Raw genomic sequence first — 102,695 nt, forward strand, 5'->3', positions numbered from 1 at the left:
TTTTTTGACCTAGTGACCCAGTTTTTGACCCAGCATGACCCAGTTTCGAACTCAGTCGAGGTATCAATTGGACAAATAATGTGACCAAATTTCATGAAGATCAGACAATAAATGTGTCCTCTTGAGTGTTCACAAAGCAAAATGTTGACGACGGACGGCGCACGATTGAATAATTTGGAGAGTTCTGTTGTTGTCGTGATATTTTGCAAAACTACGAGGATCGCGTATATGAAGTATAAAATACTTCTCTTATTGTAAATGGAATGATGGCCGACTGGTCTAATTCGCAGACTTTTTACTCCAGTACTCCAGGGGTCAGTGGTCCGAGTCATGCAGAGGGTTACCTTTTTATGCCCCCGAAGGAGGGCATATAGTGATCGGACTGTCCGTCCGTCTGTCTGTCCGTATGTCTGTCCGGCGTTCCGTCACACTTTGCGTTTAGGTTTCTAAAAATGCTCTTGACTTCTATGTCCCTTGAGATGTAACCTTCATATTTGGTATGCACGTGTATATGGACAAGGCCTTTCCATACGCACAAAAATGTTGACCCCAGTGACCTTGACCTTGAACTAAGGGTCCGCGTTTAGGTTTCAAAATCTGCGTTTAGGTTTCGAAAAATGCTCATAACTTCTATGCCCCATGAGATATAACTTTCATATTTAGTATGCATGTGTATATGGACAAGGCCTTTCCATACGCACAAAAATGTTGACCCCAGTGACCTTGACCTTGAACTAAGGGTCTGCGTTTAGGTTTCAAAATCTGCGTTTAGGTTTCGAAAAATGATCATAACTTCTATGTCCCTTGAGATATAACCTTCATATTTTGTATGCATGTGTATACGGACAAGACTTTTCCATACGCACACAATTTTGACCCATGTGACCGTGACCTTTAACTTGGGATCCGCGTTTAGGTTTTAAAATCTGCGTTTAGGTTTAGATAAATGCTCATGACGTCTATGTCCCTTGAGATATAACCTTCATATTTGGTATGCATGTATATATGGACAAGGCCTTTCCATACGCACAAACATTTTGACCCATGTGACCTTGACCTTGAACTTAAGGTCCGCGTTTAGGTTTCGAAATTTGCGGTTAGGTTTTGAAAAATGTTCATAACTTCTATCAAATATTATATGGGGCATATGTTATCCTATGGTGACAGCTCTTGTTTCCAGATCCTTTTTCAGGATATTCGTATCTCTAGTCGCTCAAATGCTCATGACGTCTATGTCCCTTGAGATATAACCTTCATATTTGGTATGCGTTTAGGTTTCAAAATCTGCGTTTAGGTTTCGAAAAATGATCATAACTTCTATGTCCCTTGAGATATAACCTTCATATTTTGTATGCATGTGTATACGGACAAGACTTTTCCATACGCACACAATTTTGACCCATGTGACCGTGACCTTTAACTTGGGATCCGCGTTTAGGTTTCAAAATCTGCGTTTCGGTTTCGATAAATGCTCCTGACGTCTATGTCCCTTGAGATATAACCTTCATATTTGGTATGCATGTATATATGGACAAGGCCTTTCCATACGCACAAACATTTTGACCCATGTGACCTTGACCTTGAACTTAAGGTCCGCGTTTAGGTTTTGAAATTTGCGGTTAGGTTTTGAAAAATGTTCATAACTTCTATCAAATATTATATGGGGCATATGTCATCCTATGGTGACAGCTCTTGTTCCCAGATCCTTTTGCAGGATATTCGTATCTTTAGTCGATATGATCTTTCGAAAAAGCATGCTGTCGTCTGCAAACCAGCGTGTGGTAGACGCCTCTCTTTCTGGCATGTCATCTGTATACAGTAGAAAGAGAAGGGGACCTAGAACAGGGCCCTGGGGAACGCCTGATGTAACGGGGCAGTCGATGAGGTGTTACCTTCAACAAGAACTTCATGGCTTCTGTTGCTCTGGAAACTCTTAATCTAATTCAGCATCTCATTGCGGATCCCATACTGGTCGAGTTTGATGGAGAGTCGCTTGTGGTGTACCTTGTCAAAGGCTTTACTAAAGTCTAGAAGCACCGTATCAATCTGATCACCGTCGTAAAATCTTGAGGCTATGCCTTGTATGGTAAGTACAAGCTGGCTTTCGGAGAAATGTCTTTTTCTGAAGCCATATTGGCTGTCAGTGTGGATATCATGGTGCTCCAGGTGTTTCTAGACCTGAATATGGACGAAATGCTTCATGGTCCTGAAACAGACTGATGTTAGGGATAAAGCCCTGTAATTTGCAGGAGTTAATTAGTCGCCTTTCCTGAAAATTGGAGTTACCATAGCGTGCCTCCAGTCAGCGGGTGCTCAACCTTGCGTGGACACGCCGGTAATGCGGATACTTTGATAACGGATTGCACTTCGATAACAGAGAACAACAAAAGTCATGCGCGAGATGTGAGTTCGTAAGCTTTTTGCATTTATTTTCTGTTCGTTGTTTCCAGACACATAACTTTTTGCCGAATAATTGTAAACCACTTCCTATTGAGTAGAAAGAAAATCACAGAAAAACGGTGGATTTTATTAATAAAGTCGATAAAATTCCATCGAAAATCAACATGAATGAATAATCAGTACATAATTATTTCAAGAAAATAAAAACTCAAGAACGTGTTTACTATAATGGCATTTAATGGTAAATGCACAACTACGGAACGAATAACGTCAATTCGATGTATGAAAAGATAAAGCATACAATAGTTAAACAAGTATTTTGACCTTCTGAAATAGTCTGATTCCAAAAATTAGGTCAATGTCAGGTCAAGCTGAGTTCAGGTGATGTGTGTTGAAGCTGTTCATAGATACCATCCATTAAGTAGCAAAGCTTATAGCAAGAGGTATTGACGAAACGCGTCATTTTGGGTTGGACCATCTGAAGTCAGAATGAGGGTCAATAAGGTCAGGGCTGGTATTCATAAAGCTCCTAAGGCAAATCTTTACATAAACTGGATTTAAGGGAAAAGTTTAAATTAAATTTTCTATTGAAATTCTAATTATTTCAGTTTTATAATGCCAAAATACTGCTCTTCTATGCAAAATTTACTTAAATAAACCAATTAAATGAAAAAGACACCAAAATGAAAGAGCAAAAGACTTAAGGAATTTTTAATTATTTAAGGAATATTCTTATGTTTACCCTTTGGAGCTTTATTATTACAAGCCCAGGTGTTGAAAGTGTTTCAAGACATCATCCTTTCAAGAATCGAAGCTTTGTAGGAAGCATTATTGATGCCACGAAAAAATAAGTCATTTTTGGGTTCAACGAAAATGTGTGCCTTCTGCATTTGTCCAAGATACCTGCAGGCCAATGTCAATGTGACAAATAGTGTTCAAATACATCATCCATGTAAAAATAAGAACTTAGAAGGTAGATTTATAGTATTAACACTATTTTTTGAAAAAAAATATTCATAAACATCGTACAAGCATGAGTTGTCTAAACCTTAAAGTAAGATCAAAAATAAATAATTGAAGAAACAGATTTCACGTCTGTTTTAGAAGTGTTTTTCAAAGCCAACGTTGGGAAAGTGCTTTTATTTCTTAGTGCATATATTTCAAGTAAAAATGCATATACACAAAAAATATTTTTCTTCAAACTTTATTAATAATCATGCATGGATACAAACGAAGGACTAAACACATTATCAATAATCATAAAAACGCAATAATCATTATAAACTTGAAGGCAGTTGCCCCTTTATCTGAACCTCGGTCTGTGGAGACAAGGCTTAATGCATGTGTTGTCCCAGATTAGCCCTTGTAGTCTGTAGAAGCTAATCAGGCAGGATACTCTGATTGAAGTGTTTGTTTGGCTTATAAGAGACTTCCTTTAAATGAAAAATAACATAAAAGCAAAGTGTCGCGCCTGATTAGGCTATGAGGACTGCACATGCATTTGACCCCATTTTGCCAGAGCGAGGCTCATAATGATTTATTATAATATTAATCAATTATAATTAACTTGTAAGTATAAATATGAATGCAAATGCTTCATTGCTTAAGACCCGCTGGACGCTGACCGCGATTTCGTCTCGCTTGCCTCGTCACCATCCCCCTCGCTTTCGCCCAAGAGTCCGAACGACTTGAAAACCTTGTGCTGTCGGGTGGTGCGCAGCTTCTTGAGATCGTCCGAGTATTGCTGCTCCCGGAGCAGCTGACGTCGCTGGTCCTCTAGTTCCGCCTTGTGCTCCTGTAGCGCGCGCGTCTTCCGAATGAGCTCCAGGAGCTCCTTACGAAGCTGCCGGTTCTCCGTCTTGATGCTGTTTGTGTGGCTTGTCAATGACATTATGGCTTTCTGTGAGTGGGAAAAACGTGAAATTGTTTGGGCTTTAATAAATATGTGTATGCATTGTAGAATAATAAACAATTTGGGTGAAATCCAGTTTTGAAGGAAATTGTCGCCCCTGATCAGCCTGTGCTGACTTCACAGGCTAATCTGGGATGAAACTTTACGCACATGCATTAAACCCAGTTTTTCTAAAGCAAAGCTTATACATAGAAGAAGCCATACTTTGTTAGCCTCCCGCTGCAGCGTGTTGATGTTGTTCTCGGAGTCCTCTTGGTAGCGTCGCTTGTCCTTCAGGAACTGCGCCTTGAGCTGCTGTATCGTCTCCGAATGCTTCGAACGCAGCTTCTGAATTTCCTTTTCAAGGTTCTGGATACTCTTTGTCTGCTCCGTTTGTAATTTCTATAAGTATTATTGTGAAAAAACTGGTAATTAGTGTTGAGTTGTGCGCGATTTAAAATAATAAGTTTGCGTTAGTTTGTGGAAAGGGTTGCATTCCATCAAATTGGAATTAATTGCTAATTAGAAGCTAACAAGTTTTGGATTGACATCGATCCATCCTAAGAAATGTATATGTTTTTATTAGTTTATACAGTCGGTCCGCATCTGAGTTTGAATTTAGTTGAAACCTATTTATTAAAGCTCAATTTCATTGAAATTCATATACTAATTAAAACGCTCTTGAGGCAGTTTCCAGGGTAGAACCAGTATTTAGTGTCTTTAAGGGAGATCTGATGAACGCCCCACAGTGGGGATCAAACCTGTGACCTCCCGGTCATTAAGTGGAGACCATGTCTAATACGCTATGGTCCGAGTGAATCCATACAAATTTAACTAACTAGACCCCCAAAAGTTTGAGTTTAATCTGCAAATTCCAGCTTTTCAGTTTTAACAAAAAGATTACAAATTTTAGTGTAGTCATTTGTGGGAAAAACCTGAATAATCGGGCATATAAGGAACAATTCATTCCGGTACAATAGTTCTATCAAGATACACTGAAAAATGTCAGATTTGCCCAAACTGTTCATTTGCCACATCTACCCACTTGACTGTTTAGTGCTCAACTATTTGTTAACAGCTATTTGTATTTATATATTTTTTTTAACAAAATAAAAAGCTTTGTGGACTATAATGCTGACCAGCACATGTTATGGCAGCAGTACGCAGGGGAGGCAACTATACCAATCTCTTTGACAACGAACATTAGTTACCTCCCTTGTGCAGAACAACATTAACAAGATTATTGCCAAGCAATATATGTCCCCTACCGGCTCCACCTTTGTCAGAATTTTTTTTTTGCCATAGCAACCAGAATTTTTGACGTAGGAACAAAATGAAATGACGTTCATAATGTCCATATTGCCATCTATCCATGGTTCAAGTTTCATGAAAAAATATTAAGAACTTTTTAAGTTATCGCAGGATCCAGAAAAGTGTGACAGACAGACTCACAGACGCACAGAGCGCAAACCGTAAGTCCCCTCCGGTGAAACCGGAAGGTGACAATAATGTACAAGTACAATATTTGAATATTACCATAGCACTGAAACAGAACAGTTCGCTATTAAATCAGATCTTAAAATATTAAATCATGTTCAACAAAAAAATATTAAAAACACAAGATACATCAGGGATGTATAATATTATACATCCCTGGATACATAAAGGAATTTGTTTCAGGTTTATAAGCTGTTATACCACACCTTCAAGTGTGTTCTTTCTCTGCATATTTCAACTGGTTATTCTATTAATTCTGAACCTAAAACCCAAGGTTGAAAAAAAACTTTCCAAACAATTAGGGATTCTCAGACTTTCCAAATTGTGAACTGTCCTTTCCACCCATTTTCTGAACCATTTATTTACAAATTTCACTTTTATGAACATAAATATTGATCAAGCAAGACTTATGTGGTATATATTTATAAATAAATACATTCTACATGCATTACCGGGTAATGATAGTAAATAAGGTGTAACAAGTGGTTTAAAGAGAATTAAAGACCACAAGAACTGTTATCTCCTAAAACTTATAAAAAGTACAATCTCTAGTCCTATGTCATTTAAAGAAAATAATTAAAAGGCAGCAGTCAGAAAATACAAGCTTTATGCATAGAAGTTTGTCTGCTGCAGGATTTGAAGGTAAAAGATAACGCTCTAAATCTGCTCAAATAAGGCATTTGATATACTACTATCTTGTTTTGGTTTAGACGAAGTATTCGTAGTTTTATGCACATACTTGGAAAACGTTTAGAGTTCATTATGTTTTCAACAAGATAATCAATGGATCATTTTAATTTAAAATTCAAAATATAATTAACCCAAAACTAAACATACAAAAATTCATTCATTCATTACTGAAGAAATTAATGAACAAATAAATAAAAAGTAAGACCCAGGGATCACTGCCCAAGGTTGATGCCAGTATAAACTCTGTATCACTCAAAAGCAAAGTAAAAGTGGCTATGTGCATACAGCATAAAACCAGAACAGCCTGCAAGTAACTCACAGTCTGTTCAGGTTTTATGCTGTTTGCTGCTTATCAGTATCTGAGGGTTGGAAATGAAGCCTTTAAAACTTAAATCTAGTAAGAATGGTCTTAAATTAAATTTAACTTTCTAAGGGACATAACATGCGTAAAAATACGTATATAAGTGGTAAAGGGTTAATTCTGTATCACATCTGTTGGTACCTTATATGAACCTAGCTCTCCAAGCTCTTGAGTAGTTTTTGTCAGCAGATTCTGTTTTTCTAGATATAGATTCTTTAACTCTGAAAAGAAAAAGACATTTAAATATTGATAACTCATGAAGTACACAGTCAAATTGATCTTTGGCATTTATGGTTATATTACATGTCAGAATTACAAAAGATTCTTTATTTATTGCAAGAAAAGAACTAAATTATCCATTTGAATTCAATAGCTTATAGAGAAAAACCAAAGGATTTTGATACTGGAAAATCCACACTCAAATATATTATTATAATTATTAATGGAAGTGGCATTATTCTTAGAGAATATTATAATTAAAGAGGCATATAATGCAATTAACATGCATTATATTATGGAAATAAGGATTTAATTGCAAACCCTTTATTTTGCAATTCTTAACGTATAATGTTGATTGACATGGCTTTGTTTATACATGCAGGTTGTTGTTTTTTATTATTTGTTATGTGTATATAACATGCTGCCATGTAAATCTTTGCATTTTATGTTGAAATAAATCTATCTATAAATAGAAAATATTAAAGAGGCATATATATCAGTAAATATACACAATTATCGAAACCAACATGACAGTTATTGGTAAATGTTTATAGTGAAATTGTATTTCCTCCAAAGATAATTAATATAAAATTAATATAAAAACACATGCATAAATTGTACACACAAGTACAAACATTTGCTTATATGACTGGGTTATTTATGATATTTTTACCTACTATAATAATTGATAACTTAGTATAAATAAATTGTGTCATAGAATCGGGCTATGAATTTGAAGGAGTCTTAATTTACTTAATATGCTGATTTTCATTTTCCCATTGTCTTGTAATTTTGACCCAACGTACGAAGTGCACATACACAAAATGGCAAATGTTTCATATCATTTTTATACCCCCGACGTATGAGCAGATATACGTATGACTGAGTTTTTACAGTAAACACTATGCCGCTTATATTATGTATAACTCGTAAAGTCAACAGTGGGCAATAAATCATACCATTTTCGCGCTCATTGAATTCTTCCTCCATGACTTCTCGTTGAAGCTGAATGTTACGAATCTCTTGCTTGTTATGATCACTCAGCGTGATAATCGTTGTCTGACGTTTGGTGGTCTTCTTTTCCATGTAGCTCATGTATTCATGCTATCAATGAAAAACACATGTTCAATTCAGTCTTTAATAAAAATAAAAAAAATTAATTGTCAAAGATTGCTCATTTGCAAGTTTATATCATAATTTGCTTGTCATAATTATCTCTTTATGTTATGCTTATTTTTTACTGAAAGCAAAATAACTTTTAAACAAGCGATGTGTTTGTCAGAAACACAATGCCCCCTACTGCGCCGCTTTGAAGCCATATATTTGACCTTTCACCTTGAAGGATGACCTTGACCTTTCACCACTCAAAATGTGCAGCTCCATGAGATACACATACATGCAAAATATCAAGCTGCTATCTTCAATATTTCAAAATTTATAGGCAATGTTAAAGTTTTCGGACAGACAGACAGTTCAACTGAAATATGCCACACTACCGGGGGCATAAAAATGGTCAAACCTTCAGATATTGGTACTCATAAGCAAAAAAAGAAACACATACACTTTCCACTCTAACTTTCTGTGCCTCTTGTTGTAGCCATTCGTTTTCCTTTCGTCTTAAATAAGGTTAAGGAAATTGAACTGATGCAATCTGTTAAGACATTACTTTCTTGCCCCAAATTCAATTCCTCACCTGATCAGCATGTAACCAACCTTAATAATAAAAAAATCAGCAAAATATCCCCATTCTGACTGAATTAATTAAGCACAAACTTTTTATCTTTTTAGCAACAGCAATCTTGACCTTAAACCTATAGGCTCCCAAATGCAACCCCATCCAATACTTAGTCTGCATTTTAGTTAGAGATTTAGGTCAATGTAGGTAGTATACATAGAGATATAAGGCTGTTTCATGAAAATAGTCGTCTGACTTTTCTACGAATGAAAGAGGCATAATTGCCCTTAATTACACTCGAATGGTCATTGTCGGCACGGGTACTACTTACATGTACCCTGGGTACTCTTAACTTCACACTTAAGTATACTTACATGTACCTCAGATACAGTAAATATACTTAAATGTACCCCGTTGATATTAGACTGTACCCTACTTGTATTCCCACCCAAAATCGGATGTTGTAAAACGCGCTACTGATTACCGTAAAACTATTATTGTTTACTAGTATCTTAAACTTCTCTTTAATAAATAACTGCATCAAATTGTTTTTTTGAGTATGAGTTCGATAATAGAGAGGCCATTTAACAGAAAAATGACATAAATGTGAAGATAATTAATTTAAAAAAAAATAGCCAACAGTGACCGATTTAGCGTTACAATTCCAGAGTATGTTATAGTATATTTACCATACCCGGGATACATGTAAAAGAGAGAGAGAGAAAAAAAAGATAAATAATTCTGCTGATTTGTATGGTGTAAAACAAAGATCCCCAAACACATGTTTGGAGTTTCAATTGAATTGTTGTAGATACAGTATCATGGAGGTGTTGATTTTACCTTAACCTAGGCAGATTTCATCATTTGATTGAGAAGTATGGCTTGAACTTTTTGGTGAATTGTCATGTTAACAACTAAATGAGATGGCTTAACAACAGGTGCAAGTTCTACATATATAATAATGCTTAAAATGAACCTACGCATGAGAACTGCATTAATTTTCTAATTCAAATAATTACCGTAAATATATATATACATTTTTTTGGATTGTAAGTTATGATAGGAAAGGATACAAATCTTCTACATTCTTCTTTGCATTTTCAAGCTCTTTGGTGATTTTCTCTAACCTGAAATAAATTATAAAATTATTTAAATCTGAAAGAGTGATAGTATTGTACATATTAGAACTTATTATTGATGTTTGTAAGAAATGCTCTAAACAAAAAAAATAAAACTATTAAACTATATTCCATGCAAATTTCCCACGACAATATCCAAAAATTTCTGAGCCAATGCAAGATTGGCTTCTGGCAGCTCATGAAAACATTGTACTTCAGAAACTCCCAAAGCTATTCTCACTTTTGCTTGTAAAACTTTGGATATATTGTCGCAGGAAATTCACATGAAATATATTGTGACACAAAAAATAAAGACAAGCATTTTGTATCTCGTCAAAACTATGTTACCAGACCACATCTAGTGTTGAACTTTTGGCTATTGCTATCAGGAACACTGATTTTTTTGTGTTAACTTCAACAAAATATTTAACAAAATATTTGTTCATTTTGAGTATTTATGTGGCCTTAATGTCTGGTCTCATCAAATACTTTACTCCACGTCACAAAATCCGACCGTAACATTTATGAAATCTAAGGATGACTCACTTAACCTTGATAAAGTTGCAGTTTTATTTCATTAAACTTCATTTTGACAATAAAAGATAGATTTATGGGTTAACTTTATTCTACCCTTTGTAATTTACAAGTAATGATGCCTATTGGGTGCCAGTCAACTTGTACCTAAGTCAACTCACACGGTAGATAACTCTTACGTTTTTTGGTCAACTCGCACAGCATTTCTGGTCATTTCGCACTTTTTGAAGTCAACTCACACCCCCCAAAAAAATATATAGAAATAGATGAAGGATGTAATATGATCAGTAGTTTATAAGTAGTTTATAAGTATTAGTAATAGAAATTACTTCCTTTTTTAATAATCTGAATATACGGTTGTCACATTTAATGGCTCTTTTACACTTGTGGTCGGTGTTTTTCACGGGTTATATGAATGTGTGTACGAGGTGTGAAAGGTCTTATATACAACAAACAATAATTAAAATGGCAAAACATTAATCAATTAAACTTAATTGGTATGATAATGAATCAGTGATAATTTAATGTTTGTCACGACACGGGTATCACTCGTATTTGTCTTAATGTCAGGCCGACGAACAGTCGATTACGTCAAGGTTCTACAGGTTAGCATTTAAATTTCTAGTGACTTGAAATTTGAAAAAAATTGACGTGATTTTAAACGTAATTTAATATGTCAGTATGCCAACATTTCTTAAATACTGCCATGTGTTATTGTCTTCAGAAAATTGTCTGTCTGTTGTGCCGAGAAGTGGAAGTAGAGGAGTTTGTAGTGGATTTTGAGAAGGCCATGTGGAAGGCCCTATGCTACGTGTTCGGCGAGGACGCCAAGATCTATGGCTGTGCTTTCCATTGGGGGCAAGCTGTTTGGCCCCAAGTGCAGGTATATTATTTTAGTATGTGTTTTCTGGTAATATATATTTATTTATACTAATACAGTCGTCTAATTAAATAGGAAACTGAGAAGAATTTTATTAAATAGTAACATTTCTATTTTAGGCTAAGGGGCTCGCTACCGAGTACGCCACGAGAAGAGAAACGTACACATACATAAGAAAAATACTGTGTCTGCCTTTCTTACCGGCAGAACACATTCCTGAGGTTTTCGACTCCATGGTCGACATTGCGCCTCGCCGTTTCGATGGACTTTTGAACTACATACGCTCAACCTGGCTCATGTCTGCAACTTGGCCTGTGCCATGCTGGTTGGTGTTCGGAATGAACATTCGAACGAACAATGACGTATAAGGTAACAAAATTCTGATGCTATTGCCATGTTGACATGTGTTTTATATGCGAATATTTTTATTATGATTTTGCCATTGTTCATATATATTGCTAAGTAAAGACGAAACATTAATTTTGCTTCAAATTTAACTTCAGGTAGGCACAGACGTCTCAATGGGATAGCGGGGACTGCCCCTCCCATGTACCTTCTCATCTGTCCACTGTCTGACGAGGCAAACACTTCGGAACGTACAGCTGGTTACTGAGCTGCAACTGACTTGCTACCAGCAGGGCCAGCAGACAACAATGCAAGGCTAGATTGCAATAAAAAGTATTGAACTAAACTCTGAAAGTATTTCTCATTTGTGTTTATGCATAAATTACTCATTTAGAACCCATTAACACATCAATAGTTTTACTACCGTGCGAGTTGACTTAGTTACGAGTTGACTTCCGTGCGAGTTGACCAAACAACATGCGAGTTGACTACCGTGAGAGTTGACTTAGGAACGAGTTGACTGTAAACCTGCCTATTGAGCAAAAAGTTTTGGCCAGTGCTTCATTTAAAAGCACTGTTAAAAGTTTTTTTAGTGATCAACTGTTCAAATTTTGTCTTAGAGATTTGGGTTTTCCATAACTTTATATTGCGCAATGTCAGAACATATAAAAAGACACAGGTTAATTTTTGCAAGCTAGCACTATACTATAGCCCACCCAATTTGCAAAAAATGTGTTTTTAACAGTTTTTATGACATTATGTACTCCTATAAATATGAGGTCGATTTACATCGGGGTAGCTTACGTCTAATTATTTTGACTAGACATTATGTAGACTTACTCATTTTTTAGCATCGTCTCTTTCTCATTAGGTTCGGAAGCCGTAACTTCTCCTCCCCCTGCGCCGGCTTCATCACCACCCTTTCCCCCCTTCTTCCCCTTTTTACCCTTCTTTCCCTTTTTTCCTTTGCCTTTTTTCTTTGGAGGCATGTTTACAAACAAGAGCACCTGTTAATGGCGTCCTCGTTTCTACTAGCAACTTTAAATATTCGAATCAGAAACTCTCAATAGTTTACGTAAATGAGTATATATATTTTTTTCAACTTCGTATAAATGTTATTTTATAATTTAACGAAATAAAAAATAACTAAAAGACTTCTTTTCTGTTAGTTTACTCGATTTACAAATTCGAAACTAGTTCAAGCGTTTTCAAGGGTCAGACTTTATAAAATGGCAGCGCCCATGAGCTCAGGCGACGAAAAATCCGATACAGATGCAATACCTGATTATCTTGATCCGACATCAGCAAGTTTTGATCCGCTGAAGGCGCTTTACAGTCCCATAGACCCTTTCCCTCATATTCCATCAAGGCAATTTAATAATCTTGCTCAATTTCAAAATTTTATAGAAGGCAAAGATGCACAAACACGTAAGGCGAATGAACAGAAAAAGAAGTCAGGTGGCCAACAGGGTACTATAACTGGTTTAGCAAAGTTGAGGGCTCAGGCACACGAAGCGGAACAAGAAAGAAAAGCCGCAATAACAAAAAAGTATGCAGGTCCAGCAGAGAGATCTATTACACAGGCGAAACGAAAGAACATGCGCACAGTTTTTACGAAAATGCAAGGTAATAAAATAGCCCATATACGGACTCCCTGAGCCTATGATAATTTTTGCATTGACAGCTCTTGGGAGTCCATATGCACCCCTTCATAAACACAACCGCAGTTCTGCGCAGCGATTCTGTGCGCATCATTGAACAGATGTCGTTCGTTACCAATTACAGGGTGCAGGATCACGTGACTTTGTTGGGTTTTCCCAATTTAACATTATTGGATGTAACACACGGGTGAGTGCTGCTTTTTTTCCAAATAACTTTTTAAAACAATTTTTCTATAGAATTTCAACTAGTGCATAAAAGACAGATTTTTGTGCTGCTAAGCAGCTTATGGCAATGTGAAATATATCAGAATTACTTTAATTATTTATTAAGCCTGTGTTCTTGTTAAAAAAGTCCATGTATTCTGGACTACTATACGTTACGCAAGGGGAAATTTTGTCACCAATTTCAGACATTTTTAAGGATTTATTCGTATACCTTAAGATATTGGCCCAAACTTCAAGAAAAACTGTCTTTTATGCACTAAAGATTTTTGCAAATGTATTTCAATAACTTGAGATATTTGCAAAAATAAAGTTCTTAGCGGTGTGTTTACATTCTGTCTAGCCCGTGTGTAACCCCCTGAAAACCCTGTTGATTCTGCACCCTGAATAAGAAAAGCCATGAATAAACTTCAAAAACACATTACCTGAATGGCAGTCTACTAACCTTATTCTTTGCAGGCAACCTAAAAAAACACAACGATGTTTCAACACACTATTCATGCTGACATTTTATGTTGAAATTTAAAGCAGTGTAAATATTCAACATCTGTTCGACGTCGTTATCAACTTAGGCTAGATAAAACATCAAAGATTGGTGAACTTCCACCTAACCAATACCGACACTTTAAGTCGGCAACATAACGACAGTTTTCCAATATGGTGGATAGAGGGTAGGAAAGAACAACAAAGTAAATATAAAGCAAATATTTTTTTACTTTAATGGTACCATTTACTTAAGTTTGTGCTTTAGACAGGTAAACGTTGATAAGTTTTTGCAGTATCAGTGTGCTCCTTAGCCCTTGCAGTAGTGATTAAAAAAAATCACCTTAGGACAATAGCAACTCTCAGCAACCCTTTGGGTTATAAAGCCGAGAGTTGAATCATTGCAAATAGGTAATAACAATGTTATGTTTAGACATATTGATATAAGCTTGATTGCATTGCAAGCCATCTGCAAATTGAGCCATTATGCCTTTCCTGGTAGGAACCAATCATGTGTCTTTTGAAAAATCAATTTATCAAGAACAAGGTTAATACCTTTAACCAAGAAACAAGGTCAAGATCATTTTAACCTCATATAGTTTAGGTCTAAAATTCCTTCCCGTTCGTCTTTTTGAGTCCCCCTGTAGAATGGCATATAGCAGTTGCACTGTCCGTCCGTCCGGCATTCTGTTTTCCGGAGGTTTTTTACGCAACGCTTTAAGATATTGAGCTGATTTTTGGTATGTGAGTCTACCTACATTACCTACAGATGATGTGTAAAATTCGTTCTGATCTGTTGATTTTGACAAAGATATCGGCCTTTGACTGATCTCAATTTTTGCCAACAGAAAAACATGTAATAAGCTTTAAAAGGGAGATAATTTTTGTTTATCATTTGGCAGGACATTATGTATGGTCATTTTTGACAAGGGAAGTAATATTTCTTAAAGAGATATAATCCAAGCTCCTAATGCTTCTATAAATAGAAAGAAAAAGGAATGGAGAATTGAGACAAAAGTGGATATAGAAATTTTAACTATAATAACATTTCCTGATGGGTTTTTTATGCAACATTTTCTGATATTGAGCTGATTTGGTATGTGAGTCTAAAAATATGCCCTACAGATGAAGTGTGAAATTTGTTTCGGTCCATTGATTTGTGGCAAAGTAATGAGCCTTGGACTTAGAAATTTTCTCTATAATAACCGTTTTCCGGAGGTTTTTTATGCCACACTTTCATGTGTTGAACTGATTTTTGGTATGTCAGTCTACCTACATGACCTACAGATAAATTGTGAAATTAATTTTTGTCCATTCATTTTTGGCAAAGTTAGGGGCCTTGGACTTAGAAATTAACTGTTGTATAACCTTTTTCTGGAGGTTTTTTATGCAAAGCTTTCAGATATTAAGCTGATTTTTGGTATTTGAGTCTACCTAAATGAGATACAGATGAAGTGTGAGTTTCATTTTGGTCAAATGACTTTTGGCGAAGATATGGGCCTTGTTTTCTCTAAAATAGCTGCTGTGGGAAAGCGCAGTAGTGGGCATTGTGTTTCACAAATGCAGCTCTTGTTTATATCTGCTGGCTCATTATTTCCTGTGCACAGGTTCAGGTAATGTGTTAATGTTTATGTATACATGCTTAGGTTATTTAATAGTTAATAATGCTAAATCAATTAATACACAGATAATGGTAGTATATGACATAAAATCAATAGGGCTTTGACACGAATTATGATACTTTGCTTGGAATTCTCATTAACCCATATGTATCTGAAACCGGAAAGTTTAACACTAATTTTGAACTAAACAAAGCTAGTGTAAATATTTTCAAAGGACATGCATTAAGCCTGAAAGTCAAGTTCTGCCTGATCTTTTACATTTTTCTCCTTCTTCTCATAAAGTGCAGGGCTCCTGTGTAATTTACCTGCCATTGTTTTTCCAATATACATGTGTATATTGGTAACTCAATTTGCCTTCTTTGATCTTTTATTCAAATTAAAGAAGTTAAACTTCTGTTAACAATGGTATAATATTATAGACTGCTTGTTCATTCTTGAATTGTTTGGTTTCAGGATATAAGAAGGGACCACTGAATGTGTTAAGACTTTGCGTAAATGACAAACTGCGAGTGACTGTCCTCATCCGTGCAGCAGTGTCAGTCAGGAGCAGATGTCGGGGATATCTTGTTGCATTCGACAAACATTTCAATATGGTATGGTACCCCTTTACAAAATATTCAAACCTATACTGTGGAATTTTGAAGCATGTTCTGTATGTGAACTATGACTTTCTTTCAATGTATTTTGCATATAAAGTTTTCCAGAATTTTTCAGCAGAAATTTTATTTCAGATATTGCTAAATAATAACATTTTGGTTTCCAAAACATATTTGTGTTGCAGTTTCTGTCATTCAGTAGATTTTTATATATCTTAAAATATATATTTTCCTGTTTTATAGGCATTAATGGATGTAGATGAAACCTTCATTAGACCAGCTCCAAAAAGAAAGGTATTATTCTGATGAAACCTAAGCACAGCCTGTTTAAATCCCATCTTATAGAATGAAAGTATTGATGTTTCTTTCTTTTTAACATTTTTATTTGCCTTTTAAAATAAGATTTTAGTATGGGAACCCATGTTTCATAAACATTAATTTGTACATGTGTATTAAAGGGGCCGCTTAAAAGATTTTGGCATGTATTGAAGCATGTCATTAAATGCTTTATATTGATAAATTTAAACATTTGACATAAAAATCTCTAGTAAAAAAACAAGAATACATTTTTTTAAACGGAAAAATAAGTAACCCTCAACAGGGCTCGAACCACTGACCCCTGGAGTCCTGGAGTAAAAAGTCTTTCGCCTAGACCACTCGACCATCCATGCTCATGCTTAGAGCGGATGTATTTTTTACCTATGTAAGCAACCCTCGTAGTTTCCCAAAATATAACTACAACAACAGAACTTTCCAAATTATTCAATCGTTTCGCGTCGCACGATGCATGATAATTTTCAGGTTTTTAAAACTCGTCTTTAAGATGCTTATAATGGATATTTAAGAGCATGGTAAATTGTCAGTATTACTATTTCCTGAAAAATATCATAACAAAAACGAATATTTGCGATTCTGTAGCAACTTTTCTTAATATTGTCAATTTACCAAAACGTGAAAAGGCCCCTTTAACCAATCTTTATGACAGTTGGGAGATATTAAACTCATGGACCCTTGCTTGAGATTTTATTTGGGGCTATTTGGGTCAAAGTCAATGTTGCTAAAAATAAAAAATCAAATTTCCACTCAATAACTTGAGCTTAGATAGTGGTATTGCATTCAAATTTTGTATTTAGGTAGCTTTTATGGAGAACTTGTGTGGGTTGCATTTGGGGATGGTTGGGTCAGTGTCAAGGTTGCTGTTATCAAAAATAGAAAAACAATTTCCTCAAATAACTTAAGTTTGGTAGTTTTTGTTGCACATACGTTTTGTGTTTGTCTAAATATACTTTCCTGAAAAGCTAAGTTGATATAAGATTTAGGGCCAGTAAAGTTAAGATCGAGATCATTTGGACTTAAAAAGAAAAGCATTTTTTGCTCAATAACTTTTGATGTGGATGCACTGAAATTTTGTGTATATGTTGAGTTTACCTAGCATGGGATCTTATTTTGGTCAAGATCACTTTTGCTAAAAGTACAAAACAGTCTCAGCACAATTACTTTAATTTGGATGGAGGTATTATGAGGATATGTGTGTAGGCAGCTTACATGCAAACCTTACTTGAGCTTTTATATAAGTTATTGTAATGTATAGAATAAACATTTAAAAGGGCCTTTACATGTTTTTGGTAAATTGATAAAATTTAAAAAAAAATGTTTTAGATTTGCAAATTTTCGTTTTGGTTATGATATTTGTGAGGAAACAGTAATACTGAACACTTACAATGCTCTAAAATATCCATTATATGCATCTTTTGACAATGTAAAAACCTGAAAATTGTAAAGTGTTGCAACGCGAAATGATTTAATAATTTGGAGAGTTCTGTTGTTGTCGTTATATTTTGTAATACTACGAGGATTTCTTATATGAAGTATAAAATACATCTCTCGTTGTATGAACACTGATGGCCGAGTGGTCTTAGCCATAGACTTTTACTCCAAGGGTCAATTGTTTGAGCCCAGTTAAGGATTACTTTTTTTCTTTCTTTATTTTTTTTCTTGTATTTTTACTTGAGCATTTTAGATCCACTGTTTACATTATTCAATATAAAGCATGTAATGACATACTTCAATACATGCCAAACAAAATATGTGAAAAGGCCCCTTTAAGACCTGACATTGCCTTGTTTATTGTTATATTGTTGTGCCATTATTGCAAAAACTAATTTACAAATCCTATCAGATAGATATTACAAAGACCTTTAAATGTGAGTATTCTGTGACAGATTGGCACTTTTGTTATTAATTGATATGATTCTTTGATATATCATATTGATCTTGAGTTTTTCACCATTTTTTTTATGTTGTGCTTTCGATGTTTAAGTTTGATTTAAAATATCAAAATAATATCAAGGGCAGATTGCTCCTGATAAAAACAAAACTAAAGTATTCTGAGTGAATTATGGTCATATTGATGTTATGCTTACATTTTATGCTCATGAAACAGAACGAAAATGATTATATTTTTCTTCGCCAGATTTTTTAATAAGCCTGAGAAAACGATAAGTTTGACGCAATAACTATCTATTTAGATTTTACAAATTTATCTATGACTTATCATTTTAAAATTTAGCACTTAACTATGTTAAGCAATGGTCATTCTAATTTAACTGGATAATTTAAATACCAGTTGATTGCATTAAACAACATGTGTCATTACTGTTTAAAAAAAACTCTTGTTTGGGATTGTTAGGGCATTGACAAGAAAGGCAAACAGACAGAGGCGGTCTCATCTATTTGCAAGGACAGTGATAGAACAAAATCGTCAGCTAAGGCAGTAAGAGTGAAAAGTGAAAGTGAAAATAGAGACAAACAAGGGTCTGATCTGAGAAAGAAAATTGATGAAAACATGGAGAAATCAGACAGAAGGTCATTAATAGATCACATAAAAGAAAATGAGGATAAGGAATCGAGTCAAGGACAAAGGTTTTCTAGAAAGCTGTATGACAGCAAAGAGGCTACTGAAGGTTATAGAACATCATCTGACAGTAGATATGTAATACCTAGGAAAGGTGACAATTCAGATTTCAGTTATCAGAGAGATAGAAGTGATTCAGAAGGCAGAAAAGATCACAGATCATCATCAGGCAGTAGAAGAGCCATTGACAAATCAGAGAGTAGAAATTCTTATAGGTCATCTTCTAATGATGGTCAAGTTGGTGAAAGGAGTAAAACCAATCAAAGGTCATCATCATATGATAAAAGGGGTAAAGGGTTAGACCAAAGATGGGAAGAACATAATATCAGGGGTAAAGAACATGCAAAAGAGAGGGGAAAAGAACATGATAAACAGAAAATGAGAGAGCCCATGGATGACAAACTTAATTCTTCTACTGCTTCAATAGCCTCAAAAATTGGAATGATAGATCTGAGAGAGAAACTGAAGAAAAATCGTCTTAAAGATTCAGGTGCCAGCCAGTGCATGTCTGATAGTGAGAACAATCCTTCAACATCTAGACCAGAGCATTCAGTTTCAGATAGTGAAAGTGGAAAACAGCAAAAGGAAGAGAGTATTAGAAGCTACAGTGATAAGTGCTTTGTCTCAGATAGTGAAAGTAGAAAACATATAAAAGAAGAGAGTAGTAAATGCTCCAATGATAAAACAGAAATGAGTTCTGGTCTGTTTTGGCCAAAGTATAAAAAATGGACTGAAGACAGGTGCTATGCAGAATATGAGATCGTTGAGAGACATGTAAATCAGTTATTTATTCGTGGGGATAATGTGGTCAGTATACATGTTGAGGATTTTTAGTGTCTATCTTTAGGACATTTGGAAAGTGGATAGTTACAAGGTTTTGTTAAGATTTTCATTTTCACATAAAAGATTAAATGTAACATGCCGTATAAATCAATATTAAAAAAGTTTGGAAAAATTATGCGATTAATAATGGAGCCATGTGGTTTGTCTGATATTTGCTGACTGATGTTACAATACATTTCAATTCGGAGTAGATGTAAATATTGCAATTAGCTCATAAACATGATTCAATATGAAAGTATTTTTTTCAGAATTGTCTTGTATGTAACATGTAAAATGCTGAAATTGAAATAATTCACTTGATAAAAAGCTCACAAAATAAAAGGTATTAACATTTATAACATATGCCACCTATGTGTTCATTTTCTTTTATTATTTATATTACTGTGTTACAATCGTATTAAAATGATAATAAAATGATATAAATGTTTAAATATGAAATATTTGTTTCAAACGTCACTTATAAGGATAACAAATATCAATGGTTTCTAGCAGCATACATGATCAACAAGTCATTAATGGCGATAAAAACAGAGTATACTGAGTTTGATAGCAATATTTACTTGATAATTTTACACGAAATTAATTGATACCCTGCAACCAGTTTGGAAAATTCATTTATTATACTGATCGTTTACTTAAATACAAAACAATTAGTGCTAAACATATTGCTTTCAGCATGCAAACAAAACGTTTACCACTCACCATTGATTTAAAAAATAGACTTAACATATGAATTGCTGTCAATGGTTAACATACACAAATGAATGGAAATATATAAATTTATTTTCAACATGCGATTTTTTATCTCATGAATTTGTACATCAGTTTTATTCAATGTTGCAACAGTGTTTAAATGTAGTCAAGAACATTTTTTAAGTTTTCAACAACTTTAGCTTTGTGATAGGTGGTGATTTTTATCCTACTAGTTCTGATGCTGGAAAGTCATGGATTTTTGGACTATTTCTGCTGATGACGTCAGCAATCCACACTCGGTAATGGCTGACGTCAGTGTAGATGCCTGGGCTCTCTTGCTTGGCGCATCCGTCTCCCCAGGATACGACACCCGCCACGAACCAATGACCATCACGTTTGCAAGACAGGGGTCCACCACTGTCGCCCTGTGAATGAGATAAATAAGACCTTATTCTGAACAACTTTTTACTGTTACACGCACTTGTGTCTCATTAGTTATTGCAGGAACATATACCAACAGTGTCCCAGATTATTGACAAAAGATTTTAAGTCACTTAAGTTTGACATACTATACATTATTAATTAAAGGTCAATTAATGCAAACCGCATGTAAATAAGCCAACAAAATATTTTTTATTTGTTCCAAATTACAATGTTGCGTTCATTATACCAAATGCGTTTATTTTTTATCAGAATGATTGGGTTCATTTGTTAGTACATGTATTATCAATTGCGTTCAGTTTTGAATGATACCAAATGCGTTCATTTGTAATCGGAATTATTGCGTGTATGTGTTAGTACATGTATTATCAATAGCGTTCAGTTGTGAAAGAAGGTCAATTAAGTTCATTTTTAATGAGATTCGTGGCGTTTATTTGTGAAAGCGACCTATTGCGTTCATTTCTAAATTTATATCAGTTGCGTTCATTTGTTAGTGAGATCAGTTACTGAAGGTTCATTAATGAAAGAGATCAAATGCGTTTATTTGTGAAGGAGATCAAATGCGTTTATTTGTACAAGAGATCAAATGCGGTCATTTGTGAACGAGATCAACTGCGTTCTAATGGCAAGCGGAATGAGCTATGATGCGAACGCGTCTTTACCTTGCAAGCGTCTATTCCTCCAAAGCGGTACCCGGCACAAAGCATATCTTTTCCGATAGTGTGATTGTACCAAGAATTGCAAAGCGAGTGTTCAATGATAGGAACCATAGCTTGCTGAAGAACGTGTTGGGTAACCCCACCTAGAAACAATAATTATAATTGTATCATTATTTAATGCACACAACCAGTCATACTCAGACGTAAGCTGTTAAAGTAAATATGCCAGTCCCATTGGATTATAACTAGGTCAAATTCATATGGACTTAATATCAGTCAAATTTGGAACAAGAAATATCTTTAAAAAAGATATACGGCGTTGATTGTGGTTGGAGTTTATGGAAGGTAAAGATTTAAATGAATGAGATCAAGGATAGCTTATATCTTTTTCTGTGCAGTTTTTAGCTGCATCAAACGCAGTACGGGATGTTACGCGGAGTTTTCGCGGCTTATTTTACATTATTACATATTGCTGGTCATAAACCTATAGATACAAAACAGAAAACCAAAGTCAACCGGCCACACGCGAAGTCTCCGTACATAGTTTAAATATGTATACTCGCGTTCTTCGAACAAACCTGTTTGAGTGGTTTATCGGGCATTGCTACGTGTATTTGATTCGATTATTAACAGTATCGAGAATCATCGCGCTCATACTTAATACATTAGTCAATATGCTGCAATAATACATTAGTAAATATGATGGAATAATTCTTGTTAATTAATTAAAAATAATATTTATCATGGTATTGTTAAAAACACATTAAGAATCTATTATTGACATGCCATAAAATAATATCGCTGGATATCTTCATTACACATCTTTCTGGTGGTAAAGAAAATTCCAGTTCACCTAGTTCACGCTATAGCGTTTTTATTATATAACTATTATGTTACTGACCGCGAACTCCGAACAGCACATAAGGTCTGACCTGTATATAAACTCTGACATTCAAACCGCGAACTGACCCCTTATACCTCGCGGGTTGAAATGCAATACATTAAAGTGAGGCATCGCTTCCACTGCTCTTTATACTTTTACATATAACATGTTGACAGGAATATGGAAGTCAGTACTAAATATGAGAACATGGCGTTTAAGTACACAACGTTCTCGCGTTGAAAATCCTCTGAAAATAAAAGGTGCACGCACAAACTGTATTGATGTCGAGATTGAGTATTAAACTGTTCTATCTATTAAGCCTTTTTATTAGAGATAAAACTGTTTCATGCTGAACACGCAGTAAAACAGTGTTACAAAGACGCGGACATGTTTCCAATGTTCTAGTGGTATTATCAAATCAGCCAATGCAGTCAATGAAGTGTATTCATCTGTACTTGGCCGCGGGAAGTTTTATATGAATTCTATTGGACGCTAACAAAGGTCAGGCTAAGGTGAAAAGCTGGCGTATACAGCTAACGCCGAAAAAAACTCCGTCGTTTAGCGTTATTTTCTTAAGCTCCTATTACATGGCCCGATGCAATTACTTTAAACTCAAATTTGCCCAAAACAACTATGCCTTCCACGACAAATGATTGGATACAGACGAAGCCAATATATATTTTACAATAGACAGAAAAGACAAGGGTTCAAACTGGTCGAAGCCAAAATTCCTTTTAGATATGTTCACATCGAAATTATTCAAAAGCAAACAACCGAGCTGAAAAAGAGGAGTTCAGTATACTGTTTGTGTGACAATATTTTAGATTCACCCATTTATGCCTAGTGGACTCTGCCATCGGTATAAATTGGATCGTTTTATTTCCAAAGTTAAGGATGTCTAGTATATTACTTCTATATTTAGAATATTTCTTAAATAAATTCCTTTAAGCAAACAGCGCAGACCCTGGTGAGAAGCCGCATCAGGCGGCGTCCCATCTGGGTCTACGCTGTTGCCAAGGCCATTTTTCTACACGCTAGGCATAAATGGGTTAACCGGTCGCAACCAAAGTTTTTTACTTACAATAATCTATACATTAGGTCGCCTGTAAAAGCTGGAGCATGCGCCTTGCAGATAAAGAGGTGTTGCAAACACAAAGATTTGCGACTAAAACGTATACGGTACTAGTATTCCATAGTTTAAAAACAGACAAAGGACAACGAACTCGACAACGCTTTCTTGATCGCCTTCCGTCCTGCGTCGTCATCATTTACAGGGTGAACTCACTAATGGTCGAATTTCATGAAACTTGGTCAGTGCATTTGCCCCAATAATGACTTTACCTAGTTTGAAACTGACCCGCGTGAGGTCAAACTTGGTCAGCAAATTTATTCTGATGAGGTCTCAGTTGAGTTCGAAAATGGTTCCGGTTCATCTAAAAACATAGCCGCTAGAGGACGGGACAGTTTTCCTTATATGAATATATTGAAACCTTGTGAACACTATAGAAGGCACATTTTAATCCAATATTTATTAAACTTTTCAGAATATTTCCTTTATATCTAGGTAGGCCTATTTCGAAAATGATTGTGGTTCGTCGAAAACCTTGGACGCCACGGGGTCAGGGCAGTTTTCTTTATATGGCTTTGATGAAACAAAGTAGAAGTCACATTGCAATCTTCATGAAACATGGTCAGAACATGTTTTCTAATGAGTGATGGACCGATTTCGACAATGGTTGTGGTTCGTCGAAAAACATTACCGCAATTGGGCGTGACAGTTTTCCTTATTGGCCCCAATGTGGCGGACAGTTTTCCTTATATGATTATAGTGGGACCTTGTGAACACTACAGAAGTCATACTTTTCGTCCAATCTTCATTAAACTTGGTCAGAACATTCTTTGTAATTATATCTCGGCCGAGTGTGAACCTGGTTCCGGTCTGTTGAAAAACATGTCTGCCAGGGGGCGGGCAGTTTTCGTTTTATGGCTCAAGTGAAACCTTGTTGATTCTATATTGGCCACCTTTATTGTCCAACCTTCGTGAAACTTGGTTTGAGCATTTTCCCCCAATAAACTCTCGGCTGAGTATGAAACTATGTCACTTGGGGTCAAACAGAAGGTCACAAGATCAAATAAAATGCGTTAACACTCTAGATATCCCATGTGTTTTCCAATCTTCTTAAAACTTGGTCAAAATATTTGTTCTTATGATATCTCAGCCAAGTTCGGAAATAAAAAGTACTTTCATTAGTCCGAAACCCTCCTCAGAATAGTTTAGTTCATTCGGGTCCCATATGAACGCCTTATAGAACATGGTCTTCTCGTTTTTAATTGTATTCTCTTTCTAGATTCAAAACGACCAGAAAAGGGGATCTTATTAAAGCATATAACAACAGGGTATACATGAAGTTTCATAAAATACCGGCCACCAGACGAATTATTTAATCCGGCTACCTATGGATTCGCCCCATCCAGTTACGTAACATGTGTCCCTTGGTCCGAACTCTTGGACAGCGAACGTTGGCAGACACACGGGCGAAACATACGAGGTGATGCGCACCGGATGCTCCAAATGAATAAGTGCGATGTCGTTTTTATGGGAACCTTGCACGTAGTCACCGGGCTTGATGACGTTGCTAACGTTGATTCTTTGTTCGGACTTGACGTCATTAACTGCGGAGTTGTAGTCGCCGACGACAACTTGAAATGTGGATGATGTGGCTTTGAACCTGAATAAGTATAACTAATCGTTTTGTTTTTGCGTTTGCCGTAGTCGGGACCAAAGTCTTGCTTCATTGTTGATATGTTTAGTGTAACTCGATGTTTTACATGCTGACCAGTGGCGTATGATTTTTGTTACCTGAAACCTTTTTTGTTCAATGATACTGTGTATAAACGAAAACACTTTTAAGAAAAATAGACTTTTAGACAGGATGTAAGTTGCTAGTTCCGTCTTCCATAACTTACAAGACTAATATGTCATTTTTTATACTTTTTGACCGGAAGTCTGTACTAGAAAACATGTCACCTATCATGTGTTGAGCCAGCTAGATACATACGTGTCAAAGCAGTGTGCAGCGGTCAGAACCCATTGGCTGTCAATCAAAACGCCACCACATAGAACTTCCGGAGCCATTATTCCAGGAGTTGATGTCACCTTCAATGACGTCATCCACGGCCAAGCACCCGGAGTTGCGTCACTTCCACCCACGACTCGCTTTGATGTAGGTTGCACGGACGGAAGTCCACAGTTTTTTGTTACTGATAATTTGATAAATAAATATTAAGCTTATAAATGTTTCATTTTAACACTTATCCTTCATGAACAGATGTTTACAGACGTGTCTATTATTAACATCCCGAATACATGTTGATGTAATTTCCGACTTAACTAGTAAAACAAGTTCGCCGTGGCGTAATTGATATGGTGTCCGCCTAGCGATCGGGAGGTCACGGATCGATCACCACTCGGGGAACATTCTCTAAATCTTCCCTTAAGACACCAAGTACTGGTTATAAGCCCAGGAAACGGACACGAGAGCGTTAATATAAGCATGCTGCTTTCGATGCCTTCGACCTAAAATAAAGAGGTTTAAACAACTTTAAACTAGTCGTAAAGGGGCCTTTTCACGTTTGGGTAAATTGACAAAATTGAAAAAAAGTTGTCTCAGATTCGCTAATGTTCGTTTTAGTTAAGATATTTGTGAGGAAACAGTAATACTGAACATTCACCATGCTCTAAAATAACCATTATATGCATCTTGTGACGATTTAAAAACCAGAAAATTATAACGCGTTGCAACGCGAAACGAATTAATAATTTGGAGAGTTCTGTTGTTGTCGTTATATACTGTGAAACTAGTACTTACTACGAGGATTGCTTATATAAAGTATAAAATACATCAGGAATTGTATTCGTAAGGATGGCCGAGTGGTCTAAGTGGGTACTACTTTTATTCCAGTACTCCAGGGATCAGTGGTTCGAGCCCTGCTGAGGGTTACCTTTTTTCTTTTTTAAATTTTATTCTTTTTTTTAAATGGAGCTTTTTATGTCTAATGTTTACATTTATCAATATAAAGCATTTTATGACAAAATTCAAAACATGCCAAAATCTGTGAGAGTCCCCTTTAATTCTTGTATCAATAGCGAGAAATTACTTAACCCATCATGTCCTTAATGGTATAAATTGAATAAATCCCATTATAAATTTTACGTTAAAAAAGTTGAATGATTTTCGAAATTTTTTAGCAGTTTTTCACATAGGATAATAGAAAATTGCACATGAACAACATCATATTATAACGAACAATAATTTCATGTTTGAATGTTGAAAAATGAGAGGACTTCTTTGGACAAGTTTGTGTGTAAGGACAGACGAACTTATGACTGACAGAGAAAATGAATGACAGAAAAAAAGACATACAGAAAAAGGTCAGTTATCCAGACAGACAGACAGACAGACCGACAGACGGACGGACGGACGGACAGACGGACGGACGGACGGACAGACAGACAGACAGACAGACAGACAGACAGACAGACAGACAGACAGACAGACAGACAGACAGACAGACAGACAGACAGACAGACAGACAGACAGACAGACAGACAGACAGACATACAGACAGACAGACAGACAGACAGACAGACAGACAGACAGACAGACAGACAGACAGACAGGCAGGCAGGCAGGCAGGCAGGCAGACAGACAGACAGACAGACGGACAAAGACAAAAAGACATATACATGTGTATATAGATATCCAGACAGATACACATCCGAATCGACAGACACACTGAAAGAAAGGCAGGCAGGCATGCTGGCAAGCAGGAAGGCAAACAGACAAAGAGACGCACAGACGTGCGCGGGGTAGCGGACTAAGAGTTTTGTGCTGGGGTCTAATGAGTCTCTTCCCAATGAAAAAGACCAACGTGGCTGCTAACTTACAGTTACATTGGAGTGCGCGCTCGTCCGACCCGTTGGCACAGTCGCTTCTACCGTCGCATACCCAGGCGAAAGGTATACATTTCGACTCAGAGGGACACCGGAACTGAGCGCTTGTGCACGCTGAAATGGACGCAGACGAGGATTTACATCCGTTCTTTGTAGTTGACTTCCTTTTTTACGTTACTCAATACGTGGTTGGTAATTTCAACACTGGGCTTAATGCATGTGCGTAAAGTGTAGTCACAGATTAGCCTGGACTGCACAGGCTAATCTGGGACGATACTTTACGCACATGCATTATGCCCAGTTTTCTCAGAACAAGGCTCAATTAGTTGTAGTTGTTTTATTTTAGATAGAACGAACAGTTTAAATGTATATTTCAAGTTTGTGTTATAATGTTTGCCAAAAAGGTCAAATATAAACCAATTTTTTTCAGACAAAAGAATTCAAACAAAATAATTAAAAATAAACGCCGTCCCATCACCTTTTCGGGAGGAAACCACGGGTGGAAAACACCACACACCGGCATCCTCTGCGTGGCTACAGTCAGTTGTCGTCGGTGCTAAACCGGTTTTGAGAAATGGATACCGTTGTCAATCGTTCAAGAGCAAACATTAAAAAATCACAAACAATAAATGAAAGTTTGTCATTAAATGGCCACTGCAATATTTGGAGCAGACTACCAGGAACAACAACGTCGTGGCAACAATTATGCGTAAATAGGTTTAAACTTAGCTAAAATAGAGGTCGCAGTGGCGTAGTGGATATTGTGTACGCCATGCGATAGGGAGGTCACGGGTTCAATCACCACCGTGGGAGCGTTCTTAAGATCTCCCCAAAAGACAACAATTACTGGTTCAACCCAGGAAGTGGTGTTTCAATGCAATCGAGCTTGAATAAATGTGTCTTGTTCTGTGAAAACTGGGCATAATGCATGTGCGTAAAGTGTCGTCCCAGATTAGCCTGTGCAGTCCGCATATGCTAATTAGGGACGACACTTTCCGCTTAAATGGTATTTCCCGTTTAAAGGAAGTCCCTTTTTACCGAAAATCTAGTTTAAGCGGAAAGTGTCGTCCCTGATAAGCCTAGGCGGACTGCACAGGCTAATCTGGGACGATACTTTACGCACATGCATTAAGCCCAATTTTCTTAGAACAAGACACATAGGTTTAAACTTACAATGATGGACGACGAGATAGCTGCATCAACAAAACAACTTCGATATGCGCAATTTCACCAAACGCACACAATTCAAGTAATAAAAAAATGATTAACTTGTCTAGTTACTATATAGAATCATTAAAATGAATACATTTCTCTGTAACTATAATCAGATATCCGATTTCTCGACCTTTACTTCTGGTAATCTGTATATGTTCACAAAAGGCCGTACAATTATGTACGATAGTATGTACTTTTTTTATAAACCCATTTTTGCCTAGTGGACTTTCCCATCCTTCTAAATTGGATTTATTTATTTCCAAAAATAAGGATTTCTGGTATACTTATTTCTATATTTAAAATATTTCTAATAGAAATTCCTTTAAGCAAACAGCGTAGACCCAGATGAGACGCCGCATCATGCGGCGTCTCATCTGGGTCTACGCTGTTTGCCAAGGTCTTTTTTTCTTGACGCTAGGCATAAATGGATTAAACTACACTTATAATTTTAAATGACTCGGGCCCTAATACACGAAATTTTGTTTTCGAAATATTCACGAACATCTTACAGTGAAGTCCCGAGCAAAAGGACAGGCTGGTTTCGTTTCCGGCGCACTCGAGGTCATCGTGAAAAATTGGTCCCGTGCCCTCGCCGAAATGTGCCTGTTAGTATTGAAACACGGTCATTAACCCATGTATGCCTAGCGTCTAGAAAAAAGGTCTTGGCAAACAGCGTAGACCAGAATAGACCCCGCATGATGCGGCGTCTCATCAGGGTCTGCGCTGTTTGTTTAAAGGAATTTATATAATAAATATTCTAAATATAGAAATAAATATACTGGACATCCATAATTTTGGAAATAAATTGATCCAATTTAGAAGGATGGGAGAGTCAACTAGGCATAAATGGGTTAATAGTTTTTTAATACCCTCGCATTGTTTCTATTCTAATATAAAGAAACGCACAATCAACGTCGTGTGATTCGCCAAAGCTTATTTTGAAGACTTAATACCAAATTAAAAAAAAAAATTATCTGGTGTAAAATTATGCCTTATACATGTACTTGGTATTAGTTGCGCAAAATAGCATGGATCATCCGATAGATTTAATAGCTTTTAAATACCGAATACATGTACAAATAATTTTCAAACAACCAATTATTGTTTTTCTCAGATTCTGCGTACTCAGAATGGCTCGGTGAATGCTATTCCGGGTCATTAAACTGCTATTTTTTCTGGTATCAAAATGGGTGGTGGATATAGGATCTAACAAAGGATGGATATAGGATCCGACCAAGGTGGATAAATAGGGTCTGGTCATGGTTAGATATATAGGATCTGACCAATGATGGAATTTTAAGATCTGATCAAGGGTGGTTACAAAGGATCTAACAAATTGTTAAAATAAAGAATCTGATCAATGGTGGATAAATAGGATCTGAGAAAAACTTGTATATCAAGGTCTGATACGAGCCATTACGAGTACACCATAGAAGTCAATGTAAAATATAACGATTCGAACTAATTGCTAATTTATAATTATTTTACCGGCGTTATATAAGGGGTGTAAAAATGCTGCGTTTTCAGCCACGATTGCAGACGCTGACATTTTTACTCACCCCTCCAAAGACCGAGAGCACCGCGTCGAAGCCGAGCTGCTTGCAGACGACCATCCCATCCGCCGTCGTGAACTTGTCGTCACAGACCGTACCCCACGTGCCGTTCACCCTGACCTCCACGCGCCCTAGATTTCTTGTACTGCCATTGACCAGTCGAACATTCTCCCAGCCTTGTGATATATAGCACGTTTTAATGTCAAAATTGTTTCATATTAAAGGAACTAATGAAGAAATTGTTCTTAGCTTGGCAAAATGACGAATTAAAAAAAATAACGTATCTTAGATTAACAAATGAGAATGTAAATATATATATAATATTAAAACAAGCCAAAAAACAGTGCTGCCTTAGAACAATATTAAAGTATTTGTTCATAAATGGAAATCATTTGAAATCGGTGAAAAACTAAAGCTTGTTAACGCTTTTCCTTGACATTTTGTTTCACGAGGTCACGGTTTAAATCCCTGGGAATGCATTTTTTATCAACAATTTTCTCACGATTCTATGTAGTTAACCCATTTAAGCCCAGTGGACTCTGCCATCCTTCTAAATTTGATCCATTTATTTCCAAAATAAGGGATGTCTAGTATATGTATTTCTATATTTAGAATATTTCTTACAGAAATTCCTTTAAGCAAACAGCGCATACCCTGATGAGACGCCGCATCATGCAGCGTCTCATCTCGGTCTACGCTGTTTGCAAAGGCCTTTTTTCTAGACGCTAGGCATAAATGGGTTAAACATAAGGTGTTAAATTTAAATTGACACATTTATGTATATATTAAGTACACATATATCCTTTCTTGTAAAAGTTAATTTAAACGCTTTTAAACGATTTTGCAAATAGATGTATACGTACTTTTAAACGTAAATGCACTTTGAATGTTATTTTTCGAATTAAATGTATATTATAAAAAAAAACTTTCAATTATGATAACTTTCAGTTAATATAAAGCTTAAATGAACCTCCAGAAACAACGGCAGAAAAGACGCTTATCTTGTTTCATTCGCCATTTCAATCATACATCTATGAGCAGTGTGATTGCTGAGTACAATAGTGACGATAGTCAAGATTCAATTTCCATATTCAAAATCCTTCCAATCTTCTTATTTTGTAAAGTAATACCGCACTAAGGTGAATGCCAATCTGCTCTTAGAACGCAATTGAGTCGTGTTCTAAGAAAACTGGGCTTAATGCATAAGCGTATAGTGTCGTCCCAGATTAGCCTGTGCAGTCCGCACAGGCTAATTAGAGACGACACTTTCCGCTTTTAGGACATTTTTCGTTTAAATGAAGTCTCTTCTTAGCAAAAATCCAATTTAGACGGAAAGTGTCGTCCCTGATTTGCCTGTGCGGACTGCACAGGCTAATCTGATACGACACTTTACGCACATGCATTATGCCCAGTTTTCGAAGGCGAATCAATTAATTACTATCGGCTTTCTCCACGTGAAACAATACAAAACGTAATATACGTAACGTCTGTAAAAACGTAATTAATATACACTGTACTTTTCTTCTTACTAGCCAAATCTTTGCCATAGCAAACAATACAAATGCTAAGATCTGGCAATGAATCTGTGGAAAACATCTTACACTTACTGCTGATCGAAATTGCGTCCGCACCGTAAGTTGAATAACAAGCGACTACGCATGTCAGTAGAAACCTCTTGGTCAAACTTCTCGTGCGCGCTCTGGAAATCTGTTCGACGAGCATTTTGTAGCGGTCAAAAGCAGGTTTTACCAATTGCCGTCGGAGGATTCAACTGCGTTCTTCGAGTTTGTGTAACGCTCTTAAAATATTAAATCTCACTTTTAATTTAATCACTGTATCGCATCAAAATTGTATCACATGTCAAGGCAAATAAATCAGCACCGGCAATTGTTTGCAAAATCAACCTAGTACTAAATGTTTAGTACATAAAAACAATTCAACATGCGAATTTAACTTCTTGGTGAAGCACAATTTTATTTTTGCATAACCTTGATTTTTTTTCATGCAACAAATTAATTTAAGGCAGCAATAAGTCGAGTCAATCAACGATTTTCTAAACTGTCCAATACTAGACTCGTTATATACAAAGCTTTATCTATTGAGTTATGTTACGAAAGATTAACGTCCGTGTGGGTATTTCATAGTTTATTTACAGATCCCGCCGTGTCTTCATATATGGGCAACCCCGAGATTAGCGTTCAACAGAACCATGGCCTTTTAACCCACAACCGCAGTACACGTCAGTGAAAACCGCAGCATGGCAGATCATAGGAGAAAGTTGTCCATACCCTTATCGGAGATCGTCCGAATCGACATTTAAAAGGGCAGCGTTACAACAAGTGATAAAAAAAACTGATTTCTTTTATTTGTGTATCATACATTAATTTAGCTGGTGATTTTTAAGGGTGGAATATTCATTAATATCTAAATATCTACAACGAAAGTAATGAAAAACATTCAACTTTGCCACTTTAATCAATGAAAAAGTCAGGGAAACTTTTAAACGCTTCCACTGCAGTCATGAAAAACTCTACCTCTGTAGACATTGAACATGTTTACTGTACTACTGATGCCATGGAAAACTCTACCTTTTAAGTAATGACAAACGTTGAACCCTTCTACTGATGTCGCGGAAAATTATTAACTCTTCTTCTGAAGTAGCGGGAAAAAAGTCATCGGAAAAAAATACACGACGTCTGTTTGCTCGTATTTTTTGTGTGCTTTTAACCAGTATTACAAAGTGGTTTACATCTATTTGGTATCCGTACACTACGGTTTGAACACCCTATTCTGTTTATCACAAATGTGTTTTTGGCCATTATATATTAAGATTTAAAAATGTACACATTAACTTCAAAATACGGAGGTTCTCTACGTGACCAAAACAAGAAAACACAATGTTGAGGCTGCCTTTATATAAATTGCGTTTTAGAATTCTATGCAGAAGAACCTGATAAAATTAGCTTGAAATTCTTGATACAAAAGACGCATGAAAATCCATCCGTTTAAACTTTATACTGACTTCCATATAGGAAGTAAATATTAATATTCACTTATCTAGAATTATCAGTAATCAACCACATTTTCTACCGTGGCTAGTATGCGTCTTTATTTAGCCATTCGGCCATTTTATGTCAACAAATCCGGTGATATCATTGCATCATTTATTTGTGTGGCGGCAAGTGCACAATGACGCGCACATGTTAAAAATCAGTGACCATTTACGTGGGTTATGACATGAAAATTCTACTGTATCCAAAATAAGGAAAACTTATTGCTCAGTTTTACAGTATAACCAACTAAATTGTTATCGTTGTTAATACGCTCAATTGGTTGTTGTCGGCTAAGTTACAATTCAAAAGTTTTTCGGGTTCTCTGAAGTTTACTACCGCTCATTGGATCACTGTCGACCTAAAATGGCTTGAAGTCACCCTGAGGTGACAAGAAGCCGATTCATGTCACCCTCGGGTTGACTTCAAGCCGATTCTAGTCACCCGGTCGGCTTAAAGTTACCCCAGGGTGACATGAATCTGCTTGAAGTCACCCTAGGGTGACAAGAATCGGCTTCTAGTCACCCCCGGATGACTTCAAGCCATTTCAGGTCGACATTGACCCACTGCGCTATGCTCATTGTGTCATTGTCGACCTGAAATGGCTTGACTAGAAGACGATTCATGTCACCCTGCGGTGACTTCAAGCCGATTCTAGTCACCCGGTCGGCTTGAAGTCACCCCAGGGTGACCTGAATCGGCTTGAAGTCACCCTAGGGTGACAAGAATCTGCTTCTATACAACCCCGGTCGACTTCAAGCCATTTCAGGTCGACAATGACCCATTGAGCTTTACTACCATGTATCCCGGGTACGGAAAATACGCATGGTGAAACCAAGCCATTTGCTGGGGTACTTTGTATAATATACATCCTTACCCGCCGTAATTTGTATAAATCTTGAGAGTACCTGGGGTACTTTGAAGTAGTACCTGAGCTACCTGAGCCGACAAGGACCAACCGACAGGGTGCAGGATCACCAGACGTTGTGGGGTTCCCAATTAAACCTTAATGGATGTAAGCAAAACGGTAAGTGGTGCTTAATTTAAAACAAATTTTTAGAACAATTTTTCTTAAGAATTAAGAATTGCAACTAGTGCATAAAAGAAAGTTTTCATGCTGAATAGTGAATAATGAAAACTTAGTAAAAGTTACGTTTATTGCCACATAATGCAGAATTTTGTTATAGTACGATTATATTAAAATATGCGGATTATACTTTTTTATGGTGGCAAAATAAAGAACGCCGTGAAAACTCGGGGACATTCATTAACAAATCATATCCGCCAAGTAATATTATGTGACTTGTCTACGCTATTCGCAGCACGAGCGTTCCTTAGTTGCAGCGCGCACGTGTCACTCCTGTGTTTGTTGGTGACGCTGACAGCAGACTCTTCATTTTTTTTCCATTAATATTTGATAATAAAATAACACACTGTACCAATTAACAGTTATTTCCTAAAAGGACTGTTCGGATTCATGACGGGCAAATGTCAATACAGCTGAGTCGATATTTACAAAGCTTCTTAGGACAATCTTGACTTATATTGAGCTTAAAGAAATAATATATATCAAATGTTCTTTTAAAATCTTCTGAGTTCTGATTACAATGGATACATTATCAATAACTGTAGTCGTGTTAACCTGATCAACGCATTTTGAAGTAAAGTGCAACCAACTATAAATAAATTATAAATTTTAATAATTGAAGGCATGCTGTGGTTTTGTGTTTCGGGAGCTTTGTACACACTGACGCAGACCATGGAACCCTGTGCACTATCAGTGTTACATATAATTATTATACATGCTTACCAGTGAAACAAATTATATCTTTTACAATTATCTATTTTCCTTTGACGGACCAAAAGTGATATTTTAAATGCTTAAATGTGAATCAAATTTAACCACAAAATGTAAAGCTACACTGACGTACCGTTATCTTGAAAAACTAAAAAAGGTAAGCCGTATTGGGCAGCAAGACTTAAGCATTTTTGGTCAAACAGATAGAGGCATGATCGTCTTTTGATCGCTGTAAATTATCACTTTCTGTTCAGGAGATGGCGTGTTTGCCACTTGAGATTGTCGTGATGTTAAGGCTGCCAATCTGGGTGTATCGTACGCCCAACGGCAGTCAAACATCCGACGCTGCGTCACGATGACCAAACCCATCTGACCACATATCGTAATCCGTCGGCAATGTCCGTTTACTTTCGGCTCTTCCACTTATCAACGAACAAATACTCGGGAATGTCCGTTTGACGTAACCCGAAATCCATGCTGATCAAACCATCGTGCACAGTGCAGACAAAACACATAAATGCGGCGCATTTTTAATCGCGTATTAAGAGTTTTGTTTGCATGTTTTCTAATTCTGCTTGAAAAAAATATGTCGTAACATGTCTTACATGAAACTTCTACAGAAATACAGCTATTTATAGAAGAAAAATAAGTTCAAACATTTAGCTTGCCTAATAACGCCTATTCACATACCAACTTCAAATACATGTATTTATAGTTCACATAACCAAACAATAAAAACATAAATGTAAATACTTTAAAAAAAATAACATTACAGCAATAGCAAAATGTGTGTCGATTGCGCTTAAATACTCTTAAACCACTTTTGAAAAAAAGCATCAGGAACGCTTCCAAGGAAATTAAAACGCTCTGCCAGGTTTTATCTTCAATTAATTAAACGTGTACAAACCATCAACTTAACTCTGAGCTCGACTCAGGTTCTAATTAATACGATTTGACCATTACAAATTCATTATTGGGGATTGAAAATCAAAGGCGCTTATCGGGGCGGGCTACACGCTACTATTTCTTAAGCTCTCGAATAAAAAACATCTGGAATCGACATGCAAGTCGCGCCTGAGTATCTGAGAGGGATACTATTGTGCGACGCAATGTCCTTTTCCAAGGTTAAGAATCATTAAAGCATAGCAGATGATTTTTAAAATCTCTTTTACGTTTTCCAAGGGGTTGCTAACTAACGTAAAAACGTCTCCAAAAACGACTCAAATGTACGCAATGACACGATGAAAATGAAGATGAAGAAGACGAAGAAGAAGCAGAATATGACGCCGCCGCCACCACCGACGACGACGACGATGATGATGATAATGATGATGATGAGGAGGAGGAGGAGGAGGAGGAGGTGGAAGAGGAGGAGGAGGAGGATTATGATTATGACGATGATGATGTTGATGATGAAGACGACGACGATGATGAGGATGAGAAGGAGGAGGAGGAGGAAGTAGCAGCCAGGCACTCTCGAACTTCAGGTATTGTTAGTCATATTTGGAATTGTGCAATAAAATACGGGTTGAGTGTGAAACTGTTGTATCTATTAAGTATAAATAATAGGAAAAGTGTCGACTATATGTATTCTTAAATGATACTTTATGAAACTGTCAAATAAACAATGCAGAATCAGATCTCAACTTGACTCCGATCCCAGAAATCTTTTTTTTCTGAATGCCTTACCTAAATTCCATAAGAGCGATGGACCTGAAAACGTCTCTAAGATAATTCACCAGTAATTCAGTTTCGTCCATTCCTTCTTCGTCTGTTTTCTTGTATAATATACATCTATATTAGTACATGTAGTACATGCTCAAAAACCCAATCGTCCTTCCTTTAAATTTCTTATGATGCTTTCAAAAAAAAAATGTACGGCTAATTTCAATTTCTAAAAATATTCCCAAAACTTAACATAGTGTTGTTTATAATATAATGACATTATAATGATTATATTTAAAGTATATGTTGCCTTGAGTAGACGATAAATGTGATTGTATTAATGTTGGCGGGCTTTTGTTCTGATGCAGCATGTTTTGACTGAAAAAGGGACAAAGTTTATTTTTATGATAAAACGCTATTTGGTAAATTGTTATCCACCCTCAAGCATTCAGATTTATACCAATCTTAAAAATATCTATACAAGTTTTACGAGAATCGGATGAAATCTGTTGAATACAGATTGTTTGCTGTACGTTCTGGTAAAAACTTTTCTTTATGAATATGCGTAAAGTTTTGTCCCAAATACGCCTATGCAGTATAGGAAGATACTCTACATGCAATAAGCCCTGTTTTCCCAGAGAGCAGCTTAGATTATCTTGGATTAAAACTTCGTTGAACATGGGGCGGTAACATTTTAACCTTGCTCCGGGAAAACGGGGCTTAATGCAAAAACGTAAAGTGTCGTCCCAGATTAGCCTGTGCAGTCTGCTTTTATGGAATCTTTCTTTAAAATGAAGTCTCGTCTAAGCGGAAATCCAGCAAAGGCGTTAAGTGTCGTCCCTGATTAGGCAAAGCGGACTGCACAGGCTAATTTGGGACGACACTTTACGCACATATATTAAGACCCGTTCTCCCAGAGCGATGATCAATTACGTGAGATCATACATTGAAATGACAAAATAAATCACCATTTAATTAATGTATTAATTGCTATTAATTTATTTATGGAACGTTAACAGTAGAATGGTAAAAGCAGTCAATTTAACTGAATTTTCGCAAGCGTTCAAACAAACTACATTATAACTGGATACTTTTCATGGTGGGCATAAAAGACAATTTAATTTAAAGCTCATCACTCGCGTCATGAACTGATAAAACTATAATTACTTGATTTATTTGAACAAGTTAATGTCTATGCAATATGTTTTGTGTTTAAATTGTGCATTCGTTAGCAAAACGTTAAATTGTACACCCGTTCTTGGCACATTCAATTTGCTGCTGTATTTCTCTAGCTTGTGCCTGGGGCAATGAGCTACATTTAACAGTAAACAAACTATTAATTGACATCTGTGGTACCCTACTTCTTGGTAAATAATTTGTGCTTTTGTATTTCTCTACTAGCAGTAGCATGTACCTGGGAAAGAAGTACATTTATACAATATAGAAACTATAGATGGATATCAGTAGCTACATACTTCTAGGTACATAATTTGTGCTGGTGTACTTTTCTACTAGCACTTGCCTCTGCCTGTGGTAAGTAGATACATTCTGCAATACATGAACTATGGGTGGACATAAGTGGCTACCTACTTCTTGGTACATTTGTGTGCTTGAGTATTGCTCTACTGGCACTAGTGTGTGACTTTGCCAAGAAGCTACATTCTACAACACAGCAACTATGGATGAACATCTGTAGACACCTACCTCTTGTTACACACTGTGTGCTGGTGTATTTCTCTACTAGGACTAGCCTGTGTCTGTAGCAAGGGGTTACATTCTAAAACAAAGAAATTATTGGAGGTCATCTGTAGCTACCTACTCTTTGGTACATATTATGTGCTGGTGTGTTTTTCTACTAATACTAGCATGTGGCTTGGACAAAGAACAACATTCTACAATATATAAACTTTTGATGGCCTTCTCTAGCTACTTTTTTTCTTGGTACATGGGGTGTGCTGTTGTAATCTTCTACTAGCACTAACCTGTGTCTGAGCCAATAAAATACATTATATGATACAGAAACTATTGATGGACATCTGTAGCTACTTAGTTCTTGGTACATTCTATGTGCTGATGTATTTCTCTACTAGCACTAGCCTGGGCCTTGGATAAGAGGATACATTTTACTATACAAAAACTATGGATGGACATCAGTGGCTACCTACTTCTTGGTACATACTATTTGCTAGTGTATTTCTGAGCTAGCACTGGTCGTTATTTTGGAGCAGGAGCTACATCATCATCGTCGTCGTCATCGTCATCATCATCGTCATCATCGTCGATATCGTTATTATTCATGATGTTTATGCCGATTATCATTCACAAAGGTAAGTCGCAATAAAAGTCCATGATGAAAAAACGCACGTGTGATACTCGAATTATGACCTGTTATGAAGGACAGATGTCAATGACAACAACTTTACTATCATTGGCATTTTGATTCTCTGAGAGCCGATTGTAATTTCATTAACAGTAAAAGACGGACGCATCCGAGTTTTTCAAAGTATCTCCCATTCGATTTTAGCACGCACGCACGAAAATCCCGAGCGAAGCGTTAATTAAATTAGGCGGAGTCGTTCTGGCTTACGGCTTGCAGAAGTATATAAGATTTTCAGAACTCGTCTTGATTGCTAGAACGACGACAGCGGGTTCGCTGACGTCTCGCGAGTTTTAAGGGTTTGCGAGAATAAAAGAGTTTTGTTTTCTTGCAGCCTTTTATCTGTGGAGATTGGTGAGTACCGCGTGCATCATTTATTAATTGAATTATTTTGTGCAATACTAAGTGGGACATGTGAATGTATTTATGTTTGCAATTTAAATACACGTATGTACACTTAATATGATGCATTTTGGTGAATTTTGTCAGCGCGAAGTATGCTAGTGGCGTTCAAGCATTTATGTTTTGCGGAGAGTTACTTCATACTTCCATGTACATTAGTATTTCAACTCGTTTTAGGTACTTGCGAATGCCACAGCGTTTAAGCATTACAACGTTTGAAATTTATATGCGATATAAATCCCTATGGGCACATATCTTATTATTTTCTGATTGTTCAATGTTCTCTTGATTATTTTGCAGATATGAACACCTCGAATTCTACGGTAAGGTTTGCTCTTGTTTTCGAACTATTTTATAATCACTTGGAATGTATTGGTGTGTTTGTCACACTGTGTCTGACCTTAAACAAGCACTCCAACCTGATCGCAAACTTCTAGACCTGTACAGACTCTTCAAGTTCAAGCATAGTGTCTATACCAACAAAATACGCCAAACAAGAATATTAAAAATCATAATTTTTTTTATTAATTTCGTTGAATTTTGTTGGTTTTCCAACCCACACTTTTTAACAAAAACACTTCGAAAAATGACCGACGTCAATTGCTTTTTTTTCCAAAATCAGAAATCGAAAAATTTAAGTGTTCATTACAAGAGTATTTAAAAAATGCGAAATTTCACGCCGATGAATATAAACACATTAGTTAACGGTATGTTTTCCCCTACAGTCGGGCACGGCCGACGTCACTCTCGGCGTCAGCGGCTCGTGGTCGACGTTTTCTTCTTTAGTATCGACAAGCGTCCCCATTGACGTCACCACCCACATCTTTGACACTTACAACGTATTCATACACCCTCACTGGCGCAACTTTCCCGTTGTCTCGGACGCATGGCACTACTTGGCTGGTATCTTCATGACCGTCGTCGCCTTCTGCGGAATCTTCGGCAACATCATCGTCATCTGGATGTTTTCGAGGTACCGTACTTCCTGCTGGTATATAAGCCTCGTTCTGTGAAAGCGGGCTTAATGTAGGTGCGTAAAGTGTCATCCTAGATAAGCCTATGCAGTCCTTATTTAAGGGAGTCTCTCTGAAAAATCCAGTCTAGGCGGAACGTAATTCCCTGATTAGCCTGTGCGAACTGCACAGACTAAACTGGGACGAAACTTTCCGCACAAGCATAAGGCCCCGCTTTCCCAGAATTTCGCTCACTTTTATAACGCAATTTTGATTGTGGTTTAAACATTATCTCAGTAACGAACGTTTTTCTTTTTATCAATGAAATGTTGCTAACGACCTGTCCACTACTTTCTAGACAAGCCGAATGCATAGTTCTCATTTATTCAACGAGTTTCGTTTATTTTGTTCGAAAAAATAGGACATGAAATACAAACAAAATGTGTAAATAAGGTTTATGTAACTCGAACGGACAGTCGGCATCCAGATGGATAAATTAGAGGAATTTAATGTGGTCTTGACAAATGCGAGTGGAGGCGTCAATGTGAAGAATTACCAAAATAACCAAAATCACCCTGATAGAAAATTAATTTATTACAGAAACTGAAAATGTCATAGAAGCAATATTAAGTATGAATTGTATCACGTGTATATGTTAACTAAGAGGGTATATTGGAATATGCGTAATTTAACGAAATCAACGTTATAATCGCTTTTCATGTCACAAACTATTTTAATAAAAACGTATCGATGTCATCGTTTTGTTGTTCTGCACTATCACTAACAATGATTGATAATGTCCATTAAGTAATGTTTAATATAATTTATATCATATTTATACGAAATAACATGGGGGATTTCGGTACCCGCTTTTGCGTCATAAAGCGTGTAAAACTGAATCGAAATTCCAGTTATAAATCAATATTCGTGCCAAATACATGTGGACAAAATGTTTCGTTAGAATTTTCGTAAATAATATTGGTAAATTCCAGTGTAGGAGTGTTAATTTATTACTAAAACAACCATTACACGTAGTAACAGGTTAGATTTCGGTTAGCGCGCAAGCGTTTGGGAGCGTGTTTAAATTACCGAAATACCTGTTATACATAGCTAATGTTCTTCATAAACTAATATTATTGTGAATTTTTTAAAAATATATAGGACACAAACCCCTTGTACCAGTGTTATTGGGGATGAAAAAAAGTCTATAAATTCACCCGGAATATCGCTTTACAATCTATAGGCAATCTATAGGCAATGAAGCCACTTTGGTGGTAGCTTGTCTAGGTTTTCTAACCGCTAAGCCACGTGACTAAGTGGGCGGAGCGATCATCGTCCAGGCGATATGTCAATTGAAACCTAACCACTAAAACATCCGAGCATTCTAATTATCTCTGTTTATTATACAACTATTGACTTTGAATTGTGATGTGTGTTAATTTAACATCGAGGCCGTAATCCTACATGGTTCAATGGCGATGTATTATAACGCAGAATACTAGTAGTTGTTATTTGGTCAAGACGCAAGTTCTTTTATAAATGCAAAAATAGTTAATAGTTATTTGGTTAAGACACATGGTTGTTTATGCGAAAAAAAAGATTATTGCATGAACTGACAAATTTGTTTGTAGGTAACATTGAGAAAAAGTGTTATTTTGCATGATCCGAACTCCTTGTGCGGTGCTTTTGGGTTGATTTACAAAAAGGTGTGTTCCCATAGTACTTTTCTTTGAAATTGAAGACCTATATTCTCCTAGTACTTCTCTTTCAAATTGAAGACCTATATTCTCCTAGTACTTCTCTTTGAAATTGAAGACCTATATTCTCATAGTACTTCTCTTTGAAATTGAAGACCTATATTCTCCTAGTACTTCTCTTTGAAATTGAAGACCTATATTCTCCTAGTACTTCTCTTTGAAATTGAAGACCTATATTCTCCTAGTACTTCTCTTTCAAATAGAGGACTTATATATTCACCGAGGACATTTAATTTACCGCAAAATGAATTAATAATTATGCATCAACTATCTAATGTCGAATTAATTTTACCATTAAATTAGGTTGAACGTTTAGTGTGTGTGTGTGTGTGTGTGTGTGTGTGTGTGTGTCCACTAACAACGTCGCCAAAATATAGTATTAAGGTCGACTGAACGTTGTAGATGTTGTTGTTTTTTTAGAGTTTTTAAACTTTTTTAACGATTTCAAATTAATAGGCATACGTGATATTGATCATATAAGAAATCTTTATTGAATAGGGTTTCTTTAGTTAATTTCAGCTGATGTAATGTTAATTTAGCGCTAGTGATCAAATGTAGCAAGTGATCACAATCGCATAGTTATTTTCGTGAATTTAGCGATAAATGAGGAAGAGCACAGCTTTGGATTACAAAACAGGCAGAACACAAAAAATAGCGCCGGTGGCGTAAGTGTGCATAGGTCATTGGATAATGGAGAAAAAAAAACACAACTGGTATACGCCTGCGTCGTATAATACTTATTTAATTTAATGACATCCCAGACCACTTTTTTTCAGAGAGCAATCCCTGCGCACGTCGTCCAACATGTTCATAGTGAACCTCGCCATCAGTGACTGTACCTTCTGCGTTGTCAACGGCTTTCCGCTCATGAGTCTGTCCGCCTTCAACAAACGCTGGATATTCGGACAGGCCGGTAGGTGGCGCAGCAGTAGTAGTAGCAGAAATAGTAGTAGTAGTAGTAGTAGTAGTAGTAGTAGTAGTAGTAGTAGTAGTAGTAGTAGTAGTAGAAGTAGTAGTAGTAGTAGTAGTAGTAGTAGTAGTAGTAGTAGTAGTAGTAGTAGTAGTAGAAGTAGTAGTAGTAGTAGTAGTAGTAGTAGTAGTAGTAGTAGTAGTAGTAGTAGTAGTAGTAGTAGTAGTAGTAGTAGTAGAAGTAGTAGTAGTAAAGCTCGATTGGTCATGGTCGGTTCAGGTACCCGAGATTATTGTCGTGCATTCAATGCTATATAAAAGGTAAAAAACTGTTTAACCACCAAATGGTCTCCCGCGTACTTAAAAATGGTAACTATTAAACGTATCCACGTAAATATGAAAGAAACCTTAGAAAAAAAACTCGAATCCTTCTATAACGTCTGTGTTTATATGAACACGTTTAGAAAATCTATGACGTCTGCACTCTGCTTTTAAAAGAGAAACTATTCTTTTATTTAAATTTATTTACAGCCTGCGAGTTCTACGGTCTTATAGGCGGCATATTCGGCATAATGTCCATCAACACGAATGCCATGATCGCCATAGATCGCTACATGGCCATCGCCCGCCCCATCCACGTGGCCAAGTTCATGACCCGCAAGAGGGCGTTCTTCATGATCATTATCGTCTGGATCTTATCGCTGGTCACGTGTCTCCCGCCAATTTTCGGTTGGGGCCGCTACATTCCGGAAGGTTTTCAGACGTCGTGTACCTTTGACTACCTGACCAGGACCGAAAACAACCGTACGTACATTATCTTCATGTACATCTTAGGGTTCGCAGCTCCACTGACGACAATTATCGTCTGCTACTTCATGATTGTAAGGGCGGTAATGAAGCACGAGCAGGAAATGAAGAAAACCGCGAAAAAGATGAACGCCGAGATCCGTACTAACCAAGAGGAGAAAAGGATGGAAATTAAGGTCGCCAAGATATCGATTATGATTCTCTGCCTCTATCTTTTGTCGTGGCTCCCATACGCGACCATTGCTTTGATTGCCCAGTTTGGGGACCCCATGTTCGTGACGCCGTTTTGGAGCGAGATTCCGGTGCTCTTCGCGAAGGCCTCATCCATGCACAACCCACTCGTGTATGCGTTCAGCCACCCGAAATTCCGGAAGGCCGTCCAGGCGCGCATCCCGTGGCTCCTATGCTGCTGCGAGCCTACTTTGGACAAAACCCCCCAGCCGTCAGGAACTTACAGGGCCGGCGACCGGAGCGCAAGCAGACGAAGCCAGAGCAGCGTCACCGGGGCCGCCAGCTTGGACAGCGAGATGAGCAACCTGAGTGACGCCACTACCTATCAAGACATGGAATTCCGTCTTCGAAAACTCGAGGAGAAAACCGGAACTGCACCTAAGCGAAACTCACGACGGCGCGGCGCGACTAGAGAGAAGTCGTACGAAATGCCTGATGAAATTCCCACAGGAAGAATCATTCAGGATCTTACCCACGCCCTGATTGAAGTCGCCGGAAGGGAGAAGCAAGTAGTGCGTCCGGTGTACCTCCCCGGTAACACCCTTCAGAATCCCTCCAACGCCTCGGCGCCCGGGCAGGCTCAAACCGAGATGTTTGTCCTAGACAGCACCACCCTTCCGCAACTGGCTAAATACCTGGCACAGTTCTCGACCTTGAACTCCGCGTCGGCTGGACACTCGAATGCCGGCATGGATATGTCGCCAGAAACGCCGTCGACGGAAGTCGTCGGTAACGGCGGTGGTGCGCATGCGCGGGCAAACTATCGGTCCAATGACTCCGTAGATGAAGCATTATAAACGGTCAGACTTCGCACTAGGATACCATACACATGAATTCAATGACGGTCGAAAGATATTTTGTTATAACACCTGTGATTCTCGTTAGTTACAGATTGTGTGTGACTTCCAGCGGCGTAATATTAAGATCGGTAATTCATAGACCATCATCAGAAGTAACGTTGACCAGAGAACGGCGGGCTTCTTGAACGAATATATAATGCAGTGACAACGGAATATATTCCGTGGGTTTTAACGGTGTGCCTAACCTTTACGTTTAATAATTGGCATTGACATTATTTAAGGTGAGTCAATCTTTCAAATAAGTGTTCGCTCTCTGATTTACCTTAATTCTATGAAAATGTGAGATAATATTGGAAAATTGTCATTTTTCGACATTTTGTGAACAAGTCCCTGTTTTTTCTGGTGGTTACCCAATACGACAATTATGAATCATAACTTGAAATGCGCGCAGAGGATTTTCAGGTTTTGATGATGTTTGTTTGATGGGTAGAGACAGGCGAATTGCTATGACAGCAAGGTATTAATATCTTCTAAGTGTTTGTGTTGGCAAACGGGCGTACAATGCAAGTGTTAATGAATTCAGAGTATTTATTATTTATATTTGCATTCAGTCTGAGTGATTGGTTATACGAAAAAAAGGTTAAATGAAAGTGTTGATTTCTCCATTTGTTTGCAAAATAATTGTTATTATCTTCTGAACTAGATATTTAAGTTTATTTGTGCAGCATTTATGCAATTAGCTTGAACTTTGTATTCTGATGCAAATAATGCCGTGTAAAAAGCAATACAACAAATTCATGTAATAATAATATTAATTATAGCATTAATAAATAGTTTTTTAGAAATGCATTTTGTTTGGAAGTATATATTTTCAAGAAAGGAATGTGCTTTAAAACATGTGTACATGTGTGTTTACCCTAATTGATATGAATGTACCAATTGATCCTTAAATGTATACATTTAAGCTACATTGACAATGTCGGCGATATAGGATTCAAGTTGTAACATTTAACGAACTGCATAATTACAAATGCGTTGGTATATATTTATGCATTGTAAATTATAGTCATGCAAGGTACTTATCTATGTTATTGTATGAATGTTATTGTTAAGTTTAAGATTACGTTATGTTTATGACTGTTTCAAATGGATTCAAAGCAATTACCGGTGAATCTATTTTGATTGATGCATTATTCAATTTAAATGTACGCATAGATAGGTATGACATAGTGTATATCAGTGTTGTTACAAAAAAATAAATTATTAAAATATGACAAAAAAGGAACTTATTCTTACATATTGAATACTTGTTGTTTCTGTTTTTTTGCTGTTTTTCATATACAGTGTACATGTGTTAGATTTCTACATCACACTCGCTAATTTGAGCTTATTACACGGGGATTTGTTTGTAGATGTCTGTATAGTTTTAAGTATGTCGTTTAACATCATATCTTCAAAGATTTAAGTAAATAAACGTCAAACATTTAAGAATGATAACGAAACACTTACATTTAAATAAGAGAAAAAAAGCTCCTGTCGTGACCTTGACCTTCGGATCAAAAGGCAGGTGGCACAACCACTGACCTTTATGGACCCTTTAACAAAAAGCATATGTTGACGGTCGTTTTCGCATTCAGGATACGATTTCTGGATAACTCGCGCATGCCCAGAGATGGTAATCACGTGACAAACAAGTATTTAAAGTAATAAAGGGTATAAGACGGCGAAAACTCGGTCAGCAGCTGGAGCGTGCGCGTCGCGACCGAGGCGAGAGTCGCCCGAAGAAGATTTTCTCACTTGTACATATTTCCTTATAGAGGGGAACTTCTGCGGGTGGCTCTGCTTATCCAGCTGAGTCCGTCACCCTCGAGCCGGACGTCTTCCACACTGCTGGGATTGCTGTCTTCTCTAAGATGCAGCGGACTTGTCACCCGCTGTTTATCGTCGAGAGATCACTTGCCCGGCCCTGCCAGAGGTCCCGACTGTAGGGGGACGAAACAGTGGGACAGCGAGTCCACCAGTGTGGGAGACATACGGGACGAACCATGGGCTGCTCCTCCCGGGGGGGGGGGGCCTCGGAGCAGCCCCAAGAACATCGAGGGGGTGGCCCTATAGAGAGACCTCGGTACGGCGGTACTCAGTACGCTCAACGTGCTGGGGAAACCGTCTCGGGGATGAAGACGACGGCCGGTGACTTCGAGCGTGGCCATAAAGGCAGAGCGAGCTGCAGACCCTTGGGAGCTGCGTCCAGACAGAATTTTGTCTTTGAGATTGTCTATTGTCTACCAGTGCACATTAAGGTCTCATTGGCCACCGTGCACTGGTCTATTTGGATCTAAATTATTTCTTTGGCGAATACCCGGGAAGCCGGGGCAAATTTGACCTACTTTGGCTCTAAATTAATCTTTTTCCCCTGAAAGGTCGCAGGGGCAGGTCGGGCTACAATAACCTCGTGAAGAGGCCAGTAGGACCTGTAAAATAAACTCTGAAACAAAACAAAAAAACGGCGAAAAATACCTGTTTCTAAATGAACGTCGGCACCTTGTTTGTCACGTGATGACCTCCCTCTGATGTCACTACTAATCAGTCAATCACCATCAATCAAACACCTTTTGCACGTTAGTGTCCGCGTGATTAAGCTTCTTTTTCTATGGTATTATCTACTTCGTTATTATTCTGATAACGCCCGGTTTTATTTCTTAAGTCAGTTAATTTCGTGCGCGGGATAATTAATTTCAGGCTAATTTGCGGGTTATGGAAAACATAATAGGATTTGGTATAATTTAAATTGATAACAGGCATATTACATTTTCCAAGTAAGCCTTTTCTACGTCGCCCTCTGTTTTATGTTTTTTTTAAGCATGTCATCATCATCATTATCTAGACCATCATACACTACAACACCAATACATTTTCATCCTTTTTTTTAAATCGTCTGCTTCTGGTTTAAACTGAATATTCAATTTTATCTTTAAGGTTGCAAATCTGTTCACGTCTCGGTTCCCGTTTACCGGTCTTAATTTGACAAAACTTAGCACGAGTGGCGTAAATGTTTTTGGGAGATAAATAATAATGGGCCTTGTTTACACTTTCCTAACCTTGATGTGAATTGGTCATCAGTTCCAACATTATTTTTTTAAGCACTCGGTTTAAATTTATCAAACCATGACACTCCAGTAACTCAACCAGGAGAAAAATTCTTGCTACCATTCCCTACTTTTATAAAAGAACACGAATTTTAGACACAACTGATATCAAGGGTTGATTATTTCGTTCACGCCTTTAAACTTGTCGATACCACGAATCGGGTATTTCGCCATCACGATTTTTTTTATAAATCAATAGCACGAATTAGTTATCTATAATAACGACGTCATAAAAGTAAAGTTTTTGTTATTGTTTCATCCCTGTCAGTTGAGGGACAGTAAGTTTCAGTTATGAGATACATTTACCAGGGTGCAGGATCATCGGGTTTTCTCGAGGTTTACACACGGGCTGGACAGAATGTAAACATGCCGTTAAGAACTTTATTTTTGCAATTATCTCAAGTTATTAAAATACATTTGCAAAAATCTTCTGTGCATAAAAGACAGCTTTTTTTGCAGTTTGTGTCGTCGATATCGTAAGAGTTAAGAAAAAATCCTTGAATACGTCTGGAATCGATTCAAAAATTGCACGTTGCGTGCAGCCTAACAGTGTACATGAAAAACTGTGCACATCGATTTTTTTGGCTAAGAAAACAGGCTTTTTAAACAAAGTAATTCGGCTGTAATTCGACTTGTCATAAGCAGCATAAAAACTGTCTATTTTGCACTTGTTGAAATTCTTTAGATTTTTTTTTTCAAAAATAATTTGAAAAAAAAACACCACTTTCCGGCGTGTTTACATCCATTAACGTTTAAATGTGAACCACATACAGTCACGTGATCCTGCACCCTGTTAACTGATGGTCGTTTTACTCACGATTTCTATCTTTGATGTCGGGTGTCAGGAAGGTAATCGGACCCTCTCAATTTAACTAGCTGCTGGATAAGCCTTCGGCCATGTCACAAAGCGCTCCCAGCCCGGCTCGAACCTTCGACATCTCGCTCCATAAGCGTTCGATCTAGTCACTTGGCACGGAGACAACTTTGAGCTATTTATTTTTTATCACGCCGGACTTAATACGCCGTCACCAAGAATTATTTTTGTAATATTCGGCTTTAAACGAAATATATGAAGGGAAAACTTTCGTGTTTTGTTTGATAATTAATACAAAGGAAAACGGTATAAAGAAATCAATTTGGTTTTCGGTATTTTCTTTGGGTTATTTGAAAATTTTAATACGAAATTATCATGTTGCTTTTCTTGTTTCGTTTTGTCGAATTCAAAAAGGAACACGAAAAGAAGGTATATATTGGTACACGGATCCCGATTGCGACCCGGATCTCGAGTTAATTTGTTTTTATTGAGCTTGTGTGTATTTCCATGACTTTAAGGATATGTAGTAAACAAAGTCCCATTTTTATAGTTATTTATTTCAACATATTTTATAACCCATGTACCAAATATTAAGAATAACAAACATAAGCTATCAATAAGTGCGATTAAGATGCACGTCCGAATACCGCTTTGGCATACAGATGTAAAAAAAGAGGCTTTGCATGATAAATTATGTGTTTTCATCGTCAATGTCAACTGATATTAAGGATAGAGATAACACACTGGTTCTTGCGCGAGACACATCGCCTCATTCAGACCAAAACGTGTGCCAAGTTGTGTAGCGTATGTCGAAAGGAAAAAAATATAACGAACTTAAATAAAAGATAGTCGCAAGTTGGCCATTTTGATTTGTATCCAAAAAGACACTTATTCTTTATCAGCTCAATAAAAAGATTGATAAAATATACATAAATGTGTTAAAAGTCCCTTTGACAAAATCCTCTCTAGTCAGCCACACATTCATGTAAATTGAACACAATTTAAAAAGTAGCTATAATTACCAACATTTTTATCAAGATGGCCGCCAGTCCGCCATTATTAATGTTAAACCTACTTGTTTTGAAAATAAAGATTAAGATTTTTTGTGAGAAGTTTCATCTGAATTGAACAAATAGCATAGAATAACATTGATAGACTAGAAATATTAACATACAACAAACAGACTAACCAAAGAGGTGACTCCGGTATATCCCCGTTCAAACTGTGTTTGTGGGGCCTAGCAATTAAAAGACATTCATATTACCAAAGACCTATACAATTCATTGTATAGGTCTTTGATATTGCTTTCCATTGAAAGAGCAACTCATTTATTTTAGTGATCTTAAACTCTAGGCAATTCCCTACTCCAAGAATTAAGTACGTATAAATTATTGCATTAAATGAAAAAAATAGGTGACGACAATTGTGGCTTTTAACAATAATAACGGGATCTATTTTCTTGGTGTAATTATTATCATTATTTTTAATGAGTTCACGTACACTAGTCCGCATCCAAAAGGGTACATAAAGACAATTCATTAACATACAGCACTACGCTCCCGAAATGAAATATAAATGTATTGACAATCAGTTCATACATAAACGTAGTGCATGCCAAAAAGGATGTTGAACAGAATATGGTGACATAAAGTTGATCGACAGTCAATTAACATGAATTGACAGGTTTCGGTTGTATTAAAATAGATTTTTTGTTTTCTGAAGGTCGTATAAATCCGTTCTCGCAAAATTGCTCGCTGCCACCAGGGCGTAGAAAACCAGATCAACCATCGACCGCTTCTACCTAGTCATACTCAGATCCAATTGTTATGCTTATCTCCCCTGGCTCGACTTTAGTAGAGTGGTACCAAAGATTTGAGTCGAAAACAACTGAAAGAAGAAATACTCTAGTGTAAATCAATAACCTCGACTTATTAGAATATTAATTTCTTTCATGCATTACAAACGAGTTTAACTTTTTGTTTAAATTATGTAAACATTTATAGATCTACACCAAAGGCAAAGGTATACAACACCGCCGTTAAATCAATGAAATATGTATAGTAGTTACTCCCCTTTAATATATGCGATATTCGAAAAATATAAATACGGTATTTATATCGATATTTGGATTGTTGAACATATTTAATTTTATATTATTTTTAAGACAGACAACTTACATATATCTCCTTTATGGACGGTGACGTTCATTTCGGTACAGACGGTCTCACACTCGGGTACGGGGATTATCCGCCACGACTTCTTGCCGGAAATCTGCGCCTGCCACGACGGCCGCTCAACAAAGTCCAGCTGCGATAGCAACAGGTAGTCATTTAAAAACACACATTTTGACTCAAATTTACAGAAGAGTGTTTCTTAAGTTAAAGTTTTATTTATTTTTTATATAACTAGTTGTATTGAATTTTTAGAAACAGATAGGATAACTCGCCCTTGAGTCGGGCGGGTTAACGGTACAAGTCTATGATAACTAGCTTTTTACCAAAGCCGGGGCTCAGCTTGTGCAGACTTTAAGTATCATATCATATAAATCTATTTTTCAAATAATTATTTGGTTCACAGCTAATGTTCAATGAAAAATAGTGAATTAACAATACACAATGAATTTGCCCATGAGTCGGCGACATTCGTCCTTAACAAGGACACATATTTGTATTTAGCATGTGTTAGGTTATACATTCCATATAAACATGCAAATTTCACAGTTACAGTCCTGTGTGAAATTTATAAATTTATAATTTTGTCAACTTATTGACAAGAATATGTTATACAAAGATGACAAATGACATTGTCACCCTAAGTGTCTGTCCGAACTTTACAACAACGGAACCATTTGTAGCACTGGGGGTGACAAAGAAAAGTGCAAAATACAAAGATGAGGCATTATATGATTCTTGTTTCGCGTGATTCTTTACAGATTGAGTCAAGTTAATTGGAATGAATATGTGGATAATTCTCCTCCGTATGCCTCTGCCAGTAGATAAATTCATGTTCACCATAAGGGCGAATAGCGTTCTTCTAAATGGCTAATTGAGTTGTAACACATTTTACTGTACAATTCATACAATAGACTGTACCGCTGAAAATAACCTTTCATTATTATAGAATAAAGTAAAGTTTTCGATATCAAGACATTTGTTAATGCTGTGAGACGTATTTGAACAAAATGCCGATGGTAAACAGTTGATCGAGAGATGAAAATTCTGAATTTACCGTCACCAGAAGTTATTAACACCGTTACGAACCAAAATTCATCGTGAGATAATATTTGATAACATTTTATTTCGAAATTTCATTTATTTTGAGTATGAAGAGTAAGGTGTTCGTTACAACGTCTCAAATCATGCCAAGCAAAACTGATCTTTGCAAACATCAAATATATAAATGTTCGACTCAAGGTCAAAATCGACTTAAGGGCGAGTTACCCTACAGGTAAACGATGTGTTCATCAACAGAGCAAACAGAAATACGGACAGTTGGACGTAAAAAAAAAACATAAGCAGAGAAAAATACAGACAGAAACACAGATATGTAGACACGCAGACTGACAGACAGGCACAAAGGACAGAAACACGGGCCGTCCGAAACATACACTGGTCAACAAAAGAATCTCCGACTTCTCAAAGTTTGACAAACGAAACTTTGTTGTACCGGATTTTGTTGGCATTGATTTGATGTGGTAAGCTTCAACATTTCAATCACGTAAATAAACCCAAGATGACACTGTTCATTAATTCTGTGACACAGCAATGGGGACACACATTGGAGAAGGATGTAGCACCGTTCTATTTGATTCTGGATAATTCAGTCATCATTTCGATTGCATACTTTATTGGGTCAATGGAAAAAAAAGTATGAATTTGAACCCCGTTCTGGAAAAAGCTGGACGAACTGCAAAAACGGTCTTTATCCCACATATACATTTATTTTTAGCTCGTAGTTAACAAGGAGAAACGTTAACACACTTTTAATGCAATAAGAACACCATAAGATGATCCCATGCATATTTTATGGAATATTCGAGAAATCGGAGCCCACCAGTGAACAACTTGATTTATCGACGTATGTTTCTTTGCAAGTTGCCGTGGATTAGAAGATATGGTGTCCTCCTTGCGACCGAAAAGTCACGGTTTCGATCCGTACTACGGGATAATTCTTTATATACACAAAAAGCCGGGTACTAGTTCTACAGAGGAAACGGACTCGAGAGCGTTTCAATAAGATTTGGGCTTTCGGTGCAATAGAGCTAAAATAAATAGGATTGAACGATCTTAATGAACTACATTGTATAGAAAAATCGAGGAATTTGGGCCCTTGGGTGAGTACCTACGTGTACAAATGCGCCCTGTCCGGTTCCTCCCATGAAGATCCAGTCAAGCATGCTTGACTCGCTGTCCTGTGGGAGGAAGAAGGGGCGCTGGTAGTGCTCCCGCAGGATCTTCCCCACAGTGCTGTCACAGTTACTCCTGATAACAAACCCATAACACATAAACACGTGTTTACGCCTGAAAACACATGAGCCTCGGTCTGGGAAAACCGGATTTAATGCATGTGCGTAAAATGTCGTTCCAAGTTAGCATGGGCAATCCGCACAGGCTAATCAGGGTCGACACTTTCCGATTCTGTGGAATTTTTGGTGTAAATGAAGTCTCTTCTTAAAGAAAATCCAGTTTAGGAGAGACATGTCGCCCCTGATAATGCCTGTGTGGACTGCACAGGCTAATCTGGTACGACATTTTACGCACAAGCATTTAGCCTGGTTTTCCCATAACGCGGCTCGTGTTCATTTATCGACGTCTGTTCTTGTCTCATTAGATGATGTTTTATCACTTATATCTAGCTTTAGGGCTTATTTATAACAGCAGGAATAATATTTCGTAAGAATGAATAATGTCTTTGTTTATTTTTTTATATTTACGGCTTTATAAACGAGGTTTGACGTGAAACCGGATGAAAATTGATAAATTAAAATCCGTATAAAAATATGATACGCTAAGAAAACAATCTCATTACGTTGGTGTTTGCTGGGTTTTTACTAAGTTTGTTGCTTGATAATAGTTTACAAAGGGAAAGAGGATGTTATGTTCATGCACAGGAAACAATTGCCGCTGAACCAGGTAGCATACATGTACACATGCATGTGAATATTGCAGTTTGTTCAAATATTTGTTTGACAACCCATTAAGGATCTTGGCGAATAGGCTTTTGAAAACAAAGAGAACTTATGTTTTGTTGGTTCAAACTGATTCATTACTATATTATAACTCTGATCATTAAAATTGTTCATTCGTATAAAGTATATTGTGAAACAAGCATGACTAAGATGCTCTTCGAAATAAGCACCATTAAAGTATGAACATTGAAAATATTAAGCCATTCAAGAATAATACCATTAACATTATTAATCCATTTATGCCTAGCGTCTAGAAAAAAGGCATTGGCAAACAGCGTAGACCCAGATGAGACGCCGCATGATGCGGCGTCTCATCAGGGTCTTCGCTGTTTGCTTAAAGAAATTTCTGTGAGAAATATTATAAAGATAGAAATAAATATACCAGATATCCCTAATATTGGAAATAAATTGATCCAATTTAGAAGGATGGGAGAGTCCACTATGCATAAATAGGTTAATCTATCATGTAAAATGACAACCAATTATGACGGAAAACGATTGCATTTGCATGTTTTGCATCAGTTTTATTCTCTTTCAAGTCGCATATTGTAAAATAATTTGACGCCATAAAACTTTTCGCAGACGACAATCACAAAAACAGTTACACAAGTCTGCGTTGGCGGTGACGCCATTAACGTTATGCACTACTCTGTTACTATGTTAGGCAAGTCAACCCAAACCGGATATCAGCAATAGCAGGTCTGTAAACTGGAAGAAACATGTGAAGTCGTTGTTTTATTTTGTCAAAGTCATCAAAGTTGGTTGGTTCTAATATGCACGTGTCATGTTCGCATTTTGCCACTCAGCACTTTAAATAAGCAACCAGGATTAGACTGGGGAACTGAACTGAAAATTTTTATTAGGCCTCAACGATTTGATGGAATTTCAGCCCCACATTTGGAGCGAGCGATCGTTATTAAAAAAAATTCTTCTCATCTGTGTTCGATACTAGCACAAAAAAATAACTTTAAGTCATCGTATACATATTTGATGCACATTTTTGCCACAGCCATTTAGTTAATTGTCTCTTTACAGTCGTATAATCAGTAAATGTCGTAAATATGTAGCACTAACGAATAAGAATGCCAAAAAGCAACACATCGTCTTTAAAGAAATCAGATACGGGGCAAAATGTAACACGCAGGCAAAGATAAAGTATTTCATGTTTCGAATTCTAGATTCGGAAAATCCGACGAACATCTGATCAATTTGTTGTAGCGGTAGCAAAGACAAAAACATAAAATGACTGACTGGTCATCTACACGCTTTACGATTCGCGTGTCATTAATCTTACAAAAAGCGACGGCAAAACATTTATTCAAAGAGGTTTCATTATGCCATATTTGAAACAAACTTTGTTAGACTGGCCATTTTAGTATCCTTTACTCTAAGCCATTACGAGAACCTAAGGTATACATTTTAACTTTTTAAACGGAGTACATAATATTATATTGCGCTAAGCTGAAACGCTCTTACAAAATAGTTAGTTTTATTCATGTTTTTATTTAGATCTAGTATTTTTTAATGATTCTTTTTTTTAAATGCGATGAGTACAACCATGGGCGCCTCTAATAAGAGTATTTATAACTAGTTGTGTTTTACCCACTTTCCCGTCATTTTAATAACTGCATTCATGTTTCTAAAGTATCAGTCTCCACTTCTGACTAAAAATCGCAAAAAGTTAATCGATTTTGAAAATATGCGTCCACTTTCTTTATAATAAAAAACACACACACCTTTATAAACCTTGAGTTGAATCATTACAGCAAATGGTTTGGAAGAGGTAGGAAATACATAAACCATGATTACTATATATCACGCTAAGCTTAATATCAACCAAGGGACGACGTAATCCTGAAAAATGACCGGCATTAAACCGGTTCCGATTCCTATGTTGTTGACAATTGCTAATTGGATATTTGCATGACATCGTTTTATCACCGTTAGATCCCATTTACTTGTTTAACGGTCGTCAAATGAATACAGAGGAAAACATTAGCGTTCGTCCGGCCTTCTGATTGTGAATATAATGAGTGTAAGCAAGAGAGCTTCGTTCTGGGAAAACTGGGCTTAATGCATGTGCCTAGGATGTCATCCCAGATTAACCTGTGCAGGGCGCACTTGCTTATCAGGGACGACACTTTCCGCTAACATTGATTTAATTTTGTTAAGAAGAAGCCTCCATTAAAACAAAACAAATCCACAAAAGCAGAGAGCGAGGTCCAATATAAGCCTGTGCGTATGGCGCTGTGCTTGAATCGTCGGACGTACAGAAGAACAAATGAGAATACTTATTTATTGGTAAACCGATTAAACATCGAACAGTCGTAAAATGATGATGATTTTTTTAATAATAACGATTTCTCTGTTAAGGTCTAAAGCTGTAAAAACACTGAAAATATGTGATGCACGTTTTAAAACATTTTAAAATCTCTGCTCATCGACGAAGCTTACATGTATATCAAAAGTATTTAATGCGTTTCGTAGGCACAAAGATCGAACTAGTCTGTACCATCACACGCCCCGCTTTTTAACTTTCGGTTAAACGAGTTCGATCCAATGTTACCTTAGCTCGAGTTATATATCCGGGTCTGATTCGCCAAGTCGTGTTTTTAATAACGAAATACGACCAACAAGGCTACACAGCGTCATTTTATCATATAAGTATGAGTATATACAGATTGTCGGAACGAACAAGTTTTACTTACGATATATGTGTTTGCTGTGATTTATATATGTACCAAAACAACGATTTAAATGCGGTTGCTTATGAATTTAAAGATGTACAACAACAAAACCACATTAAAAACACACAAACCTATACAGTCTGTGAGAAAATCATTCAATAAATGATTCTTAGTGGATAGCAACGCAATGCCATCTTTAAACATGTTGTTTTTTAATAAATCATATGTATGTGTTCTCTATGACCATTATTGACATTTATAAAACGACGATGATATTGCCATAGATACGTGTACATACTATACAGCCCTTAATGTTTACGGCGCAAGATGCATACAAAGGTGCCTCTGTCGCCATTTTGATGTCATTAAAAAAATAATTTTCAAGAAATAATTTTATTGTTCTAAACGCAAACAAGCCAGAAAAAAACGCATCACCCATTACAGCAAACCAAATACGTTTTACAAAAAGGTGCAACTTAAGGAACATAGAAGCACTAATTGGCGTAAACCGATGTCTTTCTTTCTGTACTTTAAGAAGTTGAAATGCTATTAAAATTAAATTGAACATCTAAAACATGGTTCAATCCACCCGATACGACTCGGGCTATACTGTTCAAGAGGCTTTAGGTTAACGGAGTTACGCCTTAAAAACAGGCAATGGTATTACCATCATAGCATTTGATATGTGGTTAAAAGGACTGTCAACCGCGATTGACGTAAAAAGAAAAGTTTTAAAATACCGCATTTTTTACAATTATTAGTTTATAGTGATTAAAATATCACGACTAGTATATTACATTACTTGAAAAAAGTTGTAAAGTTTTCATATTTTCAATATATTCGAAATTTTACTGGATATGTCTACCAGGTAACTACCACTTAACTGTAAATAACCCAAGTAGATTGATCATCATCGTCACGTGGTAAACCCAGGAATGGAAATTGTGCATGCGTAGTGATTTGTATACATTTTATATATAAAATGATAAATCTACTTGCGTTATTTATTGTGTGCATATCGTTATGTCACCTATTTTCGCGGTGTACTTTCGATTTCACATCGCGAAATTTTATTACCGAGTATACTGAAAATATTAACTTGTTTTAAGTAATGTTATATACAAGTCGCGATATTTTAATCAATATAAACTAATAATTGTAAAAAATACTGTATTTTAAAACTTTTCTTTTTTCGACAATCGCGGTTGACAGTCCCTTTAACTTCTAGATAACCGGGCTCAAAGATCTATAAATAAATAGTTCATTTATAGATAAAGAAGGAAAAGTGATTAGGCTGTGGTATCTAAATTTTATTTACGAAAGAACGACTGACTGACTGACTGACTGACTGACTGACTGACTGACTGACTGACTGACTGACTGACTGACTGACTGACTGACTGACTGACTGACTGACTGACTGACTGACTGACTGACTGACTGACTGACTGACTGGCTGAATCTCTGACTGAATGAATGAATCTCTGACTGACTGACTGAAAGAATGAACTAATGAAAACATGAACAAATAAATGAATGAACGAACGAACGAACGAAGCAATAAACGCACGGACGCACAAACGCACGCACAAACGGATGGATGGACGGACGGATGGGCGAATGCAGGAATGAATGAATAGATAGATAAATAAATAAATAAATAAATCCGGAAACCATTTTACTATTTCGAGTCACTGTGACCTTGACCTTTGACCTAGTGACCTGAAAATCAATAGGGGTCATCTGCCAGTCATGATCAATGTACCTATGAAGTTTCATGATCCTAGGCATAAGCATTCTTGAGTTATCATCCGGAAACCATTTTACTATTTCGAGTCACTGTGACCATGACCTTTGACCTAGTGACCTGAAAATCAATACGGGTCATCTGACAGTCATGATCAATGTACCTATGAAGTTTCATGATCCTAGGCCTAAGCGTTCTTGGGTTATCATCCGGAAACCATCTGGTGGACGGACCGACGGACAGTCGGACCGACGGACCGACGAACCGACGTACCGACGGACCGACGTACCGACGGACCGACATGAGCAAAACAATATACCCCCTCTTCTTCGAAGGGGGCATAATTAATAAATGAATGAATGAATGAATGAATGAATGAATGAATGAATGAATGAATGAATGAATGGATGGATGGATGGATAAATGAATGAATGAATGAATGAACGATCGAATGAATGAATGAATGAATGAATGAATGAATGAATGAATGAATGAATGAATGAATGAATGTTCCGTTCACACTTCTTGGTTGTTATTATTTTTTGTATTGCATACTTGAATATAATTTAACTATCAACAAATCCATAGTGTTTTCAAAATTATGAAAGATTCACTTTAGTATGTATAATATTCAATCTTAAAATGTTCCAAGTTCCTTGAATATAATAAATATTTATATTCAATATTTCACTTCTTTATTGAGTTCAAGACCTAAAAGGGCGTTTTTCTTTCATTATTTTAAATAAATAATCGAGAAGATTGCGATACCGTAGCTGAGCCAGGTTATCTAGAGGCTCACCCCATACCAAATGGTATGATGGTAATACCATTGCCTGTCCATACAGCGTAACTCCGTTAACCTAAGGACTCTTGAACGGTATAACTCGAGTCGTATCGGGTGTCTTATCTGTGAATCTGTGATGTACAGACGAGTCGACAATAGCGAAATTCCCTAATAGCGGCACAAAATAATAGTTAATGTTAATATATTTCTTACCGCTTTCCTAACATAAAATATGATTATGTAATAGTGCCAACTTGTTATCCGAGCTTTAAACCGAATTCGAGAAAATAAACTATTTCGAAACAATAATCTGTATTTCTAAACGTTTGAAATGATGCAGGCATTCAATCGTAAGCATCGATTTGCACGTGTCGCATTGCATTTAACCCATGTATGCCTCGTGGACTCTCCCATTCTTCTAAATTGTATCAATTTATTTCCCAAATAAGGGATGTCTAGTATATTTATTTCTATATTTAGAATATTTCTTACAGAAATTCCTTTAAGCAAACAGCGCAGACCCTGATGAGAAGCTGCATCATGCGGCGTCTCATCTGGGTCTACGCTGTTTGCCAAGGCATTTTTCTAGACGCTAGGCATACATGGGTTAAGAAGACAATTTGATAGTTATACAAAAGTATAGACATATTATTGGATACATGTTTATAAAAGTATCATCAAAAATGATTGAATGAATCCATTCTTTATGCGCGATGCGTTTCTATTGCAAAAAAGCGCATTGAAATCAAATGGGAACATTCTTTTTAACCTTCGAAATAGGCTATTTGGTTATTGTATGTTCCGCATGTGACCACATAAGTCAGTTAAAAAAGATGAAATTGTTATATAATTAAATAATTATATGAATCGTTATGTGCCAGAAGTCTAATATTCATTACAATTTGTTATTGTAATTCCATTTAGTTATATGTGGAGTTAAACTTACAACATATTAGATCTAGTGCATGTCACTATATCCAAATATTCAATTGAAAATGATCTTGATATTGTCATATTATTGTAATGAATACGTTATTTGCTTGAATTATTAATACATTTCACACGGCATTGGTATCTATATACAACGTGTTTGTACAAAGATATTGGTCGCGCTCTGCGAAAAAGGGGTTTAATGAATGTGCGTAAAGTATCTTCCCAGATTAGCCGACACTTTCCGCCTAAACTAAATTTTTACTAAGAAAATACTTTCTTTAAACAAAAACAACTCATAACAGCGGAAAGTGTCGTCCATGGTTAGCCTGTACGGACTGCACAGGCTAATCTTGTGCGACACATTACGCACATGCATTAAACCCCTTTTTCACAGAGCATGGCCCATACACATCATCATGTGTATATTTTGGATTCAGAGATCTTACGCATCTCACATTATTCAGATTGATGGATTGGTCTGGACAAAAAGTTATTGCGATTATAAAATATCTGAATGCAATTTTGTCTGCTGATCATTTGATAGTCCTAAACAATATAAAGGAAGTTTACGTAGACAGGATAAAAACAACAACAAGCGTCTTTCATGTATAATTATTGTGCGTTTGATAATAAATGATCCGATGTGCGTAAGATGTCGCCGTGGTGAACCGCAATGATATGCAATTTGTTTTCAAGTAAAAAACTATTTTGTTAATCAAAATCGTGCAAGGCTGTATTTTGATCATGCCGCATTCAGTATGAAATAAACTGGGGAAAACCCCACTTGTTGCATCAATTATACAAAACATCAGCGATATTTACACTGAGATGCAGAACAATTCGTATTAAAGCAATAGTTTTTTGTATTATTTTATTTTAATATTATTAACGTGTTTTTGCCTGATTTTTACCATATTTATAGTATGCAGTTCATAAGTCTCATCAGCAATGCGACCACAGAAATAGTCTCATTGACTATTTCGAAATTTAACCCATTTTTGCCTAGCGTCTAGAAAAAAGGCATTGACAAACAGCGTAGACCTATATGAGACGCCGCATGACGCGGCGTCTCATCAGGGTCTGCGCTGTTTGCTAAAAGGAATTTCTGTAAGAAATATTATAAATATAGAAATAAATATACTAGACATCCCTAATTTTGGAAATAAATTGATTCACTTTAGAAGGATGGGAGAGTCAACTAGGCATAAATGGGTTAAGTTAAGGGCCTAGTATGCTTCCTTCTATTCCTTATTTTTAATGAAATCCCCGTGCCCACTATCTATATTTACATACAACGTGCCACAGAACTGTCAAAATGTCTTGTGAGACTTGGCAATATCGTCTCATATAGACATCTTATGAACCGCGTCACGCGAAAATGGGTTTAAGCTATATGCGGCCAGCGTAGCTCCAGACAAGCCAGAATCTACCTTGCCCCTAATGAGACCACGAAACCTTGCGTGACTTTATATAATGTGACAATGACACTCACCATCCGACATACCACGTCTTTTCCCCCTCGCTGAAGTTCGCACGTGCCTCTGACATGTTGAACATATCGCCGAGAGTGTCGAAGTCGGTCTTGTAGGGAAAGAACTGACACTCGTTCTCTACCGCATCCAGCGCTCCTTCCGTCTCCGTGTATAGCTTCTTGAAGAACTGAAAACTGAAAGTGCCCATGGCCGTCCAGTTAGCGATGGCGCCCTTTATGAGCACCGGAATTCCGCTGTAGGCGAATTTCCGGATGAAGACCTCCGAAGTCATGTCGGTCTCGATAGGGATGCGGGTGACTCCCGCGCACATGTTACAGTTCAGGATTGGACGAGCGACTTCCATTACGAAATTGTTGTTGTTTAGCACGCATCGCTCCTCCCTGATGCCGAGTGCTTCGATCAGCGTCTCCTTGAAGAAATAGCCGCCGACGGCACTGACGACGCCGACCACTAGAAACACCTTTAACAGATGTTTCCTTAGGCTCTGTCGGACTTTAAGAGCGGGCTTCGAGTCCAGACGTAGAAGGCTAACAATTTTCCCGGAAATGCACTCCAAGGCTGACTGTTTGGATGGCGCGCTTTGGTCGCCTGCTGCTATTAAAGTCTGTTTGATCTCATCTGCTTTCATGCCCTTCGCCTCTGCCTCCGACTTAAGATTTCGAAATTTATCACGAATTTGTTTACGTTTTGCTTCCATTATGTACATGTGTATGTTTCTGCTGAAATAGCATTAATGAGTATAGGTCCGTTTTAATCTGTTAGTTGCTGCGTTAATGCACTTTCTCTCTCGTATTCCGACCAATATCTGTTAATGCACTGCTTCTTTGAGCTTTCAAGTTAAAACCATTTGAGTCGGCGTCTATTGGAAATAAATATTCAACATTTCATTCGGCACGTATGTCGTATCACTAGTAATGAGTGTACAATTAAGCAGATGAAATATAAAGATATCTATTTTCACGTCATGCTGCATTGAACATCGTTCACGTCCATAGTTTAAAGCGCGTTAACTACTATGCCAGTCTAACGTTATCAGAGGTATATAGAGAATATATGGTTGGTGACTTTTGATATCATGTGATATAAGACGAGTCTGATATGGCGTAGGAAAAGGCGAGGCTTGCCGAGCCTTTTCACACGCCATATCGGACGAGTCTTATATCACATGATATCAAAAGTCACCAACCATATATTCTATTTATTATGCCACATTTTAAAGTAAATAAGAAAAGGACGAGTCTTATATCACATGATATCAAAAGTCACCAACCATATATTCTATTTATTATGCCACATTTTAAAGTAAATAAGAAAATATTCACAAAACAAACAAAAACAAACAACCGCTAAATTCATTGATAAATATGCAAATTAGTAGCAACCTGATTACATCCGCTAGCGTCTATGCATATATATTTACACATAAAAAAATAGTTCGAAAGTAAGCAACAATCAATCAAATTTAAACGCACATAATACAAAAACTAAAGCGAGAAATCGAAACTTAAAAGAACAATTTCTGCACTAAAAACACAATACCAATATTTTTTTACAATAACACATTCGACATGTACTTCCAAGAGTACACACCAACCGCTATTTTCAAAGCGAATGTGTAGAGTGAAAATTTCAAACAATAAATACAATAATCAAATGGAACGGGATTTTAACGTAGTGTGCAATTTGGAAGTGATAAGAGTGATTTATTTTTCAACTTGTCCATCTCCGTAATATACGTTTAGTTGTGAGATGTTCACAGTTTTCCCCAAAAAACAGGCCTTCACGTGCGAAATCAAAGTGGGTGGAGAACGTGTATTTCGAGTCGCTGGAACTTCATAATGAAGCTGCTTTTGTGCAATATTCAGCGACGTTACCAGCTGTGTGTTAGACGAAACGAAAATGCTTTGGTTTTGCACCGTGTTTTGAGACTGTCAGGGTGACATGATGGATTAATTGCTGTTTGACTGACAATAAATGAACATGTTTGTGTTTGGAGATAGCCAAGGTTAATATCTTCACAATTGGGAAATCCCAACATAAGTTGACTGCCAGTTTGACCACTGATCTACATAATATCAGTGGGAGAGCATGCTGAATCCCGCAGCTTCTGCACCATATGTTTCCTGTCCGAATAGTTGGTAAGTTTCATTGTTATGTATGCATGCTTAAACACACATGTTTCATTATTTGTGCCATTTTTTTACACCCATTCTCATGCTGATGAACCAATGATCAGTGCCAGTTGTTCTACTGTCGCGAACTGTTTATTCAAAATTGTGGAAAAATGAGTTGCGCACTGTTCGAAATTGTGAAAAAATGAGACACGCACTGTACCAAAATTTGAAAAAATGAGTCGCGCACTGTTCAAAATTGTGGGAAACATTAGTTGCCCACTGCCACTGTTCATTATGATTTCAAAATTGTGGAAAAATGAGTCGCACACTTTTCATAAATTAAATTTTGAAAAAATGAGGCACACGCTGTACAAAATTTGTAAAATGAGTTGCTCACTGTTCAAATTTTTGCAAAAAAATAAGCATGCACTGTTCATTCAAAATTGTGGAAAAATGAGTTGCGCACTGTTCAAAATTGTGAAAAAATCATGTCACGCGCTGTACAAAATTTGGAATAATCATTTGCGCACTATTCAAAAATGGGGGACAATTTTGTGGGGCACTGTTCATTCAAGATTACAAAAAAATAAGTCACAAACTCTTCAAATTGTGAAAACACATGAGTTGCGCATTGTTCAAAATTTGTAAAAATGAGTCGCGCACTGTTCAAAATTTGGAAAAAAAAGGAGTCGCGCACTGTTTATTCAACATGGTGGAAAAATGAGTCGCGCACTGTTCACAATTTTAAAAAATGAGTTGCACACTGTTCAAAATTGTGAAAAAATTGAGTCACGCACTGTTCATAAAAAAATTCACTGTTGAAAACTGTGAACAAATGAGTTGCGTGCTGTGCAACTTTTTTGAAAACATGTGTCGAAAACTGTTCAAAATTGTGTCGCCCACAGATCAACATTGTGACAAAATGAGTTGCAAACTTTTTTTAAATTGTGAAAATTTGAGTCCCGAACTTCTTTAAATTGTGAAAATTTTAGTCGCAAATTTCTCAAATAAGAAAACAAACACATATTCCCTTAATAAGCAAAAATAGCCCCGAGTCCATAATAAAAATATTTTAAGTTAAAAGAAATTCTTAATTATTTTAATATAAAGTGGAGTTTATACATTTTCATTTTGTATTAATAATATTGTGTCTATTAAAGTTGTAATTTGTTCAAGTTGTGCCATAAAAATGTTATTAAAACACTCTATTTTGAAATGTTATCTCCTGTTGGATTTGTTTTATTTTATTATAATATGAAATGTTTTTCTTTTAATGGCAGAAAGTTGCGACCACACATTCCATGGGTGATGATATCTACCAAAATTCTTGGCGGCACAGTTCTACCCTCGTCAGTTGCACTTGTCCGAGTCTTTCTCTGCCTCTCAACCAACTCGAGATATTCCCCCCCCAACTGCATCCCGGCACAGCTTCACATCAACCCATCTAATTAATTTGTCGGAAAGGTAATACTTTTTTGTCGACAAATTTATTTTTGAGAGACTTGTAATTGTTTTATCTGAACATGTTATAAATCTATATGTCATTATATTTATAAAGTTTCAATTTTAATACAAATTATATATCTGGATTTTTATTTTTAACCCTTTGCATGCTGGAAAATTTGTCGTCTGCTAAAATGTCGTCTGCTGAATTTGTAAAATAAGCATTTTTCTTCATTTTTTTCAAAGATAACTATCAGAATAGCAAAGTTTGGATCATCTGGATCCAAACTGTTTGCAAAGGACTTCAAAATTCGGTTCCAGCACTTAAAGGGTTAAAGCAGTTATGCAATGAATGTTTGATGATGTTTTTTCTTCTAAAGGAATCTTTATTTTATTTTCAGGTTGACCACACAAATTTCCTGTTTGGTTGTGGAGATAGAATCTTTTTTTTTTGTGAAAGTTTGATTTCAGACACTTAAAAATTGAAATTGTCATGTATTATTAGGCATGGCAGGCATTAGCAAAACATCTCAATCAAGTATTAATTATTTTACTTTGTCAATGTTAATTCATTGTGTATGCTATTCACCTGTTTGCCTTGCTTTTTATAAGAATGACACAAAAAAGGAAAGCATTTGTAAAGTATTAGTTAATTTTTTTTTATATAATCTTAGACGAGATGTTTAGTGAATATTTGTCATAAATTCTTCTTTAACTTGATCAAATCTGTCATATTTTATTTAAAACGTGTTAAGTATATTTGTGTTACGTTTTAAATGTTTATCATGACTGTTTTAAATTGTGTTCATCTGCAGCCAATGAATGGTAGGCTAGCGGTGCACATTTGTATTTGTTTAATTTTTTTCCATTGATTAATGCTCATTTAATTTATATTTCCCTATAGATATATACTTAATAAAGTGTTAGTTTTGTTTAAAAAACAACTTATTGTTTATTAATCAACTTATTGTTTATTAATGTTCTAACTTCTGAATAAAATATGAATCGCTGTTTGTTTCCATTTAAATCAAAGAAGCGACATACCACGCCTACAAAAAAGTAGTTCTCAGAATGGGCGGGGCTAAAACATGGAACGCTAAAAAAAATCATTGAGTAAACCAAATATGGGCGGAGCTTTAAAACGGATATTGATGGGCGGAGCTTAAAACTGTTATCGGATGGGTATCCGATAACACTTTAAAATATCATGTCAGCGTCTCCAACGTAAATGCGCTGTCGTGGCATAATAAAAAATAATATCGTCAAATCGAAAGTAAATCCGTCTAAGTTGTGTATATTTCAAAGCTTAATATTAAAACTATACCTGCCTACATACCCGGAACAAACATTAAGGTCCGTAATGTAATACTCCGTCCTTTATACCTGCGTAGTAAATAGTATTGGTAAAAATTAAAGGCCGACCTATTGAGATGGCAATTACCACGTACATGTATCTTTTCATCCTTTCGTAAGTTTATTTGCCTTCTATTGCATAGTGGTAACAAGGAACACTGTAAGATTTCAGCTTAAACTTAAAGACCCTGATAATGCTGCGACAGGCAAATAGTCCCCGTCCACTATTTACAATGCATGTGTACTTATGCATGTAAGTAGATAAATGGATTGATCGGTAGGTGGGTTTGTAGGTCTGTCTGTCGGTAAGTTGTTTTGCTGGTTGAATTGAGTCGCGTTCTAAGAAAATTGGGCATAATGCCTGTGCGGAAAGTGTCGTCCCAGATTATCCTGTGCAGTCCACACAGGCTAATCAGGGACGACACTTTCCGCTTTCATGACATTTTTCGCTTAAATGAAGTCTCTTCTTAGCAAAAATCCAATTTAGGCGGAAAGTGTCGTCCCTGATTAGCCTGTGCGGATTGCACAGGCTAATCTGGGACGACATTTTACGCACATGCATTATGTCCAGTTTCTCACAACACGACTCAATTAAATGTGACGTTTGCAACATAAAAAGCTTGAGTAAGCAGCTTTAATAACACAGCTTTTTGTTCATTTTTAACCATCGGAATTAACATGTAAAACAGATGTCACGGTATGCAAACATCAACTGAACATGTTAACAGTTTACCCTTTTATTTAAGAAAAAATATGACCAGGTTCGTTCATTAGCGATGGTTTTGACAGCTGTAACCGTTAATGTAACACACATTCGTAAATCGTTTTAATGGATATCCCGCATTCGACCTAGATTATTACAATTTAAATCTGGTTTCAATAGTATATGCATTGTAGTTAATCGTACAAAGGCGCTAATTGGAATATCTACGTGGTTTCAGTGTGCATTATTTCCGTTGTCATATGAGTCGCGTTCTGAGAAAACTGGGCATAATGCATGTGCGTAAAGTGTCGTCCCAGATTAGCATGTGCAGTCCACACAGGCTAATCAGGGACGGCACTTTCCGCTTTTATGACATTTTTCGTTTAAATGAAGTCTCTTCTTAGCAAAAATCAAGATAAGATGGAAATTGTCGTCCCTGATTAGCATTTGCGGACTGCACAGGCTAATCTGGGACGACACTTTACGCACATGCATTATGCCCAGTTTTCTCAGAACAAAACTCATATATACACAGTCTGATTTGCGTGTATAATGTGTGCATTAAAAAAAAAAGTCATTTACATTCGATATTTACAAATAAACGGCCCAATGTTATGTTGATGTTGTTTCTTCTTTGTCGTTGCTATTTAGTGTTGTTGCTATTTAAGTGTCGTAAAAATATAATAAGGATATAATCCACTGAGGAAATAATTACAAACGGCGTGATAAAACTAAACACGAGTGGCGTAAATGTTTTGGTAGATAAATAATAATTGGCATTGTTTACACTTTTCTAACTTTGATGTGAATTGGTTATCAGTTACAACATTATTTTATAAGTACTCGGTTTAAATTTATCAAACCATGACACTCTAGTAACTCAACCAGGAGAAAAATTCTTGCTACCACCTCCTACTTTTATAAAAACGACACCAATTTTAAACATAAATGATAGCAAGGGTTGATTATCTCCTTTACACCTTTATACTTGTCGATACCACGAATCGGTTATTTCGCCATCACAATTTTGTTTTATAAATCCATAGCACGAATAAGTTATCTATAATAACGACGTCATAAAAGTAAAGTGTTTGTTATTGTTTCATTCCTGACAGTTGAGGGACTACAGTCAGTTTTCAGTTATGAAATGCATTAACCAGGGTGCAGGATCGAAGGGGTTTCCCAAGGTTTACATACGGGCTGGACAGAATTAACACACCGTTAAGAACTTTATTTTTGCAATTATATCAAGTTATTGAAATACATTTGCAAAAGTCTTTAGCGCATAAAAGGCAGTTTTTCTTGCAGTTTGTGTCAATTTCTGAAGAGTTAAGAATAAATACTTGAATACTCCTGAAATCGGTTCCAAAATGTCACGTTGCGTGCAGCCTATCAGTGTACATGAATAACTGTACACCTCGATTTGTTGGCCAAGAAAACAGGCTTTTTTAATAAAATTATTTTGATGTATTTCAAATTGTCATAAGCAGCATAAAAAACTGGCTTATAATGCACTAGTTGTTATTCATAAGAACATTTGTTTTAAAAACTTATTTGAAAAAAAGCACCACGTATCGATGTGTTTACATCCATTTACGTTTAGATGTGAACCCCACAAAGTCACGTGATCCTGCACCCTGTAAACTGATGGTCGTTTTACTCACGATTTCTATCCTTGATGTCGGGTGTCAGGAAGGCAATCGGACCCTCTCGATTTAACTAGCTGCTGGATGAGCCTTCGGCCGTACCACATAGCGCTCCCAGTCCGGCTCGAACCTTCGACATCTCGCTCCATAAGCCTACGATGTAATTACCATGGCACGGAGACTTTGAGCTATTTATTTTGTTATCACGCCGAACTTAATACGCCGTCACCACGAGTTATGTAACTCGTTAACACATTTTAACAAGTATTTTGCAAGGTATTATCTTCATGCGTGATGCATGCAAAATTCGCGACGACTTTAATGGTTGAATCGAACAATAAATTGCACCGAGACTAGGGTGAATGTTGTACCGATGTAATGTAAATGCAAGTTGTAAATACTTCAACATGTTTGGGCGCTTTTTGGGTTACGCTACACATTTGCTCAGGTGTTATTATCAAGCTTCATGTTGTGTGCCAACCTCTGCGCAGAGATTTGATTGGAACCAGCATAACTGGATCAAATACCTGCCTTCATAACCAACCAACCACGTGATGATAACATAGCCACGTAGTACAATAATTTTACCGTTGTTATTTTTACATTTTATAATTTAGACAATTTATTTTTTATTATGAACCTAAACTTATACACATGTTTCAAAATATAAAAATATGATATTACTTTTCATTTTATAATACTTAAACGATAAAAATAGACATACGCGTATTGTCATTTGGCGTTTTCGAACATAAGGGATATTAATGAACGCGAAACGCCACTCAAGAGTAATCTTCAACGATATAAGCGCTTCTCATATTTCTTTTACCGTATTACCAAAGCATAAACGGTAAACAGGAAAACACTTCATTTCAAACTCCATACACTGATTTTCGTAATATTCGGCTTTAAACGAAATCTATGACGGGAAAAATTTCGCTTTTTGTTTTTATAATTAGCGCAAGGAAAAACTCTATATAGAAATCAATTTGGTTTTCGATATTTTGTTTGGGTTATTTGAAAATTGCAATACGAAATTATCATGTTGCCTTTCTTGTTTCGTTTTGTCGAATTCAAAAAGGAACACAAAAAGAAGGTAAACTACGTCGATCTAGCGCGATTTCTGCCTACAACCACAGGTGAAAGTAACGTACCCTGGATAGTATTTTTTTAGGAGCCCAATATATTCAAATAAATATATAAAATCATGTTTAATGAGAAAAAAATTGACAAAGAGCCATGAAAAAAATCCCCACCCTCTGATATTGGAATCATAACAAGGTCATTAACTAGAATTTATCATAGACCTGTCTTCGCGGGCCGCAAAAATGTCAAAAATAGCTTTAGTCCAAAGCATCCCTTGATCCTCCTATGGGCAATTGGACAACGTTTCAAAAAAAGTTAACTTAAAAAAAATCTGTCCAGCTGTAAAGGTTCATGGGGGGGGGGGGGGGGATAAATTTCATTAAAACTTCGCTTTGGTTTTTCTTCATTGAATGTAGTACAATATGGTCAAACTATATATCATTTTAAAGCTAAAGACGGATAGAATAACATAAACGCATTTTTGACATTCAATATTTGTGTGCTTTATTTATATTTTGGTTTAAAACCAATACATTTTTACATTAATTTACAAAATCTCAATCGAAAGTTAGGAAGGATATGCACTACCTTAAGTTGAATAAATACAAAGCTATATACATATACAAGGTCAAGTTAGCAACATTTCACAGAAAATAATTGTCATAAAACAACAAATTAGTTTTTATTCAACTGCCTTTTTTGGATACATATCCTAAACAAAGTTCTAAAAATAACTAAAACGTAACTTTTAAAAATCCAGGTACGGTGGATAATAAGAGTCACAATTCTATTTCAAAGGCTTAACAATTTTGTTATTTACCTCTCAACCAAATTGCAAATTTTAAACCATCTCAAATTGAAATACATTGCAGACGACATCTAAAATTGTAAAGGAATAAAGAAATTGGCAAAACTATTGATTTTATATTTCGATTCCTTCTAACCATTTTGAAAGCGTGGCCATCGCTGTGATCCGTAGAAAAACGTGCAAAACAAATCGGTCAAAACCACGTGCAGTGGTGAGAAAACCGGGTATGTGTATACACATACCTGAGAAAACACCTGTACTTATTTTGACAGTTGTGTGGCAACTAGTAAAACAACTATTAACATTAATCAGCAAGAGATCGCACGAAATAACAGAAATGACCACGTAGAGATATCATCACTTACCCTATTGCAAATATTTTCCAGCTGAAAATTGTCCCCACACGTCTTTTTTAGTTTATTTGTTTTGTTTTTCTGGAGCCGAAGTGCATCTCACAGAATATCCATCCAACTTCCGTTGTTTTCACTTTCGTTATTAAAAACTCCGTTTAAAAGAATTATTTCTACTTTTAGATTGTTTAAAGCGATGTATTATTATATATTATCGATAGAATTGTATACCGTGATGAATTGAACGGAGTTATGTATCGATCTTTCGGTCAGTCTGTAAGCGTACTATTTTATGCGCAATAATATAAGTACAGTGATTCGACAACGATTGTAAACATTGGTGAAATGCTTCTTACATAGTTATTCTTTTGAGTGTTTATGAGGTCTGATCGTGCAGTTTGCAAACATCAAAGGAAAGATTACAATCCAATGCATTTGTCATCGTCAACCGTTTGGAATGTCAATTAGGCGATAAGTGAGTTTTTAGCATGTTTCTTTCTATTTTATTAATTTAAAAATGGCTGCCCCCATGGTGATGAAATGACATGTGTTCGAGTTTTGATATTTTTAGATATGTAAACTTTTTTTACTATTTAAGCGTAACTTGCCCTCGTCAATGTCGATATTATTCACTGGTTATATAATTTTCCGCCGAAATACGTGGAATAAACATGATTCAGATTTTTTAACATAATGTATATTTTAGTGTTAAAATCGCTTTGTAGTTTGATCGATTTGTGGATGTTATGATACGTTGATGTACAAAATTGGTAGCAGTTTTTAGGGGTAAGTGGTTGCATATGCATGCATTATTTATCACGCTTCGTTGTTTTAAAGGAATAGGACGCTAGCTATCGATTAACGGGCAAAAACTAAAAAATATTGTTTGAAAGTCTGTCGAAGATTTATTCGGGTTGACAAACGGACTGGAAATATTGCTTGGTTATCGACCGACTGTGAGTTAACGGCTGGACAGATTTTTTTTAAGTTAAATTTTTTGAAAGGTTGCTTAATTGCCCATAGGAGGATCAAGGGATGCTTTGGATTAAAGCGGTTTTTGACATTTTTGCGGCCCGCGAAGACAGGTCTATGATAAATTCTAGTTAATGACCTTGTTATGATTCCAATATCAGAGGGTGGGGATTTTTTTTTCATGGCTCTTTGTAAAAAAAAATCTCATTAAACATGATTTTATATATATATTTGAATATATTGGGCTCCTAAAAAAACAACAAACAAACAAATACTATCCTGGGTACGTTACTTCCACATGTGCCTAAAACACGGTCCTACCGTGGACAATTTTTCGTCAGCGTAGACAATCACCGTGGTCTGAAGGTGGGTCCATCGTGATGGATCGCGGGGACAGTGGGTGAGCACCGCGGACGTTATCGGGAAATCGATCTCACGGTGGTCCACCGCGATCACGGTGGTTCGCGGTGATTACAGATAAATGTGTAGTTGTATAAACACGTTACACGTACATGTAATTTGATACCAGACTATGAAAGCGATTTTCTGTTTCTATTGTTAGATAATGTGATAATACAGTTTAAACTGCTGAACGTAGACGTCATCAGCCAAGCTCCACCTGTCATAGGTTGTTTCGCCCCATTATGCTCGGTACAACCTCAAGGTGGCGGGGCAGGTAGTGATGGCCAATCACTATCTCGTCTACGATGGCTGCCAATTTGGTTCGCTGCGTCTTAACCAGAGCCAACTTGATGCTCGTTCAGCTGCCTTGCCCAGGGCGTGGATTGTAGTCTTCCTGACTCTTCCTTCAGCGCCCAGTGCTCCAAACATCTTCCACACCGACTGTGATGGAAATCCTCTGCATCCAACTTCCACTGGAAAGATCCATGTCTTCCAGCCTCTATCTCTGCATACATCTGCCAGATCCTGGTATTTGGCTTTCTTCAGCTCATAGGCCTCCTCGATCCTCTCCTCCCATGGCACAGTTAGCTCTACAAGGATCACCCGCTTCGCCGCCTTTGACCATAGCACTATGTCGGGTCTGAGAGTTGTATGGGCTACTTCCTCGGGAAAATCTAGTTTCTTCCTTAGGTCTGCACGCATCTCCCAGTCGTTTGCATCTTGCAGAATACACGATCTGGAACTGATTGTGGCGGTGGGCTTTGTTGTACCCTCCTTGACGAAGCTGATGAATTGGGGTCCTAATTTCTTCCGGGGTCTATCCTTCTTCCGCTCTCTTTCTAGGGCGTCGGCCAACATTCTCAGTACTTGGTCATGGCGCCACCTGTAGCGCCCTTGTGCAAGGGCTGTTGGACACGATGACAGAATGTGCCGCAACGTTCCTATACTCCCACACAAGAACAAGTGGGGTCTTCTGTCAGCTTCCATTGCTGAAGATTTGCGGGGGTTGAAAGCATGTCGTATACTGCCCGCAGGAGGAAACTTAGTTGGTGGTTCATATGTCCACAGTTCTTGCCACGTGAGCTTCCTCTCTGGTGTACTCCACTTCGTCCAATCCCCTTGCGGTCCAAGCTGGACCGACCTGGCTGACCTAGCTTGCTCTTCTGCGTTTCTGATTTCTCTCTGCACCAGGTCTCTCCTTTCTCTTTTCCCTGCTGTTTTCCACCTTTGAGTCTGTCTGGTGCCAAGTCCTTCTCTTCCCACGTTGATAGATCCCACAACATCCTTGTGCTTTAGACTGCTCTCTGCAGAGTCTACAGCCTTGCTCACAGACCACTTTCTCCCTGTCCTAACCTGAATTCCTGCATTGCTGACTTCCCCAAGTCAATACATGTATATTGATTCGAATATACATTCGAGACTTCGGCAGTAAGTATTCAAATCAGTGATATTTAAATGAAAACAAATCAGTTGTTATGTTGGCGAGTGACATATTTATATATCCGTTTTATTCAGTAACAAGTTCATTTTGTCACATACTTTTAAGAAAAACGTTATCGAAGGAATATTGTGATAAACATTGATTCATTTAATATCACAATGTTAAGATTTCCGTTTACGTTTTTTTGAAACATTATCGAAATCAGTTTATCATGTTGGCGAGTAACCAATTGTTTACATAATTTTTTTTTTTATTACGATACATATTTTTTTAATTAGATTGTGATAAATCATGTACATTTTTCCGTTTAAGTATTGTATTACAATATTATAATTTATTAGATAATTCAAAAATAAACAAGTACACTGTCAAAGATGTGGACACTTATTGCAATATCACTGAAATGAATACTTACTGCCGATGTTTCGTATTTACACATGTATTCTAAGCAAAACATGGCACAATAGAAACAGGAAATCACTAAAATAGTATGATATCAAATTACATGCAATATTTTACAAATTGGCGGCGAGCTATATATGTACACGAAAGAGCAAGCATTTTCGAAATGCTAACTAAAACAAATCTGTAATTAAAAACAACACATGAAATTTCAAGCAGAAACGATTGAAACAAAACATTAAGCATGAAACGTAATCTATTTTCATCCTCGATGTAAGACAAGTCAAATGATTTTGTGAAGAGGGTAAATATTACATAAAAGAGTTGAACACATAAGTATTCAAATATGAAGTATTAAATACAAATAAAAAAATATATCTAAATGTACATGTTTGTTCGTGGGAACCTGTTATTACTTGCAAATTACCAAGGCAGCGGTGGTCTACCGTGAGATTTATTTCCCGATTACGTCCGCGCTCGACATATATTTGATCGAGCCTGTCACCGCGCTTTGCCACGGCGACAGCACTGCGTTCCACGGTGTCCCACGTTGTATCGCGATGACGAAAGTAGTTGCCACGCTAAGCTGAATCACGGTGATGCGTGGCGGAAGGCAGAACTCGCGCTAGACGTAGTGTATAATCGGTACACGGACCCCGATCTCAACCCGGATCTCGTGTTAATTTGTTTTTATTGAGCTAGTAAGTATTTCCATGACTTTTAGGACATGTATTAAACAAAGTCCCATTTTTATATTTATTTATTTCAACATATTTTATAACCCATGTTCCAAATATTAAGAATAACAAACTTAAGCTATCAATAAATGCGATTAAGACACATCCCGAATACCACTATGGCATGCAGATGTAAAACAAAGAGGTTTTGCATGAACAATTATGTGTTTCATCGTCAATGTCAATTGATATTAAGCTTGAAGATAACACACTGGTTGTTGCGCGAGATACATCGCCTCATTCAGGCCAAAACGTGTGCCAAGTTGCGTAGCGCATGTCGAAAGGAAAAACATATAACGAACTTAAATCCAATATAGTCGCAAGTGAGCCATTTTGATTTTTATCCAAAATGACACTAATTCCTCATCAGCTCGATAAACAGTTGGATAAAATCTACACATCGATGTATTAGAAGTCCCATTGACAAAATCCTCCCCAGTCAGCCAAACATTTCAAATTGAACAAAATTGAAAAAGTAGTTGTAATGACCAAATTTTTTATCAAGATGGTCGCCAGTCCGCCATTTTTTTATGTTTAAGCTACTTCTTTTGAAATTTTGTGTGGGGAGTTTCATTTAAAATTGAACACATAGTATAGAATTGCATCAATGAACTAGAAATATTAACATACAACCAACAGACTAACCAAATAGGCTGCGGTATATCCCCGTTCAAACTTTGTGGGGCATAACAGTCATTTATATTGCTTTCATTTGAAAGAGCAACTCATATATGTTAGTGATCTTTAACCCTTAACAGGCAATTCACTAGTTCTAGAATGTAAGTCACTTACGTATATTTAATTATTGTATTAAATATAAACAAATAGGTGACGACAATTATGGCTTCAATAATAATCCAAGGATCTATTCTCTTGGTGTAGCCTGGCCCAAAAAGAATGCTTAACGTTATTTTAAATGAGTTCACGTTCATAAGTCCGCATCCAAAAGGGTATATAAAGACAATTCGTTAACGTACACCACTCCGCTCCCAAAATGAAATAAAACTGTATTTACAATCAGTTAACTAAACGTAGTGCACGCCAAAAAGGATGTTGAACAGAATATGTTGACATGAAGTTGATCGACAGTCAATTGACATTATTTAATTGACAGTTTTCGGCTGTATAAAAGTAGTTAATTTTCTCTGAAGGTCATATAAAAATCGTTCTCGCAAAATTGTTCGCTCCGATCAGGGCGTATAAAAACGAGAGCGCCGATGGCGCTGAAAGCATAGTTGCAAGATACAGGGAAGATGCTGCTGAAGTAAACGTTAAGGTCAAAATATACTAAATAGTTTCCTTATATGTTTCGATATAAAAGCGACAACTTCGAGCAAAAATAAATACAACATTTTGCACATAGAGACCCCCATAACCATACCTTTTCTTGACGGGCATTCTTAGCTTAATCGATTTAAGCAATAAAACAGATATTTCATGTTCAAACCAAAAAAGAATTCGACTCAAATAAAAAAAAAATCTAGTGGATTGTAACCTTTTGCAGTGCCATTTTTTACTTTAATCTCCAACTTTATCCTATTTCAGGGATTTAGTAGTGAACACCTATGCTTACCTTCTCAATATCTCCAAACGATAAAACCAGAACAACAGTATAAAGTGTATAACATGCCTTCGAGGAAAATATGATGATTTGTTTAGAGAGTACAGCCTTCATGACTCGATTATTGAGTATATTGTAACCTTAACGATTGCTGACATCAAGAGTCGCCCCCCTTGTTACCAATATGTTCTATTTTTAGAAACGGGAATTCCAAATAGTGACGAATGTGAATGGTTACAAAATGACATAACTATGAAAATAAATACGTAGAATTACATTATTTCACGCATACCATTATGCAACCATCCGTTTTCTTTTCCGACTTGATACATTTACAGATTTCCATTTAATATTTTACAGACACAACACTCGTCCAGAATTCGCGCGAATCCATTAAATCCGATGCCACATTTAAACCGTTAGCTCTACTCGTAACGTTAATTTCTGGCTAAAAGTAAGTCATTTTAACTTCAATTAACACATCTCTATTATTTTCAAACTCTACTTCATCAAATCCATAGAAAGGCAGGTCAGAATCCATGTCATAAATCAGAAAACATTTGACCTCTCACAGAACAGTAAACAAAGGAAATAGAAATTAGGTGCGAGGTCACTATCAACAAGAACAGAATTGTTTTACGAACGAAATTTGTTTTAGTTTCTTAGAAGGTTTTTTCACGTAAAACGGTCTTAGAAAAATTCACTAAAAACGGTGTCAGCAATATTCTTGGAAGAAAACGTAAGAAAAACGTTTCAAAAAAAAAAGAAGTAAGAATTACCATAAACTAAATTAAAAAGATATTTCGTCTGATTTTTGATCAGGTAAGGCTTCAAAATGGACAACCATTCGATGTGTGTTTTCAAAATGTCGTATATACCTTAAGCATAGGTGCGTTGCACCTATGCTAACCAGATCGCAATCGACCGCTTCTACCTAGTCATATTCAGATCCAATTGTTATGCTTATCTCCCCTGGCTCGACTTTAGTTGAGTGATACCATAGATTTGAGTCGAAAACAACTGAAAGAAGAAATAATCTAGTGTAACTCAATAACCTCGCATATTGGAATATTCTTTCCTGTCATGCATTACAAACGTGATTAACTTTTCGTTTAAATGATGTTAACATTTATAGATCTACACCCAAGGCAAAGGTATACAACACCGCCGTTTAATAAATGAAAAATATAAAGTAGTTACTCCCCTTTAAAATATGCTATATTCAAACAATAAACCATTATAATCGATATTTGGATAGTTTAACATATTTAATAACATATTATGTATAAGACAGACAACTTACATATATCTCCTTTATGGACTGTGACGTTCATTTCGGTACAGACGGTCTCACACTCGGGTACGGGGATTATCCGCCACGTCTTCTTGCCGGAAATCTGCGCCTGCCACGACGGCCGTTCAACAAAGTCCAGCTGCGATAGAAACCATAGGGATCCGGCACACACAAAATCGTATATGATATATACTATATAGATGACAGAAACAGTTAGTCATTAATAAAAACTCAAACATTGTTTAAAATTTACAGAAGAGTGTTTCTAAAGTTGTATTGATTTTTTTAGATAGCCTCTTTTCCTGTATATTCATCCACTTAACACATTAACAGATTATATAGTATAAATGCACATTATTCAAACAAGAATGACGCCTTTTTCTTGAAGTTTAATGTGTTTCTTTATAAATTAAAGTCAGAAGATGCATAGATAATATTTTTTGTAGTTACAGGCAGATGTTAGGATGGTACCCTAGCAACCATGAATTTGTTCATTTCTATCAATCTGTTCAGTCTCCATTTTGATAGGAAAACATCTGAATTTTCAAGCAATTTTTTATATACATCATTAGAAGCTTTCCTTACCTGGCAAACACACAACTGTTCATAATTTGAAATTAAGATTGTGCAATATCATTGGTTTTCACAAACTGTGTGTAGCAAAGTAAATAGAAATCCTTTTAAATTGTTAATTGTTTTACACAAAATGTATTTCTCCTCATTATTTCGATATCAAAAGAAGATTTTTGTGACAGAACTGCCCAGATACAGATAACTGACGTAAATTTTACCAGAAATCCTTTTTTATTTCCCATATACAGGGGTGGATGAATCTCTTGGAATGGATGAAACAATAGGAAAGAAGGATAACTAGTTTTATTGATTTTTATGAAAGAGATATCGGTAAACGATGTGGTCGTTAACAGAGCAAACAGACGTACAGACAGCTGGGCGGAAAAAAAACTTAAGCAGAGAAAAATACGGACAGAAACACAGATATGTAGACACGCAGACAGACAGACAGACAGACAGACAGACGGGCACAGAAGACAGAAACACGGGCCGTCCGAAACACACACAAACAGAAAGAATCACCGACGACAAACACGGAAACAGATACAAACACGCACTCGGACTCAAATTTTGACTCACGAAAAATTGTTGTACCGTATTAAGTTAGCATTGATTTGATGTGGTAAGCTTCAACATTTCAACCACGTAAATAGACCCAAGATAACTCTGTTCATTAACCCATTTATGCCTAGCGTCTAGAAAAAAGGCCTTTGCAAACAGCGTAGACCCAGATGAAACGCCGCATGATGCGGCGTCTCATCTGGGTCTGCGTTGTTTGCTTAAAGGAAATATTCTAAATATAGAAATAAATATACTAGACATCCCTCGTTTTGGAAATAAATTGATCCACTTTAGAAAGATGGGAGAGTCCACTAAGCATAAATGGGTCATTTCTGTGACACAGCAAGGGGGAAAACAAATTTGAGAAGGATGTAGCACCGTTCTATTTGATTCTGGATAATTCTGTCATCCTGTCCATTGCATAGTATATTGGGACCATGGAAAGCAAAGTACTAATTTGAACCCCGTTCTTGGAAAGCTGGACTTATGGCAAAAATGGTCTTTATCCCACATATAAATTTGATTTTAAGCTCGTAGTTAAAAAGTAGAAACTTTCACACACATTTTAATGCAATAACAACAACATAGGATGATGCCATTAAATATTCTATAGATACATTCGAGAAATCGGAGCCCATTATTGAATAGCTTGATTTATCGACGTATGTTTCTTTGCCAGATGCCGTGTTTTAGAAGATATGGTGTCCGTCTTGCGACCGGGAGGTCACGGTTTCAATCCGTAATACGGAGCATTCTTGAGATCTCCACAAAGAAGCCAGGTAATAGTTCTACTACACATGAAACGGACTCGATAGCGTTTCAATAAGATTTTGGTTTTCGGCGCAATAGCGCTAAAATAAATAGGTCTGAACGATCTAAATGAACTATAGAAAAATCGAGGAATTGGGGCCTATGGGTATGTACCTACGTGTACAAATGCGCCCTGCCCGGTTCCTCCCATGAAGATCCAGTCTAGCATGCTGGACTCGGAGTCCTGTGGGAGGAAGAAGGGGCGTTGGTAGTGCTCCCGCAGAATCTTCCCCACAGTGCTGTCACAGTTACTCCTGAAAACAAACCCATAACACATAAACACGTGTTTACGCCTAAAAACACATGAGCCTCGGTCTGGGAAAACCGGACTTAATGAATATGCTTAAAATGTCGTTCCAAGTTAGCATGGGCAATCCGCACAGGCTAATCAGGGTCGATACTTTCCGATTCTGTGGAATTTTTGGTGTAAAGGAAGTCTCTTATTAACGCAAATCCAGTTTAGGAGAGACATGTCGCCCCTGATAATGCCTGTGTGAACTGCAAAGGCTAATCTGGTACGACATTTTACACACATACATTTAGCTTTGTTTTCCCAGACCGAGGCTCGTGTTCATGTATCGACGTCTGTTCTTGTCTCATTAGATGATGTTTTAATACTTATATCTAGCTTTGGGGCTTATTTGTAAAAAATACTAGATATCATGCTAAGCTTCATATCAACCAAGGGACGACGTAATCCTGAAAAATGACCGACAATAAACCGGTTCCGATTCTTATGTTGTTTACAATTGCTAATTGGATACTTGCATGACATCGTTTTATCGCCGTTAGATCCCATTTACGTGTTTAACTGTCGCCAAATGAATACAGAGGAAAGCATAAGCGTTCGTCCGGCTTCTGATCGTAAATGCAATGAGTGTAAGCAATAGAGCATCGTTCTGGGAAAACTGGGCTTAATGCATGTGCCTAGGATGTCATCCCAGATTAACCTGTGCAGGGCGCACTTGCTTATCAGGGACGACACTTTCCGCTAACATTGATTTAATTTTGTTAAGAAGAAGCCTCCATTAAAACAAAACAAATCCATAAAAGCAGAAAGCGATGTCCAATATTAGCCTGAGCGTATGGCGCTGTGCTTGAATCGTCGGACGTACAGAAGAACAAATGAGAATATTTTATTATTTTATGGTTAACCGATTAAACATCGGGCAGTCGTTGAATGATGATGATTTTTTTAATAATCACGATTTCTCTGTTAAGGTCTTAAGCTGTAAACACTGAAAATATGTGATGCACTTTTTTAAACATTTTAAAATTTCTGCTCATCGACGAAACTTACATGTATATCAATAGTATTTAATGCGTTTCGTAGGCACTAAGATCGAACTGGTGTGATACTTAATACAAATAATGTTTCTGCTGTTTTAATCCGCTGAAAATCATAATTATATGACATTGAAAATAACCCCTGCTTAGGACTTTAACCCATGTATGCCTAACGTCTAGAAAAAAGGCCATAGCAAACAGCGTAGATCCAGATGAGACGCCGCATGATGCGGCGTCTCATCTGGGTCTACGCTGTTTGCTTAAAGGAATTTCTGTAAGAAATATTCTAAATATAGAAAAAAATATACTAAACATCCCTTATTTTTAAAATAAATTGATCCAATTTAAAAGGATGGGAGAGTCCACTAGGCATAAATGGCTTAAACGATAGAACCAAGATGCTCATAATCCAGCAATGTTCTGGTCTTCCGGGTATCCCATAGGCTGGAAATCGTCTAGAATAGTTCATTCATTTCAGCCAATCGGGTACAACTGTCAAATGTATTGTTTATAAGAAGAACAATAATGAGTTTTCTGTAGCATGTGTGCAAACTTTTATTTCCGAAATTTGTTAGCATTTAGACAATTATTAACACATTTATGCCTAACGTCTAGAAAAAAGGCCTTGGCAAACAGCGTAGACCCAGATGGGATGCCGCATCATGCGGCGTCTCATCAGTGTCTGCGCTGTTTGCTTAAAGAAATTTCCGTAAGAAATATTCTAAATATAGAAATAAATATACTAGACATCCCTAATTTTGGAAATAAATTGATCCAATTTAGAAGGATGGGAGAGTCCACTAGGCATAAATGGGTTAAAAATATTTACAAACATGCTTGTGTTTGCACACATCGTTAATGTTATGTAGAGAATGTTGATGTTGTTTTTTCAATGTGAATAATTTGGAGTACTGGAGTGTTACTCTCGATAGTTTAATCCACGCAATGTACCATCATGTACCATCACACGCCCCGCTTTTTAACTTTCGGTTAAACGATTTCGATCCAATTTAAAGATTAGCCCGAGTTATTTATCCAGGATTGATTCGCCAAGTCATGTATTTAACACGCGAATTATTAAAAAAAAAGTTAAAGGATTTCAACAAAACATTTCCATATGATCCTAGTTATGGGAAAATGGGGCTTAATTCATGTGCGTAAAGTGTCGTCAAGGATTAGCCTATGGAGTCCGCACAGGCTAATATTAGACAGCACTTTCCGCCAAAACTTGATTTTCGTAAAGAAGAGACTTCCTATAAACAAAACAAAAAAATCCATAAAAGCAGACAGCGCTGTCCCTGTTCAGCCTGTTTGGACTACACAGGTTAATCTGAGACGACACTTTGCGCAAATGCATTAAGTTCGATTTTCCCATAGCGAGGCTTATATCCATTGTATACAAGAAGAGTATGTAATTTCTTTAAAGAAACGAAATAAGACCAACAAGGCTACAGAGCGTCATGTAATAATATAAGTATGATTGTCAGAATGAACAAATTTAACTTACGATATATGTGTTTACTGTAATTTATATCTGTACCAAAACAACGGTTTAAATGCGGTTGGTTATGAATTTAAAGATGTTCAACAACAAAACCACATAAAGAACACCCAAACCTATACAGTATGTGAGAAACTCGATAAATACATGATTCTTAGTGGATAGAAACGCAATGCCATCTTAAAACATGTTGCTTTTTAATAAATCATTTGTATTTGTTCTCTGTGACCATTATAATAGTTTGTGCTATTATAATCAACAATACATTTATATTCTTAAAGGGATCTTTTCACGGTTTGGTAAATTGACAAAATTGTAAAAAGTTGTTTCAGATTCGCAAATTTTCGTTTTAGTTATGATATTTGTGAGGAAACAGTATCACTGAACATTTACCATAGTCCAATATAGCCATTATATGTATCTTTTGACGATTTGAAAACCTAAAAATTATAAAGCGTTACAACGCGAAACGATTGAATAATTTGGAGAGTTCTGTTGTTGTCGTTTAAATTTACGAAACTACGAAGATTGCTTATATAAGGTATAAAATACATATATTTTATTATGTATACTCGGCGGAATAGCCGAGAGGGATAATGCATTTTGACTTCAGACTAACTCCAGGACTCCGGGGGTCACTGGTTCGAGCCCTTGTACCGGCTACTTTTTTTTTACTTTTTTTAATTTTATTCTTGATTTTTTACTGGAGCTTTTAAGATCCAATGTTTACATTTATCAATATAAAGCATTTAATGACAAACTTCAAAATATGCCAAAATCTATGAAAAGGCCCCTTTAAATACTTTCTGTTAATAAATATTTGTTCCTTAAGACCATTTCAATATTGGAAGAGAAATTAATTATATAAGAGAAGTCATATAATATACTTGCTTTTTATGACACTTCTATTACACTGTTACAGTACTCTTATGTCCGTAAAAGTCTACATGTTTGCATTATAATGTAGAAATGCATTATACATACCATAGTTGTTTGAAGGCCTCATTGAAAATAAGATTGTCATTGTTAAACTGTTTGCATGACTTTGTATCAATGTGTTGTCTTAATGAGTTACCTTCGGAAAATAATAATAATAATAATATTATTATTATTATTGACATTTATAAAAACGATGATGATATTGCCATAGATACGTGTACATGCAATACAGCCCTTAATGTTTACGACACAGGATGCATACGAAGGTGTCTCCGTCACCATTTCGATGTAATTTAAAAAGTAATTTTCAAGAATAATATAATTATCCTAAATGCAAACTAGCGACAAAATCACCAAATAGAGCAAACCAAATACGTTTTACAAAAAGGTGCAACTTAAGGAACATAGAAGCACTAATTGGCGTAAACCGATGTCTTTCTGTCTGTACTTTAAGAAGTTGAAATGCTATTAAAATTAAATTGCACATCTAAAACATGGTCCAATCCACCCGATACGACTCGGGCTATACTGTTCAAGAGGCCTTAGGTAACGGAGTTGGTATGGGATTAACCTCTAGAAAACCTGGCTCAAAGATCTATACATAAATAGTTTATTTATAGATAAAGAAGGAAAAGTGATTAGGCTGCGGTATCTTTATTTTCTCGGTTATTTATTAAAACTAATGAAAGAAAAACGCCTTTTTATGTCTTGAATCCAATAAATAATTGAAATTTGGTTATAAATATTTATTTTTTCCAAGGAATTTGGAATATTTTAAGATTTACTGAAGTGAAAAGTGTTACCGCGTAGTTTATGTCTCATACTTTTGTTTATTGTGTTTGCACCATGATACCGAAATAAATCTATCTACCTGTAAAATGTACAATATATTCATGATAAACAAGAATTGTAATCAGAACAGGTTTTCACTCGGTCAGCAGCTGGAGCGTGCGCGTCGCGACCGGGGCGAGAGTCACCCGCAGAAGATTTGCTTGACAGAAGGGGAACTTCTGCGGGCGGCTCTTACTTGAAACAAAGAAAGGGTCAAATAAATACACTGTGACATTTGTTTTCGCAGTCTCGTATCGTTTACCAATAGAAATTACAGTTATCACCATTTTTAAAAGCGGCTTTATTACATGCAGTATCCAATAAACAGGAAATTGTAGCATAACACACCAACATCAATCACCCTGTTAGCATTTTTTTTAACCTGGCAGCATTAACATTATATGCATCTTTTATCATATATAGTACAAATATTGGAAAAATATAACGTAAAAACAAAAGACTCACTGACTTACTCACTCACTCACTGAAATAATGAACAAAAGACTCACTGACTTACTCACTCACTCACTGAAATAATGAAAACATGAACGAATAAATGAACGAACGAACGAACGAACGAACCAATAAACGCACGGACGCACAACCTACACGCACAAACGGATGGATGGACGGACGGATGGGCGAATGGAGGAATGAATGAATGAATAGATAAATAAATAAATAAATAATCATAAATAAATAAATAAATAAAAATAAATAAATACATGAATGAATGAATAAATGAATGATTGAATGAATGAAACCCTGTTCCGTTCACACTTCTTGGTTGTTATTATTTTTGGTATTGCATACTTGAATATAATTTAACTATCAACAAATAACTAGTGTTTTCAAAATTATGAAAGATTCACTTTAGTATGTAAAATATTCAATCTTAAAATGTTTCAAGTTCCTCGAACAAAATAAATATTTATATTCAATTTTTCACTTCTTGAATGAGTTCAAGACCTAAAAGGACGTTTTTCTTTCATTATTTTAATTAAACAATCGAGAAGATCGCGATACCGTAGCTAATCGGTTGCTCTTCTTTATCTATAAATAAACTGTTCAATTATAGATCTTTGAGCCAGGTTATCTAGAGGCTAACCCCACACCAAATGGTATGATGGTAATACCATTGCCTGTCCATACAGCGTAACTCCGTTGACCTAAGGTATAACTTGAGTCGTATCGGGTGTCCAATCTGTGATGTACAGACGAGTCGACACGGTACAAAATAATGGTTAATGTTAATATATTTCTTACCGCTTTCCTAACATAAAATATGATTATGTAATAGTGCCAACTTGTTATCCAAGCTTTAAAACGAATTCGAGAAAATAAACTATTTCGCAACAACAACCTGTATTTCTTAAAGTTTGAAATGATGCAGGCATTTAATCGTAAGCATCGATTTGCACGTGTCGCATTGCATTTAACCCATGTATGCCTCGTGGACTCTCCAATCCTTGGATCAATTTATTTCCAAAATATGGGATGTCTAGTATATTTATTTCTATATTTAGAATATTTCTTACAGAAATTCCTTTAAGCAAACAGCGCAGACCCTGATGAGACGCCGAATTATGCAGCGTCTCATCTGGGTCTACGCTGTTTGCCAAGGCCTTTTTTCTAGACGCTTGGCATAAATGGGTTAAGAATACAATTCGATAGTTATACAATAGCATTGACATGTTATTGGATACATGTATATAAAAGTATCATCAATATTGATTAAATGAATCCATTCTTTATGCGCGATGCGTTTCTATTGAAAAAGAGCGCATTAAAATCAAATGGGAACATTCTCTTTAACCTTCGAAATAGGCTATTTGGTTATTTGCTGTTCCGCATGTGACCACATAAGTCAGTTTAAACAGATGAAATAATTATATAATTAAATAATTATAAGAACCGTTATGTGCCAGAGTCAAATATTAATTACAATGTGCTATTGTAATTCCATTTTGTTATATGTGGAGTTAAACTTGCAACATATTAGATCCAGTGTATGTCACTATATACAAATTTTCAATTGAATATGATCTTGATATTGTCATACTATTGCATCGATTACGTTATTTGCTTGAATTATTAATACATTTCACATGGTATTGGTATCTAGGTATACAACATGTTTGTACATAGATATCGGTCGCGTTCTGTGAAAAGGGGGTTTAATAAATATGCGTAAAGTATCTTCCCAGAATAGCAGACACTTTCCGCCTAAACTGGATTTTTGCCAAGACTTTCTTAAAACGAAAAATATCATAACAGCGGAAAGTGTCGTCCTTGATAAGCCTGTACGGACTGCACAGGCTAATCTTGGGCGACACATTACGCACATGCATTAAACCCCTTTTTCACAGAGCATGGCCCATATACATCAACATGCGCTGATTTTTGATTCAGGAATATTACGCATCTCTGTTTAGTCAGAATGATGGAGTGGTCTGGACAAAAAGTTATTGCAATTATAAAATACATTTTCGTCTGCTGATCATAAGATAGTCATAGAGAATATAAAGGAAGTTTATGAAGACAGGATAAAAACACCAACAAGAGTCTTACATGCAAAATTATTGTGCGTTGCATAACAAATTATCCGATGTACGTACGATGTCGCCGTGGTGAACCGCAATCATATGCGATTTGTTTTCAAATAAAATACGTTTATCATTAACAAAATCGTGCCAGTCTGTATTTTGATCATGCCGCATTTAGTATGAAATAAACTGAGAAAACACCCACGTTTTGCATCAACTTGAACACCACATCCGCAATGTTTACACTGAGATGCAGTATCTTACGTTTTAAAGCAAGCGATTTTTTAGCATTATTTTATTTTTATATTGACCATGATTCATTGTTCAATTTGCGTCCCCTCCGTGGCAAACGATAGTGTGGCTCGAACGCAGAAAAATAATTTATTCAAATTGTGCACGGTGCATATATTGTATGTTTTTGCTGTTTGTTGTTGTTGTGTTTTTTTTTGTGTGTTTTTTTTTGGGGGGGGGGGGACTGATTGTTAACATAATATGCAGTTCAAACGTTTCATTATCAGTCCAAGGCGACAACAGAAATAGTCTTATTGGCTACATGCATTCCAAAATTTAAGTTAATGGTCAAGTATACTCTCTTTTTTAATTTACAATGAAATCACCGTGCCCACTATCAATAATTATATACAACATGCCACAGAACAGTCAAAATGCCTTATGAGATTTGGCAATATCTTCTCATATAGACATATTATAAACCGCGTTATGCGAAAATGGGTCTTAGGCTATATGCGGCCAGCGTAGCTCCAGACAAGCCAGAATCTACCCTGCCCCTAATGAGACCACGAAACCTTGCGTGACTTTATATAATGTGACAATAACACTTACCATCCGACATACCACGTCTTTTCCCCCTCGCTGAAGTTCGCACGTGCCTCTGACATGTTGAACATATCGCCGAGAGTGTCGAAGTCGGTCTTGTAGGGGAAGAACTGACACTCGTTCTCTACCGCATCGAGCGCTCCCTCCGTCTCCGTGTAAAGCTTCTTGAAGAACTGAAAACTAAAAGTGTCCATGGCCGTCCAGTTAGCGATGGCGCCCTTTATGAGCACCGGAATTCCGCTGTAGGCGAATTTCCGGATGAAGACCTCCGAAGTCATGTCGGTCTCGATAGGGATGCGGGTGACTCCCGCGCACATGTTACAGTTCAACATTGGACGAGCGACTTCCATGACGAAATTGTTGTTGTTGAGCACGCATCGCTCCTCCCTGATGCCGAATGCTTCGATCAGCGTCTCCTTGAAGAAATAGCCGCCGACGGCACTGACGACGCCGACCACTAGAAACACCTTCAACAGATGCTTCCTTAGGACCTGTCGGACTTTCAGCGCGGGCTTCGAGTCAAGCCGTAGAAGGCTAACAATTTTCCCAGAATCGCACTCCAGACCCGACTGTTTGGATGGCGCGCTTTGGGCGCCTGTTGCTATTAAAGTCTGTTTGATCTCCTCTGCTTTCATGCCCTTCATCTCTGCCCCCGACTTCAGATTTCGAAATTTATCACGTATTTGTTTACGTTTTGCTTCCATTATGTACATGTATATGTTTCTGCTGAAACAGCGTTAATAAGTGTAGGTCCGTTTTAATCCGTTAGTTGTTGCGTTAATGCTCTTTCTCTCTCGTATTCAGACCAATATCTGTTAATGCACTGCGTCTTTGAGCTTTCAAGTTAAAACCATTTGAGTCGGCGTCTATTGGAAATAAATATTCAACATTTCATTCGGCACGTATGTCGTATCACTAGTAACTAGTGTACAATTAAGTAGATGAAATATAAAGATATATATTTTCGCGTCATGCTACATTGAACATCGTAAACGTCCATAGTTTAAAGCGCGTTAACTACTCTGCCAATCTAACGTTATCAAAGGTATAAAATAATATCGTCAAATCGAAAGTAAATCCGTCTAAGTGGTGTATATTTCAAAGCTTAATATTAAAACTATACCTGACTATAACCCGGAACAAAAATTTAGGTCCTTAATGTAATGCTCCGTCCTTTATACCTGCGAGGTAGTATTGGTAAAAAGTTAACTGTTCGTTTCGGTATGTTAACCGGTTAACCTGTTGCATCCCTAGTAAAAATTTAAGGCCGACCTATTGAGATGGCAATAAACACGTATCTTCTCATCCTTTCGTAAGTTTATTTGTCTTCTATTGCATAGTGGCAACAAGGAACAATATAAGATATCAGCTTAAACTTAAAGACCCTGATAATGCTGCGACAGGCAAATAGTCCCCGTCCACTATTTACAATGCATGTGTACTTATGAATGTAAGTAGATTAATGGATTGATCGGTAGGTGGGTTCGTAGGTCTGTCTGTCGGTAAATTGGTTTGCTGGATTTATTAAATGTCACGTTTGCAATATAAATAGCTTGAGTTAGCAGCTTTAACCCATTTATGCCTAGTGGACTCTCACATCCTTCTAAATTGGCTCAATTTATTTCCAAAATTAGGGATGTCTAGTATATCTTTTTCTATATTTATAATATTTCTTACGAAAATTCCTTTAAGCAAACAGCGTAGACACTGATGAGACGCCGTATAATGCGGCGTCTCATCAGGGTCCACGCTGTTTGCCGAGGCCTTTTTTCTAGACGCTATGCATAAATGGGTTAATGATACAGCGTTTTGTTCATTTTAAACCATCGTAATTAACATGAAATACAGATGTAAACAATTTTTTTTGTCCACTCACGGTATGCAAACATCAACTAAACATGTTAACAAGTTACTCTTTTATTAAAGAAAAAGTATGACCAGGATCGTTCATTAGCGATGATTTTATAGCAGCTGTTACCGGTAATATAACACACGTTTGTAAACCGTTTTAATGGATATCCCGCATTCGACCTAGATTGTTACAATTTAAATCTGGTTTTTAGCATAGGTGCAACGCACCTATGCTTAAGGTATATACGACATTTTGAAAACACACATCGAATGGTTGTCCATTTTGAAGCCTTACCTGATCAAAAATCAGACGAAATATCTTTTTAATTTAGTTTATGGTAATTCCTACTCTTTTTTTTTTGAAACGTTTTTCTTACGTTTTCTTCCAAGAATATTGCTGACACCGTTTTTAGTGAATTTTTCTAAGACCGTTTTACGTGAAAAAACCTTCTAAGAAACTAAAACAAATTTCGTTCGTAAAACAATTCTGTTCTTGTTGTTAGTGATCTCACACCTAATTTCTATTTCCTTTGTTTACTGTTCTGTGAGAGGTCAAATGTTTTCTGATTTATGACATGGATTCTGACCTGCCTTTCTATGGATTTGATGAAGTAGAGTTTGAAAATAATAGAGATGTGTTAATTGAAGTTAAAATGACTTACTTTTAGCCAGAAATTAACGTTACGAGTAGAGCTAACGGTTTAAATGTGGCATCGGATTTAATGGATTCGCGCGAATTCTGGACGAGTGTTGTGTCTGTAAAATATTAAATGGAAATCTGTAAATGTATCAAGTCGGAAAAGAAAACGGATGGTTGCATAATGGTATGCGTGAAATAATGTAATTCTACGTATTTATTTTCATAGTTATGTCATTTTGTAACCATTCACATTCGTCACTATTTGGAATTCCCGTTTCTAAAAATAGAACATATTGGTAACAAGGGGGGCGACTCTTGATGTCAGCAATCGTTAAGGTTACAATATACTCAATAATCGAGTCATGAAGGCTGTACTCTCTAAACAAATCATCATATTTTCATCGAAGGCATGTTATACACTTTATACTGTTGTTCTGGTTTTATCGTTTGGAGATATTGAGAGGGTAAGCATAGGTGTTCACTACTAAATCCCTGAAATAGGATAAAGTTGGAGATTAAAGTAAAAAATGGCACTGCAAAAGGTTACAATCCACTAGATTTTTTTTTATTTGAGTCGAATTCTTTTTTGGTTTGAACATGACATATCTGTTTTATTGCTTAAATCGATTAAGCTAAGAATGCCCGTCAAGAAAAGGTATGGTTATGGGGGTCTCTATGTGCAAAATGTTGTATTTATTTTCGCTCGAAGTTGTCGCTTTTATATCGAAACATATAAGGAAACTATTTAGTATATTTTGACCTTAACATTTACTTCAGCAGCATCTTCCCTGTATCTTGCAACTATGCTTTCAGCGCCATCGGCGCTCTCGTTATAGTATGTGGATTGTAGTTCATTGTATAAAAGCGCTAATTGGAATATCTACGTGGCATCAGTGTGCGTTATTTCCGCTGTCATAAACACTGTCTGATTCGCGTGTATATTGTGTGCTTAAAAAAAAAATAAGTCAATTACATTCGATATTTACAAATAAACGTCCCAATGTTATGTTGATGTTGTTTCTGCTTTGTCGTTGCTATTTAGTTTTGTTGCTATTAAAGGGTCGTAAAAATATAATAAGGATATAACCCACTGAGGAAATAATTACAAACGGCGTGGTTTTGTAAACGTGTATTTTGCGCTATTTTACATTGAGCGACTGGTGAGATGGTAAATGTTCTATAAATGCAACGAAATAGTTAAGCTAGTTAGCGTGCGATTGATTCGCATTTTTCTTCGAATTTATTTATACAAAAAATGTTATTTTAGTTTCAATAATGATAATGTTACTTAAACTAATACAGGGCTCAGACTTTTAATATCCGAATAAACCATCATACCATATGTGAGCAATATTTATTCAATGCGAACTTCGATATTGAAAGTTATGCCTATAGAAACAATCCTTTCTTCCAACTAAATAAGACCGTTTTGTAATTAACGAGTTCACATTTCCGTATGAAACGTCTATCAACATTCCGTTTTATTGGCTTTGATTGCATGGATTAAAATCGACTGTGTTTCTAAGCGTGACAATATTTACGTAAAGTACGTGTAAAACATATTAAAAAAAAGTTTTCTTATAATTGGAGGACAATAAATAAATATGTTAGACAAGTGTCATGCCGATTGTATCAAATCGATGTAGACATAATCATTACCCTACATGCATGAACAAAAAATAACAACAACAATTACATATAACTCATTTTTTAGTTGCGTGCGTGTATTTAAACAATAAAATGTTATTTCACAAGCTAAATATAAAATATATATATATATATATATAAAATAAGCATTTGGCATATCATCTGGAATGTGAGCTTGAAATCGATCGTATTATTCATCTCTTTCAAATGCTATGATTAAATGTGTTTTATTATTTAATGTATTGCGTGCACTTTCATTTTATACGAAAAACGAATGTAACTGACCAATCTATCGGCTATAGTAATGCAACATTATATCAAGTTCAATGACAACCACAGACAGTGATAGTGAAATGTTTGCATGCGATGTTTTTCGCTTAATACTTATAATAAAATCAATGTCGGGGCAATTCGGTCGTGGTCTATCTATACCCTCTGGCTATAACATTATCGCCCAAATCTTGTCAACTTTTCTGTCCGTGATCATCTTCACAAACACCTAGCATAGACAATAAGTTTAAATGAAAATGATAACATGCTCAGGCGTGTGCGTTAAATATTATTTCGTGGCAACTATACACGCTTTATCCATTTGCATCATTTGTTTATCCGGTTTGAAAGTCGTTTGGTGGGTGAGACAATGTAAGATCATGTGTAAGACTATTGTAAACGCTAAACAACAAGTGTACGTATATAATTATAAGACGTTGTTTATATGTTTTAAAACGGAACGTTTTAAATTGGAACTAAAATTATATGCCTTTCACATTGCTGATGAGGTATGATGTATTGACATATGCAACAGTCAAGTTTTAATATCAATGTTTCAAAACGAATAGGATGATTGATCAAAACGCAAAATAAGGTCTTAACACTTTTAATAACAAGATTATTGGTTAACGGGTACTGCAGTACCGCAATTAACCTTAAGTTTTCGGACACATATTTTGTCTAGATACAAAGGACACATATTTTGTCTAGATACAAAACATATTCTTAAAATACAGGTGTCTGGAAATTTAAAGACACAAAACGGTGATCGAACAGTTATAGACACCCTAAAAAGGGATTGACGAGCGGAAACGAGTATGCAATGTGTATTGCAACAATTGTTTCAACAAGTAATAGCTCGTGCATCATACATGTTTAGTTGTATGTGGCCTTTTTTATTTATTTCTAATGTTTTTATCTTATTTCGATGACTTATTTAAAATTAAACCCCTTTACACAAATATTTCTATCAGTGTTTAAAAGATTATGTATGGCCGCATAGAAAGGAATTTTCTACTTTATTTCCGAGATAGTCCGAGTACTTACGGTGGGGAATTTCGTAAACAAAATCCCATAAATCTCACTTCCGGTGAAATAGTTTGAAAATGGACGAACAATTTTGTCAAAACGTGAAATAAACGCACTTTCTGGAAGATATCGTGGTAACTGCTCTTTTTGAAAGTATATATCTAACGGATATTTGTTATTTTGTTAATTAAGAAATGTTTTACAAATAATGTATTGTTAAATTGCAACAAAAGCGTTAAATATTCGACGTTACTAAGAAAGCTTTCAGTTTCATGGTTTCAGCATGATTGTATGACATCGTTCACTTTTTTGACATGATGATCAGGTAACGTTTAATTGATTGATATCAAGACAAATCACTGTGATTTTATATCTGGTGATTGTGTCAGACATAGGTTTGCCATTGGAATTATAACAAACTAACATAAAATAAAGCAAAGAATTGCAAATTTTATTATTGTGAAGTAAACCTCAGTTACCTTGGACCAACAATTCAACCATTGCTGGGCTCCAATCCATACATAAGGGATATTGGGACCCTGAGCTTGTAATATTTAACAATCATGTGTGTGTATTTGAGATTTATTTACAGGTCGTCCAGCGTCTTCTCGACTACAGATGTATCGACCTGCCCCTGTGACCCTTCAGGGGAGAGAATAAGGTCATATTATACATCATAGCACGATGGCCAATGAGACCTTAATGTGACTAGATGCTTTTTTTTTTTTTTTTTTTTTTTTTTAATGGATTATGTAGTGGTTTGCCTTTTATCAAAATGGTTTTTGCAGTATTCCTATTATCTCTAGATTATCATTATCCTTATTGGCATTAATGTTTATTCCTTAAAGTTTGTGTGTGGTTTTTGTGCTCTCCGCCCCAAGAGGTGTTAGTGGGGGTTCGAGCGGGATACAGAGGGCGCCCCGATTCCAGAGGCGCCCCTGGTTCTTTTAAGTGCCCGGTGTACAGCACCGATACACTGCACCCCCGTTTAACGTCCCTCGCGGAGGACTTGTTAGTACATAAACATAGATTAGTACAGATATTACTCTATTGCCTTGTGTCTTGGTGTAAATTCACATGGGCTCTCTCTGTTGTGCTGTTGGCTATTGTCAGGTGTTTAATGGTGTTGCAAGGGTCAGAATAGTTTTGAAGTTTAATATAGTAGAAAAGGGGCTGCGTTTGTGTGGTTGGACCGAGATGACTGATTGGTTGTTGGTGGTACAGGGAGGACAATATCTGGTTCTACACTTTCTTTCTTTGGGAGACAATTTTCACGCGCCTTTTTTTTGTTTTTGAGAGAGAGAGAGAGAGCGCGCACGTTCTTCTTCCTGTTTATATTGCTAGTGGTTACACAGATGGTTATTATATGTATTAGTGCATTTTGTTCAGGAGGGAATAGATCTGGGATGTTAATGCTGACCATCCCTCTAATTCGATCTGATCCTCATAGTGACAAGGGTAATACGTGCAGGTTAGCAATACAAGGTTTACAATTCAACGTCAAACGTAACAAGGCACAGGCATGCAAGGAAAAAACTTACACTACTCTACAAGAAAACATCACCTACGCTAAGTAGGGGAAACAACAACAACAAATACCGTCACCATTTTCTTTTTATTTTTATTTTTGTCATGTTGGGTATGTCATGTCAACGGGGCCAGAGTGCACGGATGTCATGTCAACGGAGCCAGAGTGCACGGGCGAGAGATATCTCTTCAGGCGCGCCCTCTGGCCCAGCCGACACGCTCTACTCAACATGTTTAAGTCTTGTACATATGGGAAAAATGTTAACTAATCACATTTAATTACAACAATATTTACACCTATAGGGGTTGCACTGTGGGTAAATTTGCCCACGTACGCACTTACTGCGTCTTCCGATCCTGCGTGGAAGTATGCTGTCTGTGTCCCCTACCTTCGTCGTTGTTGCTGATTACAGCTTAAGAGAAGGAAAGCGAGGGTCTCGCGGAACCCTGGGTTTTGTTACCTAGAGCGCTATTTGGTTGTAAAAGAAGGCTTAGAGCTTATCCATAGTGGTCGAAAGGGGCCAAGTGACATATGTATTGGGGGGGGGAACGTACCCTTCCGTCGTTTTAGTATTATTAGTCTTTATCTATTTATTTATTGGTGTAATTTTCCTATATATCATAAAGCGCAGACGAGGAAACCGCGAACGTTCGTTATAGACAGCTCCCTCATCTTTGCCTTGTTTATAGTTTTGTTTATTTATGTATTGACGTCAACAAGGTGTTATTGGACACTGCATTGTAATGTACTACCAATCCAAAGTACATTTGGACCCCAAATACAATTATAGGTTCTCGGCGTGCACATTACATGCAGTGTTTCTATATCTATTTATATGTTGATGCAATTTTCCTCTTGTCATAAGTCATTATTAATTGGAATCTTAAAAATTACATATATCATGGATTGTTTTACGGTACAGTTTTAGAACCAAATTAATTAATAATAGTATATAAGTTCGAGCCGGGCCCAGACGAGTGGCCATATGGACAACACCGGAGTGACCATCGTCCGAGACCCACCCGTCATTAGTACATAAAGTTGCCATTATTGATCTGAGTTTTTATTTATTTATTTTAATTTTCCTATAGGGCCGGGATAATAGGGTTAGGTTCAGTTCGGGCCCAGACGAGTGGCCATATGGTGCACACCGAAGTGACCATCGTCCGAGTCCCGCCCGTCATTAGTACATAAGATTGCTATTATTAATTTGAATAAATGAAGCAGTATATAACTGACGGTATGTGTTGTTATTTCTATCTACCGCTAATAGTCCAACGGAATATTATATTTTATCTAAGTAGCCCGTGTCGCGCAAAAATTTAAACACGTGCAGTCGCACAACAGGAGCGATTCCGCTTGGAGGCATCAACAGTGAGTCGCGATTAATGATAAGTGGGTTTTTTGTAGGCCGCTATTACCCCTGCACTTAGTTCTAGTCTCTGTTCAGCGTGTTTAGGGCATATAAAGAAAAGATGTTCAAACGTGTTATGAATGTTGCACTGGGGGCAGAGGACAGTTTTGTAATAGTCGCCGTGCAATCTAGTCACCCTTAGGCGCATGCGCGAGTAAGCCCTGTCCTCCCTTTTAATGGGACTATAGATGTTAATCTTATGGCTAGGGTTGGTTAATATCGGTAAATTATGATCGGCACAGTAAATTGACCATTTGTGATCCTGTTCATTATACCCTTTTTGGTTTATGATTGCAATTAGTTCGCGCGCGCTAGGCTTTAAATCAGAGGGTAGACCTTCATGGGAACCTATTCTGGCAAGTTGGTCAGCGTGTTCGTTACCCGGAATGCCTACGTGACTCGGGATCCATACGAATTGGAGTGATATTGTTGTTTGCTAGTTTTGTGATTCCCTTTAATGTTGCACATATAAGGTCGGGACGCGTTTTCGATGATCCTGCATTAAGTGCTTGTAAGGCGCTGAGAGAATCGGTTAATATCGCGTAGTTTGAGCGTTCGTGGGTTTCAAGTTCATTAAGCCACTTTATGGCGCTGTTTATTATAGCTAGTTCGCAAGCAAATATAGACAGTTCTTTATTGTATTTTACCTTGCACTGATGTATAATGACATTTTTGGGTTGATACACTACAAAAGCCGCGCCTGCTATTTCAAGTTCCTCATTTTTGCTACCGTCAGTGAAAATCTGGGTGTAATCCCCATATTTATCTGTTACATAGTTTTGAGCTATAGAGCCACTGTTTGGGTCGTGGTCGGATTTTTTAATTAATGTTGTTAGATGTAAGTCAATATTTGGTTTTGATAGATTTCTTAAGCTAAAGTATGTAGGTTCCTGAGTTTTAATGTCAATAGTCTCATAATATTTGCCTAGCTCGAGCACGTTCTGCGCGTACGGGAGACCACTCCTCTTTTTCCTTTTTTGGTAGGCCGGGTCTTCAGTAACACTAAGGTTAATTGGGAGGTGTGGTCCCATAGATAGCGTGCGCGCGCGGTATTTTAGTTGGTTAATTTGCCTTTGTTGACCCAGTTCTATCATTCCACATTCAGCGTGCAGCAGAACGGTGCTTGTAGATTTACGTGTACCAGTTATAATTTTAAGTGCCATATTTTGGATTACTTGTAATTTATTGAGTAATGTTTCACTGGCTGAATTGTACGCAATGCTTCCGTAGTTTATTTTTGCCCAGATAGTGGCTTTATAAATACGCATAAGGGCTTTTTTATCCGTACCCCAGTTGTTTCTTTGGATGCATTTTAGAAAGTTGAGGTCCTTTTGGCAGCGTACAACTAGTTTAAGGATGTGGTCTTTCCATGTTAAATATTTGTCAAATGTCATACCCAAAAAAGTAATGTTGTCAAGAAGCGGAAGAGGAGCACCACATAGAGTAAGTTGTGGGGGGTTAGGGGTTTTCTTAGATCGAGTTGCTTTACGTGCATTGGCCACTACTTTTTGTGCACTGGCAGGGAATAAGATTGCTTGGGTTTTTGTGGGATTTATTTGGAAGCCATACGATGCGCTCCAGTTTTCTATTGCAGTTAGGGCTTTTTGGATTTTAGTAATTGCTAGATTCGGTGATTTAGATGTGGTCCATATTGCACTATCGTCTACAAAAAGTGATAAATTGATTAGATCAGTGTTATTTTGTGAATTATGTGCCTTAATTTCTCTGTCTAGGGTGTTCATAGTCACGGAAAATAATATTGGAGATAGGACACTACCTTGGGGACAGCCGTTTATAGTCTCAACTGATTCTGATGTCGCGTCATGCAGTCTCACTTTTATTTTACGCGTTGTAAGAAAAGCTGCAAGCCAGTTGAGCATTTTACCCTCTATTCCTAACGTATTAAGTGTTTTAATGGCGTTTTCGTTCCATAGTTTATCGAATGCGGCTGTGAGGTCTAAAAATACGGCTGCTACGGTTTGACCGAGATTTTGGGCTCTTTTAATATCAGCTTCAAGGCGTACTAAATGATCTTCGCAAGAGTGGTTAGATCTACAGCCCGATTGGACTTCTGAGATTTTGTTATGTTTTTCTAGATACGCGCAGAGTCTCGGTTTTATCATTTTCTGCATTAGTTTGGTGAACGTAGAGGTTAAAGAGATCGGCCGATATGAGGCTGGAGAGTCTTTAGGCTTATTGATTTTAAGGATCGGAATTATTGTGGCCTCGTGCCATTCATCAGGAAGAGTACCTTCAGACCATGATTTATTATAAAGGGCAAGTAATTCTTGTTTCCCCGAGAGTGGAAGTTGTTTAAGTATCTTATAATGGATGTAATCGTCGCCCGGCGCGCCGTTTTTGCATGTAAGGAGAGCTGATTCGAGCTCGAACAGGCTAAAAGGAGCATTGTACTTGTGAGTTTTTTCCTCGGTAAGAGATTGTAACCAGACAGGAAATTCATTTTTTGTTTTTATTTTCTTTGCAATAAACGTTTCAGAGTATCCTTCGTCACTGCTTACTTTTTGATAATGTTGTACCAGGGCAGAAGCTTTATCAGCGTTAGATACAAGAACTTCGTTGTTAACCCGAAAGATAGGTGTATTAGTAGGGGGTCTGCCTTGCATGCGCTTAACTTGATCCCATAGATCTTTGCTAGTTGTTTTATGTGAGAGATTATTACAGAATTCGTTCCAGCTTTCTAATTTTGCCTTTTTTAATACTTGTTTAGCACTTTTGCGGGCTTCCCTATATTTGTCATACTTAGGTCCGGTTCTGATTCGGATACATTTTCTCCTACATTTTTCACGATATTTAATGGCGTCTGTGCATTCTTGATTCCACCATGGTACAGACCGTTTGAGTTTTTTAGGTGTTTTGCTTACAGGGATTGAGTTATCAAGCGCAGTTTTAAGTTTTGTTATATAGGATTTAAAGTAAGAGTTGGTGTCAGTATTATCTACATTAGGAAGGAACTCATTATTACACTGAGTTTTAAAGTTGTTCCATTGTTCAGGTGTGGCTTTGTGTATTTTCCATTTGTGTTGTGTGGACGGAAGGGTATTCTCTATTCTTGTCTTAATGTTTATTATGATTGGAAGATGGTCACTTCCAAACGAGTCGTCAATGACATTGAAATCGCTTATAGCTTGAAGATGGGCTGAGGTAAGAGCTAGATCGATCGCGCTGTCGGGTTGATCTTCGCGATCAGACAATCTCGTTATTTGACCGTCGTTAAGGAAGTTTATGCTGTTATTGTTAATTAATTTTAGGAGATTTTCAGAGTTATCGTCGCATCGTGGATCACCCTCGGGGTTCCAGCAGGGGTGTTTTAGATTGAAATCGCCAACAATAATATTATTCTTTCTATGTTCAACTGAATGGAAAATTTTTGCATAATTTTTACACGTATTATCTTTAGTTTGAGCATATACGCATTGAATGCGGAATGATTGGTGCTTAGTCAAGTACAGTGTGAGGGCACACGATTCAATAGGGCAATCTTGATCAATGTTTATTTTAGTAAATGAAAGGCCCGATTTTACATATATTGCTACCCCAGTGCCTATAAGTTTTTCTCTTTGTTCACCTCGCACAGGTTCTTGATATCCTTTTAAATGAACTTGTCTGTGATTACTTTTGTAGTTCGTTTCCTGGAGACATACTACATGCACTTCGTTGTTATCTTTAACAATCATGTTCAAAATGCATGCTTATATAAACACATTTGTTGTTGAAAGTATATAAATACCGTTATTTACCCATGACCACTTGGTGTAAACACGGACTCTAGATTACACGTGACTTCCCTTCATCCGCGACGTAATTAAGCCTTTAGCGACTCAGATTTTCGCAGGTGTATTTGCCGGATGCATCTGCCAACATTGACAGCGAAAAGGTTTGAACTGTTTCGCATTATAACAAGTATATAGAGCCGCACAATACACATTCTAGTCCAAATCTGTAGACGCTTATTTTCAAACATGGCTTCCCATAACGATAAGTACTACAGCAAAAAAAAAAAAAAAAAAAAGAGATGCAAAAGGATGTTCGACGAAAACGTCGATGTTTGCGAAAATCGCTGAATCTTCTACTCCCTCTAGTAACCCCGAACAAGCAGTGCAAGCAAGTGAAATACCCATGGCTGTTCCATTGTCCGACTCGGTCGATAATTCTTCTTCGGAGCCTAGTAAGAAAGTTGTTGTTCAGTCTCCAAGTTCAAGTTCATCAAATGCAAAAGACAGAAAGCAAAGAAAAATCATGCTGTGACTTGTGTGACTTACTTACCTGTTACCAGTGTTTGTTTTTGAAGACAAAATAACAAATAAAAATATGTTTTTTTGGTAAAACCACTAACTTATTTAAGCATGATAAAATTCCCAAATTGACCGTTTCATCGACTCGAAAATTCCCAAAATGGACAATTTTGTCGATAAAAATTCCCAATTTGGTCAGACTCCTTTTCCCAAAATAGGCAGAAAAACCCCTGACGTAACGTAGTTTTCAGATATATAAATATATATTTAGTTTTTCTTCTGATTTCGGCAGCCCGGCGAGTTATTACTTAAACTTTTGCAAATATCATACCCAGTGTCCGACAAATTTCTTATTTTTCAGGTAGCCCACTGGGCTACCAATAAAAATATTTGGTAGCCCATAAAATTTTCCTACAAAATTATAAGAGGCAGGTTTTCATCTTTATTTTATTTCTTCATTTACATATACATAATATGTATACATACATATACATAAAACAGCAAGTAGTCTGATGTACACAGTCAATATCGTAAATTAATGTTACAGTAGCTACAGTCACCGTGTACTTTAATGTAAATGTACCAAAGAAAATCATATGCTACATGTAGATATTACATGTATGTGCACATGTATGTGTACTTAAATTCGGACAGCACGTTAAGTCGTAAACGTAAAGATGATCAATACGATTGACTCGTATGGTGTTAATCAACGGTCATGATTGGGAGCTTATTTCATCATATCTTTAAATAGAACCATATGCCGAAATTCATTTGACACTTTAGAAAATTTCAAACGTTTGTGTTTATGACTCTTATCGTCTATATTTTTACAACAACAACAACAACATATTACCCACCCATAATTTGGTTTTAAAAATACAAATCGGGCATATATGGGATTATTAATCAACAGTCGATTAATCCAATTATTAACTGACAATGCAAACTAATTAGCAGGTGTTAACCGCGTTCACAAAGTTGTCATTAATATTTATTTTCGGTTTCATTACCGTTTTGAAGAATCCGCTATTGTTTTGATTTATTTAATATTTGGCGTCCTTGGATATTTAACGACATCAAAAACGTTGTCGCTATAACTCATTGTTGCGGTAAACAAAGAATTCCAAACTGCGAAATTATGTTGCATCATGTGCGCCAACTATCCAACCCGCTCTCATTATATTATTAGCAGACGACAAATGTTGATTCTGATTGGATGATTAAAATACACTGTTACTGTTTAAGACATTACCGCAAGTGATCGGTGACTGATTAGATAATTGATTGCACTTTGTTATCGGATTATAAGCAATACACAGTGTACAAACACATGGTCAGCGTGTTTATTCTACGTATGTCTGTCAATAAACCGGGCTACCGCTCTTATAGATTTATAGTAGCCCGGCGGGCGTCAGCTGGAAAATTTCAGTAGCCCGATGACAAATTTCGGTAGCCCCCGGGCTCCGGGCAATGGATTTGTCGGACACTGCATACCGTTTTGGAGTTTTAGAATCTAGATTTACGGTTGACATGTTCGTACTTTATACCGATTTGTAGCGTTTATATTTGGAGTTCAGTTTTAAAAATAACATCTTGCTTAGGAGAATAGAATTCTGTATATGATAGGAAAAAAAATGGTTTAAAAATGAAAGCAAGTAAGGAATGAAGGCGGAAAAAAGTAGCGCGCGGTCCTAACGAACCGAACTGATGCTAAGGTCTTGGCGATTATGCTTTTGTTTAGATACCGGCCATTGAATTTCCTTTGCCATGGTTATATTATATTTTTTATGGAATATATTGAAATATTTTGTTCTAGAGACATATCAATAAAGCTAGGTATTAATGAAGCTTAATGAATTAACGATTTCAGCTCTTGATTATAACAAAGAATAGGTGTTAATTTTATGAGGAAACAGCGTATATAGCGGACCCTCTTGATATTTTTCGGCTTTGCATACTTCAAATATAATGGG

At 36.6% G+C, this 102,695-nt stretch overlaps 5 protein-coding genes and 1 long non-coding RNA gene across 9 annotated transcripts; 3 read left to right on the forward strand and 3 right to left on the reverse strand.

The window, feature by feature from the left end:
• Positions 1-3,929: 3,929 nt before the first annotated feature.
• Positions 3,930-12,655, reverse strand: LOC127868140 (coiled-coil domain-containing protein 153-like). The gene is made up of 7 exons (XM_052409760.1): positions 12,451-12,655; positions 9,807-9,860; positions 8,620-8,674; positions 8,018-8,162; positions 6,981-7,060; positions 4,517-4,693; positions 3,930-4,300 (listed from the first exon to the last, which is right to left on the reverse strand). The coding sequence occupies exons 1-7, from the start codon at positions 12,597-12,599 to the stop codon at positions 4,004-4,006; spliced, it is 957 nt and encodes a 318-aa protein (XP_052265720.1). The 5' UTR covers positions 12,600-12,655; the 3' UTR covers positions 3,930-4,003.
• A 173-nt stretch (positions 12,656-12,828) lies between these two features.
• LOC127868141 (zinc finger CCCH domain-containing protein 13-like) lies at positions 12,829-20,293 on the forward strand. The gene is made up of 4 exons (XM_052409761.1): positions 12,829-13,236; positions 16,052-16,191; positions 16,438-16,488; positions 18,884-20,293. Exons 1-4 carry the CDS (start codon positions 12,840-12,842, stop codon positions 19,940-19,942), a joined length of 1,647 nt encoding a protein of 548 aa, XP_052265721.1. The 5' UTR covers positions 12,829-12,839; the 3' UTR covers positions 19,943-20,293.
• Positions 20,294-20,552: 259 nt separating this feature from the next.
• On the reverse strand, positions 20,553-32,475 carry LOC127868142 (neurotrypsin-like). 3 transcript variants are annotated; one of them, XM_052409762.1, is made up of 9 exons: positions 31,951-32,475; positions 30,356-30,525; positions 29,306-29,399; positions 28,060-28,137; positions 27,576-27,695; positions 25,687-25,888; positions 25,082-25,356; positions 21,748-21,887; positions 20,553-21,069 (listed from the first exon to the last, which is right to left on the reverse strand). In XM_052409762.1, the coding sequence occupies exons 1-9, from the start codon at positions 32,069-32,071 to the stop codon at positions 20,866-20,868; spliced, it is 1,404 nt and encodes a 467-aa protein (XP_052265722.1). In that variant the 5' UTR covers positions 32,072-32,475; the 3' UTR covers positions 20,553-20,865. The 3 variants fall into 3 exon arrangements, with proteins under 3 accessions (XP_052265722.1, XP_052265723.1, XP_052265724.1); XM_052409763.1 differs by having other exon boundaries at positions 31,957-32,474; XM_052409764.1 differs by lacking the exon at positions 21,748-21,887 and having other exon boundaries at positions 20,904-21,069.
• A 6,530-nt stretch (positions 32,476-39,005) lies between these two features.
• Positions 39,006-46,302, forward strand: LOC127869922 (rhodopsin, GQ-coupled-like). The gene is made up of 5 exons (XM_052412580.1): positions 39,006-39,033; positions 39,942-39,964; positions 40,343-40,614; positions 43,128-43,264; positions 43,792-46,302. Exons 1-5 carry the CDS (start codon positions 39,006-39,008, stop codon positions 45,093-45,095), a joined length of 1,764 nt encoding a protein of 587 aa, XP_052268540.1. The 3' UTR covers positions 45,096-46,302.
• Positions 46,303-49,597: 3,295 nt separating this feature from the next.
• On the reverse strand, positions 49,598-89,190 carry LOC127868144 (uncharacterized). Of its 2 annotated transcripts, XM_052409765.1 has the most exons (5): positions 88,555-89,190; positions 61,890-62,350; positions 53,404-53,539; positions 51,236-51,365; positions 49,598-50,945 (listed from the first exon to the last, which is right to left on the reverse strand). In XM_052409765.1, the coding sequence occupies exons 1-5, from the start codon at positions 88,798-88,800 to the stop codon at positions 50,860-50,862; spliced, it is 1,059 nt and encodes a 352-aa protein (XP_052265725.1). In that variant the 5' UTR covers positions 88,801-89,190; the 3' UTR covers positions 49,598-50,859. The 2 variants fall into 2 exon arrangements, with proteins under 2 accessions (XP_052265725.1, XP_052265726.1); XM_052409766.1 differs by lacking the exons at positions 49,598-50,945; positions 51,236-51,365; positions 53,404-53,539; positions 61,890-62,350 and adding exons at positions 77,816-77,928; positions 78,212-78,341; positions 80,265-80,400 and having other exon boundaries at positions 88,094-89,190.
• LOC127868145 (uncharacterized) lies at positions 63,176-66,459 on the forward strand. The gene is made up of 3 exons (XR_008043896.1): positions 63,176-64,028; positions 65,285-65,468; positions 65,849-66,459. It is a non-coding gene; the product is annotated as an uncharacterized LOC127868145 (long non-coding RNA).
• Positions 89,191-102,695: the final 13,505 nt, after the last annotated feature.

Source organism: Dreissena polymorpha, chromosome 2, assembly GCF_020536995.1.
Source record: "Dreissena polymorpha isolate Duluth1 chromosome 2, UMN_Dpol_1.0, whole genome shotgun sequence".
In the NCBI taxonomy this organism is placed as follows: Eukaryota; Metazoa; Mollusca; class Bivalvia; order Myida; family Dreissenidae; genus Dreissena; species Dreissena polymorpha.

Coding starts and splice junctions, on each gene's coding strand:
- LOC127868142 (XM_052409762.1), bottom strand. CDS start 32,071: ATGCTCGTCGAACAGATTTCCAGAGCGCGCACGAGAAGTTTGACCAAG. Junction 28,138..29,305: donor CTTTTGCTCGGGACTTCACT/GTAAGATGTTCG, acceptor AAACCGGTTTAG/CACCGACGACAACTGACTGT. Junction 25,357..25,686: donor GCTGCACACTGCTTTGACAC/GTATGTATCTAG, acceptor ATACTTATTCAG/GTTCAAAGCCACATCATCCA.
- LOC127868141 (XM_052409761.1), top strand. CDS start 12,840: ATGGCAGCGCCCATGAGCTCAGGCGACGAAAAATCCGATACAGATGCA. Junction 13,237..16,051: donor AGTTTTTACGAAAATGCAAG/GTAATAAAATAG, acceptor GTTTGGTTTCAG/GATATAAGAAGGGACCACTG. Junction 16,192..16,437: donor TCGACAAACATTTCAATATG/GTATGGTACCCC, acceptor CCTGTTTTATAG/GCATTAATGGATGTAGATGA.
- LOC127868140 (XM_052409760.1), bottom strand. CDS start 12,599: ATGCCTCCAAAGAAAAAAGGCAAAGGAAAAAAGGGAAAGAAGGGTAAA. Junction 8,675..9,806: donor AAGAAGAATGTAGAAGATTT/GTATCCTTTCCT, acceptor ACCTTATTTAAG/ACGAAAGGAAAACGAATGGC. Junction 4,694..6,980: donor GAGAGCTAGGTTCATATAAG/GTACCAACAGAT, acceptor TAATACTTATAG/AAATTACAAACGGAGCAGAC.
- LOC127868144 (XM_052409765.1), bottom strand. CDS start 88,800: ATGTACATAATGGAAGCAAAACGTAAACAAATACGTGATAAATTTCGA. Junction 62,351..88,554: donor TAAGGAAGCATCTGTTGAAG/GTGTTTCTAGTG, acceptor CATCTGTTAAAG/GTGTTTCTAGTGGTCGGCGT. Junction 51,366..53,403: donor GACAGGGCGCATTTGTACAC/GTAGGTACTCAC, acceptor TTGCTATCGCAG/CTGGACTTTGTTGAGCGGCC.
- LOC127869922 (XM_052412580.1), top strand. CDS start 39,006: ATGGACATCAGTGGCTACCTACTTCTTG. Junction 39,034..39,941: donor CAGTGGCTACCTACTTCTTG/GTACATACTATT, acceptor ATTATTTTGCAG/ATATGAACACCTCGAATTCT. Junction 39,965..40,342: donor TGAACACCTCGAATTCTACG/GTAAGGTTTGCT, acceptor TAAACACATTAG/TTAACGGTATGTTTTCCCCT.